This window comes from Columba livia, chromosome 18 (genome assembly GCF_036013475.1).
Source record: "Columba livia isolate bColLiv1 breed racing homer chromosome 18, bColLiv1.pat.W.v2, whole genome shotgun sequence".
NCBI classification, from domain to species: domain Eukaryota; kingdom Metazoa; phylum Chordata; class Aves; order Columbiformes; family Columbidae; genus Columba; species Columba livia.
In genome coordinates this window covers 7,272,651-7,394,546 of record NC_088619.1, presented here as the reverse complement: position 1 = coordinate 7,394,546, position 121,896 = coordinate 7,272,651, and the positions used below count along the sequence as shown (strand labels likewise).

General features: G+C 44.3%; 4 protein-coding genes across 6 annotated transcripts in view; 1 reads left to right on the top strand and 3 right to left on the bottom strand.

Annotated features, from left to right (window-relative positions):
• Positions 1-2,170: 2,170 nt before the first annotated feature.
• HLF (HLF transcription factor, PAR bZIP family member) lies at positions 2,171-36,221 on the top strand. The gene is made up of 4 exons (XM_065034779.1): positions 2,171-2,507; positions 3,827-4,162; positions 29,399-29,619; positions 32,231-36,221. The coding sequence occupies exons 1-4, from the start codon at positions 2,402-2,404 to the stop codon at positions 32,444-32,446; spliced, it is 879 nt and encodes a 292-aa protein (XP_064890851.1). The 5' UTR covers positions 2,171-2,401; the 3' UTR covers positions 32,447-36,221.
• Positions 36,222-42,463: 6,242 nt separating this feature from the next.
• Positions 42,464-79,167, bottom strand: MMD (monocyte to macrophage differentiation associated). 2 transcript variants are annotated; one of them, XM_021288538.2, is made up of 7 exons: positions 79,039-79,167; positions 52,030-52,111; positions 47,536-47,696; positions 47,164-47,238; positions 46,684-46,785; positions 45,802-45,871; positions 42,464-44,696 (listed from the first exon to the last, which is right to left on the bottom strand). In XM_021288538.2, the coding sequence occupies exons 1-7, from the start codon at positions 79,077-79,079 to the stop codon at positions 44,496-44,498; spliced, it is 732 nt and encodes a 243-aa protein (XP_021144213.1). In that variant the 5' UTR covers positions 79,080-79,167; the 3' UTR covers positions 42,464-44,495. The 2 variants fall into 2 exon arrangements, with proteins under 2 accessions (XP_021144213.1, XP_064890852.1); XM_065034780.1 differs by lacking the exon at positions 79,039-79,167 and adding an exon at positions 57,956-58,217.
• SMIM36 (small integral membrane protein 36) lies at positions 42,464-79,855 on the bottom strand. 2 transcript variants are annotated; one of them, XM_065034781.1, is made up of 7 exons: positions 79,039-79,855; positions 52,030-52,111; positions 47,536-47,696; positions 47,164-47,238; positions 46,684-46,785; positions 45,802-45,871; positions 42,464-44,696 (listed from the first exon to the last, which is right to left on the bottom strand). In XM_065034781.1, exon 1 carries the CDS (start codon positions 79,460-79,462, stop codon positions 79,133-79,135), a length of 330 nt encoding a protein of 109 aa, XP_064890853.1. In that variant the 5' UTR covers positions 79,463-79,855; the 3' UTR covers positions 42,464-44,696; positions 45,802-45,871; positions 46,684-46,785; positions 47,164-47,238; positions 47,536-47,696; positions 52,030-52,111; positions 79,039-79,132. The 2 variants fall into 2 exon arrangements, with proteins under 2 accessions (XP_064890853.1, XP_064890855.1); XM_065034783.1 differs by lacking the exons at positions 42,464-44,696; positions 45,802-45,871; positions 46,684-46,785; ... (1 more) ...; positions 47,536-47,696; positions 52,030-52,111 and adding an exon at positions 78,152-78,304 and having other exon boundaries at positions 79,039-79,853.
• Positions 79,856-121,074: 41,219 nt separating this feature from the next.
• TMEM100 (transmembrane protein 100) overlaps positions 121,075-121,896 on the bottom strand; it is a 10,229-nt gene continuing 9,407 nt past the window's right edge. Inside the window, exon 4 of the mRNA XM_005503117.3 lies at positions 121,075-121,896. This exon is cut by the window's right edge and continues 1,246 nt beyond it. The gene's annotated coding sequence lies outside the window, so the exon portion shown is untranslated.

The window sequence follows — 121,896 nt, the reverse complement described above, 5'->3', positions numbered from 1 at the left end:
ACAGCTGTGCGTTCAGCAAAGGCCTTTTGTGTGCAGAGCAGTGCAAAACCGGGCTTGGTAGATCGGGCCCAGAGTAACCCCGGCTCAGCTGCCAGGGCCTGGGCTATGGTCTGTGTGATCCTGGTGTGCTTGGCCTGTAGGTAGAAGGAACCTCTTAAAAATGTAAAGGCTTTTTGAGTTTAAAAGCGTGTTTTCAAATTGTCCTTGCTAAAGATAAGAATTACTTTAAAAAAGGGGGGGGAATGGCATAATCTCATGTACTTGGAAAAAAAACTAGGATCTTTGGGCCATATAACTGATCAAATTTCGTGATTAAAAACAGCAGGGGCAGAGACATTGGCTGAGGTTTGTGGTTTTTTATTTGGGGACCAATCAAGATATTTTCTATACAAAACTAAGTAGGTGTCTTAGTCCTTCACAAGCCATAAAACGTTTTCTGGGTGAATGTGAAGCTACAAATACATGCCAGGGAACGCAGGGTTTGTAATTGTACATGGTCCTTGATATCTGGTTGCTTCAGTTTGTTCCACACTTGTACAGATCTAAACATAATTCAGCCTGTTCAATGTCAAGTGGTGTAACTGGTTTTCATGTCATTCTGCTGCACTAAAAATGCTGTTTCTTTCTGTTGCTTATATTTTGTTTACAATGGTCAATAACCATAAAAACATAAGTAGCTCTGCTCAAACTGAGCTTTTATTACATCTCACACTAATCTCATTTGTTAATGGTGTTTCCCAATATCCCAATTAGTTTTACATGTTCTATTCTGGTTACTCTTTGTTGCTAAATCTCCCCAACGTATCTCTTTTTTTCCTTATACTGCATAGAGAAAACATTCTGTACCGCATCTACATATGGAATGCCAATCGGTGCCTTCATCTTTATGTCTTTGTATCTTTAGGTCTCCCTGTACCTCTGTAATTAAAGGTTTCCAGTCACCAGCAGTTTGGCCATCAGAGGCGACGTTGCTATGTGTGTGATCATTTAATAATCTAGTGTTTTTTTCTGGTTAGGTGACTGAAAAACTGCCGTGCTGCTGCGGTCACGCTCTGAAGGGCCCGGCCATTGCAACTGCTGGTCCTCAGGTCTGGCTTGTGCCAGTACAGTTTTATTGATCTGGATGCACTTTGGAGTTTGATTAGTTGCTTGTTTTAGTCGCATCGTTTGACCAGACGCGAGTCAGTGCACACAATCATAGATAAGGGGAGAACATAACTGTTAAGGGCAGACTTCTGTTCCTCAGACGGCTTTTATTTCTAATTACTGGGCACTCCAACTGGAAGTCTATACACATAATTTACCTTTATTTACTTACAGTGAGTATTTATATTTGTTAACAGTAAAAGAACTGACTTTTGAAGGAAAATTAACAACTAAATATGGATGGTAAAGCTTTGCAAAATGCCACCCAACAAAAAAAAAAAAAAGGAGAAGAAAAAGCGGGGGGATACAAGTGCCTACAAGCACCTGGAAGGTGGAAGTTCCTGCAGCAAGAGAGCAGGTGTGGGGCGGTGTGTGCGGGCAGGGCTGGATCCTGGGGGTGACTGGAGGCCCAGGCGGGTACAGAGTCAGCTGGACTTGCACCGGGGATCTTCGGGAGAGGAGAGGGGAGTCCCGGCCGACACGAACCGTGCAGCGGTGGCAGCCCTGGCCCGCTGGTTATTCCGGTAACAGGTGACAGGATCTGCGTACGGAGCCCGGGGTGCGACAGCTCTGCTGGGGCTCGAACTGGCCACTCACAAGCCCAGTGACCGGTTTGCTCAGGCGGATGGAAGTTCCCCCGCCGCCCCTCGCACAGCGGCCCGGCCCGGCCCGGCTCCCTCAGGCCCGCCGCGCTCCCCACTGCCCTCACGCTTGGGTGCACCGAGCGGGGTCAAGCATTCACCATCATTAACATTCCTCCCGGTTACCGGGGAGACGGTTCCCCGCGGGCGGGGGCAGCGACACGATCGCGTTCTCCCCCCGCTCCCACCACACACCGCGCGCACGGGCCGGTGCCGCGGCCGTTACCGTTACCGGGCCCGGAGGGGGGGCGCGGGGCGGGGCGGGGCGGGGCGAGGCGGGGGGTCGGGGCTGTTCGCCGCGCCCTCCGAGCCAATGGCGGGGCCGCGCTGCGGTGACGTCAGCGCCGGCAGCGCCTGCACATGGGCGCGCGGGTGAGGCGCGCGGCGCAGAGCCGGCGGCGGGAGCGGCGGTGCAGAGCGGAGCGGTGCGGAGCTGCGCGGCGGAGCGGCCTGTCCTGCTCCTGGCTCCGGCGGCCTCCAGGCGCCCCCTCGCCAGCGGGGCTCGGCTCGGCTCGGCTCGGCTCAGCGCCCGCTTCACCGCGCTCCGTAGCGGCGCTTGCGAGAGGAAGGGGACGGAACCGCTGCCGCGCAGCTGCCCCGAGGGAAAGCCCACCATGTCGCGGCCGCTCCCGCTGAACCCCACCTTCCTACCTCCCACCTACGGGGTGCTCAAGTCCCTGCTGGAAAACCCGCTCAAGCTGCCGCTCGCTCACGAAGACGGTGAGGCTTCCCCGGGCAGCCCTCGCTCCCCCAGGCCCCCTGCGCGCCCCCTCCCAGCCCAGGCGCCCCGAAATGGCGGCCCCCGTCCTGCCGTCCCCCCAGCACCGCCGCCTCGCTTTCCCTTTTCCCCTCTCTCCGACCCCCCTCCGCCCCCGAGGGGATTAAGTAACGGGAGGATTTCGGTGCGGGAATTAAGCGATGGGCGCAGGCGGCCTGACCTAACGGAAGGCGCTCGGTTTTCCACCGGGAGGAGGGTGAGGGCTGCGGCCGCTGAACAACCAGCTGGCGGGGCGCGATGTCCCCGGGGCTCGGCAGGGGGGCCCGAGCGGGGCGAAGCCCCCGGGTCCCGCCGCAGCCGCTCATCGGGGCCACCGGCCGGGAACGAACCTTCCTCCTCCAAACCCGCCCCCGTGAAACTGAAAAGCGTTTAAACGGCAGAAAGTTGAAACTTTTCTGGGTAGTGCGGACATAATTGCACCTCATATTTCTCATGAATCAGATGCACGTTGGGAGGAAAACCCTGTGCGAGCTCTTGCAGAGCCGAGGGGGTTGTGTCTGCGGCGTTTCATCGCGAAGCCGCTCGCTGGATTTCGCCAGGGTGGTTGAAAACAAAACGTTAAGAAGGCACGATAGTCGATGGAAAGTTCTGTTGGTTCAGATTCTCGCAAATCCCGTAGAGAAACTAAGTGATAACCTCAAAAAAAATGACTGTTGAAATTGCTGGATATTGTGGGAAAGAGTAGGAAGCATCATTTTAACTTGTTTGTTTTTGTTTTTTTTTTTTTTTGCTTTGCTTCTACTTTTGGATTTTTTATTAGCTCTTCTGCAGTTTAAAATACATATTCTGTCAGACATCACTGTTGTAATGTTAGGAAGCCCTGCATTTGAGGCCTACTTTACTTGTGTAAGGACTAGCAAGACTGGGACCTTAATTTAGAGGTATGACAGGTTAATAAACTAGGGGCATTTTAGGTTAATGCTGTTCCTTTTCAACAGTATACAGCAACCTCTTCTAGTTTGCTTTTAACTTCAGTGTACTCACTTTAAGTCTGTTGAGTACTTATTGCAACTGACATTCAAAGCCATGCAAGGGGCAATTGTTAACTAAAAATAGTGGAAAAATCTCAAAAACACAGCTGGATCCAGCGAAGGTGCTCAGTTGGCATGACCTTTCTCTACCGAGTGGAATGCATCAAATGAGTTATTTTTATGGAATATTTGTTTCTTACGAATGAGAGCGCAGGGGAAATAATTGAAGTAATGCTGGCTAGTATTTTAATTACTCAGCTCTTACATCTTTCTTATGTGTTTCGTTTAAGCATTCGGAAAAGAAAAAGACAAAGAGAAGAAGTTAGACGATGACAGCACCAGTACCACAGTCCCTCAGTCAGCTTTCTTGGGCCCAACATTATGGGACAAGACACTGCCATACGATGGAGACACTTTCCAGTTGGAATACATGGACCTGGAAGAATTCCTCTCAGAAAATGGCATTCCGCCCAGTCCGAACCAGCATGAGCATAGCCCGCACCAGTCAGGTCTCCAGCAAGCTACCTCAGCATCACCTTCTGTCATGGACCTCAGCAGCAGGGCTTCTACTTCAGTCCATCCAGGCATGGTGTCGCAGAACTGCATGCAGAGCCCCGTCAGACCAGGTAAATCAGCCCTCAGAACCTCCTGTGGATTTTCACACCAGCCCTCCTCCCCAGTGCAAATCATTACTTCTCCCTGTAGGGTTGACAGGCAGCTTAGAGAGGGCCAGTATGATTCAAGTCACACTCCAAAAAATAAAAATAATAGGTAAAGTTATTGCAAAGTTGTTCCACTGGGATTCTTCTTTAAATTTTGTAAGGAAACTGTGGGAATTCCAAGGAAACTTGCTACCTTCTTTTCTTCCTTGGTAGCCTAGCTGCTAGCATGTAAAAAAACCACAAATGGAATAGTCATGCGTAGGTGCCTTGATGTTAAATGAACAGGGAGAAGGATCATAAAAGAGAATATTCCTTTGGCCAATATTTGGTATGAGAACACAGGATTTGGTAATTGTTTTGAAGTTAAAAGTTAAAGACTATGCTTCCTGTTTGAAACTTGGGCCATCATTTTATTCTCTATTGAGCAAAGTAAAATTTGCCACAGTACATGAGGCAGAAACTAAATTTTGGAGCTGCATTATAATCTTGCTTAAATTAGCATAAACTGAGCGTAGCTCTGACCCGAGTTGATAAATTACATCTATAGTCACCTTAAGCTGAAGGCAAAGAAAACATCTGAGAGTCCAAGTTCTGGCTGTAATGCATTCTTCAAACCCGTTTGATGTCAGTGGAAGTCTTCTATTAGTTTATTAGCTCTTGAAATCATCCCTTTAGAGACACTAGTACGAATCCAGAATAACTGCTCTGGCTTGACACCAGCAGGGCTGAGATCACAGTCAGCGGAATAGTGTCAACACTGAAGTTTGGAAAACAAGCTTTGCCTTTTTTTTCTTTTTTTTTAAAAAAAAAAAAAGAAAAAGAGAAAACAAAGACCAAGGGTGACTTATTTGCTCTTCTGCTCACACAAGGTTTGCTAGAGCAAAGTGTGCTCTAGGGAGCAGGAAACCACTCCTGTCCCTTCTGCTTGATCCTTTGCCACGCTCAGCGTGCGAAGTCATTGTCAGAATCGTATGATAAGGAGGCAAAACAAATAAATAGAAGGACAAAAGCTGTGGAGCAGGATGGAATAGAAAAGTCTTACAAGTCTGCAACATTCCTTTCTCATTAAAAAGAAATAAAACACCCCAAACCTGTCAACAAACTCTTTGGCCCCAAGTCAGGAGTGTGTGTTTAATCGTGGATTTCGTTTACTTTTACTTTATGTGGACTTGACTTTGGTTTGTGTTTCAGTTTCAAGGCTTTTCGCAATTAACTAGGCATTTACAAGTATATCCAAAGTCAAAATATATTTGGAGTTGGCAAGAGTAGAACATAAAATCCCTTGTTTTTTTAAAATAGTGCGTATATGCTTCCCCATTTTCTGTTGCATATGCACACATAAAATTAAAAGCAGATAATTTGTCCTCATTCTTTCTTTCAGAGGAGCCTGGTTGTGAGCCAGGCTTCTAATGATCACCTGTCAGAAGTTATTTGTAATCAGCTGTCCACATGACTTTTCAACTCATTGATTTTATTTTCAGTTTTTCCCGAGCTGTTTGCAGCTCAGGGTTACAAACCTTTTTCACCAGAAATGCTATACACATTTTTATTGTTGTAAAAGAAATCATGTCTCTTGGGGTAGGATAAAAACATCTAATTTTTCAGGTATTCTTTCCCTCATGCCATCTTGCCTTATGAATAATACAATTTCTTGATTAAATGAGTTTTTTAAAAGGAAGGTCATTCTTTTTCTTAAAATGTTTTCTCTCCCCCCAGCCCCACTACAGATAGGTACTATGACTTAATTAACAGTAGTCTGGTTTATCATCTGCTTGTTGAAATGTTGTGCTGTCATGTACTTTGACAATCTGTTTTGAAGAGAAGATCATCTTAGAGTCTTGCATTTGAGCAGGTTTTAAAATAAGAGAGTGTATATTGCAAAACCCCAAATTTTTAGTAAAAGTTAAACGGGTAATTTGTGGTCAAAAGTGCTAAGGCTAATGTGCTTCTTTGAAATACGAAAGTTAGTCTGGAGGTAAATGTTAAAATTATTATAATGGAACCTTTTGGTTAATATATCTTCAGACTTTTAAAATAGATTTTTTTAAACTGTCACATGAAGAAAGGGTTTTCTTTTAATTGGTGTGAGGCACTGTTCTGGTATGCGTGGCTGTCGTGATTTGTTTTATCGTAATAAACCCAAGAAGAAATAGTATACCATTTCAATAAAAAATAATTCCTTGTGATCTTAACTATTTTTAGGAAAACAGAATTTTTTAAGTTATAGTAATTCTCCTAAAAATATTCCCCTGAATGTAGTCTGACACTGGGAGCCCGTGTAGCTTGTGGACGCCGATCTGTGCTGTTCCTGCTGTAAGTGGCTCCACCGTGTTGAGCATCCGCGTCACGTGCGGTCGGTCCCAGCTCCTGTCCCCCCATGTGCTTCGGGGGGAGGATGCACACGTGGAACACCGGGGGTGACTCGTGTACGTACAGGGTCTGTCTTGGGCAGAGAGGGTCTGTAGGAGAGTGGTATAAGATTTAATTTTGTGTGTGTGTTGATATACAAGCCTTAGCTGTCTTCAGAAGCTGAAGGTATTGCCCAAATATGCTTTTCATACCATGTCTATGAGAGATCTGGAGATCTGCGTTGGCATTCACTGAGAAGTGTCATCAGGCACGGCAAAGCTGCACTGACCCTGACAGTAAACGTGACATTACAAATTCCTCACTGATTTTTGTGTTTTAAGGTAAATAACAACAAAAAAAAAGGTTCATTGTAAAATTAACTTAATTCTATATTTCCAGCTCAGATTGTCTGGTCGATGGGAGAATGTTCAGGCTCTGTTCATCATCTGTTCTCTAGACCACAGCAAAGAATAAAGCAAGCACCTGCTTTCCCATAAACTTCTAGTTTGGGAATGTACATACAGCAAATACTGGTTTTCTTTTGAAGCGGAAGGACACAGGGTGATGGTGGTTGCAAGATTGGAGTCTGATGTTATTTCTTTCTAAAAATAATGGTTTTGTTTTACAATACTATTTTTTATTTTTAGCACTGCAGACCACCATTCATTTTGATGTGTAGATATATTTAAAACTTCTTTTATCTCCCTGTATTGGGTGCTGATTAGTTGGTTGAAATCTGTAGTCTCCCTCAGAAAAACAGGTTTTATCAAGTGAGCTTTCAAAGTAACCTGTTAGTGCAAACACTTTTTCATGGTTCTTCATTGGTTGCAGACTTTGTGTTGTCTTTTGCCAGTTCTTTTGGTGGAATGTAAATCTCCATTTAACTGTGTAGTCCTTTAAGGAAATTGAATGGGTTTGTAGCTCTTTGTACATAAAAGGAGGTTCATATTTTGCAGGTAACCAGTTGGTGGTTGCTTTTACCTGGCTCTTTTCCCTGTGTAGCCCTTGTTTGGATGAATGGGTGAAGGGTTTGAACAGAGTGGATTAGAATTCAGAAGTGTCTGGTGGAAGACCTTAATTAGAAGGTTTTTGGGATTTTGTGGGTTAGATCTGAATCTTCTGTTTGCCACCAAAGCCTGGGATGCAGGGCCGTGTCACAGGGATGCTGCTGACAGGTGACAGCCCACGTTTGGTCACCGCTGTGCTCCATGAGGGGAGCGGGGCTGTCGGAGGCTTTGAATAAACTCAGTCTTTGTGTTCCTGTGACAGTGGTTTTCAGTCGGTGTTGCCTAGACGGCTGGGTGCTTTAGACTGCTTGCAAAGGGTCTGCACAAGATTATTTAATGGGGTGGGGGAAGGCAAAAAAAGCAGCTTTGTAATCTGCTGTGGAAATACACACATATGCAATATCTGCAAGTCTTTACTTACAATGAAAAAAAAAAGTAGGTGTACATTAATCAAAAAGCTGAAAACTGTTTCCATTTGAAGCGAAGATTTTATTAAATGCCATGTTTTATTTATTCAGCTATTTCATCTAGAGCGCAGTATCATTACCTTTTAATTCTTACATGGATACTGAATTGTAATAACTGACACAAGGTGTGATTGGGTCGTTTTCAGCATTTTTGTTTAACTCCTGTTTGTGACAGGCGCAGCAGCCAACTGGGAGAGGTGGTTATTGCTCCATCCAGCCTCTCGGCTGCATTCTGGGGCTGGCGGGGTGAAGGGGGCAGCCCACAAAAGGGTGTGTGCACAACACTCCCTTCATTGCAGCCGTCCTTCCCCCGTGTTTCTTAACATGACCTCCTCTTCCAGCGCAGCCTTTGCAGCGTGAAGGGCAGCATTCCCAGCTGGAATCCTCTCCTAAGCTTTAATCACTGTTTACCAGCAGTTACTAGGTGTTGTGTGAGCTGCAGCGTGAGCTCCCTCTCTTAGAGTCCAAGCACTCTTACCTCCAGCCCCGAGAGGAGCTGGGAATTTCCTGACCTCCGCTCTCCCACGTGACGGCATGGGAATGACCGGCTAAACCGTCATGCAGGCTGGTACTGAGAGCTGCTCTTCACATTGACTCTCACGTGAGGCTCCGGGTGGTGGTTGCCTGCATGACCATGTGCTGCAGGCACGTGGCCGTGCCCTGTGCGGCTTGTGCTGGAGCAGCACGCACGGCTCTGCGCTCTCGCCGCCGCCAGCTGATGCCCAAATTGCAGGGAAATGGAAAAGCTGCGCCTCTGGAGCACAGCGGTGAGGGAAATGCAATATGCAGACAAGCCGCACGGAACTGCTTTCTGGATCAAAGGAAGATGCAAGATATGTTCAGGCAAATATTAAAAATAGCCTGTCACATGATAACGGAGAAAAGTGCTGAACACACAAGGCTTGTTAGTGCTAGAAACAAGAACGCTGTCTCTCCTTCAAGAGATCTGATTTTAATATTCACTGTTACACGTTGATTATTGGTTAAGTAATTGCTTGACTGCATGAAAGAACTTGAAGTGAATTCAGAGTTCAAACAGTAAAGAGCATGAAACATCTTGGGTTTTATGCTATACTTTAAAAAATATACCTGGCCTGAGTCTTCATTTCTCATCTGGAATAGTGCTTTCCACACAGACCTACTCAGGCAAGTAAGGGCTGTCTGCTGCTAGGAAGAGGAACAAGTAGGGTTTTTGTACCCTTAGAAAGACATTTCAAGGATGTCTGAGTGTTGGACTTGTTGTAGTTACCTCGAAAAATTACAGCGTCTTCGCCACAGCCTTGCTCAACATCTTTAAGTGTGTTGGAGAGCGTTTGAATTATTCTCTAGTGCAGTGATTAGATTAGTACACCCTGAAGTTCATAAAACAATGTTATAGTTGAGAGAAGACCTCATCAGGAGATGTGTACGAAGCAGACATTAGTGTTATCTGATTAGACAAAGCTACTTGGAAACACATTAAATTGTTCAATCTCTGCATATTAGTATGACAGCAGATTGGCCATTGTGGGAGCTGGCAGTGGCCAGATTCTGCCCAATTAGTCTCAGCAATGAGTCCTTCACTCCTCATGCGGTCTCACTGATTTCAGGGTTGCTCAGCAGGCAGCCAGCGTGTTGACCGCTCTCCATCAGCTCCGAGGTGGAGCAGCAAAATGTCACCACCTGTGCTCTTGTCGTTCATCAGTCTAGATTTTGGGTTTTTTTTTTTTTTAAAGGGGGGTTTACAGCTCTTGGTGCACCAGTGAAGCTTTCTCAGGATGAAAGGACAGAGTCATATCTGGTAAAGAGGACTTGAGAGCATTATGAAATCAGAAGCTTGGTTGCCCTCATGGAGCTGTTTAGTATTTATATCACAAAAACATGATCATAAGTTTCCTTTTTTTTTTAAAGTCTTTCTTTTATAACAAGTAATATATATTTTCAGTATTTTGTCTGAATTCCACAGAAGACTGCGATGATCAGAAAAGGTTATTTCAACTAAGTTGTATTCCAGAAAAACCGTGGTTTGATTTGTTCTACATTAAGTAGATAACGAAAGCTCCGAAAAAAACCACTTACTTATGTCTCAAATCTACTCCATTTAATGGAGTAAATTATACATAATGAGTTGGTATAGAACATGAATGTAAAATGCACAACTGTGTCAAAGTGAATGCACGACAAACAGATTTTGTAGCTTGTATCGCCTTTTTTTTAATGACCAAATGGCATTGAAGAAGCTGTTGTGGTCCTGAGAGCTTCGCCCAAGGGGGGAGAGCTGACACAGGTAGGTGAGGCAGCCTGTGTCGCAACTTTTTGTGGGGTTTTTTTGTTTGTTTTATTTTCTTTTCTCCTAAGGCTCTCCATAGCACTTCAGCTTTGCATAACCGAGTTGCTATCCATCAAGTTTTAAACAAATACAAGTTATTGTTCAACCTGTCAAATTTCTGACACACTTAAAGCTGTTGTAGAGTTGTTCTTCCCAGTCCCATCCTCTGAACTAAATCTTGCTAGGGCTAAATTTGGCCCAGATTTTCATTGTACACCATCCAACCCCATGGCTTAGCTCTTGTGATGTGGCACACTCTTGCTTCGGGGTTCTCTGCCCAGCTTTGAGAGAAACAGCTTCAGCTCTTCATCTTACTGGTGGTATTCTCTTGTTCCTATTATTTGCCATTTAATGAAAACAATCATTGAGGATCTTACAGCTCTTTGCTTGTGTTTTGGTGTATGGCCCTTTGTAGGAGGAAATAAAAAAATCCAAATTGCATTAGAGTCCTAGAAAACTCAGCTCCTTATTAACTGCAACACAAATCTAGATTATTGCTGAAACAAAACTTGACAGAAACCCACAGATTGCTGTATTAGCATGCATTTACTACAAGCAGATGCTAGAGTGAACTACAGCAACGACTCATCTGTAACAAAGAGTCATCCTTAGATATGTAGGTGTATAAGCAGAGAGGCAAAAATGGGTAGTTTGTAAAAGACTTGTTGAGGATGGAGAATGGCTTAACAAAAAAAGAGTTCTTTTCCAATTAGCCTTAGGGAGCTCAGCTTGCTATAAATTCCTTGTTCTGGAACATGGCTGTGGACAATAGGTCAAAGATTAAGTAATTCATTACAGAACTAGTTGGTACTCCTGAATTTAATAAACAAATGAATGAAATGGGTTCTCTGTCCATAGCAAGATCCATTGCTTTGTGTGGCAATGGCAGGGTCTTAATTTTTTTGTCTAAAACGCCTGCAAGGCTACCTACTTCTTGTATGTGGATGTTACTACTAGTATATTTGTGATGACCTAGTAACTTAGCAATCATAATACAGGTGAAAGCACTCAAAACAGAAATTAAATGTGGTCCCACTAGTAACTGCTTATAACTTGAGATTCTATGGAGGCGAGGAAGGAAACTGTAGATTGCCTTTTGAAAAAGTGAAGGAACAATACTGTCAAACTTCTGAACACCGAATACTCCTGCAGAACTCTGAGAGCACAATCAATATTTTAGTATAGCAAGGTTACTGAAATAATAGCACTAAACCTTCTTGTAGAAGAGGACATTACTCAAGGCTGCAGGATGTGAAACAGGCTCAAAGCAAGAGAGCTGCTTTGAAACAGAGGAGGTGACTTAATTTAGTCACTTTTACAAACTTGCCATTTCAACATTCAGAAATAGGTCTTATTCCAGTAAGAAGTCTTAAAAAACAGCTGCGCGTTTGGCTTTTAATGCTTAGTAAGCAGGAACCAAGTACTCAAAACCAAATCCTGCTCCTCATCAAAACAGAGAGGGTTAAACTGACTCAATGTGAAGGACCCTGCAGCAATCAGCCGTACCACGGGCCCCTCTTTGTGCTGCACAGTGGAAATATAGATGTTCGTGACGTCTGTAATCCCTGCAGCTGCGACCCCTCGTTGCAGCGTGGGCCATTTGGCTGTTTTCTGTATGTAACTCTTGCAGTTCTGTTGCTTACTCTGATCTGCTATGAAAATAAGCCGTATCCAGTCATGCTAGGTATGTGCGGCCTCTTGCGTGTTCCGGCTTCGTGATTTTTGGGTATATCCACTGATGTTAACCAAATGTGGTAAGGAGTTTGTGATTCTGGAAGAATAATTGTATTCCTAAAATTTCATGAAAATAGATGAGTGTATAGGATGGAAATATATTACAGAGCGGGAAGAGCAGTAGTGTAAATGTGCATTTCCTACATCAGAGAATTTACATAAGACCTTTAAAATGCTTGATCTGTGTGAAATGCTTCTGGGAAAGCTGACACCCTGTTAGACACCATGAGATGTCAATTCTCTTTGAGAAACGAATATGCAAGGAACCAGGTTTAATTGATTTAGTGCGTGTTGGGGGAGCGTATCACAAACATTTCTCCACCATTATTCTTCCTTTAAAATTCTCAGCTCCCGGAGTCTTGTGATTTATATGAAACTGGAAGGTTTCATTTAAAAAGATACGTTAGATAACCAGCTACAGGGTTTGTAGGCAAATCTTGAAAGCGCTGAACCCAGGCAATGGAGCGATCTTGATCCTTTCCAAAGTCATGCACAATTATTTTACCTGAGAAGTTCCTGAAGTTTCACACAACCTTGCTGTACGTTATTCCCCTTGTGCAGCAGCAGCACCCCAGCTCCGCTGCCCGGTTTGAAACTACCTTGCAGCCAGCCAGCTTCAAATTTGCGGCCTGTTATCTTATCGCAGTTATTGCAGTATCACATGTGGGCAGGTGTCCAAGCGACCTTGTGTACGCGTCTTGCCATTCATCCCTCTCGGCCCGTTTTGGCCGGGGACCCGCGCACAAAGCTGCCTTGTACGGCTTCCTCTGGTCGGTGTAACTTTCCACTCTGCTACCGGGGTGGGTTAGGAGTGAATGGGAAACAAGGAACAGTGAGAGTGGGCTAAAAATGTTGAGGGTTCACAGAGGAAAAGTAGGTCGTGGCAGGGTATGTGTGCTGGGCGGAGGAACAGGGGGAGCAGAAGCTGGGAGAAGATTTGTTTTCCTATTGGCTTTTCAGAGTTGTGCAATTTAAGAATTGGATTAACCTGATATGACTTTGTTTTTCTGCCAGATTAGATATGTTGAGTTTCTTGGCGTTGTGAATTGTACAGTACATTGTGTGCTGTAAATATGGGTGTGTCGGGATAAAGCTGTAACGACACAACACGCAGTGCGGGGCAGCGCTGCTCCCGCGCTCTCCCGTTCCCTCTACCCCTGAGCGCACAGACTTGTTGGGGCACTTAGAGATGGGTTAGAACCTCTCTGTGTTCCCATGTTCTGTTCCCAGCACAGCATCCAGACGTTTTGATACCCTTTGTGGGAAGGTAACACTCATCTGAAGCCCAAACATCCACTTGGTCTGGCAGTGCTTTATGCTATATGAAGTGTCTTTAAAACAACAACAAAGCTATATGAAGAGTCACTCGAGTTTTTTCCTGCTTTCTCAGGATTAAGTTGGAGAACGTTTATGGGAAACGTTGCCTTTTTCTTTGCCCTGTTTCTTTTTCTAAACTAAGGCGTTGCTTTGAGCTTAACTTTGCAAGAGTTAAAAAATCAGATCCAGATCTGAAATAACTGCAAGTGCTGAGCTCACTGCTGCCTGAAGTACACCACAGCGGCCTATGGATGTCAAAGGAAAATTTTCAGAGCAATATATATCTTTTTGTGTTACATACACCCTGAGATAATCTAATTTTATATGCTGGGTTGGCCACATGGTGTAGCCTAATTCTCTTTGCTTAGGGCAGAGTGAGGGTGGAGTAAGGACTGACTTCCAGCAGAGGCCCTGCAGCTAGAGAAAGGTGGCCAGAACCAGAGCCCTGCTGAGCTGGGCGATCGCTGCTCTGGAGACCAGTAAAGTGTGCAGACTTTGGCGAGGGAAACTGCAAATACCTTCGGGTACCTTTGTTTAATTCCCACTCTTGATTTCCAGACTTCTCCAAGGACCACATGTGTCCGAGCAAGTTAGTCACCAGGGACTGACCACACCATGGCCTTTGGCACCAGCTGCCTATGGGACTGCGCTCAGTGTCGTTACATGTACATTGAAAATGAGGAGTTAATTCCCCTGCCTGTAGTGAAGATTACTTTTCTTAGAAGAGCATAAATAACTGATAAGGTTAATAAGTCATATCAAGATTGTGTCATGTTACTTAGCAATATGTTGTTACAATGCCTTACTCTAATTAAAAAAAAAGAGTTCATTAGATTTTTCTGAAATGGTAGTAGTCTGGTGATTGAGCCATTTTTTGAGTAACACAAATTGAGTAAAATAGAGCAGGAGGTTGACCTTGTGAACACCTGCATCACTCAACTGTATATTTAAATGAGAGAATTAGGAACAAGTATGGTATATTTAAAGTCAGTCTGTGTGTCAAGCTTTTGAGGAGGTTAAACCACAAGCCTTCAGTTACAAATGTTGGGCAGCTGTAGTTTGGTGTCTGTGTGAAGCACCATATCTGTTGGTGTCTATGTGAAGCACCGTAGCTGTTGGTGTCTCAGCACTTGGAAAATCAGGGCATGGCTTGTCCAGACTCCAAGACCTGACATTGGTACAACCGTGAGCACCTGGCTGCTCTTTCTGTTGGACTGGAGTCATGACCAGGTTTGGGAAACCCTTTTCCAAACTCCCTCATGTGTTCTGTTTTCTCAGGGCAACATGGTTGAAGTCATTGTTGAAAACTGTGGTAGTCTCTGTCTGGAAGCCGTTCTGAACACGTGAAAAGAAATCATTAGCCAAATAGAGGGAAAGAATTAGAAGTGTAATTGTCCACTCGTGTGTCTCCGATTTCACCAGCTGCTGCACGTGTCTGAGTTATCAATTAATTTCTTTTAAAAAGTAAACAAATCTCACTTTTCTTATGTGCTCATGACTGCTTCATCCGAGTTGCTCTTATCTGTAGCCGGGATGTACTTCTGACGTCTCACATTTTGAGGCTTTTCTTTCTGCTTCCACGCGTAGCACGTTCTCACAAGTCACGTGCAGCTCTGATGCTGGCCAGGGGTGCTGTTTGTCTCTGCCCAACTCACTTATTTAAAAACATCATTATCACTACTTTCAAAATATAATACCTTAGCATCAGGGCAGCTTTTATCCCATTAGATCCTGCATGCTTTTTGGATTGAATCCTTTGGGCGAATTCTGTCTCACTTCATGGATGTTTCTCTTTGTTCAGGAGTGCTACTTGGTGGTGATTTAAGTAGTGTCAGCAAAATCAGAGCCGTAGAGGTTATATATCACCATCAGTCATACTCTGCCTGTACTGGGCCACGTCTGAGAGGCCTTAGTACTTCTAATTCTCCTGAATATGGAGTTTGAAGTCATTCAGCATTTTTGAGCCACTCTTGTAATCCTCTACAATGAAGAATTTACAGCTCCATTTCCAAGTCAGGTCTTTTCGGAGTCTGCATCCTTGAAGGAGCTGATGATGTGTAAGTCCTGTGAAAATCCAGGTGAACACGCAGTGCTCAGCACCCTTGCCGAATGTGCTCCGTGCTACGAGCCCAGTTAACACACCATTAAAATACAGCATTGGCAACACTAGTGTCTAAGCGAACACCTTAACTATCTGCCCTTCAGTTTATAGCCTGTGGCTTGTTGTTTCCCACTTTCTCACGTTTTCCCAAAGCCGCTGGTGTGTACAGTCTGAAGATCACATTTAACCAACACAAGGAAATCAGCTTGGCCCGACGGGCTCCTCCGTCACGTGGCCGAGAATGTGTTCACTCTGTTCTGCCAGACTATGGCTAGCTGAGCAAAATACAGTGAAGCTCTGGGCTTCTGGCCAAGCTTTTATTTCAGTTTGGAGCTTACAGCCACATATTTGCTATTTGGCAGGACATCCACTGGGGTATATTTGGATAGTAATCTAGCATTGTTTTGCTGCTTTTTTTCTTCTTTTTTTTTTTTTTTAGATGCATACAGATAGCATAATCCCAACAGTTACTTGGGCCAGTCTGTGCAGGATTTCTTAGTGTGCACCGTTATGTGTGTGCACTCAGAACTTGTGGCCATGACCTTTGATAAATACAAGTCAAAGCAATTAACTTTCTTTTATTGAAAAATTCTGGATGTCCTACTCTTTGCCCCCGTGTGCTGATAACAGAGCTATGTTGTTACTCTTTCCAAGATCAAAAGCTTCGCTGGGGTTTGATTGAAGTCCAATTATGGAAGGAAGTAGCTGTGCTGAAGCTCTGAAAATAGCAATAATTGTTAAAATAATAAAGTGTGTCCTTGTGTGTCTTTATAATCTTTAAAACTTCTTTTGGGGGGAAGAGGGTGGTTTTCCTCTGGTTTTAAAATGAAAATATTAGCAAATGTCTTGGGAAAATAGGAGTGTGCTGTTAGAAGAACAAGTATCCCTCTCTGGATTTCTTACTTCGGTTCTATTTTCCACCCTGAGCTGTTTGCATGCAGCCTGACTCATGCAGGAAAATAAAGCTGGATTTGATTTTTAACTGCTGTATGGGAGGCTTTGGGTTTGGGGGGATAAAGGCTTTATGATGCAAACTCATTTATTTCTCTGTAAAACAAAAACGGGCTTTTCAAAATACAGCATATTTTGGAAAGTTGGCGCTGGGTTTGAAACCCCAACATCTCTGAGGGCACCCTTGGATGCAGAATTAGTACAAAAAGACGTAATGCTTGGGGAGGGGGCACAAAATATGATGGGGAGCAGTAGTGTTGGAGGAGCAGCTCCTGTTTTTATGAAGGGATATTCCTCTTGAAGCGTGGGGAGGGGTTGTTTGGTTTGTTTTATATGGACAGTACTGAGCCTGGAAGTCTGTTTTTATGGTGACTTTATCAGACACTTCGAGTCATGTCTGAGCGGATCAATACTTGCAAAAGCTGATATAATTTTCCCAAAATCTGTATGTTGTTCTTCAGGTTATAATTATACAGATGCTTTCTCTGAGTGTTTCCTGAATCTTCAGAGAGAAAGGAACCTGGGAGAATGAGCCCTGTGGTGAGACCCTCACCTGGTGTCGACTGACAGAGCTTCATGAAGGGAGAGCTTGCTTCTTGGTGTTAAAACTCAGCATTTTTACATGTCTATTTATCAACTGCAGCGTTCAGTTAAGTTAAACATCAAGGTGAATAAATAGAAATGAAGATGATAATGGGGACAGTTCTAAGTAAATATTTTCCAGCATTTTGCACTGCTCGCTGTAGGTGCTGCTTTGGTGATTTTACAGTTGTGACTGGTTTGAACTTACAGCAAGATTTGAACAGGGTTTGTCTTTTTTTTTAACTCACGTGCTTGCACACACATCTGATACAGGACAAGATAATCCCTGTGTGAAAATCAACCCTTGTGTACTTTCTTTTTAGCCAACTGGACTCAAAATCACTTATTACTTGAGTAAAATCTTTTGCATTATAGATAAATGGTATCAAGTAATAAGCCCAGAGGATTGTACAGATCCAGTGAAGCCCTTTGATTTGTCACATGATCCTTCAAGACTAGAATTTTCTTAGCCCCTTCAATTACTAAGACAGAACGTGTTATTTATTTATGTGAATCTTACTGTTACGCTCCCTCCATTGCAGGAAGAATTATTTAGTCTTTCTTCATTCACTTAAACATTTTTAAAAACACCTATTTATTCTCACCATGATAGTTTTATGTATATAACATCTTTAAAATATTCTGCCTAAAATAGTTCAGTTTGCTGCTCTTCGCTGGGTTTGGATGGATCTTTGTTATACAAACTGCTTCGTTGCCTGCTGGAAATTTTAGTTGTCAAAAAACACAACTTTAGCGAGGGGCTTAAAGATGTTTATACAGTCGGCAGCTTTAACAGCGCTCAGAAACAGCCTTGCCTGATCTCCAGGAGCTGCTGAAACTCATCAAGCAGGTTCCTGCTAACCAATTATCCGGTTAAGCAGAAAGAGAAAAGGTGTTTCTCTTGCTTGGCTTTTTTTGCTTTGCTGAGTTTAACCCATTCTTCCCCAAGCTTCAGTAATTGTGGACATTCGTAACGCTGAGATAACAGCACTGGGGGTCAGGAGGAAGAGAAGGGATCTCTGATCTTCCAAATACTGGTCTGTGCATTAGTGTGTATCCCTCAAGTGGGCAGAGACACGCAGCATAAATCTAGAGCACTCTGAGTCTTAGCGGTGGGTCCAACCCGGTGTCCCTCACCTAGCTTTTTGTCTTGCATTTTAACAAAATCTTTGAAAAAAAAAAAAAAGGAAATGTTCCCCCTCCAACCAAACCCTTCCCCACCCCAAACCCCATAATGAATGTTTCATTGTTACCAGAGCAAATTTGTTGGTTCCCGAACACTCCTACTGTGTCTTGGTTGGAAGGCTTAAATTGCTTGTGTAACTGCTGCGGATAATATAAAAAAGCTCTTTCTAGTAGAGTTCTGGTTTCCACTACATATTATAAGAATAAATAAATGCTCAGATGGTACCAGACAGCTGGGTTGTCCACATCTGACTGTCTTCTCCATTGATTTTTAAGGCAGGGCATGTGCATGACTGTTTTAATGGCTATCAACACCAGCTGTGTCTGCGTGGAAATTGTCAAGTCACAGTGCAGTTGTCAAATAACTTTGGTTGCGATTACTGGAAATAGTAAATGAGTGGGTGAGGTAAGGTGAAAAGACATCCTCAATGCCAGTAGAGAACAAGAGGATTTAATGACTTTCCTGACTGACATAACAGATAATAACTTGGTGAATACTTTTTCCTTCTTACTACCTGCCCAAGGAATCGGTTCCATGAGCAGCAACATCTCCGTGGGTTCTCTGATGCGTAAGGAGGTTCCTCCAGCCAGGGAGTTAAGATCTTTCATTTACATTTTCACAAAGCGTGTTAGTAATACATGTGGATACCTCTCTACCAAATCTCTATGAAACTGGCCAGCAGTTTCAAGAGTTGTTGGAAGGAGACAGACATGCACAGCACAATTGCGCAGAACTCATTTATCTAGGAAATGAGCTAAAGAATAACCATCAAGTACTGGGGCACTGAAATGAAGCTTGCAAAGTCATTGAGGGAGCTGAAAGGCCACTTGGTATCTAAATTGTGTATTTAGCCGTTAGCCAGGTACATGGGATATAGTTGCCCACAGTTTCGATCCACACAAGCAGACTTGTATCTGTCCAGGACCTGTCTGTGGAGAAGCAAAGTGTAATTGGGTGAGTGCATTGCTTGGTTTGGAAGTGACTGGAAATGCTTACAAAGCAGCTGATATAAATACTCACCAGCTTCGGCTGCAGCAGAGCTTGATCTGGTGGTCTGAGCTGTGCTAGCGGCTGAGTGGTCTGTGCAATAGTCTTTGAGGACAGATAGGGCTTGCTTTAGCTTCCTGAGTAGCCTGAGGCTGTAACTGAATATTTCGGCTGTTCCACATTAGTTTTTTATTTTTTTTAAAGGAAGATCTGTGAGTACAGAAGTTGGAATGCATGTTAATAACAAAACCTTAATAGACCCTTTTCGTCATCAAGATTTTATTGAGTTTTGCTTGTGTGTTGAGTCCTCAAGGACCTTATACAGGCAGCAAAATGGAGGCAAAGGAGGTAGAGCCAAATTTTGGGGTTACTGAGCAAGCGAGCTGCAAAGCTGGGCGGCCACCTCATCCCTAGCAGCTTGGAAAAAACCTTCTGAAACAGGTCAAGATGGGTTGAAACTTCTGCTTCAGTGGGTGCTTCTTCCAGGCTGCAGGTCGAGCGGGTGAGCGGTGCGGGTTGAACAGCGCCTGGATGGGCAGCAGCATCCGAGCGGGGTGTGGAGGATGTGGAATGTACCCACACAAACGGCCTGGGCATGAGGAAACGAGATGTTCTGACCTGTGAATAGGTGAGTTACTTCTGGAGAAGTGCACCAGAACACAGGGCTGGCTTCTGTAGGAGGAAAGTATTGAAGGTGGCACAAAGCATTTTTATCGTGAAACCAGCTCTTAATTTATTTGTGAAACTCAGGAGCACCATGAAGCTGGTTAGTTCCGTTTTCTTTATTCCTTCTGTATTTGTGAAAGAAGAGCAAATAAAAACGTTCTATAAGCTTTGTTACCTTTTTAAAAAATATCATTTATATGGCACAGCTCTATTTTGTGTAATTTTTTATATCCAAAATATAGAGGGCTTTAGAATAGAGGAAGAAAAGCTGCATATCTGAGCTTAAGATAAAATAAGATGATCTCTGTGACAGAGACAGCAGAAATTATGTGATATGACAGTTGCTGTAGCAACACCACCTACTTCATGAAAATCGGAGTTAACAGGAGTGTGAAAGGTAAAGCCCACATAATTTTCCAAGCCTATGAATTGTTGCTGCCCTCAGCTCGTGGTGCTTGCCAGCTCCCCAGTGTTCCTCATTTCATTTGGGCATGGATACATCTTCTTCTGCAGACCCGATGCTCCCATCAGCAGGGGTACATCACGGGAGCCTGCGGTGCCTTTGCCTACAGGTGAAGAAGAGGAAAACAATGAGGGGTTGTGTCGTGTCCCCTCATCCCCCAAATCCTCTCAAAAGCCTTGAACAATAAAGTGCCATAAGGCCTGTGCTGTCCCGCAGGTGTCCCGTATGGAGGACGGGATGACCGCCGTTGTGAAAAGAGAACCAGACCAGTGGATTTACTTCTGTGGGAATCAGCTTTTAGTAAAGCACTGTTATATTTAATATAAATTGTAAGTATTGTACAGACTGAAGGTGTCAGAGATAAGTACATTGGCACTTGACCCCCTCCTGAATAAACCCCAAATAGTTGTGTTTCGTACCAGTGATGGTTGCCCATGCGAGCAGGAGAATGCATTCCTTTTAACCAAACGACTCTCACATTTACAAGTGAAGTTGAACAATGTCTTGCCCAGTGTTCATTGTTGTCATTTCTTGTAATCAGACTTTCTTTTTGAAGTTCCCTGGTTTTGTCTGTGTCTGATGTGCCATGAAAACCTGTATTATGCAGCAGCTGTGAAGAAGTAGCTACGGACACGTGGGTACCGTCCCAATGCGACAGTCTGTTCTCCTGGAATTTTCTCTGAGCCACAGTTCCGTGTCCCCTTCCTCCTCTGAGCCACTTCTCAGACTACCTGAGACTCATGCCTTTGTGTACTTTGCAAATGAAGATAAATACATCAATAGCGAAAAAGATACAACCACACACCCTTGTGCTTTCTTTGTGTGTGTTCATTTGGAGTAGTATGTAAAACAGATTGGACCTCTGCAGTTATTGGCTGTAACAAACCAAATACAAGCTTTGGGGTTTTGGTGTGGTGTTTGTGTTGGTTTCGTTTTGGTTTTAGTTTGTTTGGTGTATTTTTTATTTTGGTTTGATTTGTGTTTGTTTTCCAAAACATGATAGAGGGCCCTGATTTAAGGCAGAGAGAAAAAAAGTGTAGTAAGGAGTGTTATGGGAACAGTGTATCTCCATGCTGGCAGCTCTACTACTTAAAATGTGATTCTCTTATACAAATGACCCTCTATAAAGCATCAATTTAGTTTTGTCACATAGCGTACTTTGTTTTATCGAACAAAAAAAGTATAAAACTAAAAAGCTATGTCAACAGAGAGTTGGGATTTGTGCGTACAGGACGGATCAAAAGAAAGGCGAGGTTTGCGAGTTCCTGTGGCTCTGCCCAGTGACCCTTTTTCTTCAGGGCTGTATTGAGCGAGCAGCCGATAGCATCTCCTGCCTCGCCGCCCGCTGCCGATTGGGAGGCAGAGGAAACGAACCCGTTTCACGTGGCTTTTCCATGCCATTGGAAATCTCCCTTAGCTGTGTTTTGATAACACACCCAAGCAAGATGGGCTTGGGTACCAGAACTGGGTAATAGATACGTGAGTCATGGGTGGCATATGCTTTCGGGATTACACGGTGGCTTTTTGCAAGACCTGTTTACTCACTGGGAGCGTGCTGTCCTGGATGTGCATTAGCCAAATAAATAGAACAATGTGAGAGGAACTTACTTGGTCTGGAGTCCTGCTGAGCACATTGGCAGTGGCATAAACACAACTTAAGGACAAGCGTTGTCTTTGTTTTGAGTGGTATTCCACGTGAGGGCGTATTTATGGATGCCATATGCGGCTGTTATCTAAAGTGGGGGCTCTATCTAAAATCTGCTCTTTGAGTTTGGTTTATTAAAGCTGGGTATGTAATTGTCCAAGGAAAGAAAAACAAATCTTTTTGTCTTTTTATTAACAATTGTGATGCTTCTCTGGAACCTTCCCTTTAAGAAAACAAATAACTGTACTTTTTGAGGAACTTTACTATATGTGAATCACCAATTAATGAAAATATATATAGGTGTGCCAAAGGATGTCACAAAGTTCCAATGCACCAGGGAATACCAGCATCTTGAAGTGAAACGTGCTTCTAAGCCGAGTGTAAATCAAAATTAACTACCTGTCTGAATGTGCTTCCTGCAGCTTCTCTCCAGGCCCCGTGCCCACTGAATGCCGTTTTCTCCTGTCTTTGTAGGGCAAGCAGCGCCCTACAGAAGATCAAGAAAGGCATTTAAGAGCGCTGTGGAGTCCATGCTTTTCAAGAATTTGAAAATCCCTGTGCAGTGTTCTGGGAGCAGGATCAAACCCTTGGTTTCTGTGGGTAGCGCTTGTGCAAGGGAAGCACTCGGGACAGGAACAACTACTTTCAGGCAGGGGCTGGTTTGGGAGAGAAAAAAGGTTTTATTTCCTGGCAGCATTTAGAAACGAGGCCTCGTGGAGCCAAGTGCCGCCTTCGCACGGGCTGAAGACAGCGTAAGGTTTGCAGAGGATGGATTTTGTACAAGAGTAGAGTCTTAAGTCCCGTAGACATAGTGGAAGATTTTACCTGGTGGTGCCTCATATTTTTTATTACTTTTGAAGGGCAGAATGTTACTGGCACAGCAGGCATAGCATGTTATATGCACGTTATGCTAACGGCATACAAGAGTTGCAAAGTCAAGCCCTCAAAGTATGCAAACATTTGAGCAAAGGCCACATGTCCAGCTTCAGATAGCACCCCCTTCCCTTGTCTGCTTGCAAATGCAGGTTTTAATTACATTATATCCTCTTTGTTCCCTTTTCCCTTTTTGAATGTAGAGGTCAGAGCAGCTCTGGGTTGAATCAGGGCTGTATCAGGAAGGAAGCCGTTGTCTGTAGAATCTTGACCTCATTTTCTGCAGATGTGAGAGGATTTGGGGAACAGCAGGAGGAGAAGGGAAAATCTGGCAGGAAAGACAGAAGGATTTTGTCTAGAGAGACTGGATTTTGCCGTGAAGCTTCAGCAGAATTCTGAGCAAATCACTTAGTTATATGGGCTTGTCACACTGCATGTTTGCTTCCCATTTGGATACCTTGGGCACCCCTCACATCAGTGTACAGCCCCCAACCTCCAACAAGTCGGTGAGAGTTGATTTGAAATGCCGATAATGTTCGCTAACCTGAGAGGCTGGCTGCATACTTTTGATTTAAAACGTCTGTACTTCTTCACCTGTAAAGAGGTGGTGCTGCCCCTTTTTTCATTGGGGTCTTGTGGGGAAAAAGATGGTTTCTGTGAAGCACACAGGTGCAGAAGCTGTCAGTGCTGGAGCTCCTGCAAAGCTGATAATTGTATCTTTGCAGGAGGCTGGAATAATTAGTGGCAAAGAACGCATGGGCCCATTTAGATAAATCAAAATGGGTGAAACAAGGGACTCCTGCCCTGTTCTCTTCAACGATGCTTTTCTGCTGGGTGCATTCATGCCTGCAGTAGCTGGATTTTAAGAAGGCAAACGAAAGGGCAGTAACACAGATCCAGCAGCCAGCGCACAGGCCACTAGCTCAGTTCAGTGAAAAGTTGGCCAGAAATTTTTGACAGGTTCAAAACAAAGTATAATATTTTTTGCTGAACCTTTTTCGGGAAACTGTTAGACTTATTTTGGCAGAAACATAATTGGCACATACAGATCCAAACAGAATGGTTGAAATCTGGCAACGGTCTGAGGAACTGAAGACGGCATCGTCTAATGGGAAGTGTCAGGTAATCTTAATAAGAGTACCAGTCCTGCCTGAAATAATAGTGGAGAGGCCCAGAGCAGGAGGCACACAATGCTGAGAGGGGAAATGACAATTCTCTTAAATGCACAAGGTTTGTAAACAATGCTGGTATCTTTAAAAAGTACACATTTTAAAAACACTTGTGTGTGCCAGTCTTTTAGTGTGTGTTAAAAGCAGCGAGCGTGTTGGGGTTGCGTTGGTTTAAGATCCTTCTTTCCGCAGGAAGCGTTTGCCGTCACCCCGCGTTCGGCAGAGTCGAGTTCATGTAAGATAAGGAACAGAGGAATGTCTGTGCCAGGTTGGAGCACCGGTCAAAAATACACTAATCTCCTGTTGCTTCAGAAGAAAATCAAGCTCCTCTAATAACTGCGTTAGATAAATACACACAGAGGTGAAGTATCTTCTCCACCCCAGGCAGAGGGGCTGGTTTTGTCCTGCTGGAAGATCACACTGTGGCTCATCATTCCCTTTAGTGCTCGTATAGATTATGGTCTGGTTATCTATATAATTGATTTGGTTTCTCTTATAATATCGTGACTGAGGAATTATAATATTGTCCTTAGTTAAACCTTGGTCTCCAGAATTTTCCCTTTCTGTTACCGCCGGTGGGGATTTTTGCCTGTCTTGATTCCTGCACACTGCCTTGTGTTCTGCATCGAGATGACTTTTCCTGGAGGCTGAAGGGGTTAATGCGGACAGAGATGACAGATTAGCCCGGCGCAGGATTTGGAGTAAGAGAACTATCCCAAATAGCTGGCTGGCCGCCAGGCGGATAGACGACTTGGAAAACCGATCGGCAGAGCTGTGGGCTTCTCTGGAGCGGCTCCGCGTGAGGATTATCTGTCAATTTAACTGCTGTACTGCACAGTCAGACCAACAGACCCAAAGTGTCTTTAGTTTATATAACGAAAAACTATCAGCAAACACTTATTTTACCTCTGGGCTGCTAATAAATTGAATGAGAAACTCCTCTTTTCTTTCCCTCCAACATATGTGTGAAAAATAGGGGAAAATATTTTGATTAGAACATTTCCGCTCGCTTTTCTTTTCTTTTTCTCGTCGCTGTTCTCCAGCCAGCTGTTGAGCTGATGAAAAGTGTGGAAGGGCTGCGAGAAGGGAGACTTTGTGAAAATCAGGCACATTTCTTCGGGAGCTGAGTGATTCAATACTGAGTTCCACATAATCCACCGGGGATCCCTAGCAATACAAATAAGAAGTCTGTCAAGCAGTGGTGCAGTTGAAGAGGTTATTTCTGTCTTAACTCTCCTGGGCACATCTGGTAGGTGGGATGTTTCAAAAGGGGGAAATTAAGAGTCAGGATATGGTGATTGAGCTCCCCATGATACCAGATCAGCATTTTGGTTTTGCAGGTATATAAAAATGCTACTGTAGTTTTGAATTATGAATTTTAATTATTGCAGGCAATTAAAAGTTTGTTGTTTTTTTTTTACCAGCAATTTGGTGACCTAGATGACACAAGTGAATGGACTCGGTCCATTTTTCTTTGAACAAGGAACCACACTGAAAATAATGCCATTGTTTTGGACTTTCTCGCTGGCAACCTCTGCTGCGAGGAGGAGGACTGAAAGGGTTAGGACAGCCAACTTTCTTTTAAGTCCTTCTTTCTGGAAAATTTTCCGCTATTGCTAATATCTGCCAAAGCAACGCATTAGCGAGATGTTGGGGCAGCTGTGACTGCTGGGGTTGTGAAAACCTGCTGGGTCCTTGGCCAGGACGCACCTGGAGCTGTGTCTGTCCTGGCGTTCTTGCTGTTTCTTGAGTAGAGCTCTACAGTGGGAAAGTCTCCAGAAAAGAGGCCAGTGTTGACATAGTTGTGGTCTCTCCAGGCCGTGGTTGAGACACATCACCAGGGTGGTATGAAGGGAAGTTTCCATTAACCATTGTTCCCAGCTTGCATCCACCAGCACCACTGTGGAGTTCTGCAGCTGGATTTCCAAAAGAGCTTAATGCTCAAGAGCTCTCATTTCATCAGCTTAAATAGAGGGGCCGAGTTCTTTCCGAAACACTTGGCAATCTCAGCCCCCATTGAGAACAAAGCTAAGCACATTAAACAGGCCAGCCACTTCACTGCTCTGAAAATTTGGCCGCTGTTGTGAGCGCAGAGTGTTTGAATAATACAGAGACTGGCTACAAAGGCATCTGGTCCCGATGCCGAGCGGTGAGGGGCTTTACCTTGGCCTGGCCTCGGTGGCTGATTCCCTGTGCATCGCAGCCTCTGACTGGCTCTGTCTCTGGGTGTTGTGACAGCCCTCAAGCTTGCTGATGTGAGGATTAGTCGGCTGCTGGGCACATGATGTTCAGATTGCTGTGCTTATTTGACCTACCTCTGATTGCGAGGAATTTAGTGCGTAAAAATAACACCCTGAACAAATTTGGCAGAAGGATGCGCAGCTCAAGCGCCGTGGCGAGGAGCTCGGGCAGCCGTGTGCTCCTGCAGTCGCAGCAGCGCCAAGTCCAGCGCAGCCCACGCTGTCGCCCTGGGTTCCTGCATCACATAGATGCAGTGGCCGTTAGCCAGTAAACTAACGAGGACAGGTTCCTGGCTTGTGTTGTTGGCAAAACTTGAGAGAATAAATAAAAAATCACGGAATGCCAGGAGTTGCCTAATGTAAAGCTCTGGACAAGGAGTTTTTCTGGTTTTTCTGTCTGGGGTTTTAGACACCCTTATTAACTCCGTTGTGCTCCCTGGAGTTCCTGATCATCTAGAGGAGTGTGACAGGACAGGGAGTCGGCCTGCGTGGGCCGATACAGGCGTGCGTGCAGGAACATCGCACCAGGCAAGAATCTTCAGGCACCTGAGTGATACCGTCCAGCTCTGTGCATGATTTGTTCAGGCTTTGCGTTAGCGAACAGCATTTGCTTCGAATGAGCTTCACGCTGACACCTGGGACATCTTCTGTTTGCTGAAGAACCAGGTCTTTAGTGGCGAGAGCTTCTTAGACTGGGGAAATGAAATGTGTGCACGTAGGGAACAAGGCAGGATCTTGATTGCGGTAGGTTGTTCTCCCTGATCACCTTGGAGATGCATCGCTCTCACCTTTATTTTGCTATTGCGTTGGTAAGATGCGATACCTTAATGCCATGTATTTAAAAAGAGCATTTTTTCCCTTTACCTTTTTCAGAGAGCTATTGTACAGTTTATTGAATCCAATGATTACAAAGCTCATGTAATTGTGTAATATGGCGCATTGTAGATAAATGATAATATGTAAACTGATACCGTGTATCTAGAACTTCAGCAGTATTTAAATACAGGCTTTTCTGGTTTAGGGCCATTGGAAAGCCAGGGCAGATTTCACAATGTGCTTGACTTTTAGAAACACTCTGCATGCTCACCCAGAATATTATAGAAGTATTCAGAGCTGGTGTCTTGATTCATTTTTATCTGTATTACAGAATTTGCAAGGTTTGTATGTGAGTATGTCTATATATTTGCATTTTTCAAATATCTGGCCACTCTGGTACAAGCATACATCAAAGGAAGCTTTCCTGCATTTAATCCTTTAAATAAGCCTGTTTCTGCCAGCCCATACATCTGACATGAGATGAGATTAGCCATCCGTTTAAAGGCAGGCTATGAGTGCCTTGGTGTGTTCAAGCAGTTCCCTGCTGGCTTTGTACAGACACGGCGATGTGCTGAGCACCCGGGCGGGCATCGCCGCTGTCCCCGGGCACGGCCGAGGCGCTTCCCTGGGGAAACCCACCGCGCCCCGGGCAGCGGAGCGGGCCCTGCGTGTTCCCGGAGCCGTTCCGTGTCCGCGCTGCCGCCCCTGGGGCTCGAACCACCGAACACGCAACCCCCGTCCAGGCGGCGGGAGGAGCGGCGGCCGGGAGCGCCCTCGGGCGGCCGCGCGGGGAGAGGCCGCTGCCGCCTGCTGCTGCCTCCTGCTGGCCGGCAGCGGGGTCTGCTGGCACTGACGAGCCGCAGCACCGAACAGCGAGCGCTCAGCAGCAAAAAACCTTGCGGGGCCGGAGGCTGGAGGGGAAGCGCCGTGCTGTTGGCACAATGTGGGTAGCGCGATCCTTCCACTCCCTCTCCTATAGGTCCACATCTATTTTAATAACTTTGATCCTCCTTTTCTCTTCTCCCAGGCTCTTACTAGCCTTTCCTGGAAGCCAGTTTTATCAGTGCTATTTTAAAATAAAAGTTACAAAAGATGAGCTCACAGTTAGCAAGCCCTGGTTTGCACAATGCAATTCCCCAGTGCATTTTCCTATGCAGTTCCAATATTGTTGCTGTGATCTTTTAAATCAAAATAAAAACTACATTGTTAACACTGGCCTTGGTTTAGAATTAGAACTGACATTTAATGTTTACCATTTTACACCCTAAATGCTGCAGATGCAGACACAAATAAGGAAATATTACATAGTCACAGGATGTTTGTGTAGTTATTATGAAAGCTGTTGTATTTCTAAAGTCAAAGTGAATTAGCTAATAGCCAAAATTATAAAAGACTACCTGCTTCAATCAGAAGTCTTCCCTCTGAAGTCTGTGGGGCTTGTACTTCTGAGGCATGTGGAGACTTATGAAAATTCCGCCCTCGGGAATAGTCCATGTTTAGGCAGCTGACTTTAGGATCCTATTTTTGAAACCTTTGGTTGAGATTTTAAATTGGATTTTTTTGTGGAAATGCTGCCTGAATTGGTATTGCAGGATCTTGAAGGCTGTATCTAGGATTAAAAAAGAAAAATGGGTGATATCATTCTCTTCTAGGGAGAGAGGCTCCATTTTATCAGATTTTATATGCCATAAAGGAGCAATTTGGCATAAAGAAGTGTTCTTTCATTTTTGCAGAGCATCTTTAAGTAGTCGTCATAGCCTTTGGTGTTGCTGGTTTCCTTCACTGTCTTTTTAGAATATCACCGGTAGGATCGCATAGAAAATAGCGCTCTCCTTAGTGGAGTGCTTCAGCACAGCTTGAAAGTACATTTTCATGAGATACTGTCCTGTTGCGAGTGCTGTACATTGTTCGATTGTAAACTAAACTTACCCTCAAAGGTATGTATGAAGAAATCCATGAGAAAAGTGGGAAGGATTACAGTATGGTGGATAAATCAGAGCTAAATGACAGTACTTATGATTTGTTCCTGAGGATCTTAATGAAATGACACCGGTCAGAGCGATATGTTTTCTGCCAGCAGTCTAGTGCAACTTGGTGTTGGATTTGGTGATTTAAGTGGGCAGCCAAGATTAGCAACCAAAATTAGGCACCAATTGTGAAAATAATGACATGAGCATATCTGGATATGTGCCCTACAAAATGGACAATCTAATATTTACAATGAAAACTTGAATACCTATTGCTTGTAAAGTTTTTCAGGATCTTCTAAAATCCATATTTGGTGATGTTATTTACATACTTTCTTCTAACATAGATGAATTTGTCCTTTATTTCCGTAGGTCAGATCTTGCCAGCAAACCGAAACACACCAAGTCCCATTGATCCCGAGACTATCCAAGTTCCTGTTGGCTACGAACCCGACCCTGCAGATCTTGCTCTTTCCAGTATTCCTGGCCAGGAGATGTTTGACCCTCGTAAGCGCAAATTCTCTGAAGAAGAGCTGAAACCACAGCCGATGATTAAGAAAGCTCGCAAAGTCTTCATTCCAGACGACCTGAAGGTAAATTGGAACTGGTGATGAGGGTGTTTGTACAGACTCTATGACAGTTATTTTCTGACTTAAAAGTATGAATCTGTTTTCTCCTGTAAGGTAAATCTGCCAAACTAAAGTTGCAGAATAAAACTACAATGTTTCTGAATAAGACTGAGGGGAGGATGTCCCTTGTTAGTTATGCAACAGTTGAAATTCATGGGATCTATATTCATTTCCTTTGTATGCCAGAAACTTCCTGCGTGACCTTGGACAAGCTTATTTTGTCCCATATTTCCCACTTATGAAACAATCTGATCATGTTTCCTTTTCCTCCATCCTCTCTCTGTTTCATTGGCACGGACGGTGGGTTTTTTTACGGAAGAATCCATCTCTCACAGGGTCCATGGATGTCCCTGATAATGACAGAATGGAGCAAACTGTGTCGTCTTTGGAAGTTTAGCTCTGTGTTTATTAATCACTGTAGTAAACTCTACTAATCTAGGTGAGAGAATCAAAAGCAGAAAACAGAGTAAAATTATTCTAACAAAAAGAGTATTTTAATACAATATTTTAAGTATGTTACGATAGTATTTGAAAAGCAAGAGCACCCTTGTCTATGCTTCTCACAGCGCTCACATGAGTGTTCGGCCGAAGAGTGAACGGGAGGTTCAGGGTCTCGTTTCCCGAGATAATCACGTCGGCCGCCCTTGACTCCTCTCAGAGGGCTTGACCCAGGCGCTGCCTCGGCCCTGGGTGCGAGCGGCTGCCGAGGTCTGGGGGAGGGTAAGCAGATTAGACCAGGCAATCGTCTCTGGGTTGCATGTGATTTTGAAATGCCGGCCTTACCTCTTTCAGGCCTGGATTAAGGGATTTGCCATAGCAATTTGTTAAAATAAAGATGGATGAAGCCTAGGTGGCACACTAATGAATTGCTTAAAGCTGATTTTTATAGGGTGGAATGAGATGGGAAATTATAAACAAGATTTGGGTCATAGCTTTTTGCTGCGTGCTTGTTTTTAAGAGGATTTTTGGGAGTCCTACCTAAATACAGGTGAAGAGCAGTGTAGAGATACTGCGGCTCAAAATCATCAGTGCTGCACACCTCATTAAGCTAATATGAAGCAGTTGTAGAGTTCTTGCAGCAGTCGTTTTGCTCTTGCTTTGTCTTTATGCAACAGCGGGAGAAGATGCAGAGCAGCCGTGTCAGGCCCGGCTGCCTCGTGCTGGAAGACGCAGGAGCGATGGAGCATTTGTCCGCTCGGTGCAGCGCAGCAGCGGGCGGCTCCTGGTCCCTGTAGTGGTTACGGTGCTGTGCCACCGTGCTTGGTGACACCCGAGAGCCACACAAGCAAATGTGAGCGTACAAAAACGGAGGGATGACTGCGGGAGGCGGAGTTTGAGCTGTTTAACTTGACCAGGGGATTTGAGGGTTGAAAGGCTGCATCGCTTCCTCTGCAGAGAACTGAATTTCACTTTTTGTGAGAAATTCTGCCCACTTTTTTCTTTACTGACCTGTTCTAAATTCCTAGAACTTCATTCAGGTTCAAAGCGACGTTGAAGCTGCTGTTTTCACTGAAGGTTACTTCACTGAAGAGTGGAAGAATCAGGTGAAATGAAGTAGTAGCTTTAGAGCCATTTATGCACCTGTGCCTCCTAGAGACAAATCTTGAGTGTTAACGCTTTGGGGATGTGTCAGCTTACGAAACTTCAGAGTTTAGTGGACCTATTTCTGGCAAATGCTTTTTTTTTCTTCCACAGTCAAAGCCTATTGCACTAATCCCTTGGCGGTTGGTACCAGAACAGCCATCCTTGTTGTGCCAAGGAATCCTTTTCCAGCGACTCGCTGTTCAAGGTGCAAACAGGAATGCACTGGGGCTCTGTAGAGAAAGAGCTTTGAACAGAGAAAAGGAGCTGAACGGTGGACAAAATGGATGATACCAAGAGTGTGACCCACGAGGATGGAGCCAGGCTCTTCTCGGTGACAACCAATGATAGGACAAGGGGTAATGGGTACAAACTGGAACACAAGAGGTTCCATTTAAATTTGAGAAGAAACTTCTTCTCAGTGAGGATGACAGAGGTGGACCAGGCTGCCCAGGGGGGGTTGTGGAGTCTCCTACTCTGCAGACATTCCAACCCGCCTGGACACCTTCCTGTGTAACCTCATCTGGGTGTTCCTGCTCCGTGGGGGGATTGCACTGGATGAGCTTTTGAGGTCTCTTAGAATCCCTGACATTCTGGGATTCTGTGTTGACTGGGAAAGAGGAGCCAAGGGATGAGGGACATGCAAGAGGTAATTAGTAGACACACATGCAAGAGGTAATTAGTACTGCTCCAGCAGCCAGTAGAGAGTCAGCACATGCAAAGGTGAATACGCTATTGAGGTCAGCGTGGATGGGAGATGGATTGTGCTGCTGGAATATCACTTTGTTTTTCCTTGGAGGAATTCACAGTCGAGAGGATGAGGGTGTTAGTGCCAACATTGTGACAGGATGGATTGTGCCGTGTAAATCTGTCACTTGTGCCGAGTTAAGTCGTGCCCAGTCTGCAGACCATGGCTAAGAGCAGGTCCTGCTGGCCGCTCAGTTTGCTGAAATCTGATACCTTCTTTGTCTGTCTTTCTGTCTTTAATGAGCAGGATGACAAGTACTGGGCGAGGCGCAGAAAGAACAACATGGCTGCGAAGCGGTCGCGGGACGCGCGCCGGCTGAAGGAGAACCAGATCGCCATCCGCGCCTCGTTCCTGGAGAAGGAGAACTCGGCTCTCCGCCAAGAGGTGGCCGACTTACGGAAAGAGCTGGGCAAGTGCAAGAACGTCCTTGCAAAGTACGAAGCTCGACACGGCCCCCTGTAAATTCAAGGAGAGGGGGAGTGGGTTTGTTTATTTTCTTTTTTCTTTTTCTTTTTGTTGCGGGTTGGCATTTGACTAGATGGACAATGTGTTTCCTGTTCGATAGCACCGCACCCAAACCAACCTTTCTGTCTTCAGCACTTTACCAGAAGCAGAAAAACAACCGACTTACGTCATTTTTGTTGTTGTTTGCGCGTGCGTGTACCTGCGTATGTGTGTTCACACGTCCGTGTATGTGTGCGTGCGCTTGCGTGCGTGTGCGTGTGCATCTCAGCACTTCCCATTTTTACGAACCCTCTTCAAAGGGTGCCACATTTTTACCTGGACTGTTGAGAGCCGCCATAGTAAGCTTTTTATTATATATATATTTTTTTTCCAGTGCTGCTTCAGATTAGGGTTTTTATGTTATCGTAACCAGTTCCATCCTCCTGATTTACTTGGAAAGATCCCAGTATAAATTATTATTAAAAAAATAAAAAAAAAAAAAAAGGAAAAAAAAAAGAAAAGAAAAAAGAAAAAAAAGTAGATCTCAGTTTTTTCGGAGAGTAACAAGCTATTGTTTAAGTATGTCTAATCAGAAGAGTTAACATGCTAATAAAGTGCACAAATAATAATTTAGTACTACACTGCAGAGATATTAATTTATAGATCGCTTTTGTTGTATTTTAAGTTTTGGTGATAATCGTCTTCAGATTTAAAGCGCTGTTAGGCGGAGTTAGCTGTACCCATCCTAGATCCCGTCACGGCTTCTCTAGCTCCTAAGGTTCCTTCCTCTCGGACCCAGGTCGGTGGGAGCACGGCCGGTAGAGCACACAGTGTTTGCACTGCCCGTACCCGAAGCAATAATCCCGTGTACGCTAGCGCGCATGCTGCCCGGGTCTTCTAGTGGACGTAGGACGGTTTCCCTACCCAACAGGACTTTTAACGTCTTTAACGAAAAGTAAAAGACACATTAACGTGAGCATGCTAATTGTACCCCTGCTAAAGGGAGCGCATGTGTAAGAAGCAGGATAATTAGTTGAAACGGGAACAAAATTAATAGTATCGAATCAGATCCAATGTCGAAATCGGAGGGGCTTTTCTGTTTTCAGTTAGTTCTGCATTTCTTCAAGTTCCATTTTGTGACTAGAACTTAAATACCTAAATTCAGTTGGTTTTTCCCATGTTCTGTAATATATTTTCTGTGGATTATATCTTGCTGTTTTAAAAATCACTTTTATTCAGTTAGAGGACGTCACTGGTTCGCAAAGGCCATTTTTCCTAGTGATTGTTGTTTCGAGTGTGACATGAACTGATGGTTCTGAACTTTATTGTTTTAAACTCTCTATTTGCTTTGAACGCGTATGTTCTAATATAAAGTGGACTTCTGAAAAATGAATGTAAGAGACACTGGTGTATTTCAGGAGGGGATGGTGTTGTCATATACTGTGGTTAATCCAATCAATCTAAGTGTTTACTATAGACCAAAAGAATAGATATTATAAAATGTATAAAGTTTATACAGAATAATTATAGTATGTTTGTTTTGTACAGTATTTTTCAAGTACAAATACTGACAATGTATTTTGAAAGACATATATATAGCAAAAAGAAAGAGCTATTCCATATTTGAAATATATAGCAAAGATATATATTCTCCATTATTGTACAGAAAGGAAACGCTTAGTGGGTTGTTGGTTGTTGTTTTTTAAAGAAAAAAATCTTTAATATTTTAAGCCTACCGCTGGCATGTTCTGTGCTGGAGATTTAATTCCTATGGAAGTAATATGGCTTTCTAGAATGTTCCATATTACTGAAAAAGAGACACTTTATTATTTTCCATCAGAAACAAATAAACTGTTGAATAGGGACAAAGCACTACGTGGATTTTAGTCAACTCTTGATTGGACAATACAATATTTTCTAAAGGCAGAAAAATAATACACAACACAAAGGAAACCTCATCGTAATTTCTAATCTGCTGCTGCTGCTAGAGTCTGGTTCCAGCTGATTTGTTTCTAATGAATAGCTTTGTTCATATATGCAGTTGTATGTACTGCACACGGTTATTGACATGTGAGGAAAATATGGTGCTACATGTCTTGCTCACAGTTTTCTAAGTGTTTTGACATTATTTTCAAATAAAAAGGTGGTTCATTCCATTAAATCGTTATTCACGCTTCAGGAGATTGTTACGGAGGACTCAACCTTTTGTGCAGCATTAAAAACACCCTCTCATCAATGGCATTTTCCAGTATTTTTCCTCAAGCATCCCTGACTTGTCCGCATCCCTTAACGTGCAGCACTTGCCTGTGGACCATTTACTCAGCAAACTGAATTTCCATGTGCTGCAGCAAAGTTTCACGTGCTGTAAGTTATTTCCTATAGGTCGGGATGAGCCGCTGGGCGCCCGGGTAGCGAAACGAGACTGACGGCGTTTGGCACCACTCGGTGCTTCTGCTGTCACCACTATGAAATAAACTTCATTTTTCCCCTGGTGGGGCTCAACCAGGCGCTGCTGAGGACACACTTTTAGCAGCAACACAGGGAATTGCAACAGGTTGTAATCGTGGTGATTATTCCTGACCAGGAAGAATGGGGTGCATGAGATTGGTCAGATCCGCTGGTGAGTTGCAACATCACTGCAAATCTTTCTTTAAAATGTAAAAGGCAGCTTGGAAAAAACAAAAAATTACAGATAATTCTTTAATTTCTTTTGGGCAGGGAAGGTAGGGAGACGGTAGGTTTTGTAGGCTGGATATCAGAGATTTATTAATTAAGGTCACAGAGGAACATGGGGGTTTCCAGCAGCCTCAGGACTGGGATGTGCTGGGTGAACTGGGGCTGCTGGGGAGCCGGTGGGACTTGGGCCCCCAGCGCTGACCATGGGACCTGGAATAAAAATACAAGGACAAAATATGTGGGCTAAAACTTGGGAAAAAACCTGGTTATGTGCCCCAAAATAACAATAAAAAATAAATAAAAGAAAGTTTAGCTCATTTTCGGTTCCCAAGGGCAGCGTAGCTGGGCTCAGCACACCTCTGGTGGCTTTCTTGCTCATGAAGGAGCTTGTAGGTATATGAAATTGTAATTTTATAAAACCAGAAATATCTATATTTGCAGAATAATTAATAGTATGTCTAAATAATTCACTGACCTCTATTAAACCGTAAGCATTGGTAAAATGCTTGTCTTTTTGTTTTTTTGCTGAAACTTAGTGACTTCTTTCTTTTTACAAAAGAATGCCCTCTACAAGTGGATTGAATTTGCCATGTGTTTGTGAGCACGAGCACCGCGGGGCTCTCCGTGGGAAAGCCCAGGGCAGAGGAGGCGGGGGGGGTTATTTTTGTTGCTGAGTGGTGCTAAAGGCGCTAAACTTGGCACCATGGAAATAAAGTTCTGACTTGAATCCACAGACGCGAGAGATTCGACATGAGAGGGACCTGACGTGGGAATCTCTGGCCTCTGCGGGTTTGAAATAACCCCACTCACTGCTTTAAATCTATTTTTGCATGTAATTTACACTAGAGATGTGCAGATTATTTTTATTTTCTTGACTTTTTTATGTGAAAAAGTGGAAATAAAAAAAAGAAGAGTATTAAAACTAACAAGTGATCAACCATTGTATTTCTGGCAACACCACAAGACAGCATCTGTTTAAATACAAGTTTAACACATAAGATCAAGCTGTATGAGATGAAATGGATTGCATCCTGCGTGCTGTTTGGCCCAATTTTTATTTTTATTTTTTGTCTGTTATTCTTAATGTTTAATAAACTTTTAAATTTTTCTTCTCTCATCCGTGTGCTTGCTTTGGTGTGTCAGGGCTTGGGCAGAGGGGTTTTTTTTGGCCCTGGTTGTGGTGCGGGATTTGAACTTCCCTGCTGTTTGTTGGAAGGACTACTCGGCCGGTCACAGTCTAGGAGGCTCCTCCAGTGCCTTGACGATAACTTTGTGATGCAAAGGGTGGAGGAGCCGACTAGAAGAGGTGCACTGCTGGACCTCGTCCTCACTAACGAGGAGGGGCTGGTTGAAGCGGTAAAGGTTGAGGGCTGCCTTGGTTGCAGCGACCATGAGATGGTGGAGTTCAGGGTCTCCTGTGGCAGGAGCAGAATAGCAAGCAGAATTGCAACCCAGGATTTCAGCAAGGCAAACTTGGGCCTTTTCAGGCAATTGCTGTGGGAAATCCTATGGCCCTTCTACTCTGCCCTGGTGAGACCACATCTGGAATATTGTGTCCAGTTGTGGCCCCTCAGTTCCAGCAGGACAGGGAACTGCTGGAGAGAGTCCAGCGCAGGGCAACAAAGATGCTGAAGGGAGTGGAGCATCTCCCGTGTGAGGAAAGGCTGAGGGAGCTGGGGCTCTGGAGCTGGACAAGAGGAGACTGAGGGGTGACCTCATTCATGTTTACAGATATCTAAAGGGTGAGTGTCAGGAGGATGGAGCCAGGCTCTTCTCGGTGACAACCAATGATAGGACAAGGGGTAATGGGTGCAAACTGGAACACAAGAGGTTCCACTTAAATTTGAGAAGAAACTTCTTCCCGGTGAGGGTGGCAGAGCCTGGCCCAGGCTGCCCAGGGAGGTTGTGGAGTCTCCTTCTCTGCAGACATTCAAACCTGCCTCTCAGATCCCCTGCCTGTCCTGCTCAGACCCTCTCTGTATATCTACATATAGATACAAATGTAATAATTATATAATTATTAATTATATTAATAATTATATTTCACATAGTGTATTTGTCACTGTTTACTAATATAGGCTTGTAATATATAGATAGGTTTTGCTGCTATCAATGTCTGGTTTTGACATATTCTGTATACTATGCACAGAGAGATTTGTCATCACACACACCCCAATCTGTGCATGGTGTGTATATATGTACACATATACCATTGTAGATCCAGGTATAAATTCAGTTATATTTTCAGACAGCATGTTTAGCAGAACGTAGTAATCTAGGTTTATATTTATGTATCATAATTAGGTGTTTTATTACCGTGAAGTTCCGTGTTTAATATAACTCTGTGTTACACACAAAGTATCTGTTATAAAAACGTGTGCACAAGTGTCCCTGTGCATGTGTAGCTATATGGACAAATAGCTATAAATGCAATAATTATGTTTTCAGAAAGCATATTTAGCAGAGTATTCTTAATAAATTCATCATATTGCCATTTACAAAACAGATTCTAGTGCTATGTAAAGGCGTGCTTACAGGAAAATGATGTAAACCACTTTTCTGGGGCTATACACATCCATCAGTGCCCTCACCCCGCCTTGGTGACAGGAACCAAAGTTTGTCAGGTACCAAGTCACACAATCAGCCCAGATCACTGTAATATGATACACATGCCCCATGTGCTTATGTGTTCTTAGATGACGTGTAGATTTAGCAGCTGTTTATTATTTTATATAATGTATACAACAGATAATATGTGCTTTTAGAGGGAGCTATATTTTTAATGTACAGTGATGTATGACAGAAAATTTCCATATAGAATTAGTCATTAGCATACACATGTACATATAAATAACCATGGGGAGAGAAACGTTCCGTGGGTGTGTGGGCAGAGCTGCATTTCTCCAGCAGCACCCACAGCTCTGCCGGAAACCCACTGGGGTACTGGCACCATCCTCATCCTGTGGTACCAGCACCATCCTCCCCATGCGGTACCCGCATCATCCTCCCCGTGTGGTACCGGCACCATCCTCATCCTGTAGTACCCGCATCATCCTCCCCGTGTGGTACCGGCACCATCCTCATCCTGTAGTACCCGCATCATCCTCCCCGTGTGGTACCGGCATCATCCTCATCCTGTGGTACCTGCATCATCCTCCCCGTGTGGTACCGGCACCATCCTCATCCTGTGGTACCCGCATCATCCTCCCCGTGTGGTACCGGCACCATCCTCATCCTGTGGTACCCGCATCATCCTCCCCGTGTGGTACCGGCACCATCCTCATCCTGTGGTACCTGCATCATCCTCCCCGTGTGGTACCGGCATCATCCTAATCCTGTGGTACCCGCATCATCCTCCCCGTGTGGTACCGGCATCATCCTCATCCTGTGGTACCTGCATCATCCTCCCCGTGTGGTACCGGCATCATCCTAATCCTGTGGTACCCGCATCATCCTCCCCGTGTGGTACCGGCACCATCCTCATCCTGTGGTATCCGCATCATCCTCTCTGTGCGGTACTGACATCATCGTCATCCTGTGGTACCCGCATCATCCTCCCTGTGCAGTACCGGCACCATCCTCCCCATCCGGTACCCGCACCATCCTCCCCCTGTGGTACCCGCACCGTCAACATCACCGAGCCCAGCTCCCTCGGCAGCACCGACAGCAGAGGTCACGCAAGAGCTGTGCAGCGGCTTTTCCTCCTTCCTATCTGGCCGTATCCTCCAGAATGCATTTTTCCCTCTGTGACGCTGCAGTATGTATAATACTTGACCCTAAGAGGATGATGATCAATTATTTTGTATATTAGGAGACACAATTTCAACCAAAATACGAGAACTGGCCACACTATTAGGGAGAAAACAATAGTCAAGTTTCACCTGGGACTGATGAAACAAGCCAGAGGTAATTTCTTCTAACAAAGACTTTGGCCAAGTGACCTCGTTCTTCTCCACCGTATTTCAGTTGCTGTTTCACATCTGTGCTTTTGCAGCCTTCAGCCGGGGGGGCTGATTTTGTCTCTGCATTTACCCCCGGGCTCTCTGCTGGTTTCTGGGTATCACCTGCTTCGGGCTTGCTGCTGTTCTCCTGAAACACAGAATTACAGCTCCTGCTCCCTCCTCTCCCTCCTTGTGCACTGTGACCAGTTTCTCATGTCCTTATGTCACATTATCAGCTGGGAAAATTGTTTCTGAAGTCATCCTGGGACACCCCACTAATGGTTAAATGAGGTGGCCATGAAGAAAGATTGAAGGGATTGAGTGTGTTTAAATCTAAGGGAGAAGCAAGCTGGGGAAGTGGTGACCATCTCCAGCTGTGTAACAGCTGAGCCCATGGCAGCCAGGACAAGGAGTAACGGGCTGAAGTTACAGCAAAGAAAATATTGCTCGGACAGCAGCAAAAAGCCTCAGAGGGCAGAGGGTGAAACACTGAAATAAACTGCCTGGGAGGATTGTGAAATCCCTGTTGTCAGAGGCTTTTTAGAACAGGTCAGACAGGCACGTCAGGAATGACAGGCAGAGTTCATCCCGCCTGCGGGCACAGGACGGGCTAAAAATATCTCGAGTGCCTTCCTTCGAGCTTTCTGTGCAGTGATTTAGCAGAAGGCTGATTAAGCTGCTCAGCACCACCATCAGCTGCAAGACAAAAGCCATTTTCATTCCCTCAGATGTTCACATATGAAGATACACATTTTAAAAAAAACACAAACTCCATATTCCCTTCCTAAACTAATCCATGGCTTCCTAAGTGCAGGGTTTTTAATTTGCAAAGCTGGTTGAGTCCCCACAGCAATGATGTTCAACCCTTTGGCATTTACGATGCTGCTAACTCATCGCTGTTTGAAGCCGAACACACCGCAGGCTCCTGAAGTTCTGTAGATGTTGTGTGTTGGGTTTCAGTGTTTCCACATCCTGAATAACAACAGCTCTCCCTCCAAGCATCCTGTGCTCTGCTCTGAACGTCCTGCTGGAGACCAGACTCGGTCTCTGGCCGATCATGCCAAGGAACCACAAACTGGCTGGTTGCTGCCCGTACAGCTCTGAGCACTCCTGGGAGGAAATACAACACACCAGAAAGCCAGGAGACATCTGCTGGAGCTCAAACCACTGACTCAGAAGTTCTCTACTAATGGCTTTTCACCTGTGTGAAAATTTAAGGGATATTTTGGAAGGCACCTAAAGGATTTGGGCGCACAAAGCTACAGCTGGCAGGGCTCGTGCTGCCGAGCAAGAGACACCTGAGCAGATCCTTCGGAGAGCCGCTCGCTTCATTGGAGTCCATGATGTAACTTTGGTTATAAAACCGGTGCTGGCTCCACTGCCGGCCTTCTGCAAGAGGATTTTGGGTCCCCAGCCTATCCTTAGTAACCAGTGCCCTGGTTCTACAAAGGGAATGAGTGTTTGCCACCCTGACCATTCCCAGCACCAACAGGTGGTGCCTGGTGAGAACCAGCCAGCAAGCAGACCCCCAGCTCAGTAACAAAACACCAGCTCACCACAAAACACCACCCAAACAGGAATCTGAAAGCTCTTCTTTAATGAAACCACTGCTTTCCTCAGAGATTGGGCCTGTAAGACTGAACTGCTCCATTAGTTCAGCCTGTCCACAGCACAGATGCTCTTGGGTGCTTCACCTCCAGCTTCTTCTTTGCTCTGAATTTTCAAGCCAGGCTGCAAAGCGCAAATCCAGCCCTGAGCAGCCTGGGGATGCGCAGCCTCCAGCACATCCCACCACTGGTCCTCCCAGCGCTGCTTTAACACCAAATTAAAGCATCCAAACATTTCCAAACTGCCACCAGCGAATGTTTCAGGTGCTTAAAGCACATTCCCTTTCCAGACTATGAGAGTGCTTAGAGAATTTATTCAGACACATGACGAATGAAACACTTTCAGGCAGCAGGACGCAGCCTCTCGCTGAGCGACCCACAGAGCTGTTCACACACCCCCCTGCCCAGCCCACTCGTTCTCTTGGTACCTGTTTTTAGCTTTAATCTTATGACACCTATTGATAGGGAAAGCAATTAGCGAGCAGAGACCAACATCCTGCATTCCATTAAAAATAGCAAAGCATGGGGAAAAGGCTTAGTCAAGCACGTGATGCAGCTGTGACAGCTCAGCCTGCAGGGACAGCATAGGGCCACATACACCCGACCTAAATAATTGTATAGGTGACTCAAAGAGGTTTCCAAACCAGCAGCAGAGTCCTGAGCGTCAGATTAAAGAATACAAAGAAACTGCGCACTCCTTAAATGAATGCCCATCAGATAACTGAATTATTTTTTAGTGCATGCAATACTGTGCTAGAAAAATATGACCTGAAATTATACGGTATTCAAAGTACCTGTTGCATCCTTGACATCCTCTGGAAAGATCCATCAACAAAATTAAAACATGTTATCACTACTTCAGTTACACTCGGTGTACCTGTTGCGCTTCTAAAACCTGGAAGCACTGAAAATACAGAAGCAAGTACTTTAAAAACATTTGCTTCAGAAGAAATCCCATCCCTGCTACTGCAACAACCATTACAGCAAAAGCACTGCTGTTCTGGTGGCCAGCAGGATGACCATGAGCCAGCACTGGGCCCTTGTGGCCAGGAAGGCCAATGGCATCTTGGAGTGGGTTAGAAGGGGGTGGTCAGTAGGTCAGAGAGGTTCTCCTGCTCCTCTACTCTGCCCTGGGGAGAACACATCTGGTACATTGTGTCCAGTTGTGGCCCCTCAGTTCCAGCAGGACAGGGAACTGCTGGAGAGAGTCCAGCGCAGGGCAACAAAGATGCTGAAGGGAGTGGAGCATCTCCCGTGTGAGGAAAGGCTGAGGGAGCTGGGGCTCTGGAGCTGGACAAGAGGAGACTGAGGGGTGATCTCATTAATGTTTATAGATATATAAAGGGTGAGTGTCAGGAGGATGGAGCCAGGCTCTTCTCGGTGACAACCAATGATAGGACAAGGGGTAATGGGTTCAAACTGGAACACAAGAGGTTCCACTTAAATTTGAGAAGAAACTTCTTCTCAGTGAGGGTGGCAGAGCCTGGCCCAGGCTGCCCAGGGGGTTGTGGAGTCTCCTTCTCTGCAGACATTCCAACCCGCCTGGACACCTTCCTGTGTAACCTCATCTGGGTGTTCCTGCTCCATGGGGGGATTGCACTGGATGAGCTTTCCAGGTCCCTTCCAACCCCTGACATTCTGGGATTCTCTTATTCCTGGGATGAACCAGCCCCAGAGCTGCAATTAGAGAGAGGGGAAAAAAAAGGCTAATTGACATACTTGCTTTTCCAGACACAAATGCATTTTTAGTTCAGCTTTCCTGCAGAAGGGCTGGAGGGGAAAGAAAACCCAACCACCAAGAACACAACAGCTTCCAAATTGCACAAAATGTTTATTGTTAGGTCTAGTACATTCAATATCATATCGACTAGAATACAGTAATTCAAAAGAGTTTTGGCGAATTGAAATTTTTTAAAAACCATTTCAAACACTCCAAAAAGCAATGCCATGAAAAATTAACTTAAAATTAAAACAAACATAGTCAAGCAATAGTTTCACTTTTGACTACAGAAAACCTTTTCTATGTATTTTAGTGGTTTTAACAGTACTGCATTGAAACAAAAGAGATGAACTCACAAAAAGTGGAACATATTAAAATAGACACAATGTTAAAAAACTGAGGCATCCAGATGTGTGAGACTGTTGTAAAGAACGACCCATCCAGCTGTTCCCTTTGGGGCAGTTCACAACTGCTGCAGTGGTGCCATTTCTCCCATCACTTCACACCACACAGCAATTCTTCCTCAACACCTTGAATTTAAAGTCTGTCCCTCTTGTAAATTCTGTATACTAATGTATATATTCTAAAATACGCAAACCGCTGCCAAATCTAGGTGCAATATTAAACGGTACCTTGAAAAACTTCCCTATCTTGGTACTTATTGTCTGCAGACAGGCAATATCCAGAACAAAATCTGAAAAAGGCAACACGTTTCGGTTTTGTTTTTAAATACTGACATGAAAAACTGAGTAAATTAGAAAAAGGATAAAGTTAATCTTAATATAAGACATTCGTTATATAGTGGGAGAATTACAATTATTGGACAAACAGTGTTACAATGACTCTTCTACATCTGGTCATTTAACGCACGTGTTCTACAGTCACCACTTGCTACCACGTTTGGGTTTATCAAGAAAATAAAGACCAGTTTCACTCTGTGTCAGGACCCAGAGCGACAGGTTCTTCACGCTCCCTGGAACGCTGCGCTCGGGAAGAACCAGCGACCAACGCGGCCGGAAATCGCCCTGACCAGGATTTCCCAACAGAACCGGCCCAGCGAGAGCTGGGGGGAACTGGTTCTGTCGGCTGATTTAAATCCCTTTGGAAATCCAAGCTGGAATATAACAGCACCGATATCCACGTACATACCCTGGAGAAGTGGCTGATGGGTTTGGGTAGCGGGTACCGGCTGCCCACCTCCCATCATCCTGCCCACCTCCCATCATCCTGCCCACCTCCCATCATCCTGCAACCCGGGATAAATCAGCTTCTCCAGCTGTTTCACCAACTAAACTGGGAATATTGAAGAGAAACTCATGTTAACTATTTATTTTAAAGCACTTCATTCCAATCAAAGACAAATCAAGGTGCTGTTTTAAGTGGTACTAGAGATGAGCAGAATGCTATCACGTTAAAACTCAGCAGAATCACATTTAGATTTTAGTCAGTAAAAGTGGTTATTACAATTACACTGTAATACAACCTTTGAAGAGGTACAATGTTTGCTTGTCAGTACAGTATGTGGAATGTAACCATTTCTTGCAAGATTTTGCAACAGGAGTAACTGCATAGATGACAGTTGCGTGTTTTCAGTTCAATAAATGTACTCAAAGTTTACAAAAAACACCAAAGTTTTATAGAAAAGTCACATTACACCAAGATAATGGGTGGTAAAAGTAGATTATTTGCGACTCATGTTTAATAAACGGCTAGTGGAAAGGTGATAGAAACCAATTTCAACCCAAGAGTTACATTTTCACTATTGCACTGACTTTACCATTTGGATCGCTAATTTAGAAAAATTCACGTAGTTAAAAATTGTAAAATTAACCTAGAATACAAAATTTGTTTGTAAACATCAGGTCGCCAGTTCTACCAACATGGAATGGACTCTCGGTACTGCAGTACAGTATCTTGGTTATTTACAGCACTTGCCATACGACGGGCAGTTGCGGACACACACATCAGTTCACAGTAACCATGTTCAGAGAACTACCAAAGTCAGTGCAGGGTTTGTTTTTGTGCAATTTTCCGATTTCCTCGAATTCCTTAAGTCAAATAATACTGTTACAGAGGCCAAGTGCAGATTATCTTTTATATATCTATATATCTCACTATATATCTCACAAGTGACGGATTATGTCTGCAGGACTCCTGTACAGGTACTTCCAGATGGCGTAGTAATGCACGGCGGCCGCGGTGGCCACGAAGAGGTGCCAGATGGCGTGGGCGAAGGGGATGACGCCGTCGCTCTTGAAGAAAACCACCCCCAGACAGTAGATCAGGCCGCCCCAGGCCACCTCCTGAAGTCCGTCCGTGTTGCTCTGCCAAATCATAAGGGAAGATCAGGGTTGGGGTGTAAAGCAGGGAGAGGGTGTTACACACAAAGCGCTTTCTGTCGCAACTCAGAACATCCTGGATATGACAGATGGACAAGTGACAATCTCTATATATTTATATAACACCTTGTGAAATAGGTAATAATATATTTATTGTATGTCTCAACAGCACTATGGAAGTGATGGCTCAAGAATTTCTCGTGTTTTGCTTCATGCTCATGAACAGAGGAGACAAACGCAGAGGAAAACAAACCAAACCAAACCACATCATTGTGTGTAAGTGCGAGTTTAATGCTGCAAGCTGGAGGAAGCGCCCAGCAAGGGGTTGATACATTCACCCAGCAAGGGGTTGGTACATTCACCCAGCAAGGGGTTGGTACATTCCCATCCAACAGTCAAGTAACTGGCATCACCTTGTACAGGCAGCAGATTTGTATTGGCAGCAGAGAGGGTTATTCAAAGTTATTTTAAATGCCTAAGTATAAATAAATGTCATAGGTTTGAGGTGGAAAAGATAGAGTAGGATGCTTTATAGATGCACCAAGAAACCTTTTTTTTAAGAAAAAAAGTGCCAAGTGCTGAGAGATCAAGTGCACCAGTTTAATACAGTTCAACTACTCGTCAACTTTTCAATTTTCCCCTGCTTCACTGATAAAAGAAACCTCTAGTAAGAGACAAAATCTTCTAGCTTTCTTGCCCCTAGGTAATTTTGGAAGAGGCAAGAGTCAATTTACTTCCCCCATCTAGGTCCAGACCACAGAATCAATCAATTCAATTTTCCAGAGAGCTCTAACATATACCAGAACAAAGGACAACATGTTATCAGAAGTCCATTCCACTTTCCTAAATAAAAAGCTTCTTTCACAATACGTAGGTGTCCCAGATTCAACAAAAACAAGGTAGCATTTTATTGAATATAAACTATAAACCCAAAATATAACTGACTATATATGGTTCTTCTGCAGAGAATATTTAAAATTATGGTGGACTAAAATTAATATCTTTGCAGAAGAAAGAACATTGCTCTGGAACTTAGGCTCGTTCTAAAATGGGAGTTTGTGTTTGTAATGTTAATCGTCACATTCCTTACCATGGATGTCACCACTAGAGCAGGAGAAAATCCCATTGCTAAATAGAAAAAGAGCTCAACAATCTTATACCTAAAAAGGAACAATTTGAGTCATTTACGGTGTACAAGAGAACGAACATTTCCTTCAACAGTAAATATTTTAGATTTCACATTAGCATGGGTCCATTAAACTATTCAAAAAGCTTTCTATGCAGATAGAGAACTAATGTTTTACAACAAAAATAAAGGTAGCATTTATCTTTGCATGCTACAGTTGCAAGCAATACCTTCTGTAAACACTGCCTAGATGCCTTCATTTGTATTAAGTACCAGTGAGAATAAAACATTGAGACAAGTTGTATTTTCTTATCTGACAAGAACCCCAGTAGCTCATCTCCAAAACAAAACACACTGGAGATTAGTAATGAAAACAGACTCAAGAATTCAGACCTGCAACTCAAGGGCTCACATCTCACAACAAAGACAAGAAGGCAGCAGGAGTCAACACACATCAGCATAGAGAACCAATTTAATGTTGCAGTTTAATCTATACAAGATGCTACAATTAAATTAGGGCAAAAGAGCCATCATTTCAACTGGCTTCTTACCTTACCCACTCTCACCCCTGCTTCCTTGTAGCAAAAGTTAAAGCTTTTTAAACTTTTCCCTCTTTTCCTTCCCACCTCCTTATGAAAAGACAATAAAATCTAAAGACACGTTATGACAGCATGAATACAATCACCTTCTGACAAGATGTAAGTTTGTGTCATTCTCATCACATATTCCCACTGTTTCAAAGCTCTTATTTCAATGTGTGAAAGGCTGGATAGGGACACTCAGAATGCAAGAAAGCCCCCACCTTTTAATTTCGGTTTGAAGTTAAATGCAAATAATAATTCTTACTTTTCGTGGTAGAGAAACACGTAAATGGTTCCTCCAGCCGCCATCAGCCAGATGAACCAACGCATGTGAGATGCCAGAGGTCCCAGCTCACGCAGATTTAACCTGGTGGTGCAAACGTTTCACAAGACAAAAGCGCTCAGTGAATGGACCGTACTGCCACAAGAGTAGCGGGGCTTGATAAAATACATTTTCAGAGCTATAACTTCGGCATGATGGGGGAAAAGATGCTTGGATGCTTTGCATTGATGTGAGGGAAGAATAAACTGGTGTATATGGAATATAAATAAACTACTTTCTGCCGTTTTCTATTATTGCTTTCTGCTCAGCAAATCCCAGGAGGTTACATTATGTTGCACTGCACAATGCGGAATGTGGTCAATTGCCTCTGAGAAGGTACCTGCAGGTTTTGGAAAGCTGCAATGATAAAATGTTTACATGGGAAAAAGCTTTGATTCTGAAACTGCGTTTCAGATTTCTTACCATGGTGCATACGATGCCGCAATAAAGACATAGATCATCATTCTGTCACACATGTGAAAGCAATGCTCCATTGTCCTAGTGAGAGAGAACGAGTCACCAAGTCAGATTTTGGAAAGATTCTTGTATCATCTCAGTTTCCTGACACACTTTGGACTAAAAGCCTAGAAAAAAACCAACATATTCCCTGCAGAAAGGCAGCAGAGCTTGGCTCGCTATTTGTTCCAAAAGAGTCAAAGGTGGTTTTTGATGATTCGGTACCATGTACCACTCCAGCCTTCCACAAAATCATGTTTTTGACCAGTTGAGAAACACAATAGGAAAACATCGCAGAACACTGAAATAAAGTATCTCATACAAGAGCTATAGTGATACCTTAGGTGACTCTTTTTCCACGAAACGATATGAAATACTGTGGAGACAATGAAGAGCGCGCAGAGCCCCATGCCGTACATCCACGCCGTTATCTTTTCCCATCGATCGTCAGAGAGCCGGTGGAGAAGGGCACTGCCCACGATGGCGGGAACAATGAGGAGCTACGAAAACAAAACGCCATTGCTAAGTCCTTAAGCAACAGGAGGGCAGGTAAACACCATGTAAGAGCAGAGGTTCTGATTAAGACCATTTGATAGGAAGAAAGACCTCTTTGCAAACTAGGTTAAGGTATTACCCAGAAAAACTCGCCTTTCTTACACAGATATCCCAGCTGTTTACTAGTCTTAAGCTATGACGTGCAATGCTCAAATGGGCCAATGGAATCTGATGTCAATCACTTTTTCCAGTTATTATTGTATATAAAGTAATATGGTTAAAAGAAAGAAGCAATTTTCTTATCACCTCTTTCTTTGCACCTTCAGAATGCAGAATACAGCTACAAATGAGTGCGTGGATGAAGACCTGAATTAATCTCTTTTCTGCCTTGTCCTGGCTCTGAAGAACAGTTCTACTTCTCACAGGGAACAGCACTATATTAACTTGAGAAGGATTTATTGTTTTTTCTAAGTATTCTATTTGGAAACACTTTCCCTCTGTGCCCGATACGCATCATGGGAACAGTTAGACTAAACAAGAGATGTTTTATCACTCTTTTTCTGACCAAAAATAGCTATATGAAGGACAAAATCCAGAAATGATACCCTGCTGTTCCAAGCCAACTGGATAAAAGTTCTTTAGATACTAATGCCATGGTAGATAACATACGACACAATGAACTTCATTATATCATCCATCTTACGAAAGAAATATAACACTTTAGTCAACAAAAGGCATATTTTCCCATGTTCGCTTTAAAAAATGTCTAGCTCAACAATTGCATTTTAATCTTTAGAATGGAGGAGAAATCAATCAGTCCTTTCAAAGGAGGGGTATTTACCAAAACAGTAGACAAAGAATCAGAACTAATAGAATGAGTGTGATTGTGCAGTGTCATTTTATAGCAAGGACAGAGCACTTCCGAGGAGCCAGCCTTCCTATTCAAAAAACTACCTTCAAGCCACAAAAAACTTTGCTTATTTCCTCATGAAGTGCAACTCTTCCAAATAAATATCCTCAAATGCGGCAACTTATGGTACTGTGAACAAACCGAGAAGCGTGACACTCCGATTTAGTGATTTAGCAAGTATTAATGAAGGTGCTAAAAATTACAAATGGGGTTTGTAGAGAGATTTACAGAACAGGAAAGCAGGCAACAGCTTCACCAAGTTTTCTAGAGAAATGCCGGAACAAATTGAGAGCATGAAGCTACAAACTCCTTTGCAATAAGGAGGAAGACAAAGGATTAAAATGTGTTTATTTACAGCTATAGGCAGGAATCTTGAAGAGGAGAACGCCACAACCCGCCCTTTACAGCCACTGCAAGACACCATAAGCGACACAGAAAGATGCTGTGACCCCAGGAACACTGCAGGGAATCCCACTCTGGTTCCTAGCAAAGGATCTGGGATCTCCCATCTATCTGAGGTTGCTTAGGATCCTGGTACGTTGGTATTTTATCTGGAGAAAACCCTTCCCATAGGTGGGTTTAAAAATCTGCTTCTCTGTGTATAACGTTCACGGCAAATTAAGTTGTTTTCTTCGCACACCAGGCGACGCAGGTCATGTAGTCAGCAACAACAACCTTTGATGCACGAGCCGCCGCAGCCAAGCACGGCGTTGTTGTCATGAGCTCATGGAGAGGGAAGCACGAGCAGCATAAAAATGGTCCCTACGCTTCCTCTGTGGAAAGGAAGACAATGGAAAAAGCAACAAAGCTGCCAAAAGGACACGTGGCACTTAGAAGGAACACGAAGGCCCGTGTCCCTGCTCCGCGGCTCTCTGCTGGCACAGGGACACAAGCAGGTGCAGCGATGGGCTCCAGCTCGGGCTGCGCCGCACACGGAGAGGAGAAACCACTAGTGTCGGTCAGGTAGAATGGAAACGTTTTCATCCTAAGAGCCCTTCTGAAATTTTGATGACCCCTTCTTCCATGCTCAAATGGCCTGGTAAATGCTCCAAGCCTCATTGGTAAAATATTTATACTACTTTTTTCCATGCGCCACACAACCCAAGTCTGGAATAGAGAGACTGTAACTTATTTTAAGAATAGTTCCTCCTTTTAAGGCAGTTGGAAGAAACTTTTAGAGCAGGAGAAAGCAAACCATGCCTAAATTCTGAGGTTTTAATGCAACAGAGCACCTCTTTTGTCTGATTAACTTTATGTACACCAGAAAGTTTCACGATGCTACAATCTCCACCTCTGCCTTATATTTAGCTCACCTTACAACTCAAATTCTCGTGCCTCCTGCTTTTCTCATACACTGTTTCCTTCCTGTTCTAAACACTGTCGCTGTACTTAACGGCTCAGCTGCTCTTCCTGTCTCCCAGCGCCTAAACTCAATACCATTTAAAGCTAAAAAGATCAAGACATAGCCTTGCTCATTAGAAATTTGAAGATATCTTACTATGTTACCCAAAGCTGGCTTTCAGGTATTGTAACAAAACGTTGTGCGTGGGATTCTGTAACCCCATTTATTGTTTTGGTGGTGTTTAGTTTATTTATTTACTTTAGCATCTGCCTAAGCAGACTACTGTGTATTTTTAAGTCAAAAACCAGATAGATAGGATACCTACAATACAGCCACGCTCATAAAACACAAGCTGAATACTTTCTGCATTATGAATAAAGCTTTGAAAAAAACAATATATGGAGAACCATTGCTAAACTCTGCTTTGTAGAAATCAGATAAATGTCTAACTGAAAACTCAGACTGTAATCCAGCAGTAAAGACTCAACCACTTGACCTTCTATCATTTTAGTACAACATAAGGTGTAACATAAAGGAAAAGCAAGAATCCCCCCCCAGCTTTTTCTGTATAATCCACCGTGCTTTCCCACAATAGATTCCTATTCCAAGGTTTTTAATTCTGATTGAAAGGTATTTATTATATATAGTTTCAATTAAGGAGTGACAATCCCTCTGTTACTCTACACTTTATCTTCTTCCACAATGTATGTTAACATTGCATATTCCCAAGTTGTTAGCAGTTCATGGTAGGTTTTAGCACATAGCTCAGAAATAAGTAGCTTCATCAGCAAACAGCAACATACCAGAAAATACTGATGAACACCTTGGCTGGAACCCACAGCTGACAGGCAGCAATGCCACACGCCTGTTTTCAAGCAGACGAAGGCCAGAATTGCTAAGGAGTACAGCAACTTCTGCCAGATATTTTGAAATCTGACTTCGTGGCCAGAGTAAACAGGATTTGTACAAGGATTATGAGATAAACTACATATTTGTGCTAACTAACAGTTGCTTCATTCTCTAGACAAATAAGCACTTATTTACCTAATGCTGTGTATGAGACCCCAGCTTAAAAACACATCCCTTCAGCTTTTCTATATGGAAACCACGGTGATTCTGTTTTTACCAGCAACATCGAGCTGTACGCTGGGTATTTATAAAACAGACAAGAAGGATTTTTAAGAACAGAGCTCTTTCCAGAACTGGAGGGTTCTGTGCACCACCTTGATCACTTGTACCTGGAGCTCACTCAGACACACTGGAGATAAGAGACTGAGGACAAAGCCAAACATACTTCAGATGTTTGGAGTTAAACAAGGGGCTGAGGAGAGGCACAGGCTGCTTTTATAAGAGGGCAAATGCTATCTTAAAAAAACAACAAACACATTTTTAAGTCCTTTTCAAAGTGCCAGACAGCAAATTAAACTTCCCAATTATTTAAAAAAAAAAAGACTGCTTTCCTTATTTTGCATATACTGTATATTCAAATCTAGTATGGATCTGTACATTACAGAAGGAAGGACAGACTGGGAGTTTTAGTAGGGCTGTCTGCATTATTAGTGCCTCTTTCAAAATAGCAGATTTCTCAAAGAATTAATCCACAGATACTCAGTATCAGAACCAAGCTATTCTAGCTCTTCTAGCTAATACCCACAGTCTTATGAAGCCTTCCACTTCTAACATGAATAAATCTTTCATATACACCCACTATATGATTTGCACAATACCATATGAGCACAGTACTGGGAAATTGCCGTGAAGACTAACTAGTACAGAACTATATCTATTTTACCATAGCCATCTTTTGACTGGGAGAGAGGAAAAGCATCGAAGACATGTAACTTACTTGGGTGAAAAGGAATCTGGAGATCCTAGAGATTCAGAACAGGGACTAGTGATTACCAGCCACCTAATTAACATGACATTTTCTGGGCTGTGATAGCTGAAGCTTATATGAGAAAACCAGAGAGGCTGTAAATATGAATATATTCAGACAAAGGTAAACGTTTTGCTAGCCAAATGCACAAACATTTACCAAAACATCTCTTTTTTTAAATTTAACAAAAAAAAAAGGAAATGTACTTACTGCGTGTGTGTAACAGTTTGCAGCATGTTCATAACAAGTGGGTTTGTAGCGGCTGTTTGCTGGAGCTGGGTGGTTCATGAACCTGTTGAATAATAAAGAGGTATTTTTAGGAAAGTTAATAAACGATCTCTTTAAAGTGCCACAAATGAATACATCCAACCTAGTAGTGTTACAAATTATAAGTACAGATAGGTTAAAAGTAACTGTTATTTAAATTGCAAGTTCTCCCAGACAAGTCCTCTTAACAGGAATACATGTTCAATAAATTCCTGTGATGCCTGTGACAGTGGATGGTTATCTTTTCATCCACACCTTGTATACAGAAGTCAGATCCCCTCTTTTCCAACGGCTTGGTCGGGTGAAGAATGAAATATTTCCTATTTAAATTACATAATATGGACTCAAATTGTTCTTGAATTATAGACTTGATCATAGCTGCCCAGGGTTACTCTTAAGTTCTTGAAACTACAGCAATAGTCCAGTTCTATAACACCTCAGAATAAACCAATTTGGACATTGACTTTCCAGTAATATTTGTGTTTGGAGCACTAGATGGTTCGATTTTTCTCTGAGGCTAATCCGACCTTCTGTCTGTAACTATGAGCAAAGCTACGCAGGGATGAAGGAGACCCCAATGGTTAACCCCAAAGAGGAAAGATTTCAACAGGCTTACGACAAACAGACATTCCACCTTTTTCTCTAAGAATTTTCAAACATGACCTCCGAAACAAACAATCACAGCAAACACGGTCCATGCAAGTCAAACCAAATATGGTGAAACTTCAGAAGTTTTTGGAAGAACTTGCCAATACAAATGTTGCATTTAACTAGTCTAAAAAACCCAAACACTTGAGTTGTTTCTGTGAAGTTACACAATTTAAGTCTGTGTATACAAACCGCTAAAAGGCAGCGCACATCTATATGCAACCAGTCAAATCAAAGTTATGAACTACTCCAGGTGTATGTTACACCAGCACGCAAAAGTGATTCTCCTTCACTAATAAATTCCGGTTTCCTCCAGACTGTTATAAAACTATGCACTGATAATTAGTCATGCATCCAACAAGCCAGGAGCAGCTTCACAACCAATACAGAGCACGTCTGTATGTTCAGAACTGAGAGCAGCTTTGTTAGCTGGGTTTATATAAGGCACCTGTATATAAGCCTACACACCCCCCACGAGTGAAGTCAACACCAGACCTAATTTTATGACACCCATAAAATACTGGCCTATCTCAAACCAGGGAAAAACAACCAACAAAAACCCCAACCAGAACCTTACCGTTTGATTAAGCAGTTCCAGGTTTCTGGCACGGAAGATACTTTCTTTAGAAACCACCCACAAAATCAGACAAGCAAACCATTTTTTGTTAACAGCATGGATAGAATTAGTGTCATGATCTCTCCCCAAATTGTGGCAATTTCAAAAAGCAGTTTCAACTAATATAAAGCATACAAAAAAGGTAAATTTCATTCACGGACGTCATGTGTCAATGGTCGTTAGCAAATGAATGATACGTGGGAGTTAATACATGGTTTAAAAATCATAGTTCTCTTATCAGTGACAAATGACACCTTGCTCATCTCCAGGAGGACAACGACATTGTAGTCATGTACACAGGCTCACAGAATGCTTGGAACGTTAATTCTGTCGCCCAGTCTGTACAGCTGCTAGAGACCATCTCAGCATCCTCTCCAAATGGAACATTCAGTTACTCAGTTCTGTTTCCAAGTTAGGAAAACATTTAAAAATAAAAGCATCTGTTGGCTCAGCTGGGTGACCAGGGTTAGACTGTCCTTGCTCAACTCCATCAATTCAGCGTCACACGAAACCTTTCACTGATGACATCTAGAACATGATTACATTTCCCCAAAGGCCATGGTGGTACCTTGGAAGTCTCACAAGAAGTCGGCAATAAAAAAAACCCAAAAAAACACCCCAAACTAAAGAACTCAAAGGAATAAGTTTATACATAGTAGTAGCTCTATAATTTCTGTTGTTCCAAATTTCAATGTAAGGCATTACCATCATGTAAAAATCTATAAACAGTTGAAGGTAGCTTGCTAATGGGACTGTCTGTGATCCATTAGAGGATTACTTTTATTTATTTTTCCATTTTCACTTATATTTATTTAATAGAAAATACACTGGATCTTTCTAAATCAGCCACAACAGAACATGGCATAATTTTAAACAGAATTATGAACACACACTTCAGAAAAGTGCATTTATTATTGGGGCTTCTTATTCTCACTAATTTAAAGACTCTGTTACTAGCAGTAAGAGAGAACATAAAGACACTAACAAAGCCATCCTTCCTGTTATCTACACAAAGAGTTGGGTTTTTTTCCCCTTAGTTCGTGCCTGCACAGGAATGATGCAAATATTCACCCGGGTGGTAACTTCGGGCTGGCAAAACAAGCATTGCATTTCAGACAACTTCACACTTAAAAAAACATCTCAAACTTCTTTTTTCTCTCTAAGAAATGCTTCAATTCTGATTATTTAATTTAAAACAACAACAAAATGTTTAGTAACATGGCTGGTGAACAGAAAGCTTCGGTTTCCCTTTTTATAATACTATTCACAAGCCTTATCAGGAAGAACTTCAGAGGAAGGATCATTTCAAAAGCGGCTGAATAGCGCAGTAATTCCAACCAATGCTTCCCTTGAGCTTGTTTAATTTCCAGTTTAACAGTTCATGTTTAACGTCTTAAGAAACAGACCTGAAGTTTGAAAACAGCTGCTTTGGGATCCTGCACTGAAGTATTCAGCAAAACCAGGAGAAATTGTTTTGACACACGGTTAAAACAGTCATATACTCCCATAGTTACATATACACACTCACACACACATATATATATATATATGACATTGCACTATAAAGGCAAAAGAATCTGGTTGCAGACTTATTGACAGTCTAGAGGCAAAAAGTGTTCTCTTCTTTCTTAAAGATAAATAAATAAATGAACCCACATCACCAGCACCAACAAATGCTTTTTGTTTTCTGCCACGTGAGTTCTGCCACACAGGGACATTGTTTTCCCTCCTATCTGCGGGTCAAGTTCGTCTCTTCTGAAAGAGATAACTGTGTGAAATACAATCTCACTTTCCCGAAAGTGCAAACTCCACATACAGAATGTTTCAAAAAAATGGACAAAATATGAATCGTACACTTCTTTGAAATTGGGTCCATCTTTCTGAAACACCCTGAACTGCATTCAGAGGCTGTTTACTCTGAAGTAAATGCTCTTTATAATACAACTAGTAAGGTTATTATCAATCACACAACAGTCTAAGGTCCCACTGAACAGGAACTACAATTTACAGGAAACATCTTTAAGTGAAACCTTCCGATTCTCTAACAAATCTCTAACGTGTTCTTTAATAGTGAAACGCGAGTCATTTCGTGAGGGGATCTGCAGCATTATCTCACTAGAATGTATAAATACTTCTCCATTTAAGATACTGGCAATCCATGATCTATAATATATTAACTCCTTCAATATCAGAATGTGAAGTTTCTGAAATTAACAGACTAACACCCACTTGCAAGCAGAATGCTTTCGCACTGAACTGAGCTAGCAGTTCATTTTCACAATTTAAACACGTTCTTAAAGCTCAGGAATTACTTGAGGCCGAGGAAGTCCAAGCTTCATAATCTCACAGCAGGCAAACAACCTTCTTTGGTGAGCACATTCCCAATCTAAGTGGCAAAGGGGTGTTGAGAAATGACAATTTAAAACCAGAAAGAAGAAACTCTTACCCCTCCTTTTGTACTAATTGCACTTTGATCTTGAAAGACTTCAAATATTTAAAATTTTAAACATATAGATGAATCCATTCTTTGTGAGAGACCTCTGATCTCAAGTTCCCATTCATTGCCAAGGAGTAGATGCTGTATGTTTCACAGTGAGTCCAGAATTAAGAGATCATAGTATTTGGGAGAGAAAGGAGGAGAAAAATCTGCAGGTTCTTCATGCTTTGTCTCTGCATGCAAACCCAACTTAGAAAAATAAACTATAAAATCCCAAATCGATTACACCTATCTGTGTGCCATTTGTCTGGTATCACAGCGAGCTTATACCCCAACCTGCAGCGGAGAAAAGCACTTTTCAAATCTTGCCTTAGTCTTGATTCCCATCTACTGAATTAATTATTCCTTTAAGCATGAAGTAAAACGTCAGTACAAACAGCAAGCACTGACAATAGCTTCAAAGATCTGGCCTTCTTTAGTCTTTTCAGGAAGTGCATTTCCTTTATTCAGCTCAAAAGGCCTCATACTTCCTTTTATCAGCTTAAAAACACATCACCCCCTTTGCATCTTCTTTTTTTCTCGTGCTTTCCAGCAGCAGGAGAGACCATTTAGACCTAGTAAGCCACAATAATGGTATATGAGAAACTGCAACAAGGTGAGGATAACTCCACAAAACCAGCAGCAGCACACATTAAATGGGGTTATATATTCAGATACTGAAGCCATTTTTATGTGATCTACGCTCTTTGTTTTCAACAGGAAAAATAAAACCACAACAATCACGAGCAGGTCAAAATAGAACAGCACTACATTTCCATGATGACCATTTAGGTAAGATTTTGAAGAGAAACAAATAGGTTTATAAAAAGCCTGCTTTCTTTGACCAAATTGGCAGATACTTCTTTATTAATTCAGTCCATTGAGTTCAAAATAGAGCCATATACCTCTGGACTAGGAACCTTCCTTCCTGGATTAGAAAATATCTTCTTGTGGTTTGTAACTGTTCACAGAACCTTTACTATTGCTGAACAACTGAGTCACAGAAATAATTCAGATCTGAAGCAGACCACTTATTTGGAAATATCAGTGAAATCACAGGCTGTGTAAAGGTTAACGTAACTACAGCACGACCCTAAAGACAAAATTAAATCTGCAATACTCTGAGAATCCACTAACAATTGTGGTATCATATATAGATTAGGTGACGGAAAAAAGCGTCTGTGCATCCCACTGACCTCCCAAAAGATGCCTCAACCTTCTGGCAAGCATGAAAGGTGAAATTTTAAGTGAGGAGTGGGGAGGGAACAGAAGTCACGGCCCGTCACCTGAGCTCGGGGCCAGGTTACCAGCCAGCGCACCAGCCGAGGTATGGGCTGCTACACAAACCGGGGCTGACCACATTCATATTTGTCTTTTTTTCAATTTTATGTCCCTTTTAGTACTTAGACTTTGGTTTCTTGGTCAAGTTGGTGAAAGGAGAGCGGGGCAGCCCCACAGCAGTGTGCCTGCTGAAGGGAAACCATGGCAGAAACTGGTCATATCTGGGAGACAAGACCCTCACTCAACAGTTACTGGCCTTGCTCGGCGCTTGGAGCAGTGAAGTACTTGAAACCCACACTGACACGTTTACCAAGAACCTCGACCGCACCGTCCACCCCCCGTGAATACGAGCAGCATCTTCAACCCGCCCCGAGAGACACCCGAACAAAGAGCCCCGGCGCTGCGGGGCCGCGCACACAGCCAGCGCGGCCGGGGCAGCCGGCGGGCCCGCCCGGCCCTGCAGCCACAGGTCGGGAGGCGCGGCTGGGGCCGGGGGAGGCAGCGCGGCCGGATGCGCGAACCTTCACCCATTTAAACGGGGGGGAAAGAAAGAAAATAAATAAATCAAAGACACGCAGAGGTCCCCTCACAACCCGGCCGCATGGCTTTGCTCTCCCCGCCCGGCACCGGCGATGGCGACCGGCGCCTCAACAGCGGGGAACGAGGAGATCTCGGATACCCGCATCCCAGCCCAGCCCGACCCCGAGCTCGGCCGCGGTCGTCCCAGCCCCAGCGTGTCCGCAAGCAGCGAGGGGAGCGCGGAGCGGGGAGGGAGGTCCCATCCCTCCAGGGGGCCGCAGGGCGGCTAAGAAAATGGGGATTCTCGCCGGGGGAGGGGGCGACCTCACCTCCTGAACCTCTCCTGGAGCCGCCGCATGGGTCCGGGCCGCCCGCCCCGGCCGGGCTGCGGGCGGGGGGTCGGGACGGGAGGCTGCGGACGGCTCCTGAGGCGGCGAGGGCCGGAGTCCGGGCCCTCATTGGCGTGCGAGCCGCCGCGGCGCGGAGCGACGGCCGCCGCCGTCCGTCGGTGAGGCGCGGGAGCCGGGCGGGCGGTTGCGGGCGGCCGCTTTAACCGGCTTCTCGGCGGCTCTCAGCCCTCCCGGCCCGCGCGTCCCTCCGCCCCTGCCCGCCCCCAGCGGCCGGGCCCGCCCCCGCCGCGGCAATGGCGGGAGGGAGCGGAGGAGGGCGGCGGGGAGGCGGCCTGGCGGTGCGGAGCCCCTGGGCGAGGGAGACGGCGGCCGCTGGCCGAGGCCGGTTCCCCGCGGCCACGTCTACCCCGGGAGCTGGGGGCTCGGGGTGGAAGCGCCGGGCGGGGTCCGCGGCCTGGCTGAGCTGGGCTTGCAGAAAAACACCAGGAGCAGCAGCGATGTCGGCGCCCAGGGGGCTCCCCGAGGGCCGGGGCTGCACCTCCAGCTCTGCCCGGAGCCCAGGGAGGGGCGGCCGCAGTTTAACAGTGCCAGGACGTGGTGGTTGAGTTGCCATCATCTCAGCACTTTCCCCCCAATAAGCAGATAGCCGAGGACTTGGCGGTTTCAACACGCCTAATATTTATCCTGTAGAAGCTGAAAGAGCCCTCCACAAGGGACATGGCACAGGCTCAGTGAGGCTGCAACCCGGGGGTTCCCTCACCTCTGGGCCTCCGCGCAGGGACCCTGCCCAGCGTGGCCCAGGACAGCACTGCACCACGCTCCGGCAAAGCCAGGGCACGAAGCTGCACGTGGAACAATTTAGTTGGCTCTAAATCAAGGTCACAGTGGCTAGACTGCTCGTGATAACCCGGCGAGCTGTCTTCCTCTTTCCCGCAGCCCTAAGCCATGACCTTATCTACTCAAACCAAACTTTTGCAGGCAGGGGTTATTTTACATGAGCAAAGAGATTGTCAGGCATGCTTCCGTAAGATGAATGTGGTGTTGTCTTGTATAGCACGAATCAGTCATGAATTAGGAGAATATTAAGTCCTATTCAAGCGTCTGTCTTCTAATCTAAGATATTGTTTACAATGGGATTTCAAATGGTTCCAGCCCTCAACAAAAGTGATTAGCATAGGTACACCAAAGCAAACCACTGGTTTAGACAAATAAACTATACCCGGCATCAGCATCTTTTTACAGTAGGACTGAGATCTGCTGGCTGCTGCTGCCGTGGTTTGTAAGTCACCTCCCCAGCTGAACAGGCAACCACCTCCACCACAGGCAGCAGAAGGAAGCGTGAGCACCACGACTTGGCTGGCAGGGAGGCTAAATCAGACTTTTCACGGCGCTCAGTCCCTTTTATGAACTCTTCCTCCATGCCAGGAGGAGAGCAAACAATTAGGTGGTAACAGCTTTGTAAATTGCCATGGCAAGACTTGCCTCTTGGTTTGTCTAGCTCCAGGATGGAATAAGCTCTTCTGGTACAAAATGCGGATTTTGGTCTCCAGCAGGGGTTTGCTGCACGGCTGGGACCGGGCCAGGAGGCCAACTGCGTTCAGTCACTTGCTCAGCTTTGCACAAAGGGAAGGGTAGAGATTTTTTCCTGGAAAGGAGAGCTCCTGAATCGCAGAGCCAAGCGAGTTCCTGAGAAACACTTCCATTAATCTCAGTGAGGCATCAGTGTTAATAAGGTGGTACAATCTGTCATCTGATTTAACAGTGTCACTGCTAATAAAGTTTCATATTGCTTATGTTATCCGTTAGTCCAAAAGTATTATTTCTAGGTCAAATTTTGCCCATGCAGAATTTCCTGCTGGTCCTTCACAGCCACTATCTACTTGTCTAGGAAAGGAAGAATTAGTACTCCTGGACTATTCATGAACATTAATTGGTACACACAGACATACATAATTTCTGAATCAGACATCAAATGATTTCAGAGGATTATGCAAGTAATGACACAAAAGTGGGGTCTGTAGTTTTCACTGCATCGCAAAATTGTCTTGAGTTGCACTAATCTATCAAATTAATATCAAATGAATAGGCAGGGCTTGCTGAAAGCTTCCTTTTCCCACCCATGATGAAAATCTAAGTGCCACGTGAGGTGCCAGTGGTGAAGGAAATTCTATTGGGAGGTTATATCAATAAAACTAAACATCTCACACAAAAGCTGAATTTCTTCTAGCCGTTTGGCACAGACAAGTTCTCATTATACGCCTGCACAGCAACTAATCTGATTTGTAAAACAGATAACAGAGAAGCAAACAGTCATAAGCGGCACCATGGTTGCCAAAACGGATGTATGGGTGACAAGACCATGCTGATGGTCCCAGGTACTGATTTTTGGAGCTGCCAGGCTGGCTCTGAAGGAAACACAGCAGCTCGGCAAGCTCCTCATAAATGAAAGGCAGCGGGGAGGGAAGCAGAGCAGCACCCGGCCTGCGGTGAGCCACGAGAAACTAGTCTGACAGGTGAAACTCCTCTCCCAGTCTGCACAGGAGAATAAATCCAGCATTTCTGGTAAATTAAGGGTGGAGAAAAATACCCTTCTGTCTTCTTTTGACTTAGTAACAAACCGAATAGGAGGATCTTGCCTTCTTCTCTTAGGGGTGTACATCATAATGGGGGAAGGAGATGGTTTCACTAAGGATTGGTTTACAAACTTTAGAGGTAAAGCTCTTTTGAGAGTGAATTCTGAGGAAGGCATAGCTGTAACTGAGCGCCTGCTTCATACGTGTGTGTGCCTACGGTAGAAATACATTCTAAAGAGGTCTTCTTGGGTGTTAAGATGTAACTGGTGCAATTTTTGAAGGAAATTATATTTCTTCTTTAAACTTCTGATACGAAAATGAGTTTTGCAATCATGTGGGCTGTAAGAGCAGGACAGCCATAGGTCTTGGGTGAGCCCAAGATGAAGCACTGCATGCTCCGCTTTGGGCACAAGCTCATGTGGGAGTGGGAGCCGTGGGATGCTCCAGAGCATGAGGGGATGAGGCTGAGGTTGTGTGTGTCCTCAGACACGTCTCTGCAGCACAGACCTAGTGGGCAAATCAACCAGAGCCCTTCAGAGAGCGCTTGGGCTCCTATAGCATCTCTGAGGACGTGTTACCAAATGCCATGTGGGTCTGAACCAGGACAAGGGTCCTGTAGGCAGCATGGATAGAGCTTTTTCTTTTTTTTCTCCCTTGCTGCAAACTGACCCAGATTTCTGCTTTATCTAACAGCCTTTTTCAGCATGGTGTAAAGGAGAAGCATCTCTCGCTGAAATGCATGTCGACAGCCTTGTGAAACGAGCACCTCTCCCTCCCTCAGCCTTCCCCCAATCTAATTAATAAGGTCATCCCGCTGAAGACAGGCTTATAAATAGCTTTCCAAACACTAATGGAATTAGTTCTGGTCTGGACAACTTTTGCAGGGTGACACAGGTGCCTCAGAAGGATTGGCTCCTTGGCACATCCAGCCACTTGCAGTGGAAATGGTGAAACACGGAGTTTTCCCTGATGTCATCGTGCTCTCACTGCCAGCATTAAATACGAAATGGGATTACAGCATTACCTGGTAATATAATAGACAAGATTTACTGCAAGGAAAACAAGTGATTTTAGAGGGATGTGCCTTCTATTAGATTAAATTAGGCTAGTTAAGAACATTTCAAATTCTGCTGAAGGTCTTTTGTCAGTATTTGTGAGAAAAGTGTATTTTTCGTGGCCACAAACCCACCAGATTTTGTGGGCACAATAAACAGTTACCCTGGGAAATAATACAAAGGTACTTCAAGTCAATAGGAATAGGAACTGATGTCACAGAAAATGTAAGCTCAGATTGTTTAGAAAACTTAAACCAAAATGCAGAGTGAATATATGTTGTTTGTTCATTGATTTAGGGACTTCAAATCAATGAGTTAAGCTCCTAGACAAGAGACAGACGCAAAATTAGGATTTGTTTATCCATGTGACTAACAAAGTTTAATTGCATCATCAGGAAAATAATTGAGAAATATTTTGCAGTCTGTGTATCAAATAATAGTCCTGCCATGTATTGCATTTCCAGTAGTAAAATATAAATACAGATAGATAGATTGCAAAATGCATATTGAGAAAACGAATGAAGATCAAATTTGGTAATAATCTATCTTTTCAAAAAAAAGGAAAATATGAAAAGATTGGTTTTTTGAAGGGGGCTAAGATCCCATGGCATACTTGATCACACAAGGACATCTAATATACCAGTTGTTGAGACTGTTTCAAAAACACTGATATTTTCCCTTGTTTTGATTAGCAAACTTGGGTTCATCTGGATTCACAGTGTACCTCAAATGTATTTCAATCAGTAACATTTTTCTAGGAGGATCCCACTGGTTTATTTGTTACAAAGAGAACTTTCTGCTGGAGTGAAAAATCCAATTCCTCCTTGTTGCATGTTACTCATTCAACCTTCTCCTGAGATGGAGGAGTTGACACAAGGGCAGGAGGCGCTTTGTGTAACTGAGACAAGATATATCTTCAGAGGAGAGACTTGTCACGCTCCGAACTGGCCTTGGACCAGCCACACAAATTCTGAGTCATCAGATGAATCAAGTCTGTTGATGACTGCAGAGACCTTTTACTTCAGAAAATACAGAGATATCCTGCTTTCAGATATTGATTCTGTAGTATTTCCTTTAGGAAGCTTTAGTCATAAAGCTACCAGAATTCCAGACTTGTTTAGAAATAACATCAGGGGGTTTTGGCTTTTAGCATTTGCACCATAAAAAAGATGATCGGGGATTTTAACCTGCTGGTTACGGCTCAGTAACCCATACATACGCCTTGAAATATATGTCGCTTCCTCCAACAGAAATCAGTGTGTAATTTAAGCTAACAGGCAAATAGGAGATTATTAAAAGGCAATATAAAGGTAAAATTCACTCATAAAGAGAATTTTATACAAAAGGCCAAATCAGGACAACCTGACTTGTGAGCTGAGCAGCTGCCATCTTCAGGTTCAATTTGGACCGTACTGTCAAGAACCCCCAAAAAATCACAGTTCTTAAACCAAAGGGATAACAGAGTCATGAGACTGTGTGTTGTAGCCTGCCTTTAGGAGGTCTACGACAGAGAATAAAGAATTACTCTAACTGTACTATAACCATATATACTTTTAGAGGCAGCAGATAACAGGAGACGGAGACTCCCCTGGTTACACTGGTGGAGTCTCATTATTGTGACCTGCAAAGTAAAGCATCACCACCAGCAGCACCCCACTCTTGGAAATAAAAATAAGATAAAGTTTTAAGAAAGAACATTAATCACCTTCTTGCAGATGTTGGATTTTGGTATTGATGCTAAGTCTCAAAAAGTAGAGGCTTTTGAAGAATTTTTATTATTTTTCTTTGCAACCTGTGACCTGTGCAGAACAAATAATTTCTCTTCGTTCCCAATATTTTATATATCCACAAATTTTTGCCTTGTCAAAAGTAAATGAAAAACACTCGTGCTCATACCCAAGCCACAATAAACCAGTTCCATGGCTAAATCCCTTCCCACAAGCAGAGCAGACCATCTTTAATCGATGTTTATGACACTGACATGCAAAAACTCTTACCCTACTTTTTTCTGCCCACCACTGGGTTTTTACTCTGTGAACGTATCTGCCATCCATAATCGCTCTTAATACCTCATTTTTGACATCACAATCAATGAAGTGAAATAAGCTGTTACTTAATGGATATGACATAAAATCCATTTAAGCTAACGGAAAGACTCCTACTGTTTCTTATCAGCTCTAGGTCAAGCCTAAAGTGAACAGAGGGGTGGAATGTAGCGTATTGTCATCTGAGAAGAAATTACTTCTACATCCCATTTGGATTGCCTAGAGATTTTAAACATATTTAGCAAAATAAAACAAAATTATTTATTCTCAGTGGCTAAGTGGTTGAAATTTTACTGTGTTTGGATACACTCTCATTTTGAGATTTTGAAGATAGATTTGCTTGAATGGTACTATTTTTAATGATTGTATTTGAGCTTAAAATGGTGCCTACTTTTCTCGGCATTTTAGAGAACAACAAATACATGAGATGAAGATCAAGATGAGTGGAAGTCAGCAGAATTAGGGGGTGCCTGCCTGCCCTGCTGGGTCCTGGACCCCGGCGGTGAACTCACTGTGCCCTTCCTGCAGCAACCCTGGGGCTTTCTCACAAAGCATTTACTGACAGCTTGTTCATATATATATATATTTTTTCAGGTTCTTTAAATACATTTGGAAAGGGAGAAAACATCTATACTCCAATGCATGGCATTCTCTCAGGTCTTCTAGGTTTTGTAAACAGACTTAATGAAATATTAATCCATTTTTCTCTATTGCTTACAAATATTTACAAATAGAAGCAAAACAAACAGGTTCTTTACTAGAGTCCAACGAACATCAGACACGCTGTCCCTACCATATCTCCTAATCTAAATAACGCTCGTTAGCCTTGGAAAGAGGAGGCGGAGACGCTGGCTGGGGGAAGAGCCGGGAGATTGTCTGACTTTAAATTCCCTTGATATGTTGAGAGATGTTGTTTTCCAGTGTTTCTGCAGAAATAACTTATGGCATTCAAGGACAAAAATCCAAACACATTCTTTTGGTTGTGGTATATTATAAAGAGGGGTTCAGTTTCACAATGTCCCTTTGGGATGATAGGAAACTCTTGGTATTTACTGTTAAATTACTGGCAGACAGGCCAAGATGCTGAGAGGTTGGAGGACTCGCAGGAGACTGTGGCATCAAGAGGTTTGATTCCAGCTTAAATTCATCTGCTCGGCTGGCAAACAGTGATTGCAAAACGAATGTTGCCACTATTAGCAACCTTTGTGTGGCCTTGCCTCCAGCATCCAGTTAATTTTCACCCTGCCCTTGAGACAGACTTATAAATTGTGTTGTCTTTGGTGGAAGGGATAAGTTTTCAGACAGACTCTGACCTGACTTCTCGTGGTGGATGGAAGTCTATGGCATTCCAGTGATGTAACCGAGTGATTTGGCTTACACCGATGAGACTCTGACCCATCGGTAACTGCTGGAAAGCCTAAAGAAAAAAAAACCCTAATTACTGGGAGGTTTTTAGGAGCCAGTTGGACACTGAGTGGGTAAACAACAATCCAGAGGGGCACAGGTGTCCCTCAAGCTGTTTTTCAAGATTAGACCATCAGACGGCAAATTCCCATCCTCCGGATTCTTGGGTCTTGAGGCTCAGCTAGCAATATTTATAAGGAAAAGACAAAGTGGCTTAACAAAACCAAGAAATAATCAGACAGCATCCCCAATGAAGAGCTGAAATAGAAATGTCTGTGTGTACAGAACGTGGCTTTTCAGAAGCTGCTCCTTCCCTGGGGCTGTCACTTCTGAGCTGCTCCTGGTTATCCAAGGAGAGAGGCAGGAACCTCACAGTGTTCTGCTGCATGGGACGTTACAGCCTTCTTATCTGTAGCTTGTGGATGCAAAATTGCAAGGCCACATTTTTGGGAATGGAACCCAGAGCCCTGGAGGAAGGCCACACTTTCAAAACCTGTTTCCTCAGCAGCTTCCCCAGCATTGGCAGCAGATCAAAGCCCGGGAATTCCAGCGCGGTGCTGGGACCATTCCTCCCGATGAGGTCACACCGCTCTCCTCCTTGCTGCTTGGTTTCAGCAGGGTCAATTGTCTGAATTACAGGGTGAGATACAGCCCAGGTGTGATGATGGGGAATTGCTGCTGCTGGCCCATCATGGTGGATGTCACACAGGTGACAACCACAGTGGCATCTGTCCCTGCCCTCCCTGCCCCCTGCTGTTATCGGCTCCTCATGACTCATTTCAAACAGCCTCTCATCTAAGTTAAGTAGGAATTTTGGGGTTTGAATTCCTTGTAATTTTACTGGAGTCTTGTAATAGTACTTAAATACCAGCTTTTTAAATTGTAGAAAAGAAACCCAAAGCTATTAGCTCCTTTGGCACTGGGAAAAACTCTGCAGAGGTTTTGGTGAAAATGACAAAAATTTCATTCAGAATTTTCTAATGGCACATTTCAGCTTTTCAGTGGAAATTCAAATTCCCATATTTTGGCAGTAGAGCTCTATTTGGTACATTTGAGCTAATGTTAACTATTTAAAAGATCTTTAGTGTCTTTCAAGACCAAAAGGAGTGAATCTGCTTTGAGGAGAGATGCCGCTCAGCAGAGCACAGGGACACTGGAGAAACTTGTCTGTCTCCTTTCGTTCTGGAGTTTTGGGGAGCAGAGACCCAACCTTTGGACCCACCCACACCAAGGGATACACTGGGGCTCCACTCTTGTGCCTGCAACCTCCGTTAAAATAATTGTCCTTAAACTGCAGGCTGTGTAGTGCAATCAACATTAGTGCTGCTTTAGTCATCAATATACTGCTATTTAAAGATGACCGATACTTTTAAGTCTCCAAATTATTCATATTAAAAGAGTGTTTCTTTTCCATTTGAGATTCTACGCTGTCATGCAGACATCTCCATAATTAAATGTTTGTTCGACTCTTTCTGTCTCCGGTTAAGTAGACATTAATGGGGAACTTACTAAAAACAACTGCCAGAAATGTTCCTGTATTTAAACTTCAAAAATATCAGTATCAAATTACAGTGATGATATAAGTCTGATAGGAAATCACTGAAGGAAATTAAGGCTAAATGCTTTTGGATTTGGAATCATCCGAGATAATTTGTTCCAACTGTTATTTTTATCTCCATTCTCCTACAGGCACAGCAGAGACCTGCGCTCCGCCACACAAGGGCTGGTTTAACATTTTGAAGCACAAAATCTCTCCACCTACAGCATAAAATAATAGTATTAAGTTGCAAAATCAAAGACCTTAGCATTAGGGAGCACCAGAATTAAAGTCAACTCTGGTTTACTCTTTCTGTATATGTCTAATACAGCACAGTATTTAATGCCCTAATCAAACAGTATTTTTCCTATAGAAAAAATGACACACTGGGTAGACCACATTCACTTTGGGAACAGCTATTCAATATTTCATTTTCTCTTTACTTTTCAATAGGTGGACTAAGGTTTAATCCAAGCTGGGAGGGGGAGGTCTTATAAACTGCAGTCTTGATAATCTGATCTGATTCTGCATTGTTTACAGATCAGTGCTAATCTAACCTGTGCCCTCAATCTGCATGCTAAAATTTTTCCTGTGACTTTTTTTGTCTTTAGAATTATTATTATTTTGTCTTCCTACAGTAAGGACAGTGTATTTTGATGCAGCAACTGCAGGAGAAGGAACTGCCTAGAGCAGCCATATCTCCTTGGGTACATAATCACCTGCACTGGGTTTGCGGTTGCTTGGTGGCTTGTGGCTGGATCCCACAGTCATGGGGTGCAGATGGGTGCTTGCAATAAGTAGATGTAGGAGGGATTATCCTAGTGACTGGGGATCCCAAAGGTGCCCTTTTTTACAGGCATTACTCAGCCCAAAGCTCTTCCCTGTGCTGGGGGATTTCTGTCATTGCAGCATCGCTCTGTCGAGGCTTGTGTCTCTATCCAGTGCTGCGGGGTGGGAGCTGAGCTACACGTTACACAACCTACAGAACAAGCCGGAGGTCTGTAACAAAACCAAAACTGGATTAAGTCTTTTGTAACGAGTGGGACCTTAAATGGAGATGTTGTTTGTAGTCATCCCTTTGCTGCTAAGTAGCAGAGAACAAATATTTGTACAACCACCTTCACAAATCCAGTTCACATCAACTGTCTCCCCTCCCTACAACAAACAGCTGCCAAAAAGGTTGGTGCTCTATTAAATGTTGCTGCCGGTGATTAATGTGCCCACCTCAGGCACCAGTCCCGCACTCAGCAGCAAACACAGCCCGGCAGGAATGAACCAGCCACTCTGCTTGGCTCCACGGGCAGATCCTCAGCCCCTCTCGAGAGCCGGGACCCCAGCGCAGCCGGCGGGAGCCAGAGCTGCTCTCTGGACTTTTCTTCTGGCTGATTAGCTGAGCAACTTTACATCCCAAATCCTGCCTTTTGTGCTGAAATGGGAAAACACAAACCAAGCAGTTCAGAGTCTCTGTTTTGGTCACAATTTATCCACTACAATGAGGGTTTGATGAACAGGGGATGGAGAAGAGCATTGTGAAAACACCAGCTCTGCTCATCACCATTTCAATCTTGGCACCTGTGAAGGACCGACCAGTCCACGTGGGATTGCATCCCAGTCATCTGCTACTGGTTTTGAAGCTTTGTGAGGATGGGCCCCCAGCTGGGGACCCACTGACACAAACACTGTGCACCTGTTTGACACAAAAGGGCTGGTGGCAGCATGGGCTGTGGTGTGCCTACACCAACGGGGAAGTTTTGCACGCTGGAGGGAGTTCCCAGCTTGGAAGGGAATGGGACGATGCCCAACCATCCTCCAGTGTTCACAGAGAGGAGGTGGTGAGGCTGTTTTGTTGACAAAAATGGGCAGGATAGGGGGGATGTAGCCTGAGCTAAGCGTGAGGGAACGTGGGGAGCCCCGTGCCACTCACCTCCAGCCCTGACCTGGCCTGGCCCCTGGTGTTCCAGCTCCAAGCTGCAGCTCCATCCTCAGCACAGGAGAACGGCTTGTTTTGTTGGCAGGATAATCAATGTGCCTCAGCTCCATAGCTGTAAAATCCCCGGGGAGACGAGGCGTGTATAATTTTTACTGCGCTACAGCCAGGTGAGCGTAACACAATAATCCTACTCAGGGATGACCATGCTTAGCTACCTGACTGTGCAAACTGCAGCTGTTTTCCTCATTTTGTAGTGGCAAAGCTGGTATCTCTTAACCATCCCACCTGGAACAATAACACCCAGCTCCCCAGAAAGGTCACAGTCAGAAACTGTCAGCTACGGGAAACTTCTTTTTGACACGATCAAGGAATTTGCAATTGCTTTTCTTTGGCTGGGACTTCATGCAGCATTGAAGGAGTGAGCCCTGTGTTCTGCTGCACTGCAGGGGAAATAGTGAAACTCTTGCGTTTTTTACTAAAAATGGGCTAAAACCAGCTGCCCTTAACCAAGGAACCCCTTGGCTGATGGCAGGTCCCGCTCTCTGCAGAGCAACCCCATCCTGGGGCAGCATCACCTCAAGACACTTGTTGTGATTTAAGGCCTAAGGGAATTTTATACATGCACATTCATCCCTTCATAAAGCAATGTCTATGTTTGCATATGGCTGCTCCATCTAGATTTTACCCTGATTTCATAAACAGTAATCACTATCTTTTCCTCCTGGGCTCTCCCATAGCTGAACTGCTCGGTCCCGGTTGGGAGCGCTCGGCACTAGCGGTGGATCCATGCGCTGAAGCAGCGGCAAGGAAAGGTTTACTGACACTTCGCCCATATTTCAGTATGGTTTGTTTTATGTTCACTATGGCTTATTTTTGTTCACTTCACCATTATTTGTGCTAATAATCTCTGCAAATATAAATATAGAGCCATACTGGTTTGCATGTGTATTTGACATTGATAGAATAAATTATTTTTCCTGCAGATTCTCAATTATATTTTGGCTTCTGTTATGTTCTGTACATTGACATGAAAAGGAAACATTTGCCCTTACAGCCCTTTGCAAACATGATTCTCTTCCAAGCTTTCCGTCTTGCTGCTAAATAAATATGTATGCAAGATAGCATGTGCTTATTACTACAAAAGACTACTATTTACACAACATCCAAACCCATATGAATTCTAATTCACAGAGCAAATATTTTCTAAGACACAGAACTGGTCCTTTTATCAAGCTGCACTCACACCACCTCCAGGACCAGAAACCCAAAATGTACAGTACAGACCAAACCTGCGTTCTTACCGCTGAACCTTAAGCATCCAAATAAAGTGCATCACCACCTTCAGCTTTCAGAAGAAACCAAATCTAACTAAGATCTGAATTTCCCTGGAGGTACCCATCCCTCTCCGTGGGCTGGGAAAGCCAACTGGATTTCTAATGAGGCACTCAGGCTGGTAAAAGAGAGGAGGAGTGTTTCCAGAGCCAGGAGCTTGGGCTTAAATCTGATTGAGCACATAACACCAGTTCTGGAAGACATCATCTCACTCAACAAAAAAGATTCTGTTCTATCATTTCCATTTAGTGCATTTTCTTCCATTTTGCTTATACAATTGCAATGTCAGTTTAGATACAGCTCCTGGAAGGGAAGCCTTGCAAAGCTGTATATATATTGCAAATGCGTGTGTTTGTGTATATGTATATATACACGTACAAACAAGTGACCCATGGTTTGCCATCAAGATTTGACTGCGGAAATGATAAAGAGGGGAGCAAAGAGTTGGATGATTTGTACCAGCTGAAGATCTGGTCTATATGTTGCAACTTACCTCACGCAAAGTAAACATGACCTTGCATCATAAACCATAGGCTAGAGCCAAGAAATAGCTCAGCTGGAGAAGTCACAGAATAAGGAGAGCACAAGCCTGATCAGGTAAGAGAGCTCTGTATCTAAAAACATGTCCTGACATATTTGCAAGAGGAGGAAAGGTATTTTTTTAAGCAGATTTTTCTTTTTTTTTTTTTCTTTGCAACTCCCCAAACCTCTGAGCTCATTAAAATGAGGACACTAATTTCCAGGAGTGGCCAAGAGGGAAAGGTCAAGGAAGGACTTCTTTATAATGTTGATTCTCAAATTACAGGGAGAACAGCAGTGTTTTCATTAAGCCACTGTCCAATGATAAATTACTGCATTGCCAGAAGAAAGTAGGACTGCTATTACCTTATATGCAGAAGGTAGGGAAAGAAAAGACCTGATGATTTATAGCTTGTGTACAAGTTTGCCTTCTGTGGTGCATGGTCATTGTACAGATCTGCCAGAATTGGGAGCTCTGGTCGACCAAAACAAGGGTCTTGCTCCCAGCGCTGCTGGACCAGCAGCATCACACATGCCCTCTGCACGGGGGACCTGGTGGGGCTTCATCCACAGGACCCCAGTTCTGAAGGTGCAAAGCTACCCAGAGAATGAGATGCTTTGCCAGATATTGCAGTCTTCAAAAGAAACAAAGAAGCTATTTTCGCTCTTTTATCAAAGCTTAAATAACACAGGAAAGCCCTGGGAATGCAGTGAAATCTCTGCTGAACAGGACACTTAGTCTCTTAAGGAAGGACTCAAGTTTGAAGGCCAGAGCTGTTGCTGGCCACTTTGTATTTCATGGACAGACGTCAGAGGAAGATAGTCTGATTAACCAAATTATCTTAGTTCAAACTGAAACAACTATTTTATTTCATTCCTTCCATTTCCACTTGAAAAATGCCGTCTGTCCGCTTGAAGCATCCTGACTGATGACTAAGAAAAAACATTGCTCGAGGCCCTCGAAAGGAAAACAAAGCGAAATGCTGTGCCTCCCAGGTGCACGCTCCAATGACGTGCTTTCAGGGCATGCAGAACTGCAACTGCCTTCGCTTCTCAGAAGAGCTCTCCTCAAATCCATGGGTTGGTCTGAGGACCAAGACACTGTCTTTTAACAGTTAATTAGCTGGAGCAATTAGTGGTCGTGTTGTTGTACAAAAAGCAACAAAGGGAGTGTGCAAACCAACAGCCAGAGAGCCGCTGGGCCTGAAACCAGAAGCGGATTGCAGAAACACTCAGGCAGCATGTCCAGCAGCCAAATCGTGTCTCGACACAGGCTCTGAAGCGTGGCAGCCAAATATTAATCGTGGTTGTACCCATGCAAATTTGGACCTTCTCTCCTGCATTGCACTTGCACTCATGTCACCCCTGGGTATTTCCACTGAAATCCCATTGAATTACCTCAAGTAACCTCCCGCCTGCAGCGGGGAAAGGGGAAGCAGAGCGCAGCCCGCCAGCTTTGGAGCTGGTCCACGTTCATGCAGCAGAATCTGGCCCCCACAAATCCAAAAACTGGAGCAGGGAGAGACCAATGATTTGTGGGGAGACACAAAGTACACATGGTGGGCTGTACCTGTATCCCAGAACATGCTTTCTGGAAAGATGACACAAGTTGCTTTATGCAGTTGGCTATGAAATCATCTGCCTCGTCTGTGAGCTTCTGGAGACGAGAAAGAGCGTGATCCGAGGTAAGGTGAAGAATGAGAATCAAGCTGGAGTGACTTCTGCATTGAATTAAGGATACTGTACTACACAGTTAAAATAGAAGAACCTGCAATCTTTATACAACAACCTGCAATTATGTGCACAAAGACACACATCTCCCAGTGTGTAGGTATATGCATGCATTACACATTAATATGGGTATGACAACCAAAGAAGCTGATACAGTTGCTTTTCTTTATTATCTTTTGTCAGGAGATACGCATTATGATTGTTTCAATTTTCTAAATCCGTGGCAAAACATTAAAGCATTTTCTGACTTCCCCACATGCCCCTTGCAGGAGCCTGTGCCGTGCCGGCAGCCAGGGCTGTACCTACAAACCTATTTCTCTCTCTGAAACCTCGTGGCCTTGCCCTGCTCCAGTCATCTCAGGCACTTGCTGTCCCCACCCCAGGTTAAAGTCACAATCAGGCACACAGTGAGTTTTAAGCCCAAAGTGTCCCTTTGAACTCCAAGCTTATCTGAGCCCTTGTTGCCTTCTTGTGGGTTATTCTTCAAGTCTGAGATGGACGTGATCTGGCTGATGGAGGTTTATCCGTTAAGAAGGAAAAGCTGGTGCCTTGTAGGACCAGAGCTAATCTGATGGGGTAGCACTTACATCAAACGAGAGCGGTAAAATGCTTCTGACCCAAGAGGACGCTTTAAAGCCCTGCACTGAACAGGATGCAGTGACAAGAAGCTGCCCCACACTTGCAGCACTGCCACACGCTGAACCCAGTGAGGTCGGGCTGCGTATCTGCGGGTCCGGCCTCTCAGCACACACAGGCAGCTGCTGAGCTCCAGCTTTCAGTCCATCCGTCTGCGCAGGATGGGAAGTAGCTGGAGATCAAAGGTGCTCTCTGCATTGCAGACAGGTGAGAGTGCAGCTGTACACCTGCCTGCAGAGGAAGCAATAGCAAAAAGCTGGACCTAGTCCAGTCCAGGTAGGAGTAAGACTTTGCTAAGTGTAGAAAGAGAGGCACTTCACCCTTGTGTGATGAGGGCACAGCCTGGCCTGAAGCCATTTTCCTTCATCCTTCTCATCTAGTAAGTATGCCTTGACTTCTGCTCTGAAGAAATTGAAATGATCTGGCTTCTCTAAGGTCTGTTACTCCAGGTTACCCCATGCGCTTCCCAGCAGAAAGGGCACAGCAAACCACAGTCACAACCCGCCTCCCCCCGAGCAGCTGTTGAACACAACAGGAAAGAGCCGCCCCACAGCCTGACCCGGCTTTGAATCTCTGCCCTGTGGGACAGGCTGCAGTAACCCCTGGGGGAAGCGCTAACAAGCACCCCTCAGCCCCCCCGCTGCTGGGACCTTTCTTTGCCCTCTTGCCGCAATAACATAAAAATAAAACCTCCAATTCACCCTAAGCAGATGAAGCAGACACAGAATTTTCTGTTTGCAAAAGGGGAAGGGCAGCAAGTCCATCTGCAAAACCATTTGCCATTAACCAGCCCGCGATAGTATATTGCATCCTCCTAATGGCGGTTGAACTGTCACTCAAGAAGCAGATGGACTTTTGTAACACGGAGAACACAAAATCAGAAGAGGAGGGAACCCGTGGGATCTGCCACATTGCAAAGCTGGTCAGACAAAGTAAGTTGGAGGGAAAGATAATGGGTCCTTTGTCCCTTCAACTATATAGAGGTAAAAAACAGGAGAGTACATGTGTCCTCCCAGGCAAAATAACCCTACCAAGACAGTCGCTAAAACACACAGACATGACAATGATGAGCTGCATCTCCTCCTCCAGTTATGGCTTAAAGCTCCCACTTGTCTAAGCAGTTCTCTAACCCCTACTGCAACAAATTGGTAAAAACCTCCATCCTCCCAAGCAGCTCTTAAACACCAGCACATTTTGTAAATGAGTATCCCAAGGACATGGTGTTAACACTTCACAATTATTTTGTCCATGCCAGAATGAGTTAAGGTGGGAGTCTGTCCTGGCTTTGAATTTCCTGGCTTTCCCCTGTCTGCGTCACGACATAATTCTTTCCAGCCAGCCTTTTCCTCAGATGTTCAGAGTTAGTGTTGGGATCTCTGCCAGCTCTTCTTCCCAAAACAAACACAGAGCCTCTCGATGCCAAAGATTTGCCTTCTATTCAATACCCCAGGGACAAAACATTTGGCTTTACCAGCGCTGCCCTGATTTTCAATTCTGCAGATGTATATAAGTAAAAATGCAGCTTTATAGAGCCTTGTCTACACTAGAAAAGACTTGATGGCATGTCCCTACAAGCTGTGTCTCTGCATTAACTCTAAATAGAGCTTCAATTAATTAAGGGGGTTGTTTGCCGAGTTAGTATGCACAGTTTCAGCAAGCAAAATAATGCTTGTTGTCAAATTATTTTTTCCTGGTGTAATCATGTCTGCATCAGAGTTTTTGCTAGTAATAAAGACACCCATCCATTATTAAACCACCCCAGTTCCAGCATAAACCTGGTCTAAAACTATTGCCCCAAAAAATGATAAAATACTATTCCCATCTCAGTGAAAAGATTTTCTTTCCCTGCAGTGTCCCTGGGTTCATACCTTATCTGCCATTGTAACCTGCGTGCTTTGCCTGGAGGGCTGGAAATTGCAGAGCTGCTGGTGGCTGATGAGAAATGATTCAATGGAAACATTGCTGTGAGCCCCGTGGGCAGCAAACCACATCCCTGCGATGCTCTGGGCAGGGAGCAGACTGACATTCAGACAGAACCTTTCTCTCTGCTAAGGGACGTGTCCTTCAGGCTCTGGACACACGAAGTGTCTGTGGTCCAGCAAGACAGCAGCATCCTTCTTTGGGAAGGAAGGAAAACAAGTAGGTTTCCTCTTTTTGAGGAAACAAGCATGTGACATGTCAGGTCTGTGCTAAATATGCACCTGAGAGGGGAAGAACATGCAGAGAATAGGAAAGAAATCTCCTGTAATAAACACTATTAAGTACTGGCTTTTTTCATTGTTGTTGGGGAGGGTAAGCAGTACAGGGCTACACCAAATGAACACGGCACATGCAGACATTGAATTGAGTGCTGCTACTTAGAGATATTATTTCAATCCACCTTTATGCTTGTTGGATTTGATTTATGAACGCTCAGTTTCCAGCAATAAGCTTGCAGCAGCTCACATTAACGCCTCAGAATGTCAAGACCTTTGTCGTGCCATTTGAAGGTGGCATTGGGGGAAAGGATGTGTTGGATTCTTGCCTCCCCTCACCTACAATTAGACCTACAATTGGCCCAAATGTGTAAATTTATTTTATTTAAAATAAGTGGTTGAGCTAAAAAAAGAACATGAAAAATATGACCTAATGAAGTTATACAAAAATATTGATGATTTAGGCAATATCATTAGTACAAATAGAGGTGGATGCTAAGCCTGTATTCTTTCCTCACACTGAAGTCAATAGCAGCTAAGTTAAAATTCAGTGTATTTTTAGGGTAATGAAGAGCTATGCTGTGGTCCAAATAAGTTTCAGTACTGCAGGAGTGTAATATGTGGGTGCTCAAACAATATGTCCAAGTCTCCTGTGCACTCGGAAAGAGACAAATATATAATCATTCTTAATTAACAATATCTCGATATCACTGCCCATGAAAGGATGTCATGTTTCTTCCTAAACATCAATGAAATCAACCCAGCACCTCAGTTGTGTAACAATTATTGCTACCATTAACAGATGGAGAAACTAGGGCACGGTTTCATTGCCCACACAGAGCATCTGCTGCCGAGCTGGGAAGAGACTGACCTGTCCACAGCCTGGGTGAGCGACCAGATGCTGGATTCCAATGCCTCCTGACAAGTATCTGCCCCAAAAAACTGCAACCAGATGATCGCATTAGGGTAGAAACGCCTCTTTGAAAGGTTAATGTCAAACAGCGTTATTCTTGGAGAGGGAAACTAAGCAGCAGCATTTCCAAGGGAACCAGCACGTGTGAGAAGGAGGGAGTGACAAGACAAAACTAGGAATTGGAACAGAAGCTAGAGATGGCAGCTGTTCTCATTTACCCATTTTTTTTTAATATTTGTGGTATGATTTTGCTGGTTAAGTTAGCTAGCTTTCTGCTATGAATGTACTTATAAACAATTAATTTGACTTTCTATCCCTCAAGCACGAAGGACCATATCTCTACATCAGAGTCCTCCTGGGCAGCACAGCCACAGCAGACCCCAGCGCACACCCCCATCCTTCCTTCACGCCTCCCTCGTGTGTGTCCTCACCACAGCTCTGGCCGTCATTTCACCCACCACTGAAACGCAGCTATTTTGGGTTCATGCTGCAGGACTCCCCTCGGGATCATCACCAGCACATACGCGTTTGCCTTCAACACCCAGACCCTGCATGATGGGACAGATACAGCACAGGGAGCCAAGCCCTTGGGAGAATCACAACATCTTTTGGACTGGAGCAGGACCAGGAGATGCAGGTCAATGCTTTGCCTTATAAAAAATACAAAAGTAGCTTGAGAGACATGGGCCTGCATTTATTTTTAAGCCATCTAAAAGATGGCACTCTGGGCTCTAGGGCTCCTCTATGCATGAAGCGTAATAGTACTGGCACATGGCTGGATGAACAGTATTCCCGATTAAACACCCAATATAAATTCCTACCTCCTGGCGTTCTCACTGAAGTGCCAACATCGTGCAAGCTGAATAGCTGATAACACAAGGTGATGCAGTTCTAGGCAGTAAAAGATATTCTTAAGCTCTTCTTAGAGCCAAGGGGTTTGACTTGGACATGCTATTGTGCTTCTATACTTAGCAGTGTCAGAGGATGAACATTTGAAAATAAGAACAATATGATTAAAAAAAAAAAAAGTGATAAAATATTTATTCCCTTTCAAATTCAAATAAAATTTAAAAAAATCCCTGCATGGGAAGGAATTCTCCCTCCTGAATATGGGTTAGTCTGTCTGGACTAATCCTCTACTCATATGTGGTGGCTTATTAGGGATTAAAAAAAAAACAACCTCAAGGCTTAGACAGTATATTTACAGTGGAACAGGCTCCCATGAAAGATATATTTTCAGTGAATTTAATGACATGTTTGACTTGAACTAATGTTGGAGAAATCTAGAAAACTGGTGCTGTTTGTTCGGTTGTGTTTTGTTTGTTTTTTCTGTTGTTTTTGCAAAACCCTTTAATAAAGGCTTTACAGAAGCAGCAATACCTAACTTTAACAGGGCACTAAAGCCAATTGAAACCAAGCCAGTGCAGACTGAATCCCTGCTTCCTGCAGAACAGCAATAAATCCTCCCACTACCACTCAGTTCCCTTCAAGCCAAAGAGCTACAGATCATCACGCAGCCATGATGACCATAGCTCGCCCAAAGCAAGTGTCTTCAGGCTCTATGTCCATGTTTCCCCAGTGTTCAATTTCTCCGCTCCATCCTCTCTTTGTTGGAGCATATTTTAGTTTGCTCTCTTTGAACCTGCTGGGGTTAGCTCGTAGAATGTAGAGTGCCAGTTTTGTAGTAATCCCCTTATGAACCACACAAACGTCTAAGAGAGAAATCTCAGTGCAGAGGGCAGAACAGCAGAGAAAATTAATGTGAAGCAGAGACACATGGAGCAAAGCACAATGGGAACATGAGCTGCCCATAAGCCAAGGGCACAATAGGAAGCAGGGTGTATTTCCTAAATCCTTGTCTATCATCTAACGCTCTCCAACTCACACTGCTTCTGAACACACATGAACACAATTTTTACCAACATCTTATTCAGTTGCAAATGGCACCTATTCCAAAACAGTATTTGTGCTAGATATCCAGGCCTTAAAATACTGCCTAATCCTGTAGGAAAACATGTAAACAGAGGCACAGTCAAGATGAAGCAAGGCACAAAACAGCGATGGACCAGCGATGGAATGGCCAGATGCAGAGTACGTGCAAAGACCGGCACGAGTGCAGTTTCACTCAACAGCAAAGTGTACCAGCACCTTCCCATGCTGCCAGCTTGGACCAGAGCTTGCAAGATGCTCAGGATATCTCCATCTAACACCAAGAAGGAGAAAACCAGCAAGACGTGGAAGAAACTTGTTAGCCAAAAAGGCTTTTAGGTTATAGCTTCCCAAATTATATGAAGAACAAAAAGACTTGTTGCAGATAACATTAGATTTACTGGAGATAGAATAACAGCCTTTGTGTGGCCCAGGTGGAACATGGTAGAGCTGAAGGAAGGCTCAGGGGAGGAGGCAGGGTCAGACACGTGGTGATGCACATTGAAGTCCAGGACATAGGTCGCACTTGCTGCAGAGGGTCAGAAATTCCCATTTCAGTGGGGCAGACAGCGGCGATGACTCATGTATATCACATTACTGGTAAATTTACCCCAGTTCACACTTTCCCTTGGGCAGGAGGCATTGTACCCAGCTTTTCCAGGAAGCATATTGTATCCTGTCAGGGGATTTGTGCAGGGCAAAGGGTGCTCTGCCTTGTAATAACAGAGCTCGTGTTTTTCCTACAGAAAGTAAGTGCCAAGACAGGCTTGGCACTGCCCTCTGCGGAGCTTACAGACAACATGGAAAGTATTAAATTCTGATGGGAGCAGCAGCTGGCTTCTATCAGAAAGGCGCTATCTCTATCCTTTTAAAATCCTTAGCTTTTCTTTCCTCACTGGAGAGATAAACAGCCTGCCAAGGTCGTTTGCGCTCTGCGGGCTGAGGAAGATGTGCCGAGGCTGCAGGGCAGCATGGCTCGGCCCATCAGGGTGGGATGCGTTGAACACTGTGTTCCCGCAAAAATAACAGTGCTGAGCACAACGCGAGATTAAACCAAGGCCCTTCTTCAGTGTCAGAGTAGATAACAGCGTCACTGCCTCTGACTGCCAGTGGGCTGCAAGGCAGCAGCAGCGTAAATGGAAATCAGTCTCTTTATGGATGGCAGGCAGGGCTGCAAGCCTGTATCGATGCAGATCACCGCCGAATGCAAAATGACCCCGTTGGCAACGATATGGTATCAAATAAACTGGCATCTCAACTTACCTTGTGAACGCGATATCCTTTTGCAAACGGAGAGTAAACATAGCAGACGAGGCAAGGTGAGCAGCAGAAACGAGAGCTCCAAGGCAGGGTCCCCTTACACAACAGTAGTCCTTTTCCCCGGCAGGTCGGAGGAGTTTTCGTAGGCAGAGACGAGCCCCTTTGCCCAGCGGGTGCCGGGGGAGCCCTGCTGCATCACCACCAGCCGGATCGGAGGCTGGGTGTCCGCAGGGACCTCAGGAGCGTACTCCTTGCTGGGATCCTTCCCCCTGCAGTCATAAAGCACGCAGGAGATCAGGAAAACCAGAAGCAAAATAACATAACTAGCTACCAGAATGATGAGATTCAAGGTAACAGGGTCAATCTCCAAATAAAACTCCATTTGGTCCCATACTATTGGGTGCAAACCCAGAGAATGAAGTTTCATATGCACAAGTGAGCGACCGCTAACTGATCGGAATAGATGTATTGGCTTTGCGGTAAAAATACATTAATCCTCAGGTCTCCTGTAGCAATGGATTTCCCCGAACTGGATGATTAAAGCAGCTCAGTTTAATAACTTAAGCGCCTTCTTTTAATGCCACATTGCCTACAGTGGCAGAAGCTAAATTTGAATGCTATATTGACAGGAAGACACCCCCCTTGCTCAGGGACTCTTTCCTTAATGGACAGGTTTCCTCTAAGGACATTTTGTAGAACCTCCCTTCTACAAGTGGTTTTTGGCTCATGGGCTGAAAAGAAATAATGAGCTGTGTAATTAGTAAATGAATGCAGAAAGAAATTAGGGAGAAAGTAAGGTTTATCAAAATCTAATAAGCCTGGTTCTGATCTCAACTAAGAAGTTTTTCCCCTGCCCAAGTGCTATGGAAGGGTTTTCAAAGTGAATTAAAGACTTTTATTACCCAGTTTCATATGTGCATTACTGGTACATGTCTCACCAGCGTATCACACGCTGCCCAGCCAGTCCTTGCACAAATGAGCTGTAGGAACGTGCTTCCCACTGGCTGCTGTGTCCCCTTTGAGTCTCCTGCGTACAAGAAGGTGCAACACGACTTGAGCATTTCTGTAGCCTCTGCTTGCTAAAAAAAAGGGTGAAGATTGTGATGTGGCTGTCCCCTGCCTGTGGCTGACCAACCATAAAACTGTAAGTACTTTTTGCATCTTCCAGATTGACATCCCTGACACTGGTGCACGAGTAGGGACACACATATACCTGCCATGCATTGCCCATGCAGCACTTGCTTGTTTCCCTAGAAAACTGTCCTACAGAGACCACCCCTCCTCCTCCAAAAAAAGAGAAGTACTAGTGTGTAAGATACCTGGAAGGCAGATGGGAAGGGCAGGAGGTGATGCTGATGAGCACCACAGACCCTACGTCAGCATCCTTGCCACTTCCACGCAAAACTCCAAGGTTTTGGTCAGCATTACAGCGCAGGAGGGTTTTAGGAAGAGATTAGGCTGTCCCAGCTCTTAGCGCTGCCAGAGCTGTGGAAAAGGGCTTTACGTGTCAGCAGGAATCCAATCCGGCACGTCTAAGCTGTGAGTAAGAAATATGTCATGGGGCCATCCTCAACAAATGCCGCTCGTTTTGAGGCCAGCATCATCTGTGTCCCCCACTGTCTGCCCTCCCAGCTCTCTTGAGCCCAGAAGTTTGTATTCAGAAGCAATCCCAAGGCCAGCACTGCGGGAGCTTGGCAGGGAGGAGGGAACCCACAGAACCAAGGACGCACATTTACGTGACCCTCACGTTGTGCATCTGTTGCACATCATGTGCCACATCTGAACAGAGTAGGCATTTGGTTGTTCAGTGTGACTGAGATGAGGCTGAGATTTTTCCAGACAGGTTAAGGCTTCTGATTACACGCTTCCCCTCCAAAGCAATAACAATTAGAGCTGGGACCTTGTTTCCATGATCGGCGGGAATTGAAAGTCTTTTCAAAATCCCTCCAAAATGCCTTTGAAAGGTGATAGTGTTTATGGTCTTAAATTCAATTATGTTCCACTACAAAAAATTAGTACCAAAGTAATAAATACTACGTAGTTCACATGTTGAGAAAGAGATGGGATTTTAAACTAGTCCTGGATTCTGAAAACTCAGCGCTGTGCTTGCAAAAGAAGGTTTAGGGGATTTTTCTCCCTTGCATTTATTATCAGCAAGTTTGCCAAACCTGAATTGTCTCCTCTAAAGTCCTCCACTCCAGTGGCTTGGTTTCAGATTTCTGTCTAATATTGTAGCTGAGAGATACATGACATTAAGTGTTTAATTTAGATAGGCATCACGCCAGGTTTCAGGGGGACTTTTCAAAAGGCAAAATCAGGGCCTAGATTACTGCACCACCTTCTGTGCTGCTGCTGACATGGTCTCTAGGAGAGAGAAAAGCCTGCACCCTTTCTACATCTCCACAGCTTGCCAAAACACTGCTTTGGAGTGAAAATACATTCTGCTTTCAAAACACCTCCCGAATGCTGCACCCAGGGCCTGGTTTACAGGAAGAAGATCTCGCATTTATGCTTTTATTGTGTTCCCAGGAGCTGGGGCTGCTCACAGCAGCCAATGTCTGGAGCCAGCGCGCTGCAAACTGCCAGGCTCGACTGGCTTAATTGCGGTGTCATGGCTAAAAATAGCCCCTGGGAAATAAACCTCCTCAATCCTGGCGCAGTGAGAAAGAGGGGAATACAGATGACAGAACTCCCAGCACATTTCAAACAGAATAACAAATGGACTGAGACGGGGTATCTGAAGTGACAGACCTACCTCCTGGGTAGCACTTCGTCCTGCCCTGTCCCCCAGCTGGGGACGGCAAAGGTGGGCGCTCATAGCTGCCACGTCCTTCGCCTTTCTCATACAATAAGTCAGCTTAAGAGGGAAACTGCAGAGATTTAAGGGCACTGGCGAGAAATCTGGCTCAATCAGGAACCAAACTCTAGTTACTCCAATACCTACAAGTTCAAATGTTAAATGCTCAGGGCAAACCCAGTGAAAGCAGATTTGCTATGCACACAGTGGCAGAAACATGGTCACTGAGCTCCTCCTTGGGGACAGCTCTGGGGTGCTACAAACACCTGCTTGAACAGTGTTTGGCTTTTGTAAAGGGGACACACACAAGCATGTTTAGTGTGTGGCTCTTGAGGTCTTGTCTTCCCCCAGCACAAGCTCCGCTGGGGTGCAAGGGGGCTCAGACCCCACCCTTACTCTGCATACAGAAGTGTCCTGTCCTGCAAGAATGCACTCCCCCGGGTCCCCTACTGCCTATTTTCCACAGTGCAGGAAGCAATTTAATACATTTGAGGACTTCAGTGAAACAGGACTAGGATTGACCAGTACCGCTAAAAATAACGAGGGACAAGGGACAGGCAGGAGCCCAGCAGCACACGCCTCAATTCGCAGCACCCAAAGCAAACCGTACAAGGTAGTATCATGACTTACACCCCTGTTTTTTCCTACAGGCCTCTTTGAGCTCAGATTTTGTTCGCTCCTCAGCAGAGCATTCTCCAGTCTGACCACACGCCGGAGCTGTTGCTTTCCTAATGAAACCCCGAGCAGCCTCAGCCCTGTGCCCAGCACAGGACCCCACATCTCAAGCAAATTCCCCTGTACGAGACAGAACCCCACTCATTAGGAAGGGGAGCTCTACTTTTTTGAGCTCTTTTGGTCAGTGGTGTCACATTTTTGCCAGCAGCTGAAGCGAGAAAGGAGTTTCCACTGTTTGGGGTTTATCTGCTGCTCTTTCTCAGGAGGCACTTGAGTGCAGCAGTTAAACCATTTTCTGCTTTAGAGGTCTATTTGTTATCTATTTGATCTCTAGAACATTAGAAAACAACTATTAAAATGCTGGTTTTGAGAAAGCAATAGATACACAAGACAAAAGATGGAAAAGAAAAATACAAAATAGCCATTTTAATACAGAACTGGTCTACTTAGCTATTTGTATCGCAGCTCCCTCCTGGAACCCCAGACCCACAGATACATTAGTCAGTGAAACGTTTGAGACTATGAAAATCCTACAGAGGTAACAGAGACAGCTGGCACTTGAGGTTAAGCACATCCTGAACCGTGGTGAAGAAAGTCAGAAGCCCAAAACAAAAGCTGAAGTCTTACCATATTAAGCACTGCTCGTGAATATTCCCTGCACATCTTCAACTCCTTTCCCTAAAAGCTTAGACACTGTTGCTATCACCTGCATGAAAACACTTCCCAGCTACAGGCCTTTGTACCCAGCAGGGCAACATACTGACTGAAATCCAATTTCCTTTATCTGCATATCATCTTACCAGAAAAGTCTCTGCTGGAGAGGATTTGGTCCTCAGTAAAACGAAGCCAGTCACCATGAGGGGGCAGATGCTGATCAGCTATTTTTCTGATTGCTTTTTCTTTGTCTCAGGGCTCCAGGTGAGATATATCTCTCAAACCCATGGCCCAGCTGGGATGTATCAAACAGAAATGGGGTGTGGATGTTCACTCCTATTGGGCTGGCTCTGTTTGGTGCTGCAAGAAACAAAACCCCGAAGGATCTGATTTTGTGCTGTGACGTTTGCTTTGGATTTGGATTTTGCAAGCAAAAAGATAAAGAACTGTGCACAAGTCCAGGATGATGCATGACAAACAGACTGGGGGGTGAGAGAGCTCGACCTCTATGATGCTGTGACCCCAGCCAGTGGGTCCATGAGGTGTGGCAGGCAGCGCTCCTTTTCACGATCTCCAGTAGGGTGTAATGCAAATGATGCAGAATGTTCATATGGAATGCTTTAAAATGTAATTGACTTTTTTGTTAAACAGGAAGACAGATTTGATGTGAAACTAAAATCCAGTATCACTATAACTTCATCAATATAACTAGGCCAATATCAACAGTCAAGATTTAGTCAGTCCGCTTATCCTCATCTGCTTGAGAAACATATGCACATGTAAATACCTTCTCAGTATTAAGGTGAAATGACTTAACAGAAGTAAGAAAATGAAAATGTTTCATATTGAATGCAAGTCTCCTGGAATCGATCACACATGGGTAAAGCACACTCAGATTGGGTTTGATTCTGCTGGAGCTGGGCTGCTCGCTTGGCTTGTCTTCTGCCCCGTAACATCTTCTGTAAGAGCTAATCAAGATAATGCAGATATGAAATCAGAATGACATAGACATGGCTGCATCTGAGTTTACTATCAATCTCAAAGTTACGCTCTGTAAGCTCTCCATCCTTTCCACTGCTCTGGGTTGCTGCATAGACAACTTTAGCCAAGTCTTTAAGGAAACACTTCCCTGATTTCCCTGGCACTGAAGTACATGCTGTTATGCTTTGCTGAATTGGGATGGATTTAGGCACACACAGCATTCAGCTCAGGCATATGTGTTTAGCTGAACTTGGGCTATTAACTACATTGCCAGAAATACAATTATTATCATAGGTTGTAAAGCACTTAACATGAAAAATCACAAAGTGAGAGCTATAGCTTCTCGTTTTAGAGCACTGTGGCTTCTTGTATTATTGCTTATGAAGATTAAGGGCTACACTCTTTCCCTCCTCAAGCCCAGTAAATCGTGATTTTGCAGATCTGGCTCACTGTGACTGGAGCAGCCGGAGCATGTTAGAAAGAGGCACTTGGTGCATGAGAGCTGGGCGTGCACTGGGGACAGAAACTTCTTCACCGGCACAACTGCAGCCTGGAAGAGGAGAACAGGCACCAGATCCCTTCAGTGACCCTCCAGAAAAGCCAGGTGCTAAAGAATCCAGGAGAAACTCCAGTGCCCAGCCTGGAAGATGGGGAACCGAAGGCTCCAACTTTTGGCAACGTTGCACACCAATTTCTGCCATTGCTGATGGAGCTGCTGAATGGTTCTCTTCAGCACAAAATCTGTACGTCTGTCCTCAGGGTGACATGCGGGTGTTCGCCTCTCTTTCTGTTTGCCTTGAATAAACCTCAGTGGGGTGGGATGTAAGGAATACATCACTATTCCTGGGGCATGTTTGAGTGCTGCTGTGATCGTGTTACAAATCTGCAGGCAATAAATCAGCTTTGCTTCTGAATTCAATCTGCTTTTTCTTGATTCTCTTTCAAGACTCTTGGGACAACTGGCCACACGTAGCTAAATTTCAAGGAGCCAGGGGACTTTTGTGAGCTGGGAATGGTGGAGGCTCTTTGCCCAAGTGTGCAGGTTTGCGGGCAGAATAAAACAAGAGTCACCACGGTTGTGTCCCCACAAAACCAGAGGACTCCAGCTCTGCATCCTGACTGTTGCTTTCTTGAACACAACGGTGGGTGAAGATGACAGAGAGGATTTGGATGATGAGAAGAGGAAGGATTCTCTAAAATCTGCCTGGGAAGGTCTTGCAGAGCTCTCTGCTTCATTCAGCTGGGGTATGACCAGAGAGAAAAAAACCCCATGAGGTTTCCTGAAGCAGCTTTTCTTGTTTGTTTTGATTTTTCAGGCTCCTCGCAAGAATCTCTGCAAATCTGTGTCACATCATGTGTCAAGGCAGCAAATAAACTGAACTCTGGATTTAGCTTTTTCAGGGGTTTTCAGGGAACACAGGCCTCCCTCAAAAGAGGATACTTGAATACCAGTCAGACACCTGGTGAGCAAACCAGCTGTTCACAGCTGTTCTTTCCATCTCTCTTCTTCATTGTTTGCAGAAACAATGAAGTGATCGAGGACTAAGAGGGTTGAAATGATGAAAAAAAAGAGACCTAAGTGCCAAGCTCTTCAGTGCTCTTTGTAAAACCCAAATAAATGGAAAAATAAATCAAGCTTAGACATCAACAGGAAATTGAAAAGTTACATCAATGGAAGGACAGAAACATATACGTCAATCATTTGGCTGGAGATGTTGTGGTATAAACAGATTTTTATCACATATAGCTCTCTATTCAAATAATTATGTCCTAGATTTCTTTTGTGAAAGTACACAGAGTACAATTTTGCCAACAAGACGCTGGGAACAAATACGAAAAAATAGAGCAAGACTGGCTTTGCTGTCCCTGATTTCAAGTTCACAAAGTTTTTGAAGCATCAGTTTAATTTAGAAAAACAGAAAAGGCTTACACCTAATCCTCAGTCAAGGCTGCAGGACTTGTTTGATGCCTGCAGCGAGGCACATGCCTACATGGGGGCTGGATCAGATGACCTTTAAAGGTCTCTTCCAATCCAAGCTATTCTGTGATTCTGTGTTTCACTGAATAGAGATGGACTCCTTGAAGCATGCCATTCACACTATGTTCAGACCTAATCTGCGTTGTCACCTCTCTTTTCCCCCCTTCACAGCAGCACACGTTTCTTTTGGTTAGTTCATTTGCCCGCAGGGCAAGATTAAACGTGACCGCAGCCTGTCACCACCCCAGTGCTCCGAGCTCCCATTCCCGTCACCGCACCTCAAGGTCAGCCTGGCGTCACCTCCATCGCAGGGACATGGTCCCACGTCATGGGAACCAAGCTACTGCCAGCCGCCCTCGGGCGCAGATAACGGGCCCTTGAGGACAAAGCCTTTGCCTTCCTTCTGAGATGTAAGATATCGGGATACAAACAGTAATAAATAACTGATGTGTCTGTCTGAACTGATTCCTGTTCCCCTGCCTCACCCACTTCCACTCTGGTTACCACCGAGCTTCTTTTTTTTCTCTGCTTCTTCCACCTTTTTATTTTGTATTCCCAAGACTCCAGTCTGCAGCAAGGGGCTTTTCCTGGGAGTTTTTAATCTCTGACAAGGGGAAAACCACGTCCCCATGCTGTTGGGAGTCCTGGGCCTCTGATCTCCTTCTTCCAGCCCTGCTCCTGACACCTGGGCTCTCTCTTGTCTACACCCATCAGTTATACTGCAGTCAGTCCTCCCATGTTCCTTGGGTTTCTTTCTTGGCACCAGGCACCGTTCTCTGGTGCAAATTTAGCCCAAATCATTTTTGCATTGTTCTCTCCAGGCCACTATCTTATCGTTGCTGCATTGTTCCTTTTTGGCTTCCTCTGCGTTTTCTATCTGTCTTCTGCTCACTGTTGCCTTAGCTTCAGTCAAGATTTGATGTCATTCATCAGACATGTCATTACTGCTAATTCATAAAGTTCTGGTTTCGCTCTTTTCCTGTCAATGTGTTTCAACCTCTCTCAGTGAAAACTCACCTGAACTCAAATCAAATGTTTCCTTCAACTGACCAAAAAGCCTTGAGCTGAAGTAGAAGTCCAGGTGGTGGGAAGGTAACCATGAAAATGTTCACAAGCACAACATGAAATGAGAACTTGTTTGCCCTGAACTTTCCCCAAGCCTAGCTGAACAAAACCCCCGTGATGCTCTACTACAGACCCATCTGTGTGAACTCCTGCCAAAATGCTGTTCTGTTTTGAAATCTAGCACTGCTTAGAGTTTTATAGGATTTGTTGAAAAATCACTTCAATAGCCATAGTCCTAGTTGCACTCTACATTGATACTTCAGGTTGCATTTCCCTAGAAATGGATATATTAATACTTTTCTATATTGGTAGGATACAAATGAGATCCACAGCAAAACTGACATATATCCATTATTTTCTGAGAACGGCTTCAACAGTTTTAGCCAATTGCTCAGCAGCTTCTTTTGATTAGCAGCACACTTAATCTTCATGTAGCAAAGATGGCCAAAGAGGAAATTTTGGGAGCTTAAGCTTTAAATCCTCCACACATTAAATCCACCATTTGTGTCAGAGGTGGGTCATCCTGTGAAAAGGGAGGATGATAAAGCAATTTATGCTCTTGTGCTGAGAATGACGTCTACTTTCAATTCAATATTACAAGCCTGTCTTTTGTCTAATATTTTGTGGCTCTTGGTCACAACTTTCCTCAGATAATCAATAAACGCTTGGAACAGAGATGCTGTAGTCAAATTGTTAGCTGTGTGCTGTCTCTGACTGCGAGTTAATGATGCATTGCACACAAACTCAATCAGTGCAGAGACATAACCAAATCAAAGGAAAACTTGGTGCGATGTGAGACTGGTACACAACAAGCGCTTCTTTGGTGCCACTTCCCTGATCACACTTCAGTTGCATGGGGGCTACATCTGGGCAGGGATGGCTGAAGCTCCTGATGGTGAAAAGTCTGAACTCCACCATCAGTATTGTCCTAGTTTGGGCAGTACCTCAATAAACTAAATGCAGCCAACTGTTGTTTTCATTCTTATTCTGGAAGATCAGCTAATTAGAGTGCAAAATAATAGTCTCATGCTTGGCAACTACTTTTGGCTTTGAAGGATTTAATTATTTATTTATTTATGGTCAGACAATATGGAGACTCAGTGCTAAACTACAGAAAACAAATTAAATATCCAATTTCAAACAGTTGGCCCTGGTCTGGAAGCACTTCAGTTGACTATTGTGATTCAAAGGAGAAAAATAATTTCATTTTGAATACTGTAATGCTTTTTAAACAGCACGTTGGCTGACCCATCCTGGACCGCGACCTCAAGAGCTTCACATGCATATTTTTGAAAATAAGGTTTGTGCCTCGCCTCATCAAACAGATGCTCAAGCTTCACAGCTGCGCTAAGGAGAGAGGAGCTGCCCATTCACCCTGTGACACTGTTTCAAGGGGGACACACAGAGGTCTGGAATGACCCACGCTGGTGTGTTGTCCCAACCACAACTGCATGGCCCTGAACCACCAAGCAGCACAAGAAACTCCAGGGCAGACATGGACAGTTTTTCGGCGATGAAGGGAACAGGATGAGTGTGTGTGTCTGTAAGCATATGGATTTAAAGGCCAGATTAATGTGGAAAAAGCATGGAGGATTTATCTTTTTCGCAAATACAACAATTTTGTTTTAGGGCTTTCCATACATCCCACCACTTTCTTGAGCTCCTCTGTCCTTCCTGTTGAGTACGTGTCTGAGATGGCTGTTTCCAAGGGCAGGGGTCAGTCCTGCACCGACAAGCCTGCCTTACCGCTGCTGTTGGAGGAGCAGGGAAGGAGAAGGGCTGAGCCACCATGTGCTGGGACTGATCTGCATCTGAGTGCTTGGAGGCAAGGTGAGCACAGGACAGCAAAGAAGGGATGTGCAGCTCCATGGGTTTATCTGGGTGACCTGACCCAGGCTGCAAGGGCAGAAAGCCACATCTGCTGTGCTGAAGGCCATGACAAGCTCAGTCCATCGCAAGAGGCTGTGCTCTGTGACACCCGGGTGTGTTACATCCCCAGGTCTTCTGTGGCACAATCGGCTGCCATTGGAGGCTGACAGAACAAAGCCCTCCTTTTGAGTTGGATTCACAGCAAAGGGTGTTTTTCAGGTCCAAGGATGAAAACTACTAAGAAACCACAAACCTTCATGGAAGTCAGTCCCCCAGCACCTGTCCAATGTCCTTCAGCTTCACAAAGGGCAGAGTTTTAAAGCAGCAGCACGTGGCTGTCGGACAAACTTGGGATGTAACAGGAGGTAAACAAGATGCCTGATCCTGAGAGCAGATATTTGTGCTCAGAGATGTGTTAAGTTTCACAAGACTCAGTGTGACACTTAGGGTCCATGCAGACCACCCAGCTGCATGGCAAGAAACCCATTTTTCTCATGGTTTTGGCCATGTCTTTGCTGGACTGCTGCTTTTACAGCTCTCTTGTTTTCCCAGCTGGTTTGTGAGCCTGAGATCAGGTCACTGAAAGCAAAGGGCTTTCTCAGAAATTAAACAAAAGCTCTTTCAAGTTTAAAAAGAAGAAAACAACAACAACAAAAAAGCCCACCTGCAGGAAGCCCCTTTCTACAAGGAGGAAGAATTTGCTTTGGAGACGTCTGCAAGAAATCCAAGGCTGAACTGGCCCATGACTAACATTGCCAAGGTGTGTGCGTTGGGTGTGATCTGACTATATCTTTTAGGTAAGAGAATTTCAGGAAAAGATTTCAGCAACGGAAATATGTACCCAGGATTTAAGACAAGAGATCAAATCCCCTTCCCGATAGACAGACATCAGGAAAAGGATGCTACCACAGTAATTTAAGAAGCTCAGCCGTGAGCAGCCACAACTGAAATACAGGGGCTGAGGTCTCCCCAGCGCGGCCGGGAGAACAGTTTCTCCAGACACATAATGAACGCTTCCACTGTTACCGCTGGTCAGGTTTCCAAGAACCGGACACTGTAATCAAGTCATTCAATGGCAGCGTTATATTTTTTTTCCTGGAGCACAGAAATCAAGACCCTTACTTGCCTGGCAGGAAGAGAACAGGCTTTGAAGGAATCGGAATTACTGGAGAAAAACACAGAGCCTTTCATGTTTTACGCAGAAGGCCAACAATGGTAAGTGCTCTGTGGGCACATCAGGGTGTCATACATCGATCGCCTGATATTTTACATAATTGTAGACATACCATCTTGATTTTTAAACAACTGCAAGAGTATTTTTTTTCCCCCATGGAAGCTATTTTTTATTATACTCCTAAACCTAATCTTAATTCTCCCAAGTACATTTTGGACATTGGCCAATCTGTGCACATGTGGTAAGAAACCGCCTCGCACAGCTCCCTGCAGAACGGGACAACTGAGAGCAGCTCCATGGGCTCCGGTGGCATCCAAGTCCACGAGAAGCAGGAGCAGCTCGGCTGGTGGGGAGGGCAAGTGGCACCCACAGGGGCCGGGGGGAGGCTGGAGTTACAGTAATGGGGTGGAAAAGCAACACGTAGAGATAAAAAAAAGGGGGGGGGAAGCGAGCTCCTTTGATAGCCTTAATATCACAATCAGGAGAAACTTCCTGGCCTCATATTTTCCGTATAAACACACTCCACTGGATAAAGTTAATGGTTCCCTGACTGCAACGCAGAAGGGCTTGATCAGTTCAATTGACGTCACAGATTCAGTATTTTAATGAAATGTGCTGTGCTTCCCCCATTTATATATTTGACCCTAACCTTTACCAGATGTGCAGTTCATGCTCACTCGCAGACACTGCAGCACTGTGTTTTGGAGGCTCTCAGAAGTCTGAAAGGCTGAAGTGAAAATAAAATCCTCTGACACGAAATCTTTTGTTTGAGTTGCTGCCTTGTGCTCCCTTGCTCACTTGTTTAGGAGCACACCCCGGAGAGACAGGGAAAAAGGGGCCAAAAGGGTTGTATTGGCACTGCCTGCCCATGCAGGAACATAAAGTCACAATCAGGAAAGAAGCACATCATCAAAAGAGATGCCATCAAAAGTTTTCTGGCATTTGATGCTCATTTAGAAGGTCTCCTGCTCATTCCTTCTGCAAAGAGAAGATAAAATAATGGAGCTAGAGGGGGTTAAAAGGAGATCCGTGTTCCCAAGGCTCAGCTTTGGTCTTCAGTCACTTCATTTTAGATAAATTGGAAGCTTGGACACAAGCCACCCTTTAGTTCTGGCTTTGGATTAGCAAATTGAAAGTCACTGATGAGGTTTGCAAAACCAAACCCATATCCTCCTTGGCGTGCTCCTAGCTGAAACCAAGCTAGCCCTGAGCACAAATAAGTGAGTAACTCCTTAAAACACACACACCAAAAATGCTGAACTCAACAACCACAGAGATGGAACATCTGAAAGCCTGTGCAAGGCATTCATTCCTCTTAACCCAGGAAAGACTGAACTTGCAACACCAGCACTTTGCAACAGATTAGACACGAAAAATGTTTGGAAATGTTAAGAAATCAAAACTGATGGTCTTGATTCTAGTAATTACATGCACACATATCAAAACTATGTATTCCGTGATCAAACAGTTTGCATTTGTCCCTAAGCAGATGACAGTGGCTGTTAACATGGCAACATCAGACCTGCTCATGTTTCACTTCAACGTTGATCCTGCAAACACAGTTCAGTAGGTTGGATCAAAGTGGGGCCGAGGACCTCCTGACCCTGGGACAAAAGAGTCACGTATGGAGCCAGACCAGCAGAGCTGCCCTGCCTGCAGAGCACACCTTGCTCTAACCCCCAAATATGTTCACGTCTAGGTAAGCGCTGATTATGTTCTTGAAAGTCACAGCTGTCTCTCAGCCACATCTAACTGCAAAGGAAATCTCCAAGGCACCACCAGCCTGGGGTCTTCTTCCCAGAAGTTGCAAAAAGAAGGGGGAATTATCCAGTAACTCAAACCACACTACAGAAAGCAGATGTTCTGCCTGCAGGTTCGCAGCCAAGGCGCTCAGGGCTCACTGTGGGGTTCACACAGTGTCCCAACCCTGCATGGCCACTGTGGCAATGCCCCTTAACCCCGTCTCCTGATCGCCAGCCCATTAGCACCACCACACTTTTATTAGCAGGAAATCCTAAATCCAACCATCAATATGTTAATGTAATTGCAATCCAATAAAAACAGCAGGTAGGGCCACTCTCGGCCCCAAGGTGGGCAGAGGATCTCCTCTGAGTTCCCACATTCACACTAAATACAACGTGAGCATCAACAGTTAAGAGTATTTTACCAGTGGTAACGAGAGGGATTCAAGCAGAGTAGGAAATAATAACATCTTCCTTTGGATCAGGGCTGCAAACTCGACTGGGTTGTGTTCCCTGCCGTAATTTACACATCCCCACAGACATACATCTTGGAAGTGATTTTTACAGCCAGCCAGGAGACAGCCACACAACCCACACTGGCTCTGGTAGGAATCCCATGCCTCTGTCCCCTACAACGTGTCTGCCTCTCTGGTAAGAACAACGCAGAGTTGTTTTTCTGGTATCCCTTAAGCCCATTTGGTTTTATTTTCCTTTACTTACTGGCAACAAATTGTCCCATTTTCTTTTGCTCACAAAACACTTTTCTTTATATTGTGGGGTGGTTTTTTTGTTTGCTCATTTGTTGTGACAGGGTTGATGAAAGACTCTGTCTAGGTTTGCCAGATCACGCACCAAAGCTAACATGTGGCACAGGGGTTATTTAGAGTCACTTCTTAGAATTCCACTTTCAGCTCCTGATCCCAGCCCTCCCTCAAGGTGGAAGATGTGGACCCTGCATCAGCCAGGCTTTCCCACCAGGATCCTGCCTTCCTACACATGGCTTTTCCACCAGCCATTCACCCCGGTGAGGGGGAAGGGACTGATGCATCTCATAGGTGCTCACGGTGTAAGGATTTGTACCCCAAGGACAAGCAGCTAAAAGGGAGTTCTGGCTTCCCTTTCTTAGCAAAATCACTTAACAAGGGAAAGGCTCTGTCCCTGAGAAGCTCCTCTTTAAAGAGTAAGCCATGGCATGGACTGACACAGTGGGTTTGAGAAGATAATTTGAGTGTCACCTGGTGTGCACTGTTTGGAGACCAACTCCTTTCCCCAGTTTATGTACTTTTTTCCTCTGACTAAAAAAGCACTAAAAGCAATAACCTATAATACCAAAAGAGTCAAGCTCGGAGATGCACTGATCCCAGTTAATGCACAGCTTCTCTTGCAGCAACCATCTCCTTGGATGGCTTAACTCAACTGCAAAAGGAAATTGCCTCAAGTGAAGGAAAATGGAGCCAACAAAGCAGACAGCAGTTCTTCTTTTCTGTTTTCACAACTGGGCACAGGGGACTGACAGTCTGGATTTATGGCTGGTTTACAGCTTTGCTGCCTCCCAGCAGCTGTTGTGCAAAATAAACCACCACCCAAAACAAAACAAAACCAAAAAATCACTGAGTCAAGAACACTCTGCCTGAGAGGAAAAAGTGCAGGCACTTACTAATGAAACTAATAATTGATAATAAAATATCCAAGAGGAAAACTTATTTCCCATTTTCTCATTGAGATGAGATGTGTAGCTCCCTCTTTCCTGTATCCATGTATGCATGCACACACAGGAGAAACACGGGGCAGCCACCGTGCCTGTCCAGGGCACAGGCTTTTGGTAAAGGATTTACCCTGCTCTCCCAATCCTGCTAGGGCTGAACCAGAGGAGGAAACTAAGAAAAATGTGGAGGAAAGAGAGCGAACAGGGTGTTTATCAAAGCTCAAAGAGTGGGAGCCACAAAGAGTAATCTGGCTTTTCTTGCCATGGTCCAACCCAAGTGGCGTTACTGCCACAGCATCTCAAGCCCCGCTCATCTGAAAAGCCTGCCAAAAACCTCTAGCCTCAAGAAATCAGAAAGACTTGGAGGGGAAAAAAAGAGTGGGTCAATAGCACAGATAAAATTAGGGTTAAAGCATGTTTTTTGGGATGATGAATAGTGACAGGGCCACTTTAGAGCCAGCCTGGCAGGAAGGTGACGCCAGCTCCAGCGTAGAGGTGACAACTGCGGTGAGTTCAGTGAACTGAGCTCCCTGGGGCTCACACGGGATGGGGAGGAAGAAATGGGATTTGGAGGTGGTGGTTGTATTAGATGTGCTGAAGCTGCTGTTGATTTTAGGCCAGGGAAGAATTATCTTCTGTGTTCCCTGGTTTTCTTGGCTCCCACTCATAAAGACACTTAAACAGTCATCTAGCTTCAAGGATGTGCTTAAGTGCTTTGTTGAATTAGTCGATTAGAATATTTATTCACCTGCAATCTTTGCAAAACTCAATTGAATGCACTGGGATTTTGCTGAATGCTTTTGACAGCCTCTGGAGCAGACCACAGGTACCAAGTTACCCTCCCTGGTCACACCTGCAGAGCCAGCAGCAGCCCTGCCCTGCGGAGCTGCTGTGGGAGGAAAGGCTGAGCCTGGCTGCTTGTTTCTGGTCATTTCTAAGCTGTATTGAAGCAATTTTTGGGATCAGCTTCATTGTGTCATTTGCAACACTCATTGCCATTTGGAAACTCCTGGCTGCATGAAGCAGAGCTCGGTGTGTCCTGCCAGAAATGGGTTTAACTGCTTAAGTCTGGAGTTTGCTTTTCCTGCTAAGTGAGGCTCTGAACTCCTGTAATGCTTTTCCTTTTATTTAATTAAGGGAAGCTGTTTCCAAGGAATCATACGTATAGCTCACATCAAAGGGTTCAAGAGGAGTGGTGCACCCCGAGATGCAACGGATGCGGTTCATGGTGACTCACGGGCTGTGTCCAGCTGCCAAATGAGTCAGCGTTTGCAGCAACCTCATCACAATCCACTGCCAAAACCAAGGACCTGTGGTACCGTGCCCGTGCCTGGCAGAAGGAGATGAGCCCCACATGTCCCATCGTTCCCTGGACCACAGCACACAGCATGGTCCTTTCTCATCCCTTGGATGGTGTCCCATGGGACCTGCATCTCTGCACCATCACAGACAAACTCTCCGATAAGGAATTTCAAACCTTGCCTTGCTCACATCTCTAGTTTGATCGTGGGAAGTGCATAGCAAAAAAGAGCTGGACTTCTGGTGAATATCAAGCCTGGGTGCAGAAGACTTCAAGACTTCTCAGCTCATTAAAAGCCAGACTTGAGCCATTCCAAAGGAACTTGTAGCCAAATGAAGTGCTGAAACAAGTCATTCCTTTTAAAACTTCTGCGGAAGCAATGTTCTTGCTGGTGCAGCCAAAGGGAAGGATCACAGCGCTGGCTTGAGTGCCCCTCACCCTCCTTCATTTGCCAAACAGCAGCAAATAATTCTTTTCCCCTTCCGTGGAAAGTACAATCTGAATTCTTGCCGATTCTTGTAAAATTCGAAAGCTGAGCAAGCCTGACTTTTCCACATACACACACATCCGAAAACACACCCTGTGTGATTTTTGATGCATTTCTGCAGACACAGGGGAGGAGAGCGACCATCTGTTTTTCTGGATGGGAGAGCAAAAGAGCAGCTAGGAAAGTTCTGGTGAGGCAGTTCAGCTCGGGGCTGTGATTTATAACTGTTAATACAACAAATCCTCTCCAATTGCCCTGGCGTTGCTCAGGAACCAGCATCCAGCTAACAGAGCAAGCTAAGGTCAGGCGAGTTTAACGATGACCAATTTGACTGGGAAAGCAAGGCCAGATAAATTGCTGTCCTTGGGGACAAACTAAATCACTGTGGGCTGCGGCTCCACAGCCGCTGGCCAGGATGAAATGATGGGCACAATCATGTCCCAGTGGCCTCGCTTGCAAAATGGGGCTTAAACTGTGACTGCAAGGGCTCATATCTCACTGCGTCCTCCCTCAAATTTTATTTTTTTTCAATTACTCTATTGAAGGAAATGCTGAAGATGTTTCCAGCACCCTGTCCTGAAATGGGGCACCACCTTAGTTTTGAGAATGTTAGAAGAGGACATGGAAGGTATTTTTAGAGAAAAAAGTAAAAATCTAAACAAAAGCTTCAGCAAACACAGCATAAGCTCAGAAAACATCCTGATGTCACCAAATCTGTACTTTTCACTGGAAAAAGCTGCATGAGAACCATTTGCCTGTGTTTACAGAGAAACGATGGGAACAGAGCGGCTGCTGCCAGCACCCTGGGGCCTGTTCCCATCCCAACCTCCCAACCATCCCCCCAAACTGGGAACACCCCGTGTCTCTGCATGCAGAGCTCTGCTGGTGCAACTGGCAGTGCTGGCATTGAAGGGGCAAGTTACAGGATGGGCAAAAAGCCCAAACTGTGCCTGCAGCCCCACTGGCTGCTCTCTTGGAAGGAAGTGCTTGATGGGTCTGTTACCCCGAGCACATCCCTGAAACCATCACTGGAAGACACCAGCAGGAGCAAAACTGTCATGTCCACACCAGTTAAAAACGCAACAAGAGGGATAAAGTCTTAGGCTTTCTTTGCCCACTTCCCTCCTGCAGATAAATCACTGCATTTACGAGGTGGTAGTTAATTCTTTTCATGCTGACCATCCAGCCCCTCCATAGGCACGGAGCAGACTGGCACAGGGTTGTCTCAGACAGGATTTCCTCCAGGGAACAGCCTCTGCACAACATGCGAACAATAGAGCCATAGGCATTTTAAAAGATACACAACGTGCCCAGCTTCTCCTCCCCATGAACCTCGGATATCTGCTATCTGCTCAGCAGTCGGCACCGCAATATCACATCTACAGCGTCATTTATTTCCTGCCGTTTGTGAGCAGTTCCCACCACCGCTAAAAGGAGCAGAGCGAGCTCTGGTCAGGCACCTCTGCCCACCCCTTTGGATGCTGCAGGTTTGGAGAGCTCAGGTGTTTGTACTTTCGTACACTGAGTTTGCTCTTCTCCCAGTGCTCAATGACACAACAAACCAAACATCTTACCTGTGACAACAGCTACAGAGAGCTCCACGCAACTCACCTCCATAAGTGCCCATCAGTGTTTTGGGACCAAGCCATATGCAGATATACACAACATCATACCCAAGCCTTTCATGAGGGCTTTAAAGAAACTGTTGGACTGAAGCATCTTCTAACCACCTTATGCACCATGTGGACAAGGAATATTTACAGCAGTCCAGGCTGGTCATAAAACAGCAAATGTAAGAGCCAATTGTTCATGGTCTCACTAGTTTGGTCACATTAAGTTGCACTGACTCAGCTGCTGTCAGTTGGGCTGCTGGGCCCTATTCTGCTCTCTATTAGGTCAATAGAAATTTGGAACAACTCCACTGACTTTCACAGCATAACCTAATTTAACAGAGAGCAGGATCTAGTGTGCTTTCTAGATTTGCGCTGCATAATAGGGAACAGACTTGAACCTCTGACTCATTACCAAGGGAACATACATTGAAATTAAGTTCCCAGTAGGTAAACACCTCTGAAGCCCATTTTTTTCCCTTGTTGTGAAAACAGCATGACATGCCACTGAACTGTAGCCTGGTACCCACTGCCTGCAACAGGCCACTTCTGTAGCATTGGGAAGGTTTTCAACTGCTTGACAGAGTGAAACAGAGAATGTCTCTTTAGAAGCCATTTCAGACATAAAGAAAAGCCCCAAAACCCTGCCTGTAGAGTATGTGCACCTTAAGCAGATTAGTTTGAGGCAATGGGACAGCAACAAGCAGCTCACAGTGATGAATCTTGAGTCCCAGGGGTATTTTTTGTGTATCATATCTAGTTCCTCCCTAGTAAGTCCACTGAAGCTGGATTTGATTTATTAATGCATTCATCAGAGTGAAGACTGTTTATACTGGGTTTTGGGAAGAAAACCCATAATGGAGGAACATGCTACTGTGGGTCAGCTGTATAGAGGGCCAGGTGGCTCCTTTCTGGCTGGGGGTGGCCCCTGCTGTGCCCTCCCAGCAGCACTCACAGCTTTCACAAGCACATGAAGACAAACAGCACAGAAAATAGCTCCTCGTCTCCCCAGTCAGATACAGGCAATAGAGTTCTAACTGGCTGAATATCACTTATATCCAAAGGCCTGGCCATGCTGAGGATTTTGATCCTTTGGCATCTTTGCCATCTTTCAAGAGGGTTCAACAATGAGCTGTGCCTCAGTTTCCCAGCCTCCGCAGGGAGCCAATGTACTGCATCACATTGGTGTGTGAACACTGACCTAGGGCCGGCTCTCTCAAAAGACTTAAAAGAGGTTTGATCAATATCTTTTTAGCACTTTTTCTCATTTGAACACCAGCAGTTCCAGTGTTTCAGGTGCCTGAGGGGTCAAGCTCCCTGCTTGCTCCTTTGCTCTCTGCCACCCCAATGTGGAGCAGCCCTTGGTGGATGAAACCCGGTTTCTGCTAATGTCCACATGCGGTCTTATAGAACATGTCTGGGTTTTGTATACCATTTTCTCACGAACAGATTCCTTCATACTTACTGAGAACCCAGGACACCATCTATGATGTGAACTACAAAAGGAGCAGGTTGCAAAAAGAAAACTAATAATCCCTTGAGACAAACTCCATCACAACTGGACTCCCAGCCTGCGGCAATGGGAGTATTTCACAATGAAAGGAGCGTTTTGCTTTATCCCAAGCAGAAAACAGCCGTTCCAACGTGCGGTTTCTTTGCTGGGTACTTGTCTTTCATTTTGCGTTCCTGAGCCAGTGCAGGATTTGCAAATGTTTAATAATTCCAAGAATGAGCGCATTAAAGCCACAGAGCAAGGGGAAAGCCCTTTTCCTGCCAAGGAGGATTTGTCAATACCCCATTGTTGTTCTTGCACTCACCACCCCTTAAAGCAATTAATGGATAAATCAGGGGTTTTTCTGTGGCACTTCTGTGGGTGGAGTTTATTCCCATCCTTATCTGAGCAGTGGATCTTTCCCACCAGTAACCTGGTGCCAGGGTGTCCCACAGCCCATGACGCCGGAGCACACTGCAGAACAAACAAACTCAGTTACAGGAGGATATTTACAACTGCTGACCAAACTCTCGATTTCCTTGGTAAGCTCCTCAAGACAATACGGTCTGGGCGCTGGCCTCCAATTGTACTGTCAGAAATTGATACAGGCCCAAGAATGAGAAAATATTGTGTTTAGATTTAAGATAGGCAAAGAAAACGAGTGAGGTTTTTGGAGGGTTTTCCCCCTACCATGTGTGTTTATTTTTACAGCCATAGGAGTGCAGAACCTCCCCGTGCCCACCCATCCCAGCCACATGGGCACCCACGCGAGTTCCCTGCAAGGACAAGGGACAGTGCTGCACCTTGTGCACAAGGCTCGCGGTGGCCCAAAACTCATATAGTGCCTTGACTGAGCTCAATAAAATGGCCAGGATTCAAGCAGGAAACCGCGGTGCCAACACATGGTGGTTTCCAATGGAAGAAGCCTCCACGTCCCAGCGCGGGTGCATTTCCTGCTCATCTAAGGGTTGTGCTGTGCACTGCAGCTCCCAGCCCCATTGCATGGGTGTCTCCAGCACCCCTTTCCCATGCACCACTTAGAAATGTTGTGTTTGACACAAACAGCTCAGGTTCAACCCTCAGTTTTGCCCCAAGGGAAAAAAAAAGTCAGGCTTACACCTGCATATAGAGCTTAATTCTGTGTGGGCTGGTGGCTTAATGGTTGGAACAATTCTCTGTTTCTTATTACACCAAGAGCAACTCTTGAGTGACAGCACTGCAAGCAGTGTTTTCCAGGTTTGCACCAGTTTAATGAAAACCAGAATTTGGCTCTACATCTTAAGAGATAAGACTCTCTGTACTCATGGCCAATATGCTAATGTTTCCCAGCATATTGTGCATCTTTTTCCAAACCCTTTGTGAGCCTTCCCTTGCAGGTTATCCAGGGATCAAGGTCTGAAAATCCATAAAACAGACTGGCTGTGCAAGATTTGCGTTTAATGTAGTATGGGTTTTCTTATCACTAGGCACTCTTGTTTGACTGAAAATCTCCATTTGTTATTTAGGGGATTAAGAACATTCAACAAGAAAAAAGGAAAAGAGGCCGATTCTGACAGCTGGGGGACATGAATTCAGTAAACACATCAATAGAGTAATTTCTCCAGATTTACACCAGACTAATACCAAACTCTGGTCCAGAGAAGGAATGTAAATTAGTTAATGAAAATTGGATTCCAACCAGTTACATTAGGATCCTGTAATACTCATATATTCTACTTTTCTCCACTTGCCCTGTTAATTGACTGCAGGCCACCCAGGGTAACAAAGACATCTGACAGAAATATACTGTATATTTATATTGGCTTGTCTTACTGTAATCTCCTTCAGGGTATGACCCAACTTTAATAACTCAGACTTACCCTACCACTTTCTGGCTCATTTCCTTGTGGGCTTATAACATATACACTGCTTTTCAGTTTATTCCTACAGTACATTTGGGAGAGGGAGCGGGGGGGAAAGGGCAACAAAATTGACCACACAAAATCATTAAAATCCATCTCAGAGGCTCTGCTTACATCTCCCATTGCTTAGGGGCACCTACAAATATTTATTAGCACAAATCACCTCCTGACAATGTTTCCCCATGGCCAGTAACAGCATCTTCAGAGGACAACTGGAAGATGTGAGCACTGGCATCTGTTCCACCCTTAATGACTGAGAACTATAAACTTCTTTAAGGCTGGGTAATTTGTCATTACAAGAAATCATACAAAGAGGCAGGAGTTGAAGTAAAATCAGGTTATATCATGGGAGGAAATCTGATTGTAAAGGAACACCAAAGTATCTTCTTATATATCAGCTGTCCTAATGGCTTGCAATGGTTTGTACATTCAGTTCTCTGTAGCAAAGGCTGTTTAAAACAATTTAAACCTGCTTGTTTACAATTGTTTCTATACCTCTGATATTATCAGTATAGACTGTCAGGTGACATTATTATACCTTCTCTGAGCTTACTTTAGCAGCATAGCTATCTAATTTTAATAGCAGTTCCAAGTATGTTATTGGGGTAAGTAAAACAAACAAACACCAACTTCTGAAACTCAGTTGTTTAGAATGGAGCAAACAGTTTTTTTGGGGGTGAAAGTCCATAACCAATGATTTCACCTTAAGATCCACAAACTGGGACCAGAGGCAGATTTCTTAACTCCTACAAGACTCTGTTCCACACATTTTGTCTACTCTGTCTTAAACCGAGTAGCTCCTAAAACTGAGATTAGAAGAAGTGGTGAGTATGAATTTAGGACTAACAGGGAGGCTCATCCCAGCTAGAAGTATGAGAACTGCCAGCCAGAGAAGAGGAAAAAGCAGCTGTGAGCAGGTTGAAGGGGTGATCTACAGACACACAGTTGTGCCCTTAGGATGTAACAAAGGATTTGAAAGAGCCAAATATCTTGAGGAAAGAAAACAAAAGAATTGGCCTCACTTGAACTTTAATTTTGCCCAGAAATTCCACCCTTGATCAAAGAACTACAGTGAAAGTTTAGCTGGAAACAGCATTTTTCTGCAGAGAAGTTCAGCTTCAGCAAGTGGGGAAACTCTCCTCCCCAAATCAAGTGCAAGACATGTTGGGACTGTTGTCTGGAACCATTGGGAAACCCCTTTAGCAACTAATCTGCCAAAGGCCTGGAAGCAACTCGAGGGGTGCTACGAGCCACACGGAGACATGGACCTGCCTCTGGGCCCAAACCAGGAGGCCATGAAGCATAAGATGTGCTTGAGACCTGAGCTAGAGATACTGAGTCATGAACTTCTGGGATAACTCTATTGAATTTGGTCCTGCTCCTGGGGACAAAAGGAGCTCTTGGGTGATGCTCACAGAGGAAGCTACTGCGAACACCAAGGACATAGAAGAGAAGACAGAGAAGAGCAAACAGAGGCAGCTGTTTCTTGCATGTCCCCCCAGTGAGTCATTCCAGTCCAACAGAGCAAACAGGAGGACATGGACATTGCATCCCATCATGTGATGAAATTCTACCTTTCCAAAACAGAAGATGCATACCAGCTCCGATTATAAAATACACAGCCTTCAGAATAGTTGAGGATTTCATCATTTGGTTTATAGAGATGAGACATGAGAGATTTACTACCTTCTGCCTGCAGTTTATTATCTATTGAAATGGTTTTATTGCAAATTCCAGTTTCCCATGACTTGCTGTTCGTAGCACTGGAAGAGTCAAGTGCAGAATGATGCCAGTGAGTTCTGCAAGCAGTTCTTCACATCGCTCTTCAGCTGGTGCTCTCAGTTGTTCTGAATAGGCTCAAAAAGTCATTGGAAATCTGAATATTTTGTCCAAAGCTGGTATTACAATTGCTTGTGTTTTCAAGGAACTGCACAGGAAGTCCTTCTTTACAAAAAATAACTAAAGTAGGGCAATAGAAATCTTCCTTTATCCTTTGAAACAGGAGCACAGATCAGGAAGGGATCTGCAGAATTGCAGACAGCAGTTATGTCATGTAATTGCTCATAGACAATTAGTGAGCTTCATCTTAGGGGGAAGAAAAAAATAATCAAGTTTCTTTCCCACACTCCTTAACTGAAAGAAATTCTCTCTGATGGCTAGAGACCTTCTTCCAAATTCCACCCCAAGTAAATTTATGGCCAGTCTCCACTCATTTGTTCTTTTGCCAACATTGTCCTGTTTAAATAGCTCTTCTTCCTCCCTCATGCTTACCCCTCTGATGTATTTATAACGCTCATGATATAGTTAAATGAGGACTGCTTCTGTTCAGAAAGCTTTTATATCTTTCCCATTGGTTACTTTCTTATTGACAGAAGCTGCAAGTTCTTGTCCAAAGGCACACACACAAAAATAGGGGGACAAACGCCATGCTCACTACACCTGCTGGCTCAGCCCAAGTCAGCAGCTTGGCAACAACTCCTTGTTCAGGATCAACTCACCATTTACAGAGTTGTTAAACACCTTCAATAGTGTCCTGATCGTTTACTGTTAACTTCTCTGCGAACTGGGTACAAGAAGAGTAGTCTGACTTTAATTATAAATCTGCCATTAAATTAGTGAAGCCCCAATGCCTCTTAGAAGTCAGGTCAATAAGACATCAGCCCTTCCTTGACAACCGTGCCATCCTAGAAAGCAGTCCATGGAGATGTATGCTATGAATGAACATCTTCATCCAAACATCACCAAAAATCAATCTTATACCTTCACATCACAACCGCTACTGGAGATGGGACACAGTGGATCGGTGTCATAGCACACAATAGCCCTGCCTAACGTGCTGCTGGCACCCAGCCCTCACACAGCACCGGGGCCCCACCACGCACATGGAATGGCCTTTCTGAAGAGCAGGAAAGTGATGCATCATCCTTGCGAAAACCAGGGTACAAACAAAGCAAGGCCAAAAAAGCCACATCACACAAAGCCGAATATTGATTCTGTCCACCTCAGGATCAGAGGGTGATCATTCCTGAACGTTTTTTGCTCAAGCTGAAGCTGGAAAGGAATCAGCTTGGCATGTTCTCACTTGGTGTCTTTCTTTTGCAGTGATCCTATTGTTCTGAAACATAATGGGGCAGAGTTTTCTATAGTCCCACTGGGACTGTATCAAAATTGACATCAGTAATGAAAAGCATACTGTGTAATGCTGCTGTCTGCTCTTAACACCACAATTTCAGCCAAGAAACAGTGAGTTATTCACATTTACTCCCAGTGAACTGGAAGGCCATTTATTCAGGCTCCACATTAAATTTCAGCTGCCCAAAATGGTCTCATTCTAATTCAGGTCAGTGCTTTTGACTTAGGCTTGTGCAGTTCCCAGGGCAGCTCAGCCGCAGCAGCTCTGAGGAGCTCTGTTTTCTGCAGTGTTGTTACTTGATAGCATGTTGATTTAAGGCACTGTTTTTCTTCAGAGTCCTTCAACCAATATCCAGTAAAGGAGCATGGAAAACAGGCTAGTCAAGGGCATCGTATTTTCCCCCAAGTTCTGAATTCTTATCCACATCCTCATCTGTAACATTTTCTACTGCCTTGCTGTGGTAAAAGCCATTTCACCATGTCCAGCTTCCCACTAGCTCAGAGCGGTACAAAGGCTGAGCTCACGGTCATCTCTCCATCGTCACAGGCTCTGCTGCGACCAGTACAATTCCCTGCTGGATCAGGCTCCGGGCTATCTTGGGCACCTTTACACGAAGCTCTGAGCCACAACTGAGCAAAACCCACAGTTTACACAAAAACATGGGTGGAAGAGAGTGGCTGGTAGAAAGATTCTTAGCTTCCTTCTAAGAGATCAAACAAGAAGGCATTTAAAACCAAGCCTGATGATGCATGACACACCAAAAGCTGGGACACTGACACACCTGAGCTCACCACTCTCTGCTCTGCAGATTTGGGTATTGGAAACCCCGAAGAGACACACTTGGGAATTTTGGGACCTGTGGACATACCAGCACCTGTTTGTAAATGCAGCTAATCCAAAATTAGCCAGGAGAAGTGGCAGAATCATTTGTCAGCTCCTGGTCTCCTCAGCCATCTTTAAAAAAATGTCACAGATACACTGACACTTCTGCTGTCGATTTAAATAGCAGCCACCATCCAGGATCGGCTGCTGGGCCATGGGGCAACGTGTAGCTCCTGTCTCAGATGACTCCACCAACATGCCTGAGAAACTCCCTTATACCACAGACTCCAGTAGCAACCCCACAACAAACAGTATTCCGGGGCTAGCAGTCGTCCTGCGGGGTTTAGGACGTAATCCTGCCAGCACTTGGAAGCAGGATGTGAGATGACAGCACTTCACTGCTCCTGCCTCGAGGCCACACTGCTGAACTGGGATGCAGGTGACGTGCAAAACTCTACTTTGCCATGTTATCCTTTGCCCTCTGTTTGGTCTCTTGGTCCTGGTTTTTCACTGGTGCACTAGCGATCGTAAAACCTCCTCCCTGGCTGTTCCAGCTGACCCCTAAACTCCTTGAACAAGAGGATGTTCACACCCACATTTAACTGGGCATTGCACGCCACAGCAGCTGGGCGTCCCTGGATCATAACTACTTTTGTGGAGCTCCACTGGCTAGACTTGATGCAAAAATGCATCCTCAAAATACTCCAAATTTTTAAAGCAGAAGAAACCATACCCCGAAGAAGCTAGCACAGCTGTCCAGTACCCATCTGCAAAGCAGACTAGGAGGAGTTTCTATTCCAGCCAACACTTTGGCAGCACAATCCATCAAGCCTGCCTTTTTCATATGAAAATACAGAGTTCCTAGGAGTGACTTGGGAAATCATTTCCTCTCCACCTCTCCTATCAAGCTGATTGCAGTGCTCCCACCCCTACCCTGAGAGAATTGTAGCTCTACCTCCAAAATGCAAGTTAAGTGTTACGACTCTGCCACTACCCAGCTCTGGGGAGGACACTCCTACACAAACACTTCTCTCATCTGGACCAAGAGAAACTACAGAGCTTCCTATTACCTCATTGCGATCTGCACCATGACCCTCTGCAGCTGCATCAGACACACCTTCATCCTTCTCTCAAAGCAACGCTCGTGCCTGAGTCCACACAGCTTTACTCACAGGAGTAGTTTCTGTTCATACCGTTCCACCAGGTTTAGTGGAAGCGTGCCTACAGAAGATGGCAGCTCTTTCATATGGATTCACAGAAACAGCCACTAAATTATTTAATCTATCCCAGCACAATTTTAGTACACCAAATATTTTCTCTTCATCTGTCAAGAGAACTTGACCAGTATCCAGGGATTTCTCAGCAACCATGGGAAAAAAAACTGAGCCACAGATGATGTATAGCTTTCAATATGACAGTGAAACTATTACATGAAGGACTTCAGAGCCAATACGAATCAACATCCTATGAGGCTCTCATGTGTCTTCCGAATGAGATTCTTCTCTGGCCATGTCAGTTCGAATTTACTTTTTGTTTTGTTTTTGCTTGGTTGTTTTGTGGAGGGTTTTTTGTGGTATGGTTGGTTGTTTGTTTTCTTTTAAGGTAATATTTACAGCAAGGGTTTACCTACATTTTAATGAGAAACAAATCATTTCAGTAGAAAGCCAACTGCTGGAACAAACATTTGCAAGTCCTAGAGTACAACCACTAGGCTAAATGCCATGATCTTCCTTAACAATACAAAAAAGGGTAATCTTCCATAGGTAACATTCACTTTATACTTAATTTTAATATTGCACTTTTCCTGCTGTAAGTTCACAAGAGCCATCTTTCCTTCACTGATTTTTAATATTCTAGACACACCCTAACTCAAGCAAACAGAGTTGGAAGTTTACTTTCTGGGAGTTTTTAATGCTTTGAAGAAAGATAACATGTGTTTATAGCTAAAATCATGTCTTTATTTGGAACTCAGTTCTTCAAGCACCTAATTATGTAAATAGTTCTTGGTCAGGCAAAAAAGAAATATACATATAGTCTTTGGGATTTGTGAGCTGTGAGCCAAGATCTGCCGGAGCCCTGTGAGCAGAGGACCCACTTCAAGCAACAAACGCACTCATAAGACCCAGCTCAGCCTTGCCTCACTGTTTGCCTGGGTTTATTCCCCGCTCAGTGCTCACCCTCTTTTTGCACTGTTAAGGAGCAGCTGTCTCTGCTGGAGAGCCTGCCGCAGCGATTAGCATCACTAACTGTATCACCTAATGATCAAGAACTCGCGTCCTTGCTGTCCCTGGTCAGAGACAGGTCCCACCAACCAGGTACCCTGTCCCCAATGGCCACTGGTGCCAGCAGCTTAGGGACATGACCATCCCCAGCCCAGGAGCCAGCCTTGGAGTGCATGATATACAATTCATTGTTCTCACGTACCCATGAGAGACTCGGGTCTGTGTATACATTCAGATGGAACCGCAACCCTTTCCTACTGCTATCTACCACACAATGTTTATCAGGGCTTACAGACCACTTCCTTTTTAAAACCCTTATTGAAATTTGCACAATAAACAATTTACCCAATTGGTTTTAGGAAGCCCTCAGCCCTTTTCCTTTCAATGCAAAAGAAAACAGATTTATTTATCATATAGAAGCAGGCTGGGCTCTGGAGGGACCACGGGAGGCAAACGAGACGGCTCAAGGCTCTGGATGCAAGCATGGACTCTAGGAGGGGACCTATCTGCCCCATATGAGACTGTCAGACCTCAAGAGACAAGGGTACATAGCATGTACCCTCCAATCTAGGGACAAAAAATCATTCAGATCACAGGTTAAATCCCCTTTGCTGCAACATATCAGCATCACAGGCTTCCTGCAGGTATCAGGGTTAGGAGTCACAAACCCAGTGCAGCTTCGGCCGTTCCCCTCAGACAGCACTGCCTGCCCACCAGCAATCATGGATGGGACCAGGCTTAGGATCACTGACACTTCTCCCAGCTGAATATACAGCTTATATGTAGCCATGCTTTGCATGATGAGAGAGGACCACAAAACTGCTGCTTCACCATCTGCCTATGGAGCCTCTGAGCTCCTGGAGCCCACTGGGCTCAGGTTTGCTGCAGCCAGGAACAGCTCTGCCCCCAGTTGTGGTTTTGATCTCTGGATTTCGGTTTTGTTCCCAAGGAAGCTGTGGAAGGCAGCCTCAGGGACACGGGAGCTGCCGATAAATCATCCCGTACCAGATATGGATGCAGCAGCTGGGAGTACAGATGCTTTCCCCTTATTGGGTTTGACTTTCAATTATCTTCCAGCTTTTCCAGGTGCAAAGCACTACATAAATGTTGTGCCTCATAGGAGTTTGACTGCCCAGTTCATTAAGAATTTGAAGACCAGGCACTATGAGCCAAGCATGCAGTTGTTCTGAGTTCAGGGCATCACACATGGAGCCAAGAGAGAAAGAAAGAAGGAAAAATCTTTCTGAACATAGAAGGTTCATCTTTACCATCATTCTTACTAAAAAGAGGGGAGAAGAGAATCCAGGTAGTACTTGCTCCTTGGGAGAAGCTGCCCATTCAAATGGAGTTTTCAGAAGTCACACAGCTTTAAGAAGGACTGAGGAATATTGTTCCCAGCTGAGAGCTACTGAAATGAAACCTCTGCCCCAGGTGAGGGTCAGTGGTGCAACCTTTCTGCTCAGCAGGAATTCATGGCCATGCTTTGAGTGTGAGAAATGCAGCAGCAGTTGGTAAGAGATGCCACATCGACAATATACCTAACACTGACAGAGCGATTTTCATGATAATGAGCTCCACACCTTTAATGAACTTTACACCGCTTGCAGATCCTGCATGAAATGCAGCCACATCTGGAGGTGAAGGAGTTAACCCGTTGGTACTGAACATACTGAAGACAGAACGGGAGAAGTTGGGGATGGATACAATGGCGACAAGCATCTATCAAGTTTAAGATCGTTAGTGCTTTCATAAAGTGCTTTAAAAAAAAGGGTAGAGCACAGTTTTTTGCTGGAGTGCTTGGGGTAGGAAGCATCACAGCTGGAGCTGGGATAGTTCAGTCTTGCAAAATTCTGTTTATATTCTCTCAAGGCAATGAATACTTGCTGGGCAAGCCAAATGCAATTAATTCATGGTGAGAGCTGGCAAGTACAACTCCATCCCCAGATTTCCACCCTTCCCCTCCATCCTGACACACACTTTCTGCCTCCGAAACATATACGCTCATCAGGAAAGAAAGCGGAGTGCTGTGTCCTGAGCTCCAGCCCTGCCTCCACCTCTGAGCTCCAATATTTGGCATTCCCAGGGCCAGTCAGTTATTCTCTCTGCTGTGGCTGTGGTTAGCTTCGCTTGGGGAGGGGCTGGCAATTAAATTCACAATTAATCACGATTTTAAAGCACTTCACTACTTTCCAGAACAGAGATGTTACAGATGGGGAAGTGTTAGAAGTGAGCAGTAAAATGCTGTGATTGAGCACCTGGAGGTCATGGGTGTCCTCTACATGAAGGAGGGAAAACTTCCTCCCTGCTACCCCCATCCCTTCTTGATAGCACAAAATAAAAACAAAACCAGCTGTTCAGTCGGGAGTGCCTTTAGTTTAAATCTTGCTGTTTCTTGCTCAATAACCCTTTCATTATAAGCTTCCTGCTATGAAAGTTTGTGAGCCAAGGCATGCTACCGAACACGCAGCACGCTGCCTGCAGAAAAGCGCCCAGTGAGACACATCCACACCTTTGTTGAATCGTTACAATTCCTACATTTGATGAGGCAAATCTGAGGGTGTTGGCTTAAAAAAATAAAATTAAGATACAAGCTGTTTTCCATTATAAACTACTCACATGTTGGAAAGTTCTCCAGTAGTTTGAAGAGGCAGCAAGAAACAGAAGGAAGCAGCTCAGGGGTTTGTGTGCAGCAGGCTGGTTTTTGCCCTGTGTGGATTACATTCATAACATAATCTTGCTAATTCAAAGGGTTTGTTCACCTACAAGCCAGCTCCAAAGTCCTTTGAGGTCTGCAGGGAATTCCCCAAGATCCTGGATGAGCTTTTGCTCAAGTTCTATGTTGTTTGCATGAAGGGAAAAATCTGAATATTGGTATAAGCCCCACAATTTGGAGGCCTCACTAGCAAATAGTGGATCTGGAAGTCACTCAGAGCTGGGTGAAATGACTTTGTAAATTTATGGCAAGTAATGCTATCCTGTGCTACCTGCCTACACATATAACTCCAGGGGAAACCGTTATCATGGTGCACAAAGCCCAAACGAACCAGTTGTGATCTGTAACCTGATGGAAGCCGCACGCAGGGAAAGCCGTCTCAGAAACACTCCTGAAATCCAAATACCAATTGAGGCCAGGAACATCGAGCTTTCCACCTTTCAAGTACCTCCAGCTGAATTTTTACTTCTGCTGAACCATCATTCAAGTCAATGACCTCTTGTGAGATTCAAATGAGTCCAGGCAAGCTTTGTCTATACAGACCTGTCAGCAGTTTCAGAAATCATACTGAACTGGGCTGCCTGCATCGCTGCGAGAACACAGCACTCATTCTTTTCAAACACTTCTCAACCCATCACTGAAACCAGAGCCCACACCAGCCCTGCCCCAGCGTGTGTTCCATTCAAGCAGGTTCACCACCTTCATTCCCAGAGCTGTCACTTCCACTTGGCTCCTCATTTTTGGTATATTTATTTGCCCAGTGCTGGAATATCCCGTGTCTGCTGACATAAGTGATTGCACGGCAGCCGAGGCTCCTCTCCCACACGCAGAGTGTGTTTAGGCTCTTTTGGGGTTTGCACAGCGCAGACCTCACAGGCAGCTGGACTCGGTTCTGTTAGTCATCCATCAATCTTTCACAGCAGTGGCTGACAAATTTGTTTTAACACAAGTGTCTAAACAAAAAAATCCTACTGCTCTTTCACTGCAAGAATGAAGGGCAAAAAAATACCTTTCTTTTTTTCTACACTGAAACCTGAATACCAGGTCTGTTTCAAATGACGGAAAACATAAATGTTATGGTTACGGAATTCAGCATGCAAGTGGAAGAGGATACTGCCTTCTGCCTCAGAGAGAGATTCCACTGTGCAGCTACAAAAACACGCTGGGGAAGGTAAAGTCAGTGCCAAGTCCTAATGACTTTCAGTAGCACTGAAGTACACTCCGAGTTTTACTCCTACAGCTACAGTCTCTTGGGATAATATCATGGCCATTCATCTGAGACATCTAAGCTGAGCAAAAGACCATTCCCAGGATTTCATCCAGTAATTTCTTTAATTTGCCAACTGTTAAAGCTAGAATATACCTTTTAAGATAGATCAAACCTATACAAGTTTTAGAGCAATAGAACACACTGCTTAATCTCATGTCTTAAAGGCAGAACATTAATTAAACAAGCCAGTAATGTGCTAATTCAGGGGAATCTTTTTTTCCAAAAGGCTAGCATTTCAAAATAGTGTCACTAAATACAACCAGAAAAACAATCCAGCCGTCCCTAAAGTTCAGCAGTGTTCATGACGACATTCCTGTCCCGCGAATGCCACCGAGATGTTCTCGTACAACCCAGTCATATGGAAATCATAGCTCTCACAGAGCAGCTGTGTTTTTTGGAAGTGACTTCATATTTTTGGATGTCTACCACATGGAATCTAACATCTTCAACAGCAAATAAAGCTCTTCCTTTCATCCCATGCCACGTTTCCTCCATGTAATAAAGGTGGTAGATGATTTTTAACTCTACAATGACTTCTTTCTGCTGCCTTCCCTTAAAATATAGGACGGTATCTCTCTAAATGCCTTTGCAAGTTTCTGGTATTTCTAACAGAAATTGAGCCGAGGTTTTACACAAGACTGGAAGGATTCTTCTTCCCACTTGCCTCACATCTGTGCTGATGTGGATCTACTGACTCACTCCAAAATAATCACTCTTGCAAGTATGTTCCTTTCCCAAAACTACGTGTCTCATAATGACAGTTCCACCACATGTCTATCTGGCAAACCACAAGGATTGTTGGCCACCATCTTTCGGAGAGGTCCAGACTGCATGGGATATGCCAAAACACACCCCTGGCCCCTGCCCCAGGGCCATGAGAACCAGCAGCTCAGAGAGCTCAGGCATTGCCGACACGAGGGCAGCCTCCTGCTGTTAAAGTGGTGGTTGACAGCTCTCGTGAGAAGGCACAGAGAGCGAACACATCAGGCTGTAGCGACATAGCGAGAGAAAGGGCTGGGGTTCACCTTGTTTACTAGAAGCTGGAAGGAACAAACGTCACCAAAAGCAGAATTCTTGCTCATCATTAGCGCCTCGCCTTCCCCAGCCGTTCCCCATGAGTGCAGTGGGAGCAATGCTGCTCCCCACACATTCTGGAGGTCCAACACCAGCCTGAGTCCCAGCACAGCTCCCAGAGACACCAGCCAAGGCAAAGGCCAGCTCTCCAGTCATCCCTCCTGTCTGGAATTCAAAATTTGCATACATATATAAATATATATGCAAGCTGTTGCTGGCCAGGAGGGAAGTAAACAAGGAAGTAGTCAGGAATTGGGAATAGCAGGGTGTCTCTTAGTTATTTAAGGTATTAGCTGGGCCAATGGGCATGCTTTTCCTGTTTTAAGCAGACACAATAAGATAAAGGTCAGCAGGGGAATTGGTTACTTTTCTCTTTCCCACGTGTAGGTATGCTGCTGTGGAGGATGCAAACCTGCTCAGAACACTTTAAAGATACAGAATAATTCAAAGATTTTAGAAGTATCATATTGGCTTCATCAGCTTAAAGCATGGTGTGCTATATTTACCAATTCCCTGCAAAAACTGGAAGAGTTCTGATACTCAAACAACAAACCTGAATCCTGCTGTGTGACTTGCAACTACATTTATAATGCATTTGGGTTCATTAGAAACTAATTAAGATCACTGGCAGCTGTAAATAATTCAGTTAATCAATTGCTACCTTTAAAGTGCAGAGAAAGTGATGCTTCTGATTATAAAAATACTTCTAGAGATTATAACCTTTCTTGAAGGGAGAATGTTAAATGTTGGGGGTTTTATACACATATGTATAAACACACATATACACACAGGTGCTTATATAAAAGCCCAAGAGATTTTGTTTCATGGAGAAATGCAGAAGGACCTTTACAATGGGCATTGCTTCCTTAGTCCTAATGTGAAGTCTGAAATTGACCTTGCAAAATACAGAGCCGTCTGCCTGAGTTCTCCAGCATGTTGTATCTTGGGTCCAGCTTCTGCTTTACAATTTCCTTATTGCCTCCAGAACCGTTACTCTGGAGAACACGCTGTTAACTCGGCAAAAGTCAGAACCCCGCTGTCAAGAGCTCAGGGAAAAGCTATTACAGAAGCCAAAGCGTAAGGTGTGATGTTTTGGGAATGTTCCTGAATAAGGAACTTAAAGCAATCAATTTGTTCTACTTTTGTTTTGGAAAAAGATAAATGAAATATTACCCTTAGGATCCAAAACGAACAAAACGATCCATTCCCTCCCTTTATTGTAAAAAACCCCACATCTTGCAAAATCTGTTTGAGCGGCTTATTTCTGGTCCAGGGATTTCAAAATGAACATGGCTCTCCTCCAAGCCTTCCTTGAAAGACATGAAATAAGACTGTGTTTTAGTTTAACTTAGAACAAATATTCTCATTGTATGCAAATTCTTTCCCTGGCCTATGGGAAAAATACACCGTTGTGACCATGAGTTGTGAAACCTTTGTTGTATGAGCCATGATGTGCAGTTTGAAAAACACCTCGTTTCAGCTTTCTGTTGGACCTGTTGAACTGTTCCTGAAGGGCAGAGCATTAGCACCCGAATTTAACCTTAAGCATCTCTATTCTTTGCTGAATTTTCAACAATAGCAGAACATCATTCCAAAGTGCAGTCCTCACAGTGACTTTTATGTGAACAAATATTTTCAACGGTTTCCAAATAAAATACGTAGGCCAGGGAATAAGGGGATTTGATATTGAGTTTAACTGCTATTCTTTGGATGCATTCAAACAATACTAGTTTTGGAAAGGCTGCTTTCTTAGTTTATTGTGATACTACCAGAACTTCTGGCATCTAAACAAACAAAAAGAGTGTTGAAGAGGAGTGAGCTGGCTTTGTGTTATGGTAATTTAAAGAATAATGGACTCCCCGTGACAAAGTCTCCACACTGTTGGCAATTATTGCAGAGGAAGTTTGTTTAGGAGTTAGGCCCAAGCTTCCCTAAGCGAGGTCTGTAAACAGTGTGGAAGTTGACTTTCCTGTTGGTGATAGAAAGACTGACAGCTCACAGCAACCTTTTGTGTGGCAATTACAACTGTGATTATTTTGCAGTTTCACCGCAATGTGATTAGACTGTAATTAGACTCTGGCTCAGCTGGATTTTTGGATTGCTTAATTGATGGCGCCAAACCAAATGACTTTCACTATGAGAAAAAAACCCTGAAACTTGAATTCCCTGCCATTGACTTGGTTTAACATATTCTAGAGCAGTTTCTTGCTCATAGCAAATGAACCTTCTTTATGCCCTAGGGATAAAACCCACAGAAAGCGTGGAAAGATCCACCAACAGATTCTGGACCTGTGTCCAGGTGACTCTGCTGGAGGCACCTGTTGCTCCAATGTTCCTCAGATTTGGTTGAGAGAAATGGTTTCCTACTGTGATTTAGTGAGTGGTATAAATTTCTCTCTTCAGTTCCATAAAACTGTCGTAAAGATGAAACTCCTTTTATAAAGAAAAAGTAGTTGTCAACAGACGGCTGTGGGCACAATCTTGGTTTATGGATATCTGAAAGCTGTGTTATTATCAACAGTGAGACAAAGATATAAACTGGTGGATTCAGAATAAGGGAAGCTCTGTAGCTTCTTTATACTGTATAGTTTGATAGGTGTGTTGCTCAGGGCACATTTCTAAACTTGGTGAATTAATCTTTTCAGATCATCTATTTTAGTGAAGAAAAGTGTGGGGCATTACAGGATGGTTGTTTATATGCACAAAGATAATATGTTGCTTTATTGCACAGATGTTAAAAACAAACAAACAATAAAACAAATTATGTTTGAAAAAATAACTTCAAGAAAATCAAGTCAGAATTAATTTCATCAATTAGGGGCAAGTGACTAATGGGAAGTGTAGATAATGAGCCCATCTTGGAAAATTTTTAAATATATCCAGAAACTTGAGCCACAAGCTTATATTTGGCAAACACTATACAAAGGTTCCAACACCATATGATAAGATTAAGTTACACAAACACAGCCCAATGCATGAGAGTGTTACCTATCTACACTTCATATATCAAATAAGATAATGGGAACATGTTAAAAAGTAGACACTTTTCTTTCCATTCTCTGCAAGAAAGAGTAAATGTAGAGATGGACATGGGAGCTGAGTTCTCTCCTTGGACCCACTATAAAGGTCTTCATTCAAAAAACAGCACAGCTTTTTACTTTCTAGCATCTAGGTGTGCTTATTGAGCACACAGAAGGAGGCCACTTTGTGGATGTACATGTTCATTTACAGACTTAAAAATCCTTTAAAACGAGCAAGTGTTTCGGAACGTGCTCTTTGTCCATGAGGAGCCTGCCGAGCTTCTGTGCAGTCCAAGGCTGTTCGTTAGCAGCTGCCAGCCACGCTACAGGCCCCTCTCTAATCAGTCATTCCCTCATCACTTTAGGACACTTGTAACACTCAACAGGACTTTAATATAAAACTTCCCAAGGCAGTTGTCAGACGGCCATGAGTTCTGACCATGATATAATTCACATGTTCAGGGAATGAAATTTGATGCTATGCGTGTTTCTGAACTGCGAGCTTTTCGTCTTGACTTCATGGTACTTAATCTCTTCCATGCCAAAAATGGCTTCAATAGCATCTTCTATGTTCAGCTGAACTGCTGCCCTAGCCCAAGGGAAAACTTTGTTTCAAGGTGGATTTAAATTTTGCTGGAAAAAAAAAAATTAATCAGGCCATATAATACAATTTACACCATTGCTCCTTCTGCCTGTGATGCACAGGGGATGCAGAACAGGTCTGCCAACCTCACCCCTACCAACGACTGGCACACAGCATCTTTCTGTGCTGGAAATAAGGATTTCTTCTCTTCTGCCCATAATACTTGTTGTCCAGGGGCTTTTGAACAAGTGGCCTCCTGAAGAGAAATTAAAGATAAATCCCTAAGCACCAGCATACCCACAGAACAACCCTCCTTCTATAATAGAATTGCTTTTAAGCTGGAAAGAAGGTGAAGAGTGACTTCACAGGGTGCCCTTCACACGGCTCCTTCTCAGACTTGTCTCTGTGATTACATGAGCCCTCTGCACAGCTCACCCAGCACAAAGCAGCTAAACCGAGTGGCTGAGATGGAAATAGCAGATATCCCCCACGCATGGTGTGTCAGCAGCAGGAGCTGACAGTGCCTGAGTCTCAGCAACAGCCCGTGAACTCCTGATGAAAACTGGCCAGTTTTCACAAGAAGTTACCTGGAGAGCCAGCTGTGACTACTACTTCTCTCCCAAACGTTTCTTTGTCTTGTTCACTCCAATCTTCAGCCCAACTTGACACCTGCTGTCCTGTGTTCAGACTACAGCTTTCCTCAGCGGGCTGGCTTCCCAAATACCTGATGTTCAGGACATGATGCCCAGGAGGTCTGTGGAGAAGATTTTACTTCTTTCAAATGACAGATCTGTGCAAACAAGACCTCTCTCAAAGTAGCCTGCAGAGCTGATGCCAGTCACATTTGCGGACTTCCAGCATTTAACAAAGACTTCACTCTTGGGACAAGAGCATTGTCCAGCAGAGGAGGTGACAGAGACGTCAAATCTATATGCCAGATGTCGGTGCCGTAGCTCGCACTGAGCCTCCTTTCTCTTTGTGCACTTGGCCTCGCTGCCTGCAACGTGCATTTCCCAGCTGGAAAGACCTCGCACACTTCTAACACTGGGAAAAAGAAAATCACCCAAAGGGAAAAAGTACAAAAGGTTTGCTTCTGCTACAGGAAACTGAAACTGCCAACTGTTGGCTTTGCTGAACTGAGTGCGTCGGCAGAATTAGGGTTTAGCAAGGTATCAGCAGTTGTGCGTGGGCAGAAACAGAGAGAAAGAATTGCCCAGGTCACATTATTTTCTCTCAAAACAACAGAGAAGAAAGAAATACAAATTCAGGGATCAGAGCTCTTTACACTCCGGAATTTCAATCCATGAAAAAAATCCAGGATTGTTCTCATTTTGTTACCAAACTGGGATGCAAACCTCAGTCTCAGGAGTTTATCTATGCATGGATTTAGGGTATAGAGCTTTGATATATGTGTATAATATTTCATTCCAGCAAGAGGAAAATGTTTCATGTCATCTTTCTCTTTTTGATTTTTTAAAAACAATGCAGTTGAAAACGAAATGTCTTAATACAATTATTATAATTCACTGCAAAAATCCGTATGCAACAAAATGGTTACATTTCTATGAAATGTTTTGCGTTAATCAGACCGTTATTTTCCAGTGGAAGAGTATTCACTTGGGAGTTTCTGACCAGCTGTAACTCTGTCATTTGGAAATCTTTCACCCTGGGAAATTAAAGCATGTCAGAAACATGAAAACATGGCGAAGTGCTTGTCGTTACACTGTAGGGATGCCTGTCAGCTAGGGGAGCGTTGTGGTGCTGGAGCCTTACTCTCTCATTCTTCTCACCTGGAAATCCTTCATACCTCTAACACAGTATTATATATAAATGAATATATATAGCAGTACACTGAGCGTGCAAACAATTAGAAAACGGATAAAACTCCAGTAGATGGCGCTCAAAAATATCCAAAATTTGTGTCCCTGTGTGGCTCCAATAGGACCTTGGTGCCGTGCAGACGGCTTGGTGCAGGCAGCTCTGCCCAGGCGCTGCGGTTCAGGGGACGCGGTGCCAGGTGCTGGTCCGGCACAGCCGTGTCACCACCACTCCAGGACACAGGAGACGATTGAACAGGACCTGTGCACAAAGGCTGGCTCAGCAGCTGCTCACCTGTGCAATGGGACATGAGGCCACGTGTGTCCCAGGTCCCCCCAGTTCCCCTGTAGCACCCTGCTCTGTCACACACACAGCCATTGGTTGTGTTTACTGGTCACTATCTCAGTGTGAAGCTAACAGAAAATACACATAAAGTTAATGGATTAAGAGATCTGAGTCCTATAAAAACACAGTGAAAAGCGCTGAGATCCGGGGCAGTTGTAAAGCTTGGCTTGCTGGGCAGGGGAATGTATGGCTGCCAGTTCCTGTGCAGTTGGGTTGTTTAATAATGGCCAGTTCTGGTGCCAGTTTTAAATTTTGTAGCTCTGACTGGAAAGAACTTGTTTTATTACAAAGGCAATTGAGTAGTAATTCTTCAACAGAAGCACAAATGGTTTTACCACCACCAGGGGAATGGTTTTTATTTGGCCATTTGACCAAAGACCAGAGTGAAAGTTGATACCATCTGATCGAGTCTCAGGCTGGTGGCCCAGGGGAAATGATCTAATGACCAGCTCCCCTGAAGTCCCAAAAAGCCACGGCCAGACATGGATTAGCAACAACACGCTGTGATTCATCAGATGCTCCAGTGTGTCCGGCAACACTATGCATGTAGCCCAGATCTCCTGTCATCTGCTTTGCAGAAGCCCTTTATCAAGCCAGGGAACAGCAATGGTGAAAGCCTTTCCAAGCTGCTTGCCAATGTGCTTCAGTCCTTCTCTGGAGTGCTTACCTCTGCTTTAATGTTAGTATAAGCAAAACAAACATTTGCACATGGATTCTCCCTGATTTTCTTTTGTGTCCCATCCTGAGCTCCAGATGCTTTTCTCTTCTGATCACTTCACGGTCCAATTGCGCTTTTCTGTGTCTGGAGAAAAGTCTCTCTAGTCCTGCCTGGCATGAGCAAGCAGCCCGGGCACAGTGAGGAAGAGGTGGCTGCTCAGAGAAGCCGCCTTAGCCCCATGGGTGTCAGCACACAGCGGGGAAGGGCTTGAGCAAGACAGTGAATGTGATGTGGATGCTGCGCCCGACACTTGTGATTTACATCTTTCACGCTACTGGGAGCTGGTGGCAATTGAGGGCACAACAGCTGCCATGGCCCAGCTGCCGTGATGAGGGAACAGAAATCTTTTTCAAAGGGAAGAAAATCTTTTCTGATTTTAAAATCTTTTCTAGTTGTTTGGTTTTTTTTAATTTTATAAGGCAAATGAAGGTGTTGGCCCTATTACACTTAATCACTCCTCCTGTAAGAGCTGAAATGTCAGCAATAACTTCACTGTCTTTCTGATCTTTGCACAGGAATGACATTATTCACTTCAGCAGTTTTGCCTTTGGGTTAAAAGGGTAAGGGGTGACAGGATGGTTTGCTTCAAGCCTGGATTTCACTAAACTTTAGCTGTACCAGTTTTGCTCCAGATCAGGCAACAGCTGATCCAGTCATTAGACTTTCTTATGAAATCTATTTATAAGGAAGGCTGTTGTTTCTTTACAATTTATTTTAAAAGCCGGAGTGATGGTTGAAAAGCCCTTTGGTTATGTGATAGCAGAGGTCATTTCTTAACCACCAGACATTTCTTAAGCATCAGACTGCAAAGGGAGCGGGGAGGTGGTGGGCACTGGCTTACAAACAAACTTCCATTTCAGCTGCAGCCCCAACATGTCTGGCCTTTCCAGTAATTATTCTGGCTCTTGTCCACCAGTCCTGGGAAGAAGCTTCCTTTGGGGGAGTGAATTTTCATGCTGCAAGCATTAGAAGTATACATATCTCAAGCTATTTGCCCCTGTTCATGTAGACAAAGAAGCATGTGTGTGTATATACAGTCCTTTTTTTTAACCAATACATAACAGCTCAAGATATTAAAAAATTGACCAGTGACTTTGGCTTTAAAAATGAGATGCCCTTCAGGAGAGCACAGCTATTTCCTACACCTTTGAGATGGGGAGAATAGGGACTATTATTCCAGATTGACACTCCGAGTACCTCAGAAAGGAATTACCTTATGATAACCTGAACAGACTTTGTCACATGTGGTCTGGCAGAGGGGAAAGTGGAAATATGAAGTCTCCCCATATTCCTCTCTGCACTCCATCCAAGGTCTGTGAAGGATTTGGGTACTCCGACTGCCCAGATCAGCGAGGGGTGGTCTTGGAGAACACAACGCCACAAACTGCACCCAGATCTCATTTAAGGGATGATTTGGGCTCCCGTAAATCACCATTTAATCTCCCAAGAGTTCATCCTGCTAAATCCTGAATTGAACTAGCATTCCCAAGGACAACAGTGCAGTGTCAGGAGAAAGCTAGCTGCAAATCATTTCAAGCTGATATCTTATATTCCCTCACCAGTGCACTTCCCTTGAGAAGTGGTGAAAGTTGTTTGATGAAGCTTTTGTGTTCTTTTGGGGAACCTCAGCTAATTCACACACAGGCATGCTTTGTACTTTCTTTCTTCCTTTGTTAAGCTGCCATTGTCCTATCTGCAGCCCAGCAAGAGTGCAGGAGAAAGAACAAAGAGCAGCAGGCAGTGAGAATGTGACACCGTCCCTTCCCATGCAGCTCTGTTGCTGCGGCTGGATGTTATTTTAGTGGCTGTGCATCCCACCCATGCGCTTCTGTGGGCCCAGCAGCCACGCTGCTGTGACGCCTTGTGAGCTCGAAGCTTATTCATGTTCAGGAATGGGAGGGTCAGGGCCATCGACACACACCAGCATCCTGCTGCCTATTATTTCCTGCCAGCGCTGGCATCGCACCAAGCCCTAACATGACAGGTGGATGAAGTTCACAAGGAAATAATGTCATGGGCCAGTTTTCCAGGAAAGCTGTTAACTCTATTCACAAACTTGGGCCTTCAGATTGAAAGGGAACGTGGCTGAGAAGAGGTGGTAACGGGCTGCTCTGGTGTTATTTACCTTTTTTTTTTTTTAAAGTAGATTATTCACTGACATCTTTTGCTGCGATACAGAAATCTTTACCTCTGTATAGTCCCAACCTCTTCAAGAACAGACTGTGGCTGAAAACCACGGGGGCACTGCTTCTGTAAATCCCAAATGGCCAGTTTAATTTCAGTCAGATTGCAAAAGATGGTAAGAAGTTCTTTTTGCTGAGCTAACTGGCTCCTGGGAAACAGAAAATGAGAAGAAATATGAGGTGGGATCTAAGACTGATGTTAACCTGGGGACTTCAGGCATTTTATAAGAACGAAACTGAGGATGCAGCCAAGGATGTATCGCAAACAAGACTCACATATGGTTAAAAATCTTTATCTTTTACCAAGGCACTTGTGTAAAGCTCTACTATCCTTCCATGAAGTTACAGTGTCCAACATTTGCTGTTGTGTGTTCTTCTCTTTCTTTCCTTTTTTCCTCTGTTTGTAAAGTTTGATACTTTTTTTCCTCTTACTCTAAAAAGCAATGAAGAGTTAAGAAGTTCAACCAATCAATCCAAAAAAAGTGATTTTCAAAAATGCCATGTTTGCCACAAATGCAAACTTTTGGATGCACCGAGTTAGGACAATAGGACTCCAACTGGCTGCTCACAAGAGGAAGGATTAGGTCCTCTGTCATGTTAATAGTGACATCAACAACCTGGATAAAAGCCAAAAATTAAAGTTGATTCTACAGTTTAAGACCATTGTTCACCCATATGGTTTAGCCTGCAAGATTTAGTCTACACATAGAATTTTGCCAGGATTTATGTAATTTTTCACATCATACAGTGCAATTCTTGGTATGTTAATGTACTTTTACATATAAAAGCCCTTTGTAATTGACAAAGACTTACGCTGATAGAACTAAAACATCCTACAATCTAAATGCATCAGAGGTATTGGAAATACACATGTAAAATGACAGCTGCCAAATTTGCTCTGCTCTTCTTATTTTGAAGCCTGTTGTAAAAACAAATTAGGTGCAACCTGCTGATAATATGCAACAAGCTCCATCTCAGATACTACAGGAGGGGTGGCCCTGGACATTGAGCTGCAGTAATATTGTACATTCATTGTTTGGTAACAGGAACTCTCCCAAGTGATTATTGAAGAATTATTGACACAAGCCCACAAAAATAACCTTTCTCTCTCCCTTTTCCTATTTTTTTTTTTTAAACCTGGTAAGTTATGGTATTAGAGCCACCGTCACGTACGAAACATGACAAGTGACTGGGGAATCGTAAATTGGGCGTTTTGACTTGAACAAATACTAAGCATTGTCATACCAAACTGATTATTATTTTAAAATACTGTCCCAGGCTATAACTGGCTTTGTGTACAATAGCAATACAGGGTGTAGTTACAGACACAATTTCCTGTGCTTAGGTTTTGAAATTATTATTTAAGATCCCCTTAACATTTGCCCGGTGCACCAGCACAATTCCCCTATTAGATAATTTTCTATCCTTGTGAGGGCAATTTTTGCTTGCGCAATGCTGCCGGAGCTCTCAGGAAGGGAGAGACGAGCAATTGTGACAATAAAATTTGCATCAGCTCCCACCCAACCTCTC

Bases quoted from the DNA above. Each gene is read 5' to 3' on its own strand.
- SMIM36 (XM_065034781.1), bottom strand. From the start codon at position 79,462: ATGAAACTTCATTCTCTGGGTTTGCACCCAATAGTATGGGACCAAATG.
- MMD (XM_021288538.2), bottom strand. From the start codon at position 79,079: ATGTTTACTCTCCGTTTGCAAAAGGATATCGCGTTCACAAG. The intron at 46,786-47,163 runs GTAAGAAATCTG...TTGCACCACCAG, and splicing joins GCGGCATCGTATGCACCATG to GTTAAATCTGCGTGAGCTGG. The intron at 45,872-46,683 runs GTAAGAATTATT...GTTCCTTTTTAG, and splicing joins GTGTTTCTCTACCACGAAAA to GTATAAGATTGTTGAGCTCT.
- HLF (XM_065034779.1), top strand. From the start codon at position 2,402: ATGTCGCGGCCGCTCCCGCTGAACCCCACCTTCCTACCTCCCACCTAC. The intron at 4,163-29,398 runs GTAAATCAGCCC...TTATTTCCGTAG, and splicing joins GCAGAGCCCCGTCAGACCAG to GTCAGATCTTGCCAGCAAAC. The intron at 29,620-32,230 runs GTAAATTGGAAC...TTTAATGAGCAG, and splicing joins TCATTCCAGACGACCTGAAG to GATGACAAGTACTGGGCGAG.